General features: G+C 41.4%; 2 protein-coding genes and 1 pseudogene across 4 annotated transcripts; 2 read left to right on the forward strand and 1 right to left on the reverse strand.

Annotated features, from left to right (window-relative positions):
* Positions 1–8976: 8976 nt before the first annotated feature.
* VOPP1 (VOPP1, WBP1/VOPP1 family member) lies at positions 8977–78181 on the forward strand. The gene is made up of 5 exons (XM_026075290.1): positions 8977–9288; positions 54150–54208; positions 70974–71051; positions 73206–73342; positions 77714–78181. The coding sequence occupies exons 1-5, from the start codon at positions 9238–9240 to the stop codon at positions 77893–77895; spliced, it is 507 nt and encodes a 168-aa protein (XP_025931075.1). The 5' UTR covers positions 8977–9237; the 3' UTR covers positions 77896–78181.
* On the forward strand, positions 36923–37088 carry LOC112970684 (annotated as a pseudogene).
* Positions 78182–89593: 11412 nt separating the features above from the next.
* LANCL2 (LanC like 2) lies at positions 89594–120114 on the reverse strand. 3 transcript variants are annotated; one of them, XM_026075294.1, is made up of 10 exons: positions 119562–119648; positions 110439–110554; positions 107905–108022; positions 104801–105008; positions 102088–102235; positions 101296–101442; positions 97326–97508; positions 95040–95216; positions 91821–91893; positions 89594–90028 (listed from the first exon to the last, which is right to left on the reverse strand). In XM_026075294.1, the coding sequence occupies exons 3-10, from the start codon at positions 107963–107965 to the stop codon at positions 89913–89915; spliced, it is 1113 nt and encodes a 370-aa protein (XP_025931079.1). In that variant the 5' UTR covers positions 107966–108022; positions 110439–110554; positions 119562–119648; the 3' UTR covers positions 89594–89912. The 3 variants fall into 3 exon arrangements, with proteins under 3 accessions (XP_025931079.1, XP_025931077.1, XP_025931078.1); XM_026075292.1 differs by lacking the exon at positions 110439–110554 and having other exon boundaries at positions 119562–120114; XM_026075293.1 differs by lacking the exons at positions 89594–90028; positions 91821–91893; positions 110439–110554 and adding an exon at positions 91932–93715 and having other exon boundaries at positions 119562–120114.
* Positions 120115–144179: the final 24065 nt, after the last annotated feature.

Consider the following 144179-nt stretch of genomic DNA (forward strand, 5'->3'; position numbering starts at 1 on the left):
TTGTCCACACTGAATAGCATCAGCAGCTTGTTAAGGCCAAGCAAATAATAAATCACTGACTTCGACAGACTTTACTGTTTACCAAGCCCTTACATTCAGATTTACACAATGAACTGGAGCAACAGCGTACATCTTAAGTTAGTAAACTGATATGCCTCAGCTGAAGGACCTATCTTGATTTACGTGATGAGCAGCATGCACTCTTAAAGCAAATCAAGGTAATTTCCTTATGCAGGGCCTTACATGCTTCACTGCCTGCCTGCATTTCCAACCCAGGGAGAAATTCTTGGTTTTGATCGTCAAGCTTTCTGAAGAAGGAAATCATCCTTCCTGAAGAAGGAAACCCTGATGGTTGGAGATATGCCTTTTGAGGGAAAAAGACCTATCTAGTGTCTTCATTGAAGAGATCTTATACCTATCGAAGCCTGCTACAATCTGTTGAGCTTCTTTATTCACTCTCAACATAGAGATCACCCCACTGTTCATATTCCAGCAAATCTAGAGCTTTCTTGTCCACAACCTCTCCCCATCCACTTAGACTGCAGAAGTTGTCCAGATGCCAGCGCTCATATCAATGCTGTGTTTTGTGCTTTGTGGTTTAGCACTATGAAACTTAACTCCAAGGCAAGTGTTTGGAGACCCTGCCCAAAGGATAAAAACCACATCCTAACTCCTTTATTCTCTATTTGCTTTCCCTGTCTCATCATGTCTCTTGAAAATCTCCTTCCCTGAGAGCTCACCCATTGACAGACCTGTCCAGAGTTCACACACCATGACTCGTGACTCTGCTCTACCTCATGCCCTCTATGCCAGCTTTGCAGGAGATCTACCTGCCTGGTATTTTTATCTAAGCTGTGTATTCATACCATCAAGACTGCTTCACAGCCTTGGCTGGTAGGCAGATTTTGTCTGTATTATTGAGGGGCTTTGAGTCACCTACCAGGTGCACTTACRGATAGTCACTCAAACAAGAAGGAAAAGTTACTTATTTATCTCCATTGCCTTTCTACTGTTCTCTGAGCCACTTTTGAATTTTCAGGAAGCTGAGAGCTGAGATGGCCTGAGAGGGAGATATACTTGCTCCCTCCTTTTGGCTGTGCATGCAATGCCAGAGGGAAGTGGGAGGAGGAAGAAAGTGGGAGAATAGGTGAATGGAGATGCCACTGTAGGTGATACTGAGGCAAATATTGCCTAAGTGTTGCATGTGTGTGAATGTACACACAGACAGGAGATCACAAAGAAGGTTGATTAAAGGTTAAATAATCTTCCTTTTCATAACGGACCCCATCAGGCTTGAAAGATTGCTACAATAGACCAAGCAAATAAGATCATTGCACAGTTCTTGTAACAGCCCTACATATTTTCCATTATCAAAAATATTTTGTTTTACAGATCAGATCTCCCATTAGTACTGTTATGATTTCTTGTCATTCTGATGGCAGTTGCATTTCATCCCCTGTGATTTCTAGAATATGTCTAGTGTTGATTTTGCAGTCAAGCAACAGCTTAATTCTCTTCCCTTCTCGCTACAATAAGAGAAAATGGAGATTGCTGGGGGTGCATTAGTTAATAAACACTTTGCCTGTAGTTCCCTGAGAACTGGTGCATTTTTCCATCTTTATTTAATGAGATGTTATTTCTCACATCGAAATACCAAGCTATGGTGGAGAGGAATTCTCAGAGTGCTACAGAGAGATTCACATTAGAGGGGAAAAAACAGGAAATGTTTACTACTTTAAATGGAGAAGGAAAACCCGTATTAGGCAACTTACTTGATCTTTCTGTTTGATTTAGAGCTGAAATCTAAAACCTGATTCTCTTCTTCCACCGGTTTTATATTTGTGCCACTGACTTCAGTGAAATTAATCCCAACTTACATTGGTATGAGAAGAATGAGGTCGCCGAGGTCGCCAAGGTCTCATTATTCCAGACTCTAATTGATGAGCTTTCTATTCTTTGGCTACCAGGATGCTGTAAGGGTTTAGAGACTCCATTCACAGCACAGACAGGAAGACAAGATAAGATAATGCAAAAATAAACTGCTCCAGACTATTTCATTTCAGAGAGTTTGTCTTCACAGGCCACGGGGGAATGGCTTTGCATTTCCATTATGCCACCATGTGCTTGGAATTGCATTCTCTAGGCATTTTCCCCCGAGTGTTAAGAGGCCTCACTTAGACTGTCAGGATACACAACATATTCCAGGCATAAGCAGTCCTAGTTCTTTGTCTCTGCCAACATCCCTTTCCTCTCCTCATCCCTTTTCTTTTAACACTTAGGTTGAATTGAACAATATTGTTAAATCAAGGGGCTGTTCTGCAGAAGAAATTGGTGGTGAGCAAAAAAGAGAGCAGGTAAGTGCTGATAGGGGTGCATAGACATTCAGCCAGAGCATCCTTTTTCCATTTGCAGTTTGCTATACTACCTAACAAAAAAACCGGACCAAAAAGTGCTTTGGTACATTATCTATTTATGTGTAAGTTACAACTGGCTTACTAAACCTTGATGATGGCAGGCAGCAGCTTTTGGTTCTATGCTTGGCCATACAGCAGGGGCATAGTGGGAGAGGGACCACCATCCCCTACCCCATCTCTGAATCACAAGTTCTCACTTTCCCAAAGGAGTACACAAACTGCATTTGTGTTATCTGCCCCATGTTAGTACCACCCTGTGGCGTGTATACCATCTGCGGTACAAGTATCACCTGCTAGGGACTGCTGTTTTGTATCATTTCCATCCATGCTCACCATATTGCTTACGTTCACAGTGCTTTGTTGCACTGTACCTTTCTCCTCAGAGTCCTTTCCTGTTCCCGCTTCCCTTTTCCTTTCATGTTTTCCAAATCTTTCCGACAAAATCTGACTCATTTTTTGACTCCAATTCTATCTGGCCAAAGTTAGGCTCTTTCATCTGATCTTCATATCTCCCATGGATGAAATGCAGTCCTGTCCTCTACTGACAGACAGCTCTCTGCATTCTCAGTCTCTATGACCTGCTCCTTCTGTCTTCCTTACAAGCAATTCAAAGGCAGCATAAAAAGTTACTGCTCTGATTTGGCAGTGTTTTATACTTACTGTGTACAGGTCTGAGGCAGTGCAGAATGAGGTGTAGCTCTAACAGCATGTGTTTAGCCTTCTGACTATCTATTGAAATCAATGACAGAAGCCCAAATAGGAATTTGGAGCCTAAATGTTTTGTTGGCTGAGCTTGGTCCTATAACAATACCCTGAATGAAGTTATCCTTCCTTAATCCTTCCACCAAGCAAACATTTGACCTTTCAGCATGGACTGCAAACAAAGAGTCTGCATTTACAAATGGTCCATCTTTCATGAAAAAAATAATTCCTTTGAGATCGTGAGTTCTGTAACACAAAGTATTAGTATCTTTGCTATTTGAGAGGATAAACTTCATTCTCGATTGAAAAAAACTGAACAAAAAGCATTTGATTTGATTGATATGGCTATTCTGGTTGCACTGTGTAGTACGTTTAATCAATAAGCTTCATCCTTCTGAATACTAATGCTCATCTTTTACTCCTTAAAATACTGTTTGTTGTAGAATTGTTTATTTGATATGATGGACAAATAGCTGACTGTGCCAAGAGACTGAAAGTCACAAAATGTGACCAGTGCTATGCAAGCAGTCACCAGTACATCTTTACTGTTCCTCAGTATGTAATATGTAGTATGTAATATGGTACTTTATAAATAATCACTGTGTCCTTCATTTCTTAGCAAATCTGTTAGATATGTTATGTTTTATTGGAAATGTTGTCTTAAGTTGTCACAGTTATTCAGTGTGGTAGTATATAGTAACTACGACCACTAAGGACATTTATTTGGAAATTTCAAAATACAATCCAGTAAGAATTCATTTTGTTTCTGTTTAGTGATTTTTGTTTAATTTCAGCAGTTAAGGAAAACTGCCGTAATTCTGACCTTTTAATGTGCTTTGCAGATACAAATGGTGATGCTGGCATTACATGAAAAAAATAGTATTTGAATGTATTGGACTACTAAAATATGAACAAGGTAATTTTTTTTTTTTTTTGGACTGGTGCTGTTCAGCTCAGTAATAGCTTTCCACACTAAAGTTAGTTTGTAGAGGATATAAATATTTACATCTCAGTTTCAAAACAGGCTAACACCTCTGGATCATCTCTCTAAACCTCCAAAGAGTCTTACTGAAGATAGTACTATTGAAGATGCAGGCACTGGGAGCAATATGCCACTGAACTTGGAGTAGGATGTTAAAACTTAGAAAGGTCCCTGACTCAGATGCAAAAGTTTTCTTGAAAGTCAGTCATGATGGGTGGAAATGATGAAAAAAATTAGTTTGTGTTACTCTGGGAAGTTGGATAATAATTTAGCTATTGCTCTGCCAAGAGAATACATCTCTGTGTAAACTTACCCCTCTGATAGCCATTAGGAAAACAGGCACACATTTTTTCAGTAAATGTCCCATGTGTCTTGAAAGAAGCATAGGTTATTTATATGAAATAAAAATACAGAGATGAATAGAGTGCCTTGGACAAGATACAGAAGCTGCAGAGTTATGACATTAAATTTGTCTTGGCTGATTATTGCTGTATTCATGAATACGATATTTTTTATGCCTGTTTTCAAATGAATAATGCTTCCTGTTTCCCAACAGGATTCAATGACAACTTTGGAAGGCTGAGACATTTACTGAATATTTCATGTAATTTATGATTCTTTTTTTTCTTGTGACACTGACAAAGGATATTTCCATTTATGTAATTATAAAAAAGCATTTCTCTGTATATTTCAGGTGATTCTACACTTAAAATATAGAGTTCGGAAAACAAACAGGAATTTTACTAACTTTTAATAGGACATGAGTGAAGGCACTAATGGCATACTTTAATAAATACAAAACAGTAGATGTACACAATTACTTGCACTTTATAAACAAATTAGAATTCTGTATTTGTTTGTTTATAACAAAGTTGTTACCTGCTTCACACACAGCCCCTGTAGAATCAAGTATTTCTTAACAGTATTAGAAACAACTATTTCAACATAAATAAGAAAACACTCAATAAAAAGCAGTTGATAAGCCCTATATGTTTTTAAAATATTTACCTGTGGTTTCAGAAGAAATAAAGCCTACATAATACACTCACTCAAATATGTATCCACTCACTCATAAATATATTGTGCGGGAGTCCATCCTAGTAGTTGTTGTACCTGTTGTTCAATTTCAGATGAACCTGGTAGAGGAGTGGTAATCTCAAAGATAGTTTGTTCTTTTAAGTTGTAGGAAATAGCGATGGTTGAGAAAAAGAAATACGTTCGTATTAGTACCTCCATTGAGAGAAAGATGGCAATATTATTACGGAGCACCTAAGAATCCACTGAGGAGAGGGACATTCAGCTGCAGTAAAAKCCTTGATCAGATGAAATTAAGCTACATTAATGCTGCTGCTCATGTAACTAAATTTTTTTTTTTTAATATTTGTTTCCAAGCATAGATACAGGGCACTCTGGAGAATTAAGCTGTTTGAATGCTGTATCTGAAGAAGGACTGGAATCAGAACGTGAAGTACTGGGCTGATTTTTACACAGAGACCTTGCTTATGACAAAAAAAATTTTATTGTTCCGTCAAACTGGTACAACATGTGCACCCTGCCTGCCTTGCTGATGAGCTGCAGAATGGTGGATAGAAAGTGTTCATTTATTGCATAGACAACTTCTGAGGGGCTCTGCTGCAACTCACACTTTTGCAGAGAAAATGCCACATACTGGGCGAAGTTCATCCGAACTCTAACTCCATTAAAGTTAATGGGTTTACCCCAGGGATGAAGATAGTTCCTTGAATCTAGGCGAATATGAAAGAAGACATCACTTAAGGGAGCCTAGAAATGGCTGAAATGAAATTGGAAACCACTTATTCCGGGGCCAGGAGCTTCTTTTCCTTTTTCAGTTTATCTCTTGGCCTGCAAAGAATTTTATAGCTTAGGCTATCCATACCCTTATCTAGGTGGGATACTAAACTATGCACTGGAAAGCATCTGCTTAAGTCTGTGCTGCTTCCGCTTCCTGCAGCCCACTATCTCTATCTCACTCTTGTTAATCTTCCTACTAGAAAAACAACATTAATCTTTTTTCTTTCTTGCCCCAGCTGAAGCCTGCCTTTTACTAGAAAAATATTCTAATGCTTTCTTGATTCTCAGCCTACACTAAGATCAGTAGTGTTATATGTGTTAATAATTGAATGAAATATATTTGATAGCTGGCTCTTGCCTACCTAAGTATATTCGACAGCGGGCCATCAACTGAAAGCTCAGGCAGAGTTGGCTTTTAAGAGTAGGAATGTCTTCAATCACAAGCCTCCTGATCCTTCTCCTATCTTTTCTCTATGCCTTGGCTTGCTCTCGCCACAGCTTCTGTTTTCACGGTCCTTCTAGAATTTTTGCCACCGGAATTTCTGCTGTCTCCAGGCTGCTGCAGAACCCCTGCCGGGAAATACAACAGCAGCGCGGAGCGGCCATGTCCAGCACGGAGGCTCCAACTCATTCGGCACCCCTCAGTGGGTCACACTGTTTGGCTTCTGCATGAAGAGTCATCGTGCCTCAGTGTGCTTCCAGAACATTGTCTCATAGGTCATATAAAATCGCAGAAATTAGGGATGGGAAGTGAGTTTAGTTTAAAACCATTCATGAGGGTAGGGCTCTGAAAACACTGATAATCCATTAGGTCTTAGACAGCAGGATGTGTCCTTTTCAAAATTAAGAACTGGAGCCTTTCTGAAATAGTTACTGACTTTGTATTCGTATGTTGAGACAACATGAGCTGATTTATGTTAGGTGATACCTCATATACGACGTGTCTTTCCCTATACTCCAGGTTCTAGAAAATGTGACTTTTCAGCTCAGACTAGACTCTTGTGTGTATAGCTCAGAAGTTACCTCCTTCAGTCTTTACTGTCAGACAAAATCATGACTGTCACACCTCCTTAGGCATCTTCTAGCAAATTCAGTTAGAGATGTGAATATTCATCTGGAAAATACACCTCACAGTTCCCCACTGTTTGGCATCAAAACAGAGACATCAAAATCGATGGGCATTGCAGAAAAACTTGTGCAGGCTACCTCTGAGTACACAGTATCACACAATGCATGGGCATTTCTTAAAGCTTACAGATACTTCTTATATAAAGAACGTGTGGCCTGAGCCTGAGAGGATGTATGATTAACAGTTCCGGCTGTAAACCTTTCATAACTGCCCAAAAGTTCACTGTACAGAAATATATAATCAGCAGGGCATTTGGCTGAGCCATTTGGTATGAGGAGATGGCAAGTTTCCTCCTTGAAGACAATGGCAATAGGGGAGTGCTGAACCAAGAATCATGTGTTGCAAGGATGGGCTAATAGTTTTTAAATAGCTAGATCACTAATGGATAGTGGGAGGGTACACCTCCATCCTGCCTAGAAAGATCTCTTTTCCACAGGGAAACAAGAGGAGGTTAGAGCGTTTCCCCCCTCTTTCTATATTGTCATCTGTTCTCCTGAGCCCAGCTCTTCTATAAACCCTTGGCAGGACATCTAGCTAAGCTCTGGTCCCTCCTAAATTTAAGGAACAACTGAGTCTCTCTCCCACTGAATGCATTGCCATGTCTGGTTGTGATCCAGGTAGAAAAGGGTCAGGAAAAGGAGGCTTTAAGCACCACAAAAAGGTGGTGGTAAAGAAAACATCCATAACTGAATTGGCAATCTGCCATAGGGCAGGCTGCAGAAGTCTGAGGGCATCTCAGGTCTGATCTATAAGGAAAGTCCTGGGAGTCTTTTTGGAGAATATGACCCAGCACACGAGCATGCGAGCAAATGAAAGACCCTGACCACAACAGGCACGGTCCGTCCTCYGAAGTGCCAAAACTGCATTCTGTGCACATTTGGGAGGAGGCCTGTCCAAACAGCTCCCGCTCCCATCCATGGAGCTCACCACAGCAGTGCTATTTACCTTGGCTTTTGTTGGCCTTGCTCATTCGTTTCCTGGCACCTGCGTAGCAGCAGCGTTATTTTGTGTAACACCTTGCTGTCTCTTCCTGCCTGAGGCCCTGCTCTGCCGGCAGCCCCAGCTCCTCCAAGGCCCTGCTCCCCACACAGACGGTGCCGTCCCCTCCCTCCTCTTCCTTGGGGCCTCCCCAAGGCCACCCTCCATCATTCTGGCCTCCTCCAGCCCAGGTCCCGGGAGCCACCTTGCCACTGGCCCGGGGGAACCTGAGATACCACGAACTACCCATCAGGTCCTCTAAGGGACCACAAATAACCCGCTGGCCACCATGCAGGGAGCTGAGGGGTTGTGCGTGGCTGCGGTTTTGCCGGGCGTGAGGATTAGCTGGCACGGGGGGCTCGTGGCAGGGGCTTTGCGCTAACACGGAGCATCGTTTGTCACCGCAGGCTCACTGGGGTGCAGGCGGCCGCCTGCTGGGCTGGACTCCTGCCGGGGCTCCCGCGGATGCCAGGCCTGGTCGGCGCAGCAGGTACGCCACGGAGCACCGGGGCGCAGCCGCGCGGTGGGTTTGGGGGGACGGGACGGGGGGTGCCGGGTGCTCCCAGCGGAGGCTGGCGCCCACTCGCCCACCGACACGGGCCTGGCCTGAGCCCCACGGCCGCAGCTCACCCACCCGAGCAGGGGCCGGGGGCAGTAAACCCGCCTGGGGGGCAGTTAACCCACATGGTGGCAGTTAGCCGCCCCCCGGCGGCCGTTAGCCCGCCCGCGCGGCCGAGCTCCCGCCCTGCCCGGGGCGTCACCGCCCCCTCGCGGGCCGGGGCCTCTCCCCGCCCTCAGCCGCGGCGGCCCGGCCCCTCGGCGGCCCCCTGAGGGCGCACTGCGGCCGCCTCCCTCGCTCCCTCCCTGGCTGCCTCGGGGGCTGCCCGCCTCCTTCCCCGCCCCGCGCCGGCCCTCCTGCCCCCGCCTCGTCCCTCTGCCCCCAGCGCGGGCGCCGGCCCGGCGGGGGCTGCTCCTCGGCCCGTGCCCGGGTGTTCGTGCCGACCGGCCGCGCGCGGGTGGCTGCCCCCCGCGTGGGCGTGTGTGGCCGTGCGGCCGTCCCCTCCCCTCGCCCCGCCGTGGGCGGGGGCGCTTGCGTGCCGCCCCGCCGTGGGTGTCCCCCTGACCCCCCGCGGGAACTGCCCGGCGCTGGCGATGGCGCTGCTGACAGCTTCCGTGTGCATCTGAGCCGGCAGGGGCGAGCCCGCGGCCGAGGAGGAGAAATGAGCCATTTCCAGCCCTGGGCCCTATTCCTGCTCTCCCTGCTGCTGGAGGTAAGGCTGAACGTGGGAATGCGGGGTGGGGTGATTTTATTTATTTTTATTTATTTATTTTTGTTTGTTTCAGCGCCGCGGGTGTTTCGGGGAGGCGCGGGGCGCCGTGAGGGAAAAAACAGCATTTTCTCGCCTTGGGGCTGGTGCCGGAGCCGGTGCCGCGGCCGCCCGGGAGGTGGGAAGCGCGGCGCCCTGGGCGGGCTCGGCCGCGGGGCCCCCGCGACCCTCCTCGGTTTCGTGCGAGCCGCTTTCGGTCCCTGCTTTGCACTCCTCTTCTTTCCCCCCTCTCCTTTATTTATATTTTTATTTTCCCTTGTGCAGTCATGTGGGTTTTTTTCCTCCCTGGAGAGCGGGACGCCGATCTCTAGGGAGCGAGGAGTGCGCAGGCTGGGCGCCAAGCGGGGCTGCGCAGCGCGCACCGCGGTGGCAGCGCTTGCCGGGCGCCGGGAGGAAAAAAATCTCCTTTGGGGGGCCCAAAAGGAGAAAAAGGAGGGTGTGGGGGTGTGGAAATAAAGGTTAAATGCAGCACTGTAGTGCCTGCTGTGGGGTTACTCTCTTTGCCAGGGTGGGCTTGATAGCACTGGGACCGAGCTGGCCGGTTCTCAGTGAGGTGAAGCGAGGTGCTGGTGCGTGCGCTGAGGAAGCCGTGCGCTTAGGAGTTCGTGGGAATACTGATAAGATACTGGACGTGATCCTGCTGGCTTGCAAGGCTGCCAAGTTATGCTCGTCGTACCTGTTAGCAGTGACCTGCCTTTTTTTTTTTTTTTTTTTAATTGTGGGAGCAGAAAACGGTGATTTATGGCGTGCGGGAGCTGGCTCGGTGTCAGACCTGTGCGCAGGGGTACACGCTGTTGAACGCTATCTGGTCTAAACGGTGGCAGGCTCGCGCTCTCTCCCAGAGAAGCAAACCAGCCCCTGGGAATGCGCCTGTTTCCGTAGGGGTTAGGATGGAAGATGTATCTATTTTTGGAGCGGTATCCTTTCGTGGACAAAATGAATATTGCGAGGCAGGCATTGCCAGCGCTACCTCCGAATGAACTGTGATGATGAAGAGCAATGTGTTTAAACTTCCTAGAAAGCCTTGGTAGTGCAGCTCCCATAGTGCTCGCAAACAAACAAACAAAAGAAGCTTTTACTTGGGGAGGTGCAGGATTTGTGCTGTGAAATGATGTCACAGAGCTGGAAAACTAGCTCCCTTTTTAGTAGGAAAATCCATGTATGTTTTCTGGAAGAGAGTGGAGGCAGAGAGCTCCCTGTCGTGCTTTGTTTGAACCTCGGGGTTGAATTCAGGACATACTAAGGAGTGTCAGTAACTAACAGCAGGCAGGTTCAATGTGGGTGCGTTGCCCTGTTAAGTGTCCCTTCTGCAGATTTGCCAGGGCACTTCAGTCTCCCTTATCCCTAGCACACGTTTCAGGCAGCGTGTTTGCCTGGCTTTGAAGACGCCCATGGGCTTGTCTTAAACGCATGTTTAAACCCCTGCTTCTTTGGAGGCTGTCTAGCTGAAGGTTTTGGAAGGCCGGAGAGCAGAGTTGTTTTATGATGGAACAGTTTAAATAGAAAATGAATTCTTATTAAAAACAAACAAACAAACAACATGGTGTAATTGGAAACCTTAGTTTTGGCTGTATTGTTTTCAGTAAGGGATATAATTCATAACAATGATGTTTTCTTTAGGCCACCTATGTAGTGGGCAGCATACTAGAAATATTTCCTCCTGGTCATCCATTATCATCACCAAAACAATAGGTTTTAAAAATCATCATTTAATGTAAATAAATGTAACTCTTTTTAAAGTTAATTGGGCTGTGTTGTGTTACCCCATTCATAAACCTGGCCCGCTGCCTGGCCTGCGGTTGCTCCTCGATGCTATAGAAGCTCTTTGGAAAGTACAAATGGCAAAACATTGATTCAAGGAAAAAGACAATGGAATTCCCCAGAGGAAATTGTTCATCTGAAAATGTGAAAGATTTTGCACTTTTGGGATCTGTTTGATTAGATGTCTTTGCTCTGTAACGCACATTCTGTTGAGAACGATCCTGTGTGCCTGGAAGAGTAATTTGCATAAATCCTCTTTGGCTGTAACCCATGTTGGTGTTAGTTAAGCTTTTATACTGATTTTAATTGTATTTTTCCTTTTAATCTAGAATGTTTGTTTTGCCATCTGGGTTTGTGGATTTTTTTTTTTTTTTTAGAAGTGCTTAGGATACTTTTATGAATGTGATACTATGTAAATTAAAAAGTATTGTTGTAGGTTGCACTCTACATGATAAAAAGCACAGAAACAGAACACTGGGAGTTTAAATAACTGAATCAGAGATACCTGATTGTTAGAAAGGCTTTGGGGGTATTTTAAACTTTTGCTGTTTTCTGCACTAACTTCTATATTGATTGTTATCTGAAATTGCATTGTTACAATTTTTTTTAAATTTATTTGCAGCTTGCACATGATCTTAGTCAATATTTAACATGGTGTGAGCTGTGGAATAATTTTTTTGTTCAGCATTTTGCAAAAGGCTTTGACTATTATCCAAATGGGGGAAAAATACCCCCCAAACCAAAAAAGCCACTTAGAATTGATCCTCTTTGGAACAATTTACAGTACTTCACTGATGTTTAAGTTCTCTTTGCTTAAATCACTCAAAATAGTTGTTGTAAGGCATTCATATATCTTATGTCCACGCATATTCTCAGACAATATTTGTGTTTATACAGATGAAAAGAATACAGCCCCTTTATGGAGAAGCATAAATCATCATCAAGCCCATGTATAAGTACAGATGTTTGGCATGTTTCTTTGTGACTTTCAAGTTAAACTTTAGTCAGTAATTAACTTCGCAGTGCTCCAGTGTGAAAGTTATCATTTGTTATTTCTAATTTGAAGGAAGAAGATGAGAAAGAGGGTTTTGGGGGGGCAGAGAAGCTGTAGAAGAGCTTGAAATGTATTAATTATGGAAACTCCCCGAGTGCTCTAGTGGTAAGAAGGAAGAATTAATTCCGAGTTTCCCTTTGACAAAGGTTTTCCACCATAAACGCAAAGACTTCTATAACACTAGTTGTTCTCATCTCCCCACAGTGCAAAAAAAATCCCCAACCCCAGACAACTCTGCTGTGAGAAGAGAGAAAAGCCAAAGACTCCATATGTTTTGCTTGCAACTTCATCATCACTGAAGTATTTAATGTACAGGACTGTCAAATGCTACATTAATGGACAGAAATGATACACTTTAAGATGGATAACTTGATGGGTAATTTTGCTTCCTGCAGGAAGAGTTGAACCCTGATCTTTCTCTTTCAGATTAATTCAGCTAATTGGAGATAGCTGTGTGTGTATTAACCAGAATTCTCTGAAACTCCCTTTTTCCCCAAGAGCCCGGGTGTCTGGTAGACCCATCATACTGGGCTGTGCACATTTTACTTTCCCAAATTGCAGGGGCATTTGTTCAGCCAGCAGTCCTGCTTGCTAGTGCGGCTCATGGTCCCTGGGACAGCACTGCAGTTAGTCTTAATTTGTGTGGGTAGATGGTTGTCAATTTTATGGAGAGATTGAAAGTGGGTCTTAAAGTGATGTCTGGCAATTTGGGGTATAAGTGAAGATTTTCTGCCTTTATTTCTTCAGATGTCCCATGGCCTTCGGCCATTAGAGCTTGACAGCTGCTCAAATGTGAAGTTAATAAAGAGCATTGTTTTTAGGACAGGGAAAAATCAATCAAGCTCCGTGTGCTGAAGCGAGCTTGCTTTCAGTCTGAGGAAGGGCGCCCTGTATTTGTTTGTGGGTTACTTCTCAGAGTGGGCGCTGGTTTGCACTCCTGCGGCCACAGAAGTGCAGGGATCAGAGCTGGGTGGTCGCTGGCGAGGCTGGACCCAACTGCCTGAGTGTCTGTGTCTAGCACAGGGCACTGCCTGTGTTGCAGGGCTAATAAAGCTGTTTTATAGGTAGTGCTTGCTCAGCTTAGTTCTACCAGTAGTTTGTTGGGTAGCCTCAGCTTTCAAAACTGTCCAGTAATTTTAAATACCTAAACTTCTGGTTTGCCAATATGGCCTGTCAAAAGGAACCTAGGAACTAATGTAAGTGCCTGTGTATTTTTTTAAGGCATGCTTTTTGGTGTCATATGTTAAGATATGCGGAGGCCTGTGGAAGTCACTGTTGCCAGTGTGAGATGTGGATGAGCATTCTGCCATAAGGGTTTCAGTCTGTCTACAGGAAATTTAGATGGCCGCTTTTGGAAGTGTTAGCATTGATATTTCTGTGCACTCAGTTTCCCATTATTAAAATTACAGTGTGTATGCTGATACAAGTATTGATAGCTGGGTGGTTGGAAAAAGCTAATCAGTATAGTCCTGTTCTTGTTAATTTGTCAAATGAAAGGTGCTGTGAAAGAGTGAAATGCCTTTTTTTTAAAGACCAAAGGAATGGACATGTAATATGAACTGCAAAATGTTTTAACTTTAAATAAAATCCAAACGCATCTGACAGTCTGTCTTGCAAGATTTAGTTAAATAAAAACAAAGTTGGTTACCTGCTTCCCAGTTTGGTAGCTGCTGGGTGGGTTTATTATTATTATTTCTGTAAAAGGGCTTCAACAAGACAGATTCTAGCATATAAGATAAACCTAAAATCTCACTCCATTCTTAAGATTTCTTTTCCTCCCTCATGGGAACAAGTACATTAAGACAGGCAAGAAAGCCAGTCTTAAAAGAAAATCTTTTGATCTTTTCAAGTTCAAGAAGTTGTGGGCTTTTTCCCATAACTCCCCCCCCCCCCATTTCTGGTAAATTTTATTTGTCCATTAACAGTTGGGGTTTCCTTTAAATACATATTACAGGAATGTGTGAGTGTGCACACACAGCCAGGTTTTCTCTGTAACACGCGTCTTTGGCGGGCGTTGTGTCAAAGTGGTGAGAGCTATAATCCTGTCCTTAACCTGTGGGAAAAAGGCTATTAGGAGGCTTTTCTGCCTCCTGCAGGAGGACATGGCAATACCTGTATTTCTACAAGGGAGTTGTTGCTGTAGACRTGTCCCCTTACCCTCTCCCACCTGTTAAGTTTTCATTACTTAGGGACTTAGCAGCCTGAAAACAACTTTTGTCTCTTCTTACCTCTTGCTGTCTGTTGGAAAGTAGCTATTGCATTGCTGAGTGAAGCCAGGGAAGAGCTTAGTATGATTTACTGTTTTATGATCTGATGGGTGTTGGCAAATCTCCCCTGTCTCTTGACAACAGTGAGCCGGACTGTGATTTCCAGGCAGGAGGATGGAGGTTGCACAGTTTTCTCCCTTGTTCCTGGTGATGATGATGAGGAGGATTCAYGTCCACTGCAGCAGGGAGACCTGCAGGAAGGGAAAGGCGGCCGAGTGCCTTTTGCATTCTGTAAGAGGAGATGGGAATACTGGCACAGTGGGTTTTTTTGTCTTTTGACATCAAAAGAAGTATATATAAAACCTGTTTATATTTTTTTACAGCAGTCAAATGTTAGCACCTTCCATCATGCTATTTCTATAAAAGGGAAGTTCTCTGACTCTTGATCTCAGTGCTTCCCCCTCAGCTAATGCAGGTGTCTTTAAGGATGTGTTAAGCTTGACCAAAGTTTGCCCKTATGCTTAAGTGCTATTTTTAAATGCTTTCAGCTGAAAGTGGAAGAAGGCTCCAACTAAACTCTTGCCTTAGTTTAATAAAAATTTATTTTGGTTTACTCCAATAAGAAGATGCTTAGGAAAACTGGAATAGGTGTACCCACATACAGGTTTGCCCTGCTTATCTTTGTAGGTTAAGTTTACAGACAAGAACAGATTACTGTTTGAGCTTATGCTACAGAAGCAAAAAAAAAAAAGTTCTCATTTCTTGCTGAGACAAGGTAGCTGCCTCTATGCTCCTAATCTCTTGTGATATAAAGTGAAATGGGTTTGTATAAAAACATTGCAGAAGGCTTGCATGCACTTGCAGGTCTAATTTTTGAAGGTGCCACATAGCTTTGTATTCTCAGCGATGTAGCTGTTTCCACCATTTTTGTGTTTTGATGAAGTCTTTGCTGTTGAAATCTTATTAGGGTTTATTATGGCAAATAAAAATGCTTTTCTGACTAGTAAGAAGTGAAACTTCTCTAAAATGATCTTTTGGGGGCAACAGATCATTAAGGATTGGGGACCCAAGCCAGCATTAAGTGTTTTAAAGAGCACTTGCAAGACAGAAGAAAGATAAGGTCTTAAATAGTGGATATTATTGCTTTCCTGACATTCGTAAGGTAATACACAAGTGGAAATGCTGTTAGGGCATGGGATGGTAGTCAGCTTTTATTGAATGCATTTTTTTTTTTTTTTGAGAACAAGGTGTCTTGACAGTTTGCTCATATATTAAGTGGAAAAGTTTTCACTCCTCAATAAAAATGTCTTTCTTTTCAATTGTGTCTCCAGATTTGAGTTAAATAGGTGTTAACTGAACCCATGTTTTAAATAACTTGACTAAAAATCTCTTCCTCTTTCTCAATGACTCAGCTTTCAATCTGGTAGATTTTTAGAAGAGCAGGAATTAGCAAGAAATGGTTTCTAGTCTATATCTAATCTAATGTAATGGTGGGCTGTTTCTGAAAAGGGTAGTTCCTAACCCCTTGTCCTGCTAGCTGTGTGCTCCTAATAGATCTAGTTATCATGTGGCTGCAGAGGGATTGGATCAACCTACTAATGTGATGGAAAACTAAGCCACCAAAGAGGGGATGGGGAAAAATGAGCGAGAGGATAGTTCTCCGTTGGTCCATCAGAGGCTTGTGCAGTGGGAGCGTCACTAAATTTTCCTGCAGAAAAGGAGAGGGAACATATGGCTTGGAGCAGGAGTGGGGCAGCCTGTTTCGGGAGAATACTTGTTTGAACACGTTAGGTGTCACCTCTGGTCAGAGTTACAGGACAGTCAATACCTGCATTTGTAGTGGTGTGCAAGGAGCAGAAGGCAATCGTACAGACCTTCTCCACACACCATAAAAAGTGCAAACTGGCAAAGTCTGTTTGTTGTTTTCCACTGAAAGGCACCTTTAAATAAGACTGACAGAACATTTTCTGGAAAAGTTATTTTCCCACATTGCTTGCCAAGTGTCCATCAGAGCAGTTCTCAGCCCCGAGCTAATGACCTTTCATGGCCTTTTTCTTCTGTGGAGTGGGAGAGGGGTTCTGGCTAGGCAGTATATCCACAGGAGATGGTCCAACAGCAGTCACGGCACAGAAAGGGCTGTAGTTTTTGAGTTCCTCTAGTTGGCAGTTGTGCTCCCAGCATGCCCCAGGCATACTCTTTTCTCTGTCCCATGGGCCTCTCTCTCTCTCTCTTCTGGAGCCTCAGTAAGGACATTAAGTTTCAAAGCGAAAACCTTGGCTAGATTCCTTGYATTTGAAGTGACTGTGGAAAGCAGCAGGCGAAACAAGCTGTAGTACCCATCCTGTAGCACTGCGCAGTGGCCCGGGTTGATGCTCACGTGGCTGCTGGGAAGCTATGGGCACTGGTGCTGCCCCGCTGTGCACAGCGCCAGCCCTACGCCTGAGCACACCTGCGCTTGTTGTTTGTCAGTCAGGTGGTTTTGCAGCCCTCTGTTCCCGCTTTTTAGTGGCAGACCCCAAAGCCTGCTTAAGTATGCTTCCCCATTACGAAAAGGAAAACCAAGGGAGGCTCGATAGTTTTCTTTACTCATACAACAAGTTAGTGACAGCCTTCATGGGAACTGAGGTCTCCTGGTCACTGATGTGTCTGCCCACTGGGTAAAACTGCTGTTGTTTCGGAGGAGAGAATTAATGATGAAGGTGAAGTGATCTGGGCCTTAGGTTGAAGGTTTGATGACAGTGGAAAACAGCCATTTTTTAAGCATGTTGAAGCACAGCACCAGAAGCATGCCCTTACCGATACATATTCTAACTCCGGCCTCAACTGTACTGTAGCTTTCTGTAAGCAGCTTTTTCTTTTCCTGACAAAGTAGAAAAATAAATCTGTTTATGGATTTCTGCAGGAGACTGCTTGCTTGATTTGACAGCTGAGGTGTCCTTGGGAACAATCCCATTTATTACCTTTTTGTGGTTTTTTGTTTGTTTGTTTGTTTTTGTTTTTAAATCCTGTGCTGCGGGTAAAAAGCACCTCCGACACTGAGTTTTTCCAAATGATGGTGTGCTGGTTGAGTTGCTCTCTGGCCTCTGATGTTGATGGCCATCATGCAACTAAATAGCTCACCTTAGCTTTGGGGGTAAATCCTTTCTTCTCAGATCTTGCATTGGTAGAGTTAAGAGGTTAGCTTGGACCCAAGGTATTGCAGTCCATACCTGCACAAGCCTGTCTTTCAAATACACTGATTTAAGGTAAGTACATTTATCATATGTTACATCTCTGTAGTTATATATATTCAGTCTATTTGAATATTTCCTCAGGAGGAGGAAGAACCAGAGAACCCTGAAATGAAATTAATATGGGAGAGAAAGATGACTGTGGGAGAGGGTGGAAGGGGTCTCTGTGGCCAGAGCCCAAAGACCACTGGCAGCATGTTTCAGCTGTCTGCCCTGCCAGCGGGCTCCCATCCTGACCTGAGAGTATTTCATTATGCTTGTTCATTTTCTTCTCAGAGCTCAACTGTGCTGCAGCCCAAAGGAGGCTGATGCTTTTGTAGAAATATCCCACTTAGCTTGGATATTGTCAATAGTGTAGTTTCAGTAACAGGCTTCTGCTACCAGGTGGTTAAGAGCCCTTATTGTGCCCCGATCTCTAAGGTTTAATCTTTAAGAACTTAAGAGCTTTCTCAAGGTATGTACACTAGCAAAAAAGTGCCAATAGCTGTAGTAGCAAATGGATGCTTGTTTAAGTTGCTTCCAACTTGTTTTTTGCTGGCATAATTATATTGATTAGAGGCATGAATCTTTTTTACACACCTGATTGACCAAGGTAGGCCAGTAAAATTCTCTGGTGTATCCTGGCCTGTGTCTGTATTTCTCCCTCTCTTGATAGGAAAGRCACCTTTTCTAACCAAAAAGGTTTGATTGTTTGTACGCTGGTTTTAGTATAATCCTTTAAGTGTGGACACAGTAGAGTGACATTAAAGTGCTCATACTGCACAGTGCTTCCCATTTGGGAATGACAGTATGATAAAGGAGACAATATAATGGTCTCTACCTGATGAGTTGTCCAGGTATAACCTTTGTTTTGTTTTTACTTTTATTAAATCTCTTAACTGAAGTGGATAGACCTATAGGGAGGAGGAAAAAAAAAAAAGTAAGCTTGGCCTGAAAATTCCTTTCTGCCTTTCCTGTAGTATTTCTGTAAAAGTGGAAAAATCAGTGCAGACATTTCTCCTTGTAGCTGGTGACTTTAAATATGCTTTATCTGTTGATGCAAGAACCTGGTAGGATGAGTCAAGCAAGTGTTTTCTTTCATTTGTGCTCCTCAGGGAAAAATGTATTGCTCATCGCTAAAGATAATTATCTCAATACTGGTGTAAGTGAGATCCAGAAAGTCACTGTTGGCTCTCCTACAGTTTGAATTCCCAGCTCTGATCTGTACTTCTCACTGCATTTGGAGCCGTAGGTTCAAACCATTGCAGGAAAGGTTTAAAATTCYGCCTTCATCTGTTCAGTGCCGTTGAGTTTATCATCCAAAACAGAGGAGAAAGCTTTTCTCTTAAAATGATGCTTTCAAACTGTCAGCCAGTTGTCTAGGCTAAAAAAATGGGGGGTGCAGAAGCTTCAAATCCACTCTTACAGGGTTTTCATTTTCTGTTATTTTTAAGGCTAACATGAACTGTTCCTATCTTGAGGACTGTCTTGTCTATCTCAAACAAATATGCCTGGTAAGAATCACAAGTTTCAATGGACTGAGAAGTGATAGTGCTGAGGACACCTGCAAGTCCCAGACTATCAGTAATTCTGGTACGAAGGACACTAGCAGGTGTCCATGTGATTTTGTGCAAGGGGCCTGGATTCTGCTCTTGCTTCCACTTTTTGACCAAGGCAACTCATCTCTCCCATTGGTAATGTGGAAATAATAACAGTGTATGGGATTGGGTTAAACCTCTTCAGAACTGGGTCGTCCTGTATTTTGAGAAAGCTGTAAATTGATGTTAAGCTGCTCTATTTGTGTAGCTAAAACAATAGTAGTCTCTATTCCCCAAATCATACAATGTCCCTGCATAAACCAGAAGCACATCTTGCCATGCTCAGGACCAGTGGTTTGCCTGCCTGGTGTTGGGGACGGCAGTGAGTAAGTGCCAAATACTACTAGTTGCATAACCGTGAGCAAATGCTAAGGCAGTGACCGCTGCGTTTTATTGCCATTTGAAAGAGGTCTGGAGTCAAAGTCATTATTTTGTTCCATCTTCTGTTGTTCTGTCCCTCTGGTGTTTAGAGAAACAGGACTTTGTTGTTTTGTTGATATTTTATTGTTGAGGGGTTTCATGTTTTTGTGTTATGTTTTGTTTTGTTTTCCCTTAATGGCACCAGTGCACAGCTAACTGAATTTTGACTAAATTCTGAACTCTAAATGTGCTCATGGTAAAACACCCTAGGATCTGCAGGTGAAAAGGTCTCAGGACTTGTGTTTTCTGTAATCCCACACACTTTTACATCCATTACTTTAATTGTGCTTCTCATCTACTGCAGATAACACTGTTGATGCTGGCTTCTTAAAGTACTGGGCAAACATTAGTAAACTGGGTCTTAATACACCCTGTACACGACTACCCTTTTTGTAGATGTCCACAGTATTACTAGAAGGCATTGGATTAAATTCTGAAAATGCTATAGGAAATGCATTAGAGTATGCTCAAAATCTTGTGACAAGTGAAATTTTCCTGACTGAGTGTATTGACTCACATTATGAGCTTTTAGCATATGAGCAACAGTTGCAAGAGGCCCTGCAGGAATTGGTCTCCTTGGCCTCTTTGCCTGGTGATTCCCATGTGCAGGAGCTGCAGCCCTGACTGTGGTACAAATCCAAGGGCATTTGGATTAAGTTTATTGTAATTCTGTCATAATCTTGACCTCCTATTTGTATTAAAGCCCTAATCCTGGACCCCATCCAAAGTCCATTAAAAGTCAATGGAGAYGTTCTGCTTGAGCCTAACAAGCTTTGGGCTGGGGCTCCCAGGAGGCGCTGAGCACCTTTCCAAAACCTGTCGAATTCGGCACAAATAGTGGATATTGTGCATCCCAGCCTGTCTGAGGTGCAGGCAGGCTCTGCTCCGGGCGCTTCCTGGAGTGATGTGTGCATGCCAGGGTGCTGGCGTCTTCCCTGGACTGAATGAAGACCTTCACTTAAGGCAGTTTCTGAGCACTCGGTTGTCGCGAGTCAGTGCTGGTTGCTGTTCTTCCGTACACCTCAGGTAGCCGCGAGCCTGGAGTGCCCTTAATGCAGCCCTCCTTTAGGAAAGGAGTTATTTTAAACAGTTGTGTGCTCCCTGGTTGTGGTTAATGTTGTGTAAGGAGGAGTGTATAGTAGTGATTATATAAAAGAGATTATGTAACCGAGTAATTCTGTAATCGCTTCTCGGGTGAATGCTAAGAATAGTTTGTGAATATGCATGTATTTCTTTGATATCCATCTGCAGTGATTAAGTGCTCTAAACTGTGGGTGTCAGGTCATAGCACGGGGTGAAATACTTAGTGTCTGATTAAACTATATTTACACATAGATTCCAGTGCTTAACGGCATGCATGGTGCTCTAGCAGGACATATCGGTTACGTTTTTCTTTTCCTCTCGTGTAGCACGGCTATGTCACCTCCAGCTGAGGTAAAGTCTTTAGACTTTATAAGTTACTCCTAGTTTGTTTGATTAACTTGTGTGGTGCTGCTAATTCTGCATGTCATTCGCATGACGTCTGATGTGCAGACGTAGTGGCCGATGGAAGAGGGAACACGTTTTGTTTCTCAGTGAATTGGGACCCTTTTTACTTTCTTATGCTTCCCAGGATTTTTTTCTTTTTTTTTTCTCTCTTTTCTCCCCCCCCTCCGCTCTCATGCTGAAATTGCCAGTATGCGCCGGGAGGTATCTGGCATATTAAGGACTGGACAGTTTCCAGGTTTCTGGTGAGGAGCAAGAAGTCTCCCTGGCTGCTGGAGCTCCTTTGAGTTGCCTGAGCAAACGGCATATGTTCCCACCCAGTCGAGCTCCCACCCTCTCCTCTTGGCTCTCAGGTTTATCCCTCCCTGCCTTGCACGTCGAGGGGGAAGTGACTCACGAAAAAAATCAGATGCAGCCAAAGCTGGGCTCGACTTACACGGTGTTAACTGAAGTTTTCGGGGAGAAAACTTGGGGAAGGAAATGGATGCTGTTCCCTAAAATCTCTTAGCCTTGAGAAGGTGTGCAGGGGTAACTTAAGGATAGTTCAGAAGGAGGGAAGAGAGACTCCATCTGGCAAAGGAAACAAGAAAGGAGTTTTCTTAGCTCTGGTGATTCATCTCGGAGCATGAATCCTAACTTAAAATATTACTGCAGCTTTTAGCTTGATTGCTATAATCTGGGTGGCTGCATCCCCCCCACCCCGCCCCGGCTTCCCTTATTCTTGATCATGTGTATTTTTTTCTTTTTTTATTTTTCCCTACGCAACGCCCTGACTGTATAGCTGTCATCTTTTCTTACCGCTCCAGCCACATCGTCCTCGCTACCTTCAGCTGCTTTATTGGCTCCTCATCTCCTACTGCCTCAAGCTCAAGCTGTTTATCCTTATCTTCAAGTTACCACATAATCCTATCTCCACCTACAGCTCTGACCTCATTTCCTCCTTCTCCCGGGCTTGCTCTTGACATTCGTTCCACTCCTCTTGGCTTAGCGTGGCTTTCTTCTCTCTGCACATTATTGATTTCGTGATTACCACAGATGCGGTTTGCAATCGTTTCCAGTTGCTTGGCTCTTGAGCCCTGTTCTCCTTTTAAAATTCTTTCCTTTAGCGTTTTCTCTACTTTCCTCCTCTTTTTGTTTTCCAGTCTTTCTTCAGTCCCATCTGTGATTCAGCCCTGGCACATCCACTTCCCCCCTGGACTTTGCCCATCCCACCATTTCTTTACTTTGATCTGTTTGCAGAGATCTATTCTCCAGGCCATACCATCCGCACTTAAAAGCGCTCTGTAAATCCATTTCTAAAGTGTTGCAATTAGATGTTTGAAAACTATTCCTGTTTACGTGAAAGAAATACATTTCCATCCTGTCCACTTTACCTGAATATGTTTCTCTACACTTTTTTCCTTTTTGTGTGTTAGGATAGAGATTTGAGGATTCAGCTTTCTTTTTATCCCTACAATTTTTTTCACAGCACAGCTGACCTCTCATTACAGAAGGTTGCCCTGTGTACAGACCCTTTTTCCCTTCATATTTATGCCTCTCCTCTGTAATAGGATATCAGCCCTGGAATATATCGCAGCTGCTGCCAGGACAAAACAGTATGAGGGGAATGTATTTAATAAACATATGGTTGTTGCATAATGTAGATGGAAACCAGGAACAGGAGACTGTACATGCAGCTAGCCAGCATTCTGTGAACCACTGTCAGGAACATGACAAACCTGCAATTTTTTGTCTTGCAGCAGGCACAGACCGTGGGTACTAGACTGTATATTCATTATCATACCATGCAAATTCACTGATGTTTAAGGGACTTGTCTTCGCGATATCGAACTACATGTTTCTGGGGAAAAAAAGTGAGCTAAGCTGACAGTTTTTCTGCAAAACTGTGTAAGGTTGTGTGAGAGGTGTTGTAGGAGCTTCTGTAACATGAAAACTTGTATCCGCACAGTTGCACATTAGTAAGAATAATCCTAATTGGACCGACATGCAAATGTGAAGAAATGAAAAGAGTGGAAGACCAAATTCATCCACTATATTATTTTGTTAAAACTACTGAAACTGAAATGGTATGTGATTTATTGTAACATTAATGAAAGGTATATCTGTAAACTCCTGCCTAGGATCAAAGGAAAACAGGGAGATTATTTCTTGGTTTCAGAGTAATACAAGGGCTTCAGCTATATAAATGTAGTGCAGACAGGTGTGAAGTGAAATTTTCAATTTCCAGAAGTGCAGCAAAGACTGGGTATGAGCTTTTGCTTACTGAATTTTCTACATTGGCAATGCGAGATAAAGCATGTGTAATCCGATTAATTGTAATACAGGTGTATATTCTTTGACATTCTGGGATCTCCAGATGCAGCTTAGATAATGCAGGTTGCTAGATCATTACAGAAAACCTTGGATTCAGCTGGAAGGTTCGAGTCCTACTTGATCCAGTGGCAGCACTCAAGTTGGTGCTGGGGGGTGTAATTTGATGGATATTCTGGAGTCCTAACTCAGATCCTAATCTGTGATTTGCTCCTTTCCAAGCAAATAGACTGTAAAGATATTAAACTTCTTAAGAAGGTTCAAGTACAGTTGAATAGATTTCCAAAAGTTAACAGTCTGAGCAAGTCCTGCAAAGACAAAAAACTATTAATGTGTGTGGATATACCACTGTCTGGAAGTGCCTGATGGAGCCAAACTAATAACTTCTAAAAAGTTTCCTTTTGAAATATTCCTGCAGCAAGCTTTAAAAAAAAAAAAAAAAAAAGGCTTGGAAACAGGGACCCTTTGTAAAAAGGCTTTCCTTTAAGCAAGTATGTTTAAACACAATGTGAAGCAAGGTTATGAGGGGGGAATTAATACTGGGTTTTCTGATACTGCTAAGAGAAAGCTCCGCTGCCTGAAAGACAGCAGTAAGAGTGGCAGTTGTAATTTCATTGTCAGCATTTGCAAGTGTTATTCTAGCAACGGTAATGACTCTAGACATCTGCTAGAAGGCGACTGCCTCGCTTGTGAGGACTGTAAACATGTGGGCCTTGAGAAAGGATTGAGACCTAACTGTGGGGCCATCCATTTGAATGAATGACTCTTCTAAGGTTTTTGATCTCCTTGTATAGGCAGCCTGGCCGGATTTGTCTGTATTTGGACCTTCCTCAGCCTGGTGGGTATTACAAAGGTGTTACCCGGACCCCGATGACTGTTCCCAGAACACAAATTGTAGGTAGTAAACCCAAACGCCTAAACCTGTAGTTATGTACGTGATTTTAATAACCATTTCTTCAACTGCAGAAAAATCTTCAGTCCTTTTCCTTCCAGTGCTGTAATACTGTTCCATAGGACCACCTCTTTCGTAATGATGTTCTAGACTTTGTTATCTACTGTATTCACGGTAACTGCTTCTCCAAATATCCATCTTCCAAATTAGATTAAACCTATTTGTACATTTAGGGTATTTCTTCATGCTTTATTCAAACAGAAGTAATTAAGTAAAGAACAAGTCAGGCTGTTRTGCTTCAGAAGTCTCTGACAGTTAGTACTTGGATTTTTATGGGAAACGAGAATTTTGCTATTATTTATAATGACAGTAAGTGTGCTCCTCTGGCAACTCTCATCGAAGGATTTCATGGCACTTTAGAAACATTAAATATACTGTATCATGTTTAAATCACATCCAGGCTAGCTGCATAGTCATTGTATAGAAGAGTAAGTGGGCAGACAGTAGGAAAGTGTCATGAACTAGTGGCAGGATTAGACTCTTAGTTTTTCTGAGACCTAGTTTCCCAATCCCGCACATTATGAAGAGACTACTTTGCCTTCAGGGTGATGCATGTTTTGGATTAGGTAAGGGCATGTTTTGCCATGCAAAAGGACAATTGAGGCCTTCCTTTTCATGGGCTTCTAAACACGGATATTTTTGGAAGTCCCAAACTAGACATCTTGGAGATGGGATGAGTCCATCCAGGCACTTGAATGGTTTGAGGAGAGTTTCTTGGAATGGGGCTCCTCCCCTGTGTAACTACCAAATTGTCACCCACAGGTTTGTTCAGTGCATCTTGTAAGTGCTGGACCTGAGATCAATAGACATACCAGATTCTTATCCCATACATTTTTATCCCAGTCTTTTGATTTATACATTTGGACATTTACCCTTGAACTTCACTTGTGCTGTGATTATACTTGTACTTGACTTAATGACTTTCTGTTGATCTAATCTAGCCTCAGACTATTAGGGATGGCAATATGCATTTGGGTAGAATGAGAATTGACAAAAGTCTTTACCTACATCCCATCTCTTTGTATCACTGACTAAATCTAGTTAACTTCTTGTCTTTTTAGTGCTGAATTCACACATACTGAAATATTGCAAGAACTAATGCTCAGTTTTTTGTTTGTTTCTTTTTAATTAATCATTCACTGAAAAGTGCAGTCCCAGGACAGTCTGAAGTTTTGCAAAACTGGGTCAATGCCACTGAGTAGTTTTGGTCAAAATGGAAATAACATGTTGAAACAGTTTCAACACCTAAAAAAGCTTAGGTTTTGTTTAAAAGCTTCCAAAAGCTAAGTAATTGAAAGTATAGATTTACAGAATTTGGCCATAGGAGAGTGGAACTTCTTTTCCTGAAAAGCTTGGCGCTCACCCAAAGTGTGGGAGGCCAATTTTATTTCCTTTGTGTCCTAAAGGTGTTTTGAATGTATATCACTCATCTCCTAGAAGAGTTCCTAGCCTGCAGAAGATAGGGTATACTGGAATTAATCTGTTTCAACTGTTGCTGTTATCCTTCTTCTCCATTGTATGTAATACAATGGAAATATGCATTGAGCCAGCTGGAAAATGACACCCTAGCTTGGTGGATTAAATGGTCTCTTCCAGAGGGAGACCTCAGTTCCCAATGCTTGCTTCAATTATAACATTTCAGAGCCAGAGGAATATATGAGCTTTTTCTTTTTTTTCTTCTTTTTTTTTAATAAAAAAATAAAAAAGATGAGACACATTCATGGTGCATAGGTCTTTTAGTTGCTCTTAAACAGCATGGCCTTGACTCAGGGAATACCTATGTGGTCGATTTGTAGAATCTGGTTGGGTCTGTTGGGGAAGGAGGTAATTCTGTCCTTGCTCCTCTTTCTGCATGATGTCCCAAAACATCTGCTACTGTCAGCTGGTGGAGATGGGATACTGGGGTAGATGGGCACTTGGTCCTATATTTATGCATTTTATCCAAGCAGGAACAGTGCCAGCACAAAAAACTGAGATGATGTCTCCTGAGAAAATCTGTAGCTTGGTGGTTAGGTCACTCCAAAAAGAGAGAGGTTTGAGTCCTTCTGAGTGGAAGAGAGACTTGAACACAAATTAACCACATCTTGGCAGAGCGCAGCGACCAGTTTTGGATGTATCTTGACTGAATGGTGACAACCACTGCCACCACCTCCTTTCTCTTACCTCTGTGTTCTGCAAATGTGTCCTTTGGGACACTTTCAATAGATGTCAAAAAACTAAGATTTTTGATTTAGGAATGCCAGAAACAGTTTGTTTCAGAACCAAAAAATACAGTTATGTGCCCAACCCCCTAGCATAAATGGATTTTCTCAGATTTCTTTTAAAGTTTCAGATCAAGTTGATACCATCTGGAGTTTACCTGTCACTACACAATTAATTCATATGCTGATGTCAAATATTTATATTTAATTGCTCATCAAAACATCTGTCTCCCCTCCTCCTTTTAAGTTGAGAGGGTCTTGCAGTAGAGTTATGAATGTTGTGGCATGTCCAGCCAAGGAGTGTGGCAATACTGGCGTGACTTATTTCAAATAATCACTATTCCTCTGCACTTACTGAGAGGATGGGGAAAGTAGTACAGTGAAGACTGCTGAGTAGACAACACCTACTATGCCTTTCCCAACCTGAAAGACCACTGTAAAATAGATCTGTGTAACATTTGAGCTTACTGCATTGGTTAGGGAGTGTCTTTTCCAAGAAACAGATTTTTGCTGGGCTGTTGTGTTGCAGTCCTCGCTGTGTCTGTTCTCAGCACCTTCCTAGACCCCTGCCTGTCTGATAAGAGCTGGGATAGGAAAATTCAGGCTGACAATGATTCTGGGCTATCTTTCTCCTTTGACCAAAATCTGAGGTCAATCCTAGACTTATTTTTGTTATGAACTGATGAAACATAGCCCCTGGACCTGGGTATTTAATAAAGTGGTGAGTTTATACATTCCTGTATAAGTATTTTCTATGCCTGCTGCTGTAAGAGTTTTTTTCCCCACTCAAATGTTTTGAAAGAATCCAATGACAATAGTTTACATTTTTATGGGCTAGTCCAGTTTTCCAATGTTATGTTTCTGTGGCCAGTGACAGGGCTGGAAAATCAAGATTGATTTAGTACTGACAGTTCTTTGTAAACAAAGAAGATTAAAGGACTCTATGCAGTGAAATTAAAAGGAAAAAAAAAAAGATAAACAGTTTGCAAGTAAAAGTATGCATGTTAGCAACATCAAACAAATCCCTGAAGTTCCTTGTACCAATGTACTAACATACCAGTGTTCCTTGTACCAAAGAACTGGCATATAAGATTTTTTTTTATTACATACTGTGTGTATTTAGGCTTGGAGGAAACCCTGCATTTTTGTTATCTTCTGCCTATAATCACAAATTAATGTGCATAAATAGTGCTAGATTGTACAACATCCCTGAAGACTTCTCTGTTTTACCACCAAGTGAATTTCCTGTAGGTATGCCCTACAAACCTGCCTCAAACCTGACCTGGAGGAAATACATCTGTGAGTGCAAATGCAGCCCAAGCACTGTCTCTTAGTTGAGGCTGTCAGCAAAGCTGATAATGAATCCTGGTGATGGTGATGGCTTTTTTGTGGTGCACAGAAGAGCTCAGTATGGTAATATCACACTTTTTAAACAAGATGATATTTCTTTAGAGCTCAGCTTGTGGGATACATAAAAGGTTAGAAATAATCAGTTACTTCATTCATTTCTTCACAGTTTTCAAGATATTTTTTCCAATCAATGTTTTACATGTCACCTACTGTGCTTTACTGGGGTCCAGATAAAAGTATGATCCCGTGGGCCATGGACAATGGCTTGGGACTTGGGAAAATATAGTTTTGCTCTCAGCTCTGCTGCTAGACCTGACAGGTTTCTTCGCAATCTCTGCCTTACTCTTCTTTTTAGCTTAAGAAATTATTAACTTACGTAGTCTTGGAAGCTATGGATTAAAAACAGTGTGCAAGATAGAGATAAAATACATGTTTATGACAATTGAACTGGTTTAATTAAAAACTTTCCTATAGATAAAATTGTATATTAGTATTGGGATAGCTATTGTTAATTTGGACAGATTCCTTCATTAACAGAAGTGAGGAAAACAGATTTCTGATAGCCTTTTAGAAAATAGTAGTTCTGTGAAGAAGGATCAAGGACAACAGGATTTTCCCTTGCCATGCTGCAGCAAGGGTGGTTCTCACCTCAAGCAACACTCACTCTGCTACATCTTGTAGGTTGTCTTTCCTTTGTGGTTTGTGGGTTTTTGCTAATTAATTTAAAGGCCTTTTATAAAACCTATTTTAAAACTCTGTATCTCAATTTTATTTCCTCTGTTGAGAGTTCATTTTCATCTTTTCTGGAATCCTGTTTTCCCTTTGCTTCATGGCCTTGGTCACATCAACTTTCCTCTTGGCCAAAAAGCTGTTAGACAGTGATTGGCTTCTGATATAGTCAGTGTTGTGCCTTAAGGAGCCAGAGGCATTGCCATTAAGCTGTCGTAAGCTCTCCTCCATCATTAGTCTGAGCTGAGCCATCCTGTTTCTGTTACATCTTGATTCCAGAAGCTGGGTACTTCATTTTGCAGGAAACCTGTAAGCTTTTCCTATTGAAATCCGTGCAGCTTTGATTTGAGATTTGTCTTCAAGTGAATTCTGAACTCAAAGCAAAGTTCAGTCATATTGTTATCTCAGAGTTGTGAATTGCCCCAGGTTTGCCAGAAAACGTGTTATGCGAAAATAACCTTCCAGATATTCTGATTTTTCATAAAACCTAAAATCCCTTTTGCAGCTTTTTCATGAAGCTTTCTTGAAAAGCACTGTCATTAAGCTACCACATAGACCAATGCGGTACTTGTGATTTGTTGCTGTTTGGGAGATATTGGTCAAAATAGGACACCTTTCTAAATCATCATCTAGCCAGTGCTCAGGTCACAAGTTGCATAGGAGAGAAGAGCTCTTACTTGAGGAGTTGTTGCACGAAGCTGTATGCTGTGTGTCTTGCAGGGTGTTGGACAAGACAATCTTTGTGGCTATTTATAGCTTTTAAGTCTGCAAATCCATGGGTTTTATGTTCTTTCACTGCAGCCAGGCAGGGAAACAGAACATTTAAAGGAGCAGTGAACACTGTTCCTTATATAAACCTGCATAAGGTGTTTTGATGGCTTAGTTTGTTTGTTTCTTAAACTCTCTGTAGGGTCAGAGATCATGTGTCTGAAATATTTTATACATGTTGTGTGGGTTTTATGTAATTAATACTTTATGCTTGCCCCTGAGATATGTGGTAGTGGTTAAAACTCAATTAAGTGGTGATTATGCAGTGATTATACTGAATGATGAATATTTCATTTATTCAAAATAGGAAATATAATATGTTACTGCCTCTCTAGTTTTATTTTAGTTACTTAAAAAGACTTTGTCAAGACTAGCATGTTCATAATCTGTTCAGTTTGTCTGTCTGTCTGTCTTTCTTTCTTTCTTTCTTTTTTCTGTTAGAAGAATCCAGGTGTGGTTTTTTTTGTTTTTGTTTTTTTTTTCTGAGGACTGTTGAAAGGAGGGTTTGTGGCCTTGCTTTATAAGGTTGCTTCTGGCACCTTTATAAAGACTTTTTCCCTTGTCACCTTCAAATTTAGACCAAGCTCTTCACACTGTTTGTTAATTTAGCTCTTGCTGTTGCACAGCAAGAAATATATGTGGTTGCGTGACTGTAAGAGATGCCGTATGGGGTGAGACCAGTGTCCATCTAGACTGGTTCCCTGTCTCTGACAGTGGATGTAGCAGATGCAATGTCAGGAAAGCCCCTGAACCTGTCCACTATCTGAGGTCAATTCCTTTTATACTTCTCCAACACACACAGCATTTGGATGAAGGATGTTAGGGTGTACCTCCCCATTTATTTCCTTTAGCTGCTCTTTTGGATCTGTTTTCCATGCATTTCTCTAGTCCCTTTTTGAATCTGCTGATAACTGTCTGCCTCCGCAGTCTCCTGTGGCAACAAATTTCAGGATTTGCCTACCTGCTGTGTAAAGAGATGCTTATTATTGTTATTATTATATTTAAACCAGTTTCCTATTGGTTTCAATAAATGCCACGTGCCCTAATGGTGTGGGATATGTCGAATAACAGTTCTGTATTCAGCCTTGTTCAACTCTGCGTTCTACCTTACCCTTGCCACCATCCAGAAGTCTCTCTGCTCTCTAAATTGAAGGCTCCCACCCTTATAGACTCTTCTTGTAAAGTAGTTGCCCATATTCTTATTCATTATAGTTGCACTTCTCTGAACTTCTAACTCCTACCTATGAGTGTTTCTTTGAAAGCGGAAATAGGGACTAGAGGGTGCACTTTAAATTCCTAAGGAATTAGAGCTTCAGGAAGAATGGTTCAGGAGAAACTTGCCACTATTATTTGCTGAAAAGTTGGGATTGCCCTCCTATATGGAAAGAGAGCTCAAACTGACCTTTAGAGCTAATTTTAACTTCTAGGCTTTTAAGGAGGTGTAATAAAATAATTGGTTTGAGTTAGATTCCAGTAGTGTTACTGACTCTTAGTTGTAACTTACTCTGCATGTGGTTATTAGTGGAGAAAAGTACTTTCAACACAAAGAGCTAAAGACCATGAAACCTACCTTGAAAAGTGTGTATTGACTCATGCTGCATGAAACTTCATTGCTTTTGATAGGGCTGGACAGGAGGTAAATCAGTATATGTTCACCTCCTGTGCAGACATGGACAGAGAAAGCAGTCTAGCGTAATTTCCAAAATTCAGTGCTCAGACTTGCTTGAGTGTGCCTGTGGAAGGAGATGAACAAATTTGTAGCCTGAAGGACTGCGGGTAGGTCCAGCTGTCAAAAGGCAGCTGGAATACACATACTGCTTTTGCAGCAAATGCTCAGGTCTCTGTGAGGTATGAGTATCCAAAAGAAGGCTGTGTAGGATCGTGACAAACTTGTAAGGGCTGTGTCGCATAAATGAATGTTCTGTCATGTGATCTCCAGCTCACACTACTGTTTATGAGTAAGTTTTATTTCATATAACTGTCCCACATTTATTGCTGTCCTGTCCTAGTGCCTTGCAGTTGCGTACAAAGCAATGTGACTAACATTTGTCATAGCATGTTTGTGCTGCTAGAAGGGAGAAAGCTGTGCAGCAGAGCTCTTGGTTTGGCTGGGTGTTTTTTTACTTTTATTTTAAAGTGCATGTTGCTACACACTTTTGTAAGAAAAGGCAAGGTCAGCGAGATGCACTGTACAGTTGGAGGGAAAAGCAGTGGTGTTTGTGAAGGTATTTATTTATTTACTTTTAACTCAGAGAGTTTAGATGTCAGAGAGTTTAGATTTGGGACACTCTCAGAGAGGAAATTTCATGTCTCCCTGCTTTCCCTAAGATGAGTTAAGAGGATCTGCTAGAGAGCATTCTGCCAAATAAGTATTGATCCCTTGTCAGCAGCCAGGTGAGTAACATGATCTTTTAGAGAAGAGGCCTAGACCATGGAAAGTGTCTTGAGCTCAGTTCTGTATTTTATGGAACTGTTGCAGAGACTGGTGGGAGAAGTGGCTTGTTTGGTTTTGTTTTAAGCAGCCTGTGCTATTGAGGGGGTGCACTCTGATATTCTGTGCCAGTTGAGTTGGATTTTCCAAGTCACTTTATAACATATCACATACGTCACCAGTAGTGCTATAGTCGGACCGAGAGATGGCAAAGGCTTCAGTGCCAGGACATTGTCTGTAGGGTGGAGGGGAGCTGCTAGGCTACTGGCGTCTCTGAACTGGGTTCTACCTGAGGGAGAACATCTTCAGAGGCCCTTGAAACTGCAGGCAATTTTGACTACATGTGGATGTGCGTGTGGAGTCAGAGATGACTGAAAAATCTTCAAGATGCATTCTTCTGCCCGTTTTACCTCTCTTATCTAACCCTGTCGTCATAGTAGCACTGCTGTGGTCATTGCGGTCAGATACAGGTAGAACTGAAAATCAGCTGCAGATTATTCGTATTCAAATCTGTGTCACTTTTACCCATTTCAGTATTACTATAAATAAAATCTATCCTTATGAGCCTCAATTTGGTTTGTTGGACAGAAATTGTTGGAGCAAGAAATGGATTAAATAATTAGATTCCATGCTTTGACCTGTGTTGTATCAAAAGGTCAGATTACATAGCCATGCTGTCCTTAAAAAAAACAATGCTTCTGTGAGTATTTCTTACATTAACTATTGTAAATCAAAGTCAACTGCTGGGGATCCCACTTTGTCATCATCGTTGTCGTCATCGTCATTCCCAGAGAAGCGCCTGTAGTAGCTATGAACTTATTCATCAATGTATAGAGAGATTTTACCATAAACATTTGCCTGTGATTTAATGTTCATCGTGGAAAAACACATGAAGCTGGGTGCAGCTTGCTCAGATATTTTTTCATGTAAATGAAAAGTGGTTTATGACCATGGTTTAGACCTGAGATAATTGAATGAAAGAGATGTGAAATTTGAGCATAGAAATCTTGATTCCTATGGATTTAGGAAGGAAGAACTAGGACCAGGGCAATAGGACAGGGCCTATCCATAAAGTCTTATTCCTGACTACCCTATTTCAGGAAACTTACCTAATTGAGAAAACTTTTTCCTTTGCAATGAATTGTGAGTACTACTATACTGGCAACCCTATACTTGATTCCAAGTTCTATTAAGAATTGTTCAGTATATATTTATTCTTTGCAGTTCCTCAGTTCTCTTAAATACTCAGAGTATCACTATAGAGTTCTTCCCTTGGAAAAATGACCAAGGATTTCACTAAATGGGGGGAGAAAGGATTAATTGACAGCTTACTGCCGAGATAAACTCTTGTCTGATTACACAGGGCCTGAAAATCAGGTAGCAAACTTATCAGTGTAGATGGGATTGAAAACAACTGTTTCTACAGGAGTGCAATTGGTGGTGACATGTCAAGATGAAAGTATTTGTAGGCTTGCTGGGCTGACACAATCATTGCAGGATCTCAGTGTTTGTTGATGCTGCATTTCAAGGAAGGCTTGCAGAAGCACAGGGGCACGAACAGTAGTATTTAATTTGGAGGTAATATCAGAAAAGAAAATGGCGTGAGATTCCTTGTGATGTACATGATGTTCCTGCAATGCTGCTACTTGGATGAAAAGGTAAATAGGATAGTCGGGAGTAAGACTTTATGGATAGGCCCTGTCCGATTGCCCTGGTCTTCGTTCTTCCCTCCTAAATCCATCCWAATCTTTGAATAAATATTTAAGGTCCTCAATAAGCAGGTTTGCTTTACTCGGGGGTTAGGCTTTCCTCATGCTGCCTCTTCCTCTTACCATTGGGAAGGGCTTTCAGTAAACACCTGCAGCTTCCTCCCTTGCTTTTCTGTAGGTCCTACAATGAACTCTGATATGCTGTAATGACTGTGAAACTTGACAGCTGTTAAGCTGATGTATTGAGACCATATTTTGTCATGATAGGGAATATTACTTCATTGTTTGCTTTTACCCTCTGTGTGCATCTCGCTTTCTGTTGTTTCTTCTGGTTTATACTTTAATAGTCCCTGCTCCCTTTTGTTTAGTGAATGTGCAGCAACGTCCTTGTTCCTGATCACGGCTTTTAGGTGTAAGAGATGACAAAAATGAAATAATAATCATCCTGATTTATACTTTCTATTAAAGTGTATGTCTGGTGAATTTATTTCCACTTCATTTCTTTCTATAGTGCTACGCATGGCAAACAGCTGCTTCTACCAACAGAAACTCAGGACAACTGACTTCACACTATCTGAGCTTCCCACTGTTCATTTTCCCTGAAATATTCATCAGTCTGTATGAATTTCATCTCGGACCTGGAGACAGATGCGCTATGCCTGCACAGTTGTATAACATGCCATTGCTTGCTTTTCTGCCCTGAACACATAATGAAATATCCTAAACGATTATAAAAGCTTTAGCACCACCTTCATTTCATTTTAACAGACCAATAAAAGCAACCAGTGTGCAAGCTGCTGGCTCCAGTAGTCCTGCATAAGCCATTAGCAAAACAACATTACTGGCTCTAGACAAAGAGAAACAGCAGTGACAAAAACAGGGATTGGCTCTGAAAAGAAGTCGACCAAGTGCCAATGAATCCAGAGTCCTGCTCTTATGCATGCTGGCTGCCTTGAGCTCTTTGTTTGAGGTTGAGAAAAGTCAGTGCTTTCTCATAATTTGTTTTACATTCTGGCTTTTTTTTCTGTTCTGTAAATATCCTTTGCAATGTTTCCAGCAATGCTGGCAACTTGCCAGGTGCCTGAGGAGCTTTTCCAGTTAACTTGCATGCACGGAGACCTGTCAAGTTTTGCATTTTATGCTTGAGACTGGCTCATCTGGCTTCTTCTTGTGCTCTCCCCCTGCAATGCTAGCAGCTAATGTATTTGCAGCATTACACCCCACACACCAGATACAGTGGACCGGCTTTGCAGGGCATGAGTCTCCCCACACGGCATTGTGCTCAGAGGAGTCCCAAGATTTCCCTGCTACATGGCCTTTGGTCACCTCACTGTCTGTGGTGAAGCGGAAGAAGAAATGTGCCCTTCTCATGGGACGGGGTGCATGAAGCCTTCTGTACTGGGCAACAAAAAAAGCATGGGGGGTGCTCTGTTTACATCAGGGTTGTTAAGTGTGCCTTGAAGGTACAAGTGGCATATTGCATGTTTCAAAGCATATACAAAATACAAAAATACCTACCTACCCTCATCAAATATGAGCTGGTGTCGTCTGTTTATGTATGATCCTCTGGTGTTTTGCTGTGCTTAAGACACAAAAGCACTGTTCAGTTTTTGGTACCTGTATAGACAGCCAGTGGTCTGGGTTCAGATGTGTGCTCCCTGCCAGAGCAGATGCACCCTGGGTGCTTTCTCATGAATGGTAAAACTCCCACCTGGGCAGGTCACAAGATCTTGGCTCTGCTGAACCCCTTGTCAGATGGGTTATGGTTAGACTTTGCCTAAGCCCTCTGCAAAGGCAATGTATGATGGAGAGATTTGATTCCGTGTTCCCTCTCTTCATTTTCCTGCTTTCACAATTGAAAATGCCATCTTTTAAATTTTGCATGTGAAGACATCATGATCACTCTTTTCCAGGAAAAGCTTTCATCATTTCAAACTGTCCTAAGATGTTCTCAGAGTATGAGCATTCCCAAAAATGGCTAGCCAGCTAGAGCAATTTAAAAATGCAGCATCTGCTGAAACAAGACAGATGCTGGAAGAGAAATGTAGATCACCTCAGGGAATGTGAGGGGATAGGAGAGAGGTGGAAATTAGCCCAAAACAGAGCTTGAAAAAGAATAAATTTACTTCTATCATGTGCTATGTTTTAATTTATTTAATTGTTCATTAAGCACAAATAAAAGAAGAGAATTAAAACTTCCTTCCCCCCACCATGTCCTGGAAAAGCATTTAATAAATTAGTATGAAGTTTTCCCTTTCTTCTTTCTTCACTTTTGCAGGACTGAGTGAGCAGCACAGCATCATTGCCTTTCCCTGTTTTAAGGACTTTCTTTCTCTGTCCCTAGAGGACATCTGCCAGACATCTAGTTGGTTGTGGTTGTATGTATGTATCTTTAAATTATATTATTTTATGATTTGTTTCTCTTCAGCAGTGACTCTGTCACTGGCAACAATCTAAGAGTTTGCAGTCTCACATCGTGATTCCATGTGCTTCTCTCCTTGCTTCTTTTAACTTCACATCTTTGTACTTGTGATCCTTTGAAGAATGCTTGTCCTATTGTTTCCAATCTTCTAATGTCTGTTCTGGTTTAAAGGAGATGTTTCTAACTTATTAAGAATACCATTTCTGTGGTAGCTTGATTTTTAAAATGGCAGTTTTTTGCAGAACTGTTCTGAAATGGGAAAAAAATTTCTAAATGATGATCTCTGGACTCTCAGTGCATTGTGGAATTGTTATTGTTAGTAATCTTTGCCATTTTGCTGTCAGTCTCATGTTGGTGTCATCCCCCTCCCTCCCGCCAGGATCAGCTGCTGCAGTCAAGGGGTTATGATTTGCTTTCATGAATGAACAGGGAGCTTTCTAGCCTGTTGGCTGCACACAGAAATTTGACATTTCATTCTCTTTGAACAGAATTTTAAAAAGCCACAACAAAAACATACCATCCAAAGAATTCCAACAGCATCCAGTTGTAAAGCCCTGCTAATTTCATTTTTGAAGTGTTGTTCCCAGTTATGTTCCCAATTATGTTTCCTTTTACTTAAATCAACATTGTACAGCCCCAAGAGCAGTCCATGCAGAAGCACCTGGAAGAATTCATCTCACAGGTGTAGTCCAAAACTATCCTGCATGTACAGGTGTTTTTTGCAAAATACTTTGTGACCACTGGGCCATGGTACCRCAGCTATTGGGTTTTTTTTCTGCTCTAGGAGATAAAATATAGTTAGCCCTTTCGCTGCATGAGCTGATAGTATAGCTGCAAGCTGTAAAGTCTGACTGAAAGCTACTGGCTGGACTGGGCTTTAAGTGTGAAGAACATCCTTTAGTGCAAAGTTTTCCAAACTGTTGTATGAGTACCACTGATTGCACAGGAGCTGGTTCAGAACATATGTGGTGCTGCCTGCCTGTGCAAATGTAGTATCTGTTCATATCAGTGTAATAGCTGATAAGTTCGTGGTCCAAAAACTCAATATTAAATGGCTTTTTGGAGCTCAGAGGTGACCGGGGTCTTGTTTCACCTGCTGCATCACTTTCATGTTGCAGTGCATCTGGAAGAATTGCTGTAGTACCAGGTGTGAGATTTCCTGTTTGTGGAGAATTTTTTTCTGTTTCCCTTGTTTGTCTTGTTTTACTTAGTGATGCATTTTGTGATTCACTCTTCTGCAAATGCTTTGTGCCATGAACTTACATCATTAGTATCTCTAATAAAAACATAAAAGCTGAAAATAGACCATAGAACTAAGTGATTTCTTTCTTTTTTGATTTATTAGGAGGCTATTATGTCTTTATAGAAAGCAAGAAACTAAAGGACTGAATGAATCTGTTGAAAATAAGTAGAAAGACTGCAATGGAAATTTGGATTGGTGAGCCATTTCTGTGCTCTCAGGTCATGTCCATAGTAGCTGCTTCAAAACTATTTTTACTTCTGTCTTGCTTGCCTCCTTTTCATACTCAGCCCTGGAGTTCCCCAGCATGTTAGAAGTCTTCCTGAGTGTGAGAAAGGTTTGGGTCTGAAGTGAGAGACTCTCCTTGGAAGTCCTGCCAGCGTGCATGGTTTCAGCCATGTGGGGCTGCTTCTCCAATCTAACTTCACCTCAGACAACACTACAAGTTGCCTAACCGAGAAAATGAAGTGTTTCAGCTAGCTATTATCTTCTCAGACAAGCATGCACTGAATGAATCTTGTCTGCGAGTGCTAAAGTAACAGCCATAGACAGGTCAAACGATTAGTGCCCAGTCTGTTAGCACTGAGGGCTGTAGCCCATTTTACCCAGCTGTATATGTGCCCGTGCGGATTGATACATGTATTGCCCCATGATGTAACCTAATATGCATAAGCATGTTCTGTCACATGAGCAGACACGTGCAAGCAGCAACTGTGGACAGCCAGAGCAATTCATGTAGCATGAATAGAAAGTTCAGCTGTATTATTGCTCCTCCGTAGATGACATCAGATGAACATGGCTTTGCTCTATTAAACAGCAGCAGATACCAGGAGAAAAGAACAGAAGGGACCTAAGACACCCTCTACAAGCAGGAGGAAGTCAGGGAGAGCCCAGGCTGTGCCAAAGGCCTGAGGAACAGGGAGCACAAAAAAGGAAGATACCTGAGAGGGTAGGGAATGGCTAAAGATCAAGGGATCTCCAACAGGTTCTCCACAGCTCTTGCCATCTCTTTGCACGTCGCTTTCTGAGAAATCTCCCTTAGATCCACCTGGCTGCTCTTCTCCAGCCCAGACCTCCAGGTGGAGGGAAGGAGCACAGTGCTCTTGGCCCTACCTCTCCCCTTGGCCAGCTTGGGTTCTGCCCACCCTACGTACTCAGTGGTGATGTGCTTTGCACTGAGAGCTGACACACAAATGAACCCACAGTTCCTGGCCAGCCAAGGGCAGGAGTGATCTTTAGTCGTTGCTGGCTGTAGCTTCATTACCTCCAAGCTCTCTGGCCCTGGAGAAGTCTGTGAGGGTATGTCGAATGGAACGGAGCAAGGCAAGGAATGGGCTGCGTGCCATAGAGTGCATTCTGGCAAGCTGAGTCTTGGCCACCRGTCACTTCTGGGTTAAACTAAGCCCACACTTTACCTGCAAAAGGCATGGGGGCGTGTTTGAAACTGTTCTTTACATCTGGTTTTCAACCTGAACCCCATTTTCTTCCCCACCTGTTAACGGCGCTGACACTTGACCTAACTTGACCTTGGCTAACTTGACCTTGAAATCCCCAAACCACAAGGGGAACCCCAGGAACCTTGCGGGGAAGTGACCGGGCTGTCCCAGGCACCGCAGAGCATTGGCCCATGGCGAGGTTCCTGGGGTTCCCCTTGTGGTTTGGGGATTTCAAGCTAATAAACATCTGATAACCTTACTCCAGAGTGGTGTCTTCTACCTCTCCCTATTCCAAGTGTCAATTAGCGCCATTAACACTACCTCACTTATGCTTGTAGAGTGATTTATTTGATGCTATAGGTAGGTCCAAACCAGTGATTAGCGCTTAATTGAGCCTTTGCTTTTGCAAAGAGTGATAGCACTGCTTGCAGCAGCTAATGCTGGGGGAGTCTCACAGAATGATTGCTTGCTGTTCCTTTGTGGGGGCTTTTTTTGGTGGGGAGGAGAAGGGAAGGGTGTTGGGGTTTTTTTTAATTGTTTTACCTGGCATAGATTAGAACAGTGTCTGAGAGTAATTTAAGGGGTTTGCCAATGTCATAAACTTTGCCTTTTTAAAAAATTTATTTTTCCTCCTCTTTAAAACTGTGTTACTTAACTATCACACGTCAAATATTGCTGTGCCAATGGACCCTTAGCAAGAGGAGAAAAGAATTTATTTATTTTTGTTATTAAATATTACACGCTCAGTGCTTTGACTCTGCAACCTCTAGCTGTGCCTTTATGCATGTCAGCAGTGCAAATGGAGCCCAGAAGAAATCTGGACAAGGAGCTCTGCGTTTCCAATTATAATCAACAGTTTCCTGATTTCAGTGTCATTTCTGAGCCTTTGAATTTTACTCCTGTAACTAAATCTTAAGTCTCCTTTTTTCGCTTCATCGCTACTTTCAGATGTTGTGTGTGTATTTATAAGCATTGTCTCTTTACTGATTTTGCTCTGCCTAGTTTGTGAGCAGGTAAGCATGAGAAAATACTTAGCAACTGACAACAGTGCTGCAAGGGAAGTGACTAAATAAGCATTTCTGCATCTGCCTTCATTGCTTCAAAAGTGCTTTTAGTATTTAGATGTGTTTTTAAATGATATTTATGAAGCTTAACAGAGATTTGTTTTATTTTTGTTCCCTAGGAATAGCTAGTACTTTGTTACTTTGTTCTGTATTAAACTAGGGAAATCYATTTGTCCCAAATGTAGACAAGTTGGTGAAAGACTTTATTCAGGGAGAAAGGCAAGCAAAACTTCCCTGTGTAATACATTTCACACCAGAAACACTCAATACTTAAAATAGAAAAATTAGCTCTTCAGCTGTAAAAATGTGTTCCACTTCGTGAATTTTTATTAAGCACATTCTTTCCTGCTATACTTGTTAGTAAGTCTGTGAGCCTGATTTAAATCAACTGGGTGCATTGACTAATAATTTTAAATGAGAAAGAAAGGGGCAGGAAGAAACGTTTTGTGTGGATGTTCTGTGGCCCACATCATGCTGTCCTCCTGCCCTTTCTCTGGTTGCTGTAATAGTTTACTTGCCTTTGGCATTCCCACTAACTGCAATATCTGCCTCCTGCTCATACAGTACTGTGCCAGAACTGAAACTGGAGCATATTGTTCCATCATTAAATGGGCAATGTTGAATACTTTGGAAATTAACAGCTGCAAGTTCTTCAGCTATTTTTATTTGTACTATGGCTATAATTTTTCTGGTGTGTTTGTGTTGAAGTTAGATGAGGAAAGGAAAATAGATCCCCCAAGAGACTTGCTTTTTGGTTTTAATTAAAAAAAGTCCTGTCTAACAAAAGCATCAATAAAACTAATGGTATAGAGGGCAACATAGCAATTTATTCAGCATTACGTGGGCCCCTTAGTCTCGTTGCTGGTATGACTTTCCAGAGCGTTTAGTGCAGCCTGGTACCTCAGCTCCATAGGCAACTTCCACAGTCAGCCCACCCCTTCCGCTTACTGCTAGTAGCATCTCTCTTAGACTTTCATAAAGATTAGTGGCAGCAAAGCAACTTTCACATTGCTGTTTTATTTATGCTTTACACTCTTAGCCATAGACATGAGCCAAAATCCATGGCAGCCACTCATCTCAGCACTCCTTCGATGAGGTCCTAAAATCAAGCTAGGAAAATTCAAGAGAATGGTTGTAAAGTGGGATTTCTCAAATATCCTTTGATAGTCCAGCTACAGGGATTTTTTTTTCCCCAGAAGTCTCATGGGCATGTATCGGGAACAACAAGGCAGAGCTAAACTTTAAAACTGCAGATCACCCTGAGGACATGGATTGGCTTGTTCTGGTACCATGGTGGTCAGGTTCTTCTCTGCTTGTTCCCCTCCCAGTGTGAGACAGGTCTGTGGGTGCAGAGCACCTTGCCCACAGCTCTCAAGAGATGTTGTTTCTCCAGGGTGATGGGGAGATAATGCATGGGGAAAATCAATGTCACAGAGTTCATTGTAGGCACTTATTGGAGCACCTGAAATCAATATTCTTTATAAGCAGTTGTTTTGAAGTTTAGAAAACAGCGAAAAACAGCGGTTGGAAGGTTTGGAGAGGAAAAAGAAGATTTTCCCKTAATGTTGGGCCTTTGTAATGTTCTGTCTAAACTGCAATGAATGCAGGAGCAGAAGGGAGGAAGCCCATCCTGAAGCATTACCCTTTTGGAAAGTATCAAAAGATACTCTAGAGAAGCCTTGCTGTTGACCAAGAATAGGAACAAGACATAGGTGTACTGTTTGTTCAGTTGCTAAGCAATTTAGTAAGAAGTGGTTTCCTTTAACTGAGAAGAAGGTCCAATTCTTCTGTCTTTTCATGTGTTATGCCAAAACATTCATTCCTTAGGCTGGAGGTCATTTAAAAAAAAAAAAAAAAAAGCTTACCATTATGAGAACTGACAGCCATTATTTTAAAAACGTTGGAAATGTATGAGTGTGTATCTGGTTTGGAGTGGAACTGAGCAAAGGAGGCAGTTTGCTGCTGTTCTTATGCAGTAGCCTAAAACTTAAAGGGCACTGTGGGCACTGTTCCCACTAACATTTGTGCACATGCTTATCTTTGCTATTATGAATAATAACTTGGAGTCCTCTTTGTGCATATTTGAAGGGTTGAGGCTTTATCTAGTATCTTATGACTAACTTTGGGAGTCTGTGGGTAAAGATCTCTGCTACTAGAGAGACATAGCTTAGTAGACATGAGTTGGTGTAGCTGTGTTTAAACCATCAGAAATTTTGGTCACTCTTGAAAAAGAACAGCGTCTTGGTAAGCATGAGCCAAGGGCAAGGAACTTTTCAACTTTTCTTTCCCAAATTAGAGGTTAAGCATAATCCAAAGTGAAGTTCTTGCCTTGCACTGTGAAAAGATGAGATCAAGCTTTCCAGTTTTCTACCCTGGGCTGGAGTGAGGAGCCATTCCTAACTGGTGATATCATGCCTCTCTATCAGGGAGGGCTCCCAGTCTGAACCTCAGTAGAAGCTGAAAAATGGGAACTGCTGCCTTGCACAGAGGAGAGATGCTGCTGATCAACTGATTAGCAGCAGCAGGCATCCATTTGCAGTATAAAAATGTCAAAGTCGGTGCAGTCTGCTTCCCCTCACTAATACCCTTCTCAAGGTGCTGTGGTTCCTATATTTTGGCCCTGCTACATGTCATTCAGAGTCTGTGTTTGTGATATCTTTGGCTGCCATCCTGTTGGTTTCTGACCCCTGATGTGAGTAGCCCATTTGGAAAAGCGAAGGGAGGAAGCCTTGATTGCAGCTCAGAATTTGTACATCTTGTTCCAATGCATGGAATTAGCCTCTTTTCTACTGCCTGGTGGGTTTGATTCTGGGGAGCTGAAGGGAGGAGGGGAGTGAGCTGACTGGGGTCTGAAATTGTTTCGTATAATCCATGTTCTGAAGACTTTAATGGTGGGATCACTGGAGACTGCTAAGTACGATTCTGGTTGTATTCTTTGGTTGTTACTTGTTAATTCCAGCTGGCGTATGCCCTGGTGCAAGAAGAATTAACCCCAAATTTTATAAGCTCTCTTCTTTTCTTACTATTTAATCCTGTTCACTCACTTAAATGGGGAAAGGAATGAAAATCTATCTATCGTACTGGAAGTCCGCTGTGATAGATGATAGGTAATAGTAATAAGACCTTGCTCCTTGTTTAAGCAGCATTCCAGTCTTGTCTTTGATCTTCCTTTCCCTTTCCTTCCCCCTTCCCCCTATTTCTTCCATCTATTCTCAGACCTTTTCTCCACTTTTCTTGCCTATTGCTTTTGACACCTCATTCTCTCGTTCACTTCTTCTCTGCCTTGCTACTCCTATTCCACTTCTTTCTCCCATCTGTGAGTGTACTACTAAGTTTACATTTGTGGTTACGGTATAAAGGGTTATCTGTCTGCACAAAACTGTCCTGAAAAGATTTAAGAACCGTGATGCTGGTTTGGTGCCTTCATTCTGTGATACTGCTTCCAGTCTGAAATGAAGGCTGTAGCGCTTGGAAGAGCGAAGCGCTCTGTGTCAGCTCACGGCTCTGTGAACAGAGAGGCAGCAAGTCGAGCTGCATCCTGCGGAAACAGAAGCAATGCCCTTGATACCTCTGGAGGTGCCCACTGCTTTGACAGGGATTGAATTTTCTCCAAAAGTTTGACTTGCACAACATTGTCAGCACTGACCAAATGTGTCAGTGTGTCTGTGCTTGTTTCTGAGCTATTGTCGCTATTTCCATCTGTTAATGTGGGCAGGCTACTGTTAAAATCCTCAGCATTTTTAGTCCAGTTGAGTAATTTTCTAGCTGCTAGGTTTATAAATTAAACATTTATGGGCATATCTCATGCTATTATCCATCCATAGCAGTTCCTCCAGGCAGGAGTCTTTAAATTTTTTTGGAATGTGGACCACATGTTAATGGAGAGCAAATATTTCATTTGTGCATCATCTTGCTCTTGCAGTTCTCAGTTGCAGAACATCCCTAAGGTAACTTCAGATATTCTTTGTGAGGAAAACAATCTTAGTGAAGAGATTGTGATATCTCTGTGAAAGGGAGAGGGGAGTTCATTGCAGCATCCTGACTTTTTTGTGTGTTTTGTCAAGTCATTTTCCCATTCCCTTGTGTTCTATTATCTGCAAGCAGAAATAAAGGAGAGCATAACATCAAGTGAACCACAGACCATAAGTATAGTAACTAGAGGTCCAACAGTGATGGTTAAGAAACTTGCATCATAACTATTATTGGAAAAAGCTGAAAGATTGATGGTCCCAAGAAAATCCACAAGGTATATGGTGGAAGGATGTTTGGGCAAGGAGCATGCACCAATTGAACAACAGTGGAAGCATGTAAAAACCTATCACCATCCAGAATGTCCTTTGTCAGGTTGTGAATTGCGTGGATTGAGAGGTGAAAAGCAGTATGAGTTGAGCTAAGATGTGGTTGCTGTACCAAGAATTTATTTGAATTTGTCTGATTATGTATATCCAGTATCTATATATATAGATATTCATCTTTGGAACCTGCCGTATATACTTTTTTTTCTGCCCCCCACCTCTCCAGGAAGCTGTGTTAAAAGCTGTGATTATATGGAAAAACACAGGTGATCACTAAAACTGAGGAACTGGTGTTTTTAGGAAAATGCCAAATACTGGTATGCTTTTGTTTTAAATGAAGAGATTTGTCAAAACTCTAAGTGGATTGTGTTGATATTGGCACATTAGACAAATGAGGACACAGGAGATTATTGTTTAGGTACATTTACACTCCTAATAGAAGGAAAATAAATGTTATGGTTTTGTGTAAGAAGTTACTTTATTTTGAAAAATGTCTTGCCATTAGTAGGCATCGTTACTTGCCAGAAATGCTTAATTATTTATTTATTTGCTGCTCTGTTTTTTTCCATGGGAAATACTCCAAAGACAAATACTTAATATTTCTTCCTGTTCAGATAAGAAGCTGTGAGATATAACTCTTGGGTTGTGTTTAGAATGGAATTTAATAATCATATGCTTTCACTGTGGCACTGCATTGGACTATCTAAGTGAGAGTCAGTTTAGGTTCTTAGTTTAATTTAAATGTCATAGATGTTTCAGTCTACCTGGTGAATATCTGCCCCAAAGTCACAATAGAGTACCTACCTGAAAGCTTGAATTGACTTGTTTGACCCAGTGTAATTTATATTTAACTATTCTGCTGATTCTGCTGTTTCCTTTTTTGAGGAGAGTTTTGGCCTGAGAAAGAGACGTGTTTGCTGCCAATCGGTAGGAACTTTCATAGACTGTGCTTTGGGTGTGTGCAAGACTAGAAAAACTTGATTATTAACCTTGATGAATCCAAGCCCATAAACTCTTTCCTGTGTTCTAGGGACTAAATCCCAAAGCAAACAGTTCTCTGGACTGCAATGTGGTGATGATTGTATTTCAGCATTTTAATGTTCACATTAACACAGCTCTGCCCACTGAGCTAGCCTTGCAGATCAGGCCAAGGTGACCTTTGATGGATTACTGTGTGAGTGTCTGTGTTTAGTGCAGGGTGTAGATAGTCTAATGTCGCTGGCCCAAGTGAACTAAAGGTTCCTTTAGAACTGTTTCTCCAGGGCCACTTTGGTCATTAAGATACACTGGACCTGCATCATAAATCATAGATCTGTGCTTTTCTCTGTGAGACAGAGACACCTTGTGAGGATATGAACAACACAGTAGTGATGGCTGTTAATGGAAATACCTGTAGGTAAGCATCTGCTGACTGGGCTTACTATTAAGCAAGTGGGAGTTGACCAAGAACAAAGCGCTCTCAATAGAGTGTTTAAGTAGATACTTCTTCTTAAAGAAGCATTTGGATTCTGACATGTCGGTGTTCCTCAGAAGCTGGTTTTCAAATATCAAAATGTTTCCAAGATAACCTCTTTAATCTCTGCTGTATTCAGCTATTTGCCCATTTAATACGTGCCATATGTAATCTGATTTAAAATGAGCAGATGCTCCTAACCACGATATAACATTAAGCATAGTGGGGTTCTAGAATAAGCTGTCATAAAAGTCAGAAGTTGCCTTGGCCTTGCATGCCTCACAGTGGAACAGCAATTAGATGATCAGTATATGTCATCATTACTGTTTTCTTTTGTCCCCTGCACTGGGTGTGTGATTTGTCCCAGACTCTGTGTCTTGTTTCTTGAGACTGAGGAGTCACTGCCTTCAGTGATACAGCTGTTTTCAGGACTTTCAAGGCACAGGGATTTTGATGCAATATCTGCATCAATTTTGGAATAAATATCTCAGAAACTGAAAATGGAAAAGTTTTACTTGAATAAACAAATATTTTGTCTTCCAATGGCTATTCATAAAGAAGGATCTGAGAAAGGTGTACATCACTAGATTAAATGTCAAGAATGAAAAAACAGGTTAGTTGGAAGAGGAGCAAGAATTGCTATGGTTATGCAGCTGCACTCTGCCCTGTCAGCTCTCCGGAGCAAATGAGAGTGCGAGGGATGCATAACATGAACAGAACAAAGCTCAGGAACTCCCAAAGCAACTGCCCTGAGTCGTTGTGACCATCTAAGAAATCTGCTCTCCTTCAGCCTTTGATGGGCTGCTGTAGTTTAACTGACTGGCATCTGTAGCACAGTGCTGTTGTTTGCTCTGAAAATCTTGTCTGTTCTGCAAATGACCAAGAAAATTGAGTTCTGAATACATCTTCCTTTATTCAGTCTTGCTTTTCTTTGCTTTTATTATTAGGGGAGATGAAAGACAGCCCCTGAGGATTTAACTACTAGGTAATATAAAGGCTGTTTTCATTYTTGGGATGGTAAAGGGTAAGAATGAAATGTACATAGAAAACAGCTGAACATGCCAGTTCAGCATGAACTGAAGGGATTATATGTTGGTATGGTTTAGATAAAAATGTGTGAAACCCAAATCTAAACTTTGTTCTGAATAATACTTCAAATAATGTCACTTTCTGAGAGGAGTCAGTGCCTAGGGTTAGTGCTGCAGGTGAAGCAAGCCTCCAGTTCTTAGTTAAAGGAAAGCGATTTTGATATCATGTATCTTGATGGTGATACGGAAAGTGTTACCTATGCTCATTGCAAGCTTACAAGTAAAATCCTATTGTTGGTCTTCCGTTATCTGTGAAAGCTAGTATCTGTTTTATTTTGTTTTTAGAGAGACTGAGGGAGGAGATCATAAATATCCTCACTTCTGGCATGTTCCTGCTTTCAATTCCTGATAAATGATCCCTCTCTACTCACCCCTTTTATGCATTGTTTAATAAGCTGACTTACGACTTACTCTGCTGCTAAAGAATGCAAATAATAACCTTGTTTTTTTATTTCCCATGCACATATAAAAGGAAACAGAGTAATTGCAGAAACTAAATTCAATTTTGGAACTGTGGAACCTATTCAGTACCATTTGGAATAGATCAACTACTTCTGGTGGAGCAGGGAAAATGTTACATCTGTTTCCTTCCAGTTGGAAAAAAAGATTCTRCCCAAACACCCGCTGTGAAGTTGCGGATTCTCCAGTGGGATGTTGAATCTCTTTTTTTGCTTTTCTTGGAGGGGAAAATGCTTTCAATATGTGGCATGCCTCATGCTTTCTTACAGAACTGCCATATAGAATTTTCTATGTAAGATCAGCTCCACCAAGGAGGTTTAACACGCCCCCAGCTTTTATATCTGTACAAATGTTGCTGAGTTAATGGATGTGGAAATAAGAATTTAAAACAGGTCTTAACCTTCTCTGGTGTTAAGGATCTCTGGGCACTTTCATAAGTATTTGGCTTGACATCCTAACCTAGATCCAGGTTGGAAATTTCCCATAACTCTGTTTTCCACAACAGTTTGAAGAAGATTCAGTACAACTGTTCCATTCAAGCCAGTCAAATGTTATTATTCGTTTATCTTATCAGTGCTCAAATATACCGCAAGCTATTTAACAGACTTACCATTCTACCAGTTGGTGACTGCTGCACATGAGAAGGCAGTGAAGCCCTGTACGTGTATGAGGTTGTATATTTGCTACTTACTGACATTTCAAAATGTTTTATAAACATGTGTATATACAGAAACAAAGTATGTATTTATACATTTTTAAAACACTCTTAAAGTGACATACACATGTGGATTTCCAACACGGGCGCAGTATTACACCGCTCTGTGCATTATAATAGAGAGACCCTGTTCTTTGTTAAATTCTAGCAAACACATATTTTCCCTGTTTCTGTGCTGCCCTGTGGGGGCAGCGCTGTCCGCGGTGCTGAGCACCGGCCCAGAGGCCAATGAGCGGGTTATGTTCAATTGACGTGGTATCACGCTAGGACTGAAGTGCATTTACAATTTGCGGCATAATGGCCAAAAAAAAAAAAAAGGCCATAAATGGCTTCTCAAATGAAATCGCATGCAAGGGATATTTGTGTTTCTTTTATGGGAAAGGTTAATAGAGCTAAATATGAAGTAATGTTTTTTAATGAGAGGCTATCTAATGCTAACCTCACATTAATTCCAAATAAAAAATGTGATGATTAATGCTTCTACTCTGAGCACCAGAAGAACTATTAAGTATTAGCTGCTTGTGCTGAAATTTTACTTTTGCTAAACACGGAAGAATAAATTCAAGGTGGACAAGTTACTTCTGCTAGGAATCATATATGGGTAGTAATCCCTTTTTTCTTGGGGAACAGCCAGAAAGACTGGCAAGAAACAGCTCCTTCTGAAATACGTAATAGGAGTTGTATGACTTTGTAATCTTGGGGCCTTGATGGAGTGACTGTATATTTATTGTTTAGCAGGAGGGAAGGCTTGAAACTAGTAACAGGTAGAGGAATCGGTATCCTATTATACAGGAGTCTTCTGATGTATCTTTGTTGGCTTGGTGAATAAAAACTACTAAAGACCAGATTACGTTAAAGGTAGAGTTGCTCCTGTCTTTTGCGACAGGAGTGTTTGTTGAAGTCATTGGTAACAGAGCTTGTGAGCTCAGTTTCTTAGAATAGTTTGGAGAGGGGTCACTTTGGCCTCATCTGTTAGCATCACCAGGGAAGAATCAGGGATGAATCAGGGATGAATTTTGATGGATTCAGGCAAGGCTAAAACAAAACGTATTTTCACTTGTAAATTGTTTTCACCCTTAGGCTGTACTTTTCGGTCTCTGTATATGTTGTCTGTTATTTAAATGGATGAGTTTCTGCCCTCTCCTTGGCAATGGAAGACCAGTAAGCTCACCTTCCTGTCTCTATAAAACCAATCTTTCAAACTTTCGACATGCAGAAGTCCCTCTGATACCAGTGCACCATATTTAATGAGCAGSTTGTATCTCATGATGCTTTCAGCTCTTTGTCTAGGGGCTGAAATGGATAGTGTTCTGCTAACTGATACAGTTTTAAAGGTCAAATCCTGTACAATATTGTGAATAACAATGGCCAGTAACATGCCTCCTGGAACTGATTATTTAGTCTGGAGTGAATCACTTTGTAGACTGCCCCAGCATTTCATCTGCACTCCGTAGAGCAGCTGCCAGGTGCAGTGACCAGTAACACTGGAACAGATCTGTGCAGGTGACTTTTGCAAGAGGCTTTCTGTAAGAAAGGCAGCAGGCATAGCCAGTTGTTTCTCAGATGCTGTGGGACCATGTGGTCAGAAGAGTGTTATCCTTCCCGTATCCTCAGTTAGTAGTTCTGATCTGGCTGGAATACAGAGTTCTGGGTTTAAGTTGGAACAGGAAATCTTTTTCTAATCACACTGTGTGTTGCTGAGAAACAATGCAGTCTTGCTCAAAGTCTTAGATACACTTTTAGTTCTTTCTTCCTATTCATCTATGGATGAATAAATCCTAGCAGAGTGTCAGAGCCTGTAGCCACAAGAATGAGATTTGGATCAACCTGCACTCTACTAATATGTAGGATATACCCAATGAAATGAGAGGATTTAACAGCCACTGACTATTTGAGTCATCCCAGAACACTAGGAGCCATTTCTTTCTTGTCAGTATGGCAGGTCACTTGGTTAAATTCCTGCTTTTTTTTTGTTCTGAATTTACCTATTTGGGTTCTTTTAACTGTAATCCATAATGGAAATTGTGCTGTAACATCTAGCTTTTTATCTTGTTAAAAAGAGAAAGCTAGCCGCTCAGTTGCTGATAACCGATAGTTTCACTGACTTAGTGATCAATAGCAGACCTGTGCCTCCTGCCGAATCTGGCTTTGAGCAGATGTCACAAACTCAGTCTGAACATTCCTTCAGAATACAGATACCCATCTTCCTCCCCCTCCTCCCACCCCAAACCCTTCCATCCACCAAAGGCTTCTTTTTTGTTGCTTCCCATAACAAAAATTAATTGTGCTTGTATTGGAAAGTATTTACTATGTGTAGATGGGGTTGTAATAGTTTGCTTTCTAAAACTCCAGTAAAAGCACTGGGCATGAATCCACTGCTTCCTTGATTACAAAGAGTGATTGATTAATCAGACAGCTCTGTGTGTGTGTGTGTGTTTTGGTTTTTTTTTTTTTTTTAGTTTATTTTCCTGTGAACTGAAACATAATGATGTGCAGTGTGGAGGATATTCTTTCTAGACAGTATTTCTGCAAATCCTGCAAGGCATAACTAATGATTTGTAGAATATCTTCAGACATTCAGTGAGCAGGCTGCCTACTTTCTCTTCYCCCACACAGTATGCGCACACATATACTTGTATTCTGTATTTTATGGTGTGATCAAAACCAATCTTTGGTTAATGTTTTAGTAACTTCTTCTCTTTTTCATTGTTCTTACTAGCAGCAGCAGCATTTGCAGTTTCAATCTGTGGCAGGAAGCATGTCTCCTTTCTTAGAGAAACCTGAATGAGTTTAGAGGCCACAGAAGAGCACAGCTTGCAGTTCATGTTGCTGCACTCTGTCAAAGAAAACAGGCTACAGGAGAGATGTTGATTTAAAAAAAAATAGTCTCATGTGGTTTTTCTTTTTTTACGAATACCACAGTCTTAAGAAATGTTTTCAAGCATCTGGCTAAATCACATACCATGAATTCTCTAGAGATTACACATGCACACCCAATTAGACCTGCATCATTTATTTAAAAAATGAACATACTCCTGTATTTATTTATATTTTTAGCTGTGTCAGATTGATAAAGGATGTAGAAGAAGAAATTCTGTATCAAAAATGCGGAGAGATGTTCTTTTAGAAAAGTTAAAAGCATCAGCAGGGCCATAACTAAGCTTAGTTTAAGAACCATAAACCACTTTTTGCTATTAGTGAATGGGTAAATAGCTTTTTAAGACATGGACAAACACTTATTAAAAATTCTTTGGGGGTATAGTCTGCCTTCATACAGGAGCTAGCAGAGTGGACACCAGCCCTGATATCAGAGGTCCTTTTGTATCACAATAATATGAATAGTCTTCCCTTTCCTTGTTTCTTTAGGTCCTTTTGTATCACAGTAATATGAATAATCTTCCCTTTCTTTGTTTCTGCTTTGTGGACTGAAGTGAGTTGCTGCCAATTGAGGTTTCTTAGCTAACTTGAGAGCTTAAATCTGAATTATCTCAAACAACTGCAAGGACACAATCCTTGAGGTGAGGATCAAAACGGAATGCTGCTAGAATACTTTCCCTTGCGCACTTGTATGACTCTGCACCAGCTTTACTAAGAGGCCAGCGTACTCACTCAGAAGAAGAATTTGGGTCTTGGCGAGAGACAGATGATCGTAGTCTGCTTCAAAGGATGTGTGTGGGATGGGAAAAACTAATCCATGTCCTAGCTACCCTGTTCATCTCTCTGGTATCTGAGTACTAAAGAGATTTAAATCCTCGGAGGCTAGGGTATTCTCTCCTCCTGCTTATCAGTGAATTCCTGTGAGGTCTGTTAACCAGCAATACAGACTATGGTTTGTAACCTTCTGTTTTATGTCAAGGTTTACTCAAATAATGTTGCTATGGAGATCAGTAGGAGTTTTAACTAAGCAAGGACTGTAACACTTTGTCCTGTGTATGTAAATCTTTCTGATATGTAGTGTGTATCATACTCTGCTGTGCTGCTTACATTTGAGGTCTACTTGTTTGTTTGCCTGATTCCTACATAGGAGAGCTGAACAACTTCCATGCATTATTCATAATAGTGTGATATTAAAAAACATCAGAATCGCAATTGGCACCTACTGTGCTAGGTCCCATGTAAAGACAAAGCCCTGTCCTGAAGAATTTTTAGAGTACGTATCTAAGCCCTGTAAGCTAGAAGGAAGCTTGTTATTAGCAAAACTTTCCTAGGCTGGAGTCTTTGTCATGGTAGCAGTAAGTGTATGTGGCTGTCTGAAACAGAGAGGTCAAAATAATTTAAGAGGCAGAAACAGAAATTTTACAACTTGGAAAGGAGGAAGAACCTTCTCCGTTCATTTTAGAACTTCTAAAGTGGATTAAGATATGGGGACGAGGGCAAGCAGAACAAATACTAAATATAAATGTCTCCTTTACATGGGTAAGTAATGGATATGCAGGCTCCATGTACTCCAAAACATTGCTGGGAAAGTATCAATTAAAACACTTGAGACGGACAAAGGCTGAAAGGGTGTTAAGATAAACAGTGGATCGTATTGGTCCAGAAGCAGGAAGAAAAACATATACCAGCATACACCCCAAGCTGAATTCTGCAATGAGACTTTCCAAGGGGTTGACCTGCAAACAGTGGCATTTTAGCCAGGGCCTGCTGATTCACAGTCCTCAAAGGCAAAGAGCTCAAGTGTTTTTTCACTAAATCAGCAGTGTAAACACTGGATTTACAAGAGTGCTGTGTTTGCAAAGTAGCACTGAGAGAAACTCCTCCCATTTCTAATTTCAGATTAGAAGGAAATGGCATGCTCATGAACAGATTCAGATGGAAAGTTTAAGAACTTGGAAGCTTTGAAGGAAGAAAAAAAAAAAAAGAGGGGAATAGGGCAAATGTGGAGATTAATATTTGGAGAACAATCACTTGCTCCAGCAGAAGTTATGGAGCCCTCCTGCGTGTGCTGCTTTAATAGTGGCATCAGTTTTAGAAGGAAATGAGGCTTCCACTATTTTTATCCTAAGGAAAAAGCTGCAATCCTTTCAACAGCACCTAAAGCTTGTGCAGCTTGAAGGCTGCTGTGAGCCCTTGTCATATGATTAGTGGAAAGGTCTGATCACATGCATCAAAAGTCTCTCTTCTTCTCTTCCTCCTCCCCCACCTCCTGCTCTAGTCTTAACAATTTAATCCATAGCAGTTTGTCTTCATGGGCTGTAATTGATCTGTCTGTGATTTAGCTCATCAGATGCTCATTAAAGAACTTGCAGCCTTTGCTATTCATGAGGACTGAGAGTTGGAGATCTAAAAACGCTTTGTCTTTGTCTTAACTGGATTCATTTAGTATTCTGGGATTCAGGGAGGTTAATAAACTTATATGAGCTATTATTTAAAGGTGAGCTGCCAAGAGAACATGAAGGATGATCCAAGCGCTGCGGATGTGCTGAGCGCTCTCTGACATTGGATGTCAGGTGTGAGCAGCAGAGACAATTGTTGTTAAAACTACAGCAAGAGATTCCTTGCCGCTCTGTGGAAGAGGTCCCAGAATGCCCTGTCTCTGCATGATCAGATAATACAGCTTGCAGTGGAGCTGCTGAAGCTATGTCTGTAATGAAGACAGTATTTTATGCTAGGGATGTCAGCAGAATATGCAGAAATATTGTGTGTATTATATATACAGTTTGCGCTTGACATCTGGTTTTCCTTTTTAAGCATCAGTATTGTTCTTGGTCGATGTCTGTACTCTGGCAGTGCCTGTAATAATGTGCATTTCCCACATTGCCTGCACACACGCAGAGAAAATGCCTGTCACCATCCTTTAAAAAGGATATACTGACAGTCTGCAAAAGAGAACAATACTACTGGGCTGCAGAAAGCAGTTTCCTTTCCCAAGTGCTTTAATGAACACTTGAAGCAGTTCCAGGCTGTAGGAGAATGAGATGCTGTCTTAACGTGGGTTCTCTGTTTTGTTCCTTTCCAAGCCTGACTCTGTGCATCAGAGAATTCCGTAAAGATGAATAATTCCTTGCAAATAACGAATTAATTGCACAGGCATGTGTCTAGTGTTGTCTAACTGGGGATGCCTTGGAGTTTAAGTGACTATAACCACAATGGACTCTTAAGTTCCCCATATTCTTGAGATTCTTTTAAGACTCCAGGTCTGCCAGGAAATATATGCAATTGGATCCTGTGTCTTTGCAGAGCCTAGTGAACTATGGTTGTGTATTGTGTGAATCTATGGGGCCCCACAGACAGAGCCCTGAGTGAAGCATCTGAACCCTAACAGGGCACGTTACAGTTCAAGTTAACTAATTTCTCAGTTGTTTGTGTTTTAAATTTGTGAAGTCTTTGGGAATAGAGATCTTTTCTAATTGCTCAAAGTTACAGTACTTATAAATACTCAAAAGCTTGTGTTTATAATCACACGTTGTCCTATAAATATTAATACCATTTTTTTCTTTCTTTGTAGTGTACAGAGGCCAAAAAGCATTGCTGGTACTTTGAAGGATTATATCCTACATATTATATGTAAGTAGTCATCACTTTCCTTTGTGTTTTCAAGTGATGATTAGATTCTCTTGACTTTTAGTGTTATTCTTTCACTAATTATACTTTTTCCCATCTTTTGGGAAGTGTCCATTTTTTTCCCCTTTTCCCTATTGTGAAAAAGAAAAAGGTATACAGACTCATTTCCCCACCATTTCAGGCTGCTGCTTTTCCTGTTGAAAACAAAATGTAAAATCTTAAAAATGGTTCTTATTTCAGAACGCTGGAAGGAAACACAGGCAGAACTGTGTGAGGAGACAGTTCTCCCTTTGTTTTGAACAAGGGCAGGTAGGCAGGCAGAATACCAAGAATGCTTTGAAAATAAGTTTGTCCCTGTGGTAATACTGTTGTTTAATTTAGGGAGTTGAGATGATTTGTTATCCATGGCATGGCTGTCCTTTTGATGAGTGGCATTTACATTCACATCAGGATTGGATGTGAACCTAATGTCAACGAGTTGTAGGTGCATGATTGAGGCTCTTTCTGAATTGCAGTTTTCTCTGACTTAAATTGCCCAGAGCAACAACAAAGAGGTGGGGGAAATGTGTGGGTGGGAGGAATTGTTCCCATGGATTTGGAGTTAGATGTGGTAAACTTCATTCCTGGACTGTACAACTTAATACAGTGACAGATATACATGTATTAATTTAAGGAGAGAAAAAAAAAGGGGGGATGGAGGAATAGGTAGCAGCAACAGGTCATCTGTTTCCTGAGCAAAATCTTCATTGCTTAAGGATTGGAAATTACTGTAATCCTTATGTTGCCCAAGAACCTCCCTCCCATTTCTTCTCCGCCTCCACTTCATCTGCCCGAAACAGGAGAGAAATGGTAGAGACAAAAAGCAGCCAGGAAGCTAGGCAAGAAACAAAGCTTACTGAAAGAATGAACCACTTACTGTGTGGTTTAATCATCCGTGCTCCAGAATATGAACTGGTTAGGAAGTGTTTATGCCTAGAACTTACTATCTTTTTACCAGGTGACTAAAATGTTGAGAATTACTCATAAACGGTTGGCCAGAACAGATGGGTGAATTTAAATAAGTTAATTTTTTTGCATACTAATGACAACAGGACTTTGATTCCACCTACATTTTATTTTATTTTGCTGCAGTGTGGGAAAGGAGCTGGGATGTTATGAAAATCCTGCTGTACCTTGACATTCAGGAGCGTATTATTCATCATCACCTTGGTGTTCTGCTTATGTTTCTGCCCACACACTTTTGCAGCCAACGTTTGTCTCCCTTGTTAACACAAAAAGGTAGCTATTTGGATTTTGGGTGTTAGCTCAGACTCTTCATACCACAGGTAAATAAATACACAGCAAGTCCTGCAAAAGCAACAGGTACAAAGAGGAGGCTCACTGTCTGCAGTAGATCTGACACAAAGTTGCTTTCTGATTGGTTTCCTTTTGGTTACTAGTTTATTGCTTTTCTTTGTGTGCTGAAATGGATTATTCTGTAGAAAAGCAGTGTGTTTATTTTCCAGTCCATCAGAGAGGTTAACTGGAAGTGCACACAGCTCTGGACATTGAAAGTTGTGCATTACACTGAGAATTGGGAGAGTAGCAATAGTGCTGATGGGCCGTTGTTAAGAAAAAATTGCTTGGTTTGGGAGAGTTTGTTTTAACGTGGAGGGAAAACTGGTATACATTGACTATATCAGGTCAACCAGAAGACCATTGCTAGTGATTGTGTTGGTATGATAGTTACTACAGTACCGTTATCCAAGACATTGCATAAATGCATAGCAATTGCCAGTCTGCTGGACAGTCTAGGTCAATGGAAGAAGGAAGGCGCATGGGATGTGGTGTATGTGCTCAATGATTATTGTAGTGCTCATGTCATGTTAATGCTGTTATTATTATTACAATTGTGAGTTTTAAGTGGGAAAGAAGAAACACTAAAGAAAGGCAATAAGGATTTGGCGAGGATAAAGCTTAGAGGGTAGGCGATGTATGAGAGTAGGAGGGGTTACAAGTGAAGAAAAGTGGAAGGGAGGGGAGGGAGGGTATTTGAGCCTGTAAGAGCTCAGTACATCTAAAGGGGGACTGAGCCAAAACTGTAGGAAGATCATTGATATCTGCAGTGTCTGGAGTTTCCCGCTGTGCTACTTCTGCAATTTCAGTTCCCTTTGGTTAGGACCCCTAGCTGGTTCCTACCTGCACTGTCTCTTCACACCTGTATGGCAGAGGAGAGGCACAAAACAGGTCTGAATGTCTTCTAGGGTGAAGGTCTAGGTCATTGACAAGCCAGTCCAGGAGTTTGCAGTTGTCCTGCTTCTCTCTTCCTCTATCCTAGTCCCATCACTTTGGCACTTGTCTGACCATTCACTGAATTAATTCAACTTGCTATCCCACAGAAAGTTGTTCATTTTAGCACATTCAAGTCAGAGTGTTGAATCGGCACGATACAGTTTTTGGTGAGCGCAAGCACTGGTGAAATGGGAGGGAGGGAGTAACATGCATATTGTGGGGGAGGAGAGAGGCATGAATAGGATCTCCTCCATTAGCATATGGTTAGATGTTAAATCATCTGAAGGCATAATATGCAACTTCAGCCTAAGAGCGCCTCCTCTTTGCAAATCTAGATCTGGAATGTGCTGTAGTGAACGGGCTATATTTTGTCCTGTCACTTCCTGGAGCAGCAAGTCCACAAGAAGCAAATACATTTAGTCACTCAAGTACATAATAGATTCCATTCCATTTTTACTGGTTTTCTAACAGGATTTTTTTCCACCCCATTAATATATGTAGTCTGGCCTTTGGTCTTGAAACCCTCCTGGCAGACTATTATAAAACTTTGCAATCCTTCTTAATGATCCTCCCTGTGATTTCAGTCCCAGGCTGACAGTATGCACACTCTTGGAAACGCTTTGTTTTATAATGAATAGATTGGCATGTCAGTCCGGGAACATGAAGTGCTGTGTCTATTCACAGATACAGTGTGGCACACACAGAGCGAGGCCTCCCTGGACTGGCATGTCCATATGCTTTATCTTTTCTGATTAGGCACCTCCTCCTAGAAGGTGTTGTGTAATAGCTGATTCTCTTTAAATTGCCCAAAGTAACATAAACTTAACCTGGACTGTCACATAAAATCTGTATTACCTTTTATCAAAAGTTTAAAGGCAGAATAGCTGAGCTAATCTTTCCTGTAAAGGATCTACTGCAGCTACCCGGAGACAGAGATAAGACTGTGTCTGCTAATCAAGAGGAGCATGGGATAAGAAATCAGTGTGCTAAAATAAGTGTTCTGGAAATTCAGCTAGATTGGGGGACAGCATTTTCAGGGAAAGGACTGTTCCTTTTTATGTAACTTGATTGTCTTAGTTTTTGATTCAATGTGTCTTTTACTGTAACTATTTTAAAAAGAAAAAGTTGTTAGACATGTTGCTCAATACTTTCTTAAAATGTGTTGGTTATGCTTCCTATACTAACAGCTAAGGCAAAGACTGGAGATCTCTGTCATTATGGAAGTGATCATATCTTTCCCTGTCCAAGTGATTATACAGCTTTTTCTATTTTTCTAGTGGACATAACTGTTCTAGCCTTCATAAATCAGCAGTAAGCTTTGGTTTAATTCGTGCATGTTTCCTCTAAGTATAATTCTATTTCTTAAGGCTAGACTAAGGAACTGATCATTTTCCTAACTTTCTACCTCTGCCTTGTTAATCCTTTAACTTAAGATGCAGTATATTTCATCATGACATCATGAAAGCTTGCTGTGAGTTTGAGACACATTACTGTTCCACTGTTCATACAGAAAATTGCTAAGAGTGTTCTTAAATTATTTCACCAACCAGACCAATCACTTCTCCATGTGCTGGTTTTCTGAGTCACGTGATATTGTCAGTCTGCTACTTTACTCCTGCTTCAGCAAAGCACTTATTTTTCTGTGGCCTGGGAAAACAAGCAAACAAAATTAAATTGAGGAAGGAATTAGTCACTGGGTTCTAATTCTCCTCCTTTGGAAAAGCAGAGAGTCAGGTTATCCCTGACTTTTCTTAAAGAGTTAGATCATACTTTTCCTTGTATAGATACAAAGAAAGCAGTTCAGAATTAAAGCTGTCTGTACAGACTTGGTTCTGATCCTCTACAAGGATCATTGTTCTACCCTTATTTAAATAAACCAGCCCAGTCTTATTCTAGATTGATCTGAAGTGCTGACAGTTGGTAGCGGGACAGTCAGGGTAATTCTCTTACCTGCTACAGAGAATAATGACACAGAACACAGTGAATATGTTAGACTGCAAAACCTTCTCCTAAGTATACAGATGACAGGGGCATTTAAGAAAGACTTTTATTGTTTTTTCAATTCTGAATTGGGAATGAATAGTAGATGGAAGGCTGCTTTACATTTTATTGATGGAGAGCATTTTGATTAGAATGATTGTGAATGTATCTTTTATTGCAGGGAGAAGTATGTTCCAGGGATGACTGACCAATCCCATAGGCCTTTTCTGTTTATTTTTCCCCTTGTTGTTAGCTACCATCACATCTGAGCATTTAATGAAGTGATAAATTCCAGATGCTAGAACCTGCATGTTTGTAATCCTCTCCTTTCCTCTCCAGACTCTGTGGCATGTTCTGTAAAGCAGCACAAATGTTTTGAGCATGAATGCTAAGTACTAAGGCAACACATATACTGCCGCTGATGTCCCTGGGTCACAGTGAAGGGATTGGCCTGGAGGGAGAAGGGAATTTTGATGTCATCCAGTATTTTATTAACATTATTTCAGATAATCCTATTGGGTTATGGTATATTGACATTTTTAATGATGTGATGCTCTAAAGAGAAGTAGTGAGAAAAAGAAAGTAACTGATGATAGAATCGGAGAGTAATTCAGATGGAAAGGGACTTCAGGAGGTCTGCAGTCTAACCTCCTGCTCAAAGCAGGGTCAGCTCTGGGGTCAGCCCAGATTGTTCAGGGCTTTATCCAGTTGGGTCTTGAAAACCTCCAAGGAAGGAGATGATGCTTSCCTGGGCAACCTGCTCCACTGTCTGACTATTCTCATGGTAGAAAAGTTTTTCCATTTATCGATTCAGAACTTCTTTTATGTCAGTTTATATGCATTCTCTGTCATCCTCCTATCCGGCACCACTGTGAACAGCTTGGCTCCATTTTCTCAATAACCTCCTCCTAGATACTGGCAGGCTGCTGTCAGGTCCCCTGAAGCTGTCTCTTCTCCAGACTGAGCAAGCCTTGTTCCTTCAGCTTCTCCTCACAGGGCAAGTCCTCCAGCCCCCAACCAACTTGGTGGCCCTCTGCTGTACTCACTCCAGCTTATCAATGTCTTTCCTTCTACTGAGGGCTCCAAAACCGGGGACACTRTTTTAGATGTGGTCCAACAAGAGCTCACTAAAGAGGGATAGTCACTTCCCTTGATCTACTGGCTATGCTTCTGTTGATACAACCCAGGATGCTGTTGGCCTTTATTGCTGCCATGGCATACTGCTGGTCCATGCTCAGCTTGCTGTTTACCAAGACCTGCAGGGCCTTTTCAGCAGAGCTGCTCCCCAGCCTWCAAGGGATTTTTCCTTCCCACATGCAAGACACTGCATTTGTCTGTGCTCAGTTTAATGAGGTTCCTGTCAGGCCATTCCTCCAACCCATATAGGCCCCTCTGAGTGGCAGCCCTGCCTGTGAGCTTATCGACTGGTCCTCCCCATTTGGTGCTATCTGCAAACTTGATGAGTGCTCTGTCATTACTTCCAGGTCATTGATAAAGATGTTAAACAGGACAGGTCCAGACTCCTGTGTTACTCTACTGGGTCTGCTGGCTTCCAGGTAGCATATGACCCATTAATTCCTGCCCTCTGAGCCCCACCATCCGACCATTTTTTTTCTGCCTGTCTACCTATCCAGACTGTAACGTCCTAACTTGGGCGTTAACTGTGGGAATACTATGGGAGAGAGTGTTGAAAGCCAGGCTAAAGCTGAATTAAATGACATCCAATGTTCTCCTGCTTGTCCGCAGACTTTATCATAGCAGGCTATCAGGTTCGTCAGGCATGATTTATGCTTGGTAAACCCATGCCAGATGTTCCCAGTAACTTTTGCTCCTTCATTTGCCCAAAAATGTATTTTAGGAGGGCTCGCTCCTTGATTTTTCTAGTGACCAATGTGAGTCTGACTGGCTTACAGTTCTCCAGATCATCCTTCTGACCTTTTTGGAAGATGGGTGCAACATTTGCCTTTCTCTGGTGACTGGGGGCCTCCTTCATCTCTGTGACTTTTCAGAGATGCTGAAAAGTGGCCTTGCTATGACACCAACCAGCTCTCATCACCGTTGGATGGAGCCCATCTGGTTCTTTGGACTTGTATTGGTTAAATTCTTGCAAGTAATCCATGACTGAGTCATCATCCTCTGCTGGTAATTTCCTCTCCTCCTTGAACCCCGCCTCTAAGCACAGAGGCTTGGGAGACTGCTGGTGAAAACYGAGGGAAAGAGGCATCGAGTATCTCGGCCTTATTTGTGTGCACTGTTACTAAATCACTCAGCCCACTCAGCAGCAGGTCAGCATTTTCCTTGTTTCTTTGCTACTGTTAGTGAAGCAGTAGAAACTCTTCTTATTCCCTTGATGTCTCTTGCAAGTGCCAGTTCTAGGTGAGCTTTCCTCACATCATCCCTTCCTGGGGGTGCCAGGTTTCTAAATTCTTCTTTTGCAGCCTGTTCCTGCTTTCACCTCCTGTGTACTGCCTTTTGCACTGGAGCTCAGTCATGGGTTCCGTGTTTAGGTATGCTGTTTCATGTTACTGATGTACTGTTATGTGAAAGACCTCCAGAAAGAAACATGGAAGCTTCTCTGGAAGAAAAAGTTATCATTGTGGCTGACAAATATATGAAGAACAGCAGAAAAATAGAGGAAAACAATCTTGTAATCTCTTATAAACCTTGTTTTCTGAAACAGGACTTGAATTAATGCTAAAAACATGTTCTGACAGAAGTGCTGTATTTTTAGGCTAATACGTTTCTACCATAGATAATAGTTTACTGAATGTAGCAGGCAGTTGCACATGTACTCGTCTGTTTTATGTTGCTTAAATCTGTGTGTTTTTCAGTTAGAATAATAACTGTAGAGTTAATCTAAAATAAAAGTTTTGAACTTGAAAATATTAGCAAAAATACATTCTTGCAGTACATTTGAACAGTCCATTGTTTTCCCTGTGTTGAAGAAGAATGCTAGTTGTATTCTATTTCTGGGCTTTTTAATGGTTTTTGAAATAGTTTTCATGAGTGAAAGGTTTTGTTTTTTGTGAGTTTTTTTTTTTTCCTCCTTCTCCCTCACCCTTCATTTTGACTCTGTGTATGGTCACTGATTAAATTTTGTTGTATTTATTGGGCGGTCATACTCATTTGAGTTTTGCATGTGAGCCCTTAATGAGATATTTGCTTGGTAGTCTGTCCATAACAATATTTTTGCATGTTACCAAGAACATGAAAAATGTTCCAGCTGAAAACAATAGAAAAGCATTTCTCTCTCATTGTTACTCAAGTAGCTTAGAAAACAGTTCTTTTGTCAAAGCATATGCAAGAGACTTGGAAAAACCCACAATCTAGGTATTGGGCTTGTTGCATTATGGGAGTTACTTTATGTGCTCCGCATCCTGTTATGTTTACTGCTTTTAATTAAGTTGGCTTTCCTGATGATACACTTAGCTTTCCAATTACAATTACAACTGCATGAAATGTCAGCAGGTGTGTGCTTAGGGCAGTAATCTAGCTGTTGATTTATCCTTCCATTTGATTTGAAACCAGCATGGGAGGGAGAGAGGACCCGGTGTAATAGTTTTGCATGATTCCAGATCTTTTGAGTGCCTGGCACAGTGCAAAAACAGAGACCTGGATTCAGGCCAGGGCCACCAATTTAGCTGCAAGCAGCTACAGGAAGGGCTTGTTTGCATTTGTAGTTCAACTCAAGAACATAAGTGTAGAGTTTGTATCTTGAAAGAAGACAACAGTAATTATCAAGACCATCTGTATAAAAAGGCAACAAAAAACCTTCGCTTAATCTTGTATGGTCTTAAACCATAATGGTACAAAATATCATGAATAGCTTCGATGTTCTATGCTATTAAGGTGGTATATTCATTATTTTAAGTAAGAGACTGGATTCCCTTGATGTTGATGGATCTGTTGATGTTGTAGTCCTTACTCTTGTGAACACCAAACTGTTAAACATCTGTCCACCCAGCTGAATTTTCTCCCATGGATCAGGTTCCTCGGTGCCATATGCACAGTCCAGGGAGAGCTAGGCTACCAAATTAACAGGCATCTGAACTTGCTAAGAGTGAATCCTGAGAGGGGAGAAGGGTTTAAGATCGCAACCTTTGCAGTGGATCAAGCAGACGATTGACCTAATTTTAGCTTTGAAGCTCTGAGCTATTTCTCAGAGTTGGGGGCTGGCCAGGCATAGGCAGCTTATTCTGAAAATTGAGAGGCAGGAGGAAAAGGGGGCAGCCTCTCTCATTTGGTGAAGTACTCCTCTGGGAGATGAGCACCTGGTGTCAGTTCCTTCTCTGCCTGCTGAATGATGAGCAGAAAACGCAGGCCAGACATCTCATTTCCGGAAGGTGCAGTAACCACAGTGGTGGCTTGTCATGAGTGAGCCTCACTTTTTCCTGTTGGAGCTGTTGGACTTGAAATATTCATCAGAGCGTTGACTCTTCCACATCCTGGGCAAGAATCCTAATGCAAGGCTGAGGAGCAGTTTCTTCTGTCTTCCTGTTAGTGGGACAGGAAGGTTTGTACCTGGTCTGAGCTCCAGTGAACTGCAACAGGGAGCACTTGCTCCCTTCTTGGATAGGGAGACCTTGAAAGAATGGTCTGCAAGACTTGGTGGCACCTAAATTTTGGCCTTTAGTACCTGCATCCTCCTCTGTGTTTGGTCCTGTGGTGGCTTGGCGAAGAAAAAATTTGCTGCGCATTAGCGTGTTAAATGCAGGCAGATGGCAATTTCATGGACACCCATCGCCCCCTGCCAGCAGACTGCTCATAATCTCCCAAGGCAGATAAACTATTAGATGCAGTAGGACTGCTCACCCACTGGGAGCAGTTTGAGATACGAAGAACTAATGGTGTGTTTAATAAGGAGCCTGATGGTTAACTAGAAGTCCCCATCTCTGCTGAGAAATTTACACTCCCACCTCCAGAAAATCAAAAACTGTCACGGTACAGATTATGTATGTCTTTCTTATGCCAGAGCCTTAAATTAGGCTGTTTCTTTGCTCTATTCTGTTAAACACAGGTCCACAGCCCATGTTAAGAAATGGCTTTTTAAGGTGCCAAATGCTGCCACCAATGGACATGGCCCCAACTGGAACAATGCTTGCTAGGTTTTGCTGCAGGAGGGTCAGAGAAGATTTCTAGATGGATGTGTGCAGGCCAAAAAGGCATGTGGTGAGACTTGCTGCATTTGCAGACAACAAGGAGAGTCCCTCAGTAGAGTGGCCCTCCTCTTGGGGTCTGGGAAGAGAGGGCTGGGGAYGTGGCAAGCTGTTGTGTAGCAGAARGTTTGTAGAATGGTTGGTTTGATAGGAGCAGCTGAGCAAATACTTCTCATCTCGTCAGAAGTAGGGGAGGATTTAGTGTATTCTGAGTTCTTGCACAGGGCTAAGAGGCTCTTCACCCAAAGGATAATTGAGAAATAATCCCTCTTTCAGCTGTTGCCTGCTCTTATTTTTCATGTTTGCCTGAAGGACATGAGCCAAATATCTTGTCTCATTGTGGGGGATTTTAGTTGTGTCAAAGCAGAGAGGAATCTAATTTGAGCAAATATCATTTTTATCTGTCTCTGTTGTTTCTACTCTGTAGAAAAATTGACCTGAAAACCTCTTTCCTCCTCTTTGCCTCATGCTTTCTTAGATGGTTATGAGCTGGCTGATTTATCAAGTACCTGGGTAACTTATCTCTAGTGGTCTCCTGGGTATCAGAGATACTGTTTTACTTTCGGGTGCAGATGTTCCACTGAGGTCACAGCTRCATTCAGCTATGAAGCAGTTATATTCATTGCATATATTTAATTAAGTCTGTTACGGGAGCCAAAATCAGGGCTCCATTTTGTAAGGCATTGTTCTTGCATGTGTTGAAAGAGGACCTTTGCTATGTATAAGAAGAGAAGAGAAACACAGAGGTGACTTGTCCAAGCAAAGCTGATTACTGACAGAGGAGTATCCAGACTGTTGCTCTTATCTACTGAACCCATGATTTTCATTCTTTTTCAATTTCTGCGCCCCTAAAATTCACCGGAAGAGGTGCACGCCTTTGCATGAATGTAGCTGTAATTGTAATAAGCTTCTGTGAGCCCTTAGAGATCTTGATTCTCCTTTCTTCAGAATTAGCCTACATATGGAAAGATGAAAACCATTAATAGATCATTCTTAGTCAAAGGTATCTTATCTGTGATACGTTTGTGTGGAGTGCGTGTGTAAGCATGCTCGAACTGGACAGTTTTGGGCTCTGGGAACCTCTGCCTGCAGATAACCGCAACGGAGTCATGTACCTCCTGAAAATCGGGCCATGTAGGCAGTCATGCCTGGGAGCTGCTTTGCTCCACCAGCCAAAGACCCTGCCTGTGATACTGCCCCTCGGGCATTTCAGTCAATGCCAGGGGAGGGATACAGCCTTTGTTTTGTGGTATCTTTCTAGAAAGAGATTAAACCACTGGGGTACTTGCTGCTGACAGAGTTACTTAGGTAGGACTCCTGACATCAGAACCGGACTCTGCATTGCTGAGTGTACTCAGCAATTCCCATGTTCATGTCCATGTGGGCTGCTGTAGCAAAATGGATTCCTTGGGATAACTCCTCCACAGTGCTGGTACTGTTAAGCTCCTCCACTTGTCTGGTTGTCTTCCCCACGTCCCCAGTGAACTGGATCATTCCTTGCACAGGGCTAAGGGCAATGTATAGGCAATGGCTTCCCTTCAAAAACTACTTTTTATTGAGAGACAGAAATGCACTGAGTAACATCCAGAATGGCCTGAAATGAACTAACCAGTGGTGAAAAAACTTTGTAGAAGAATAATTCTGTCTCTTTCAGTTATTCGGTATACCTTCTATTGATCCTCTTTCCCCATCCTTATTGTTAAAGTCTAACTTGGGTTTTTATAGCAGAGTACTCCTGTTGAGTTCAGTGGCCTTACTCCTCATTCACAGCACATCCAATCCTCTAACCTTGATCAGAACAGTTTTTGCTAGTCACTCTGTGGTGTTTGCCTGCCTTGTTTTTCTTTTTGTTCCGTGGCTCATCTCTATTTAGCATAACTGCATACTGGCAGCTGAGTTGCAAGCAGATTAAATCTCATTTGTTTTTTCTTTTTTAATGTAACTTTTTTTTTTTGTCCTTTAAGCAAATCAATACACACGTGTCCGCGCACACACATACGCTTAACTGCCTGCCTTCATCTGTTTAGTAGTAGCAGACCTGAGCCTTTTGGCTTCAAGGGCTTAGTGGCAGTGGTGTGACTGTGGAGGCTGCCTAGATGTGACCCAGGCTCAGGAGCTTGGCCCTTCCAGTTCTTTGCCAGCACTTGTGGTCCGTTTCCTAGTGTTTCGTCCATGCCAGTTTTAGGACGGCAGCTGGGACTTTCTTTGCTCCATCTGGGAGCCTGTTTCATAGATGCTCCTAGCCATTCCCCCAAAATCTTTCTCTTCCGTTCTTAGTTTCAGTCTATTGCTAACTTCCCCTTTCTTTAAACTTAATAACTTCCTGCCCTCTGCACACACACACGCTTTGAAAACTGCCAGTGCTTCTTGTGTTCCAATGAATCCCAATTTGCAACATGCAGCAATCATTTCATCTATCACTGGCATGCAGTCTTTTGGGGAATTAAGATTAGGCTTGTCCACAGGACACTGGTTAGAAATTGTGCGATTTACTGTTCCAAAAAGAGTTTTGGTTGTTGTAGGGTTTTTTTTTCCTCCCTCCTCCCTCTGTCCCTGTGTCTACAGCAGCATTTCTATCACTTTGTATGGATTAATAATTTATTTTTTGTTTTACTCTTCCAAAAGACATTGTTGATCAAACATCTTAAATGTTAAATCAGGATTTGGTACATATGATGTAAACAGTCCAGAGGGGAAAACTAAGAATACTGCAGTCTGCATTTCAAATGGACGGTATTGATGGGAAATACCCACGTTGGGTGAGGACAGGGAACATTGTCAGACTGCTATTGCCATACAGTCTACTGAAGACTGTAATCCTTGCTTTATCTCTTTAAMTTCTCCAGTTTCCAGCAAGTACCAATCAGGGAATTTATTTTTAGATGCAGTTCTTTCCTGCATCAAATCTGCTAAGAAGGGACTTGTTCAGCTGTGTAGGTGCAAATATAAATGGAAAAGCACTTCTGGCCTGTTTCATTGAGCAGTTGTTACCCACAGAACACATGTAAATATGTTTTTTTTTAATGGGGTCATACCTCATACCCTTCATCTGATACTTTGGGCTTTGCTTGTTCGTTAAGGAAAGTTCAACTTCAGTATTTAAGTGAGGACCTGTACAAAAAGCTTTGTTGGGTTTGACTTGTAGCCGTGATGTGGCACACAGTGCACCTCTGGTCTCTGACACAGCAGTACTTTGCTGTGCTAGCAGTACATGTAGTTGGACATGTAGATGCATTCATTTAACTCCTATGAATTACGAATGAAAAGCTGTACCTGCTAAATCATAAATCACCTTGTGGAAAGTTTTTTAAAATTGATAATGATGAAGTTGTAGATTAGCAAAGCAACTAATGGATCATGCTTTATTCTACATCATGGGTGAAATTTTGTTCTGTGAAGCAAGCAGCCACAGCCATTGCCCTAGGGAAATGCAGATCTCAGGATCAGCATTAATGTGTGAAAGAGGGGAATTGGCTTCAGAATAGTCTTTTGTAGGAGGTGAGCTCAATCCAGTATAGATCAATTTTAATAACTGCCATGTCCAACTGAAGAAAGACAAAAACAAAACCTGACAAAGTGGTGTTTTTTGTTTTGTTTTGTTTTTTTTTTTAATTTCAAACAACTCTTCCTCAGATAAACCTGCCTCAAAGCAAGGTTTTCACCCTGAATGTGAAGTAGCCAGACATTTCAGGGGGGCTGCGTAGGGTAACTGCTGGGATTGACACAGGGAAGGTTCTCTGGTATTGGGCACAACAACAGGTAGAACAGGGCTTCCCTTTTAAGCAGAGCCAATGCGAAAGTGTAACTTTAAGAACATGTATATCAATTCGGTAAATATATGTGTGTATGCTTAACTGTTTTTTTTCTGAACCAGGGTCTTAATTCTGCAGGGTTTTATTGTCAGGAAGTAAGAGAGAGTACATCAAAGATAGATTATGCTTAAACTTGTGTAATGCTCCATTAATAAGCTGATTTTATTGTCTTCTTTTGCCCACTAATAAATATGGCTTGTGTAAGTAAGTTAATTTTGTTGTAATTAGGATCGATGTTGGCAGAAGTTCAGTGTTATTTTTTTGTTCAAACAAGAACAAAAGACTAGCAAAGCTTCCACAATATCCTAACAGAAGTATCAGCAAACTGGCCATTTGTTCTTCCAGGCTTTTTTGGCATTACTGGTGGGAAATACAGTTAGCACATGGTTATCATGGTATCATTCTTGGCTCAGGGCTCCTATATACACATACATATGTACAACGCACACGTGCACACACAAAGCCAAGCACCCATTTAATACTGTGGGTAGAAAGTGAAAGTGTTTCTGATATGAGATCTTGCAGGGATTTCCTTCTAGGTCATGATACTGGATGAGCTTCTGAGGTTCACCCAGGAGATGCAGTCATTAGCCTTGGATGAGTTGCCCCTCGATGCTCTGTGGCTACTGTAAAATGGAGCTTCTCTAAACAGACCCCTAGAGAGAGACTGCTCAATCTTTTGCATCTTTGTTTACAGCCATGTTAAAGTGCAATCATCTGTGTAGGAGACAAAACTTCTGTTTGTTGACCTTTTTTGTTTCCCATGAAGTGGTCTCAAGAGCTTCAAAAGCATTCATCAGTTGAGCCTTTCTGTCTTGCAGTTCATACTTTAGTCCTCCTTTGTAGACAGAAAATCTAACCCATGGAGGCTTTAAAAATGCTGCTGACTTAAAGCCTAGGCAACTTAAAGATTAAAAATAAAAAGTAAATTCAGGTACTACAGTCATCATAGAGATACTGTTTTAATTTGGATGGTTTCAGTGACCAGAATTATATATTTTAAAATAGCCTTCCCCCATCCCTTCTTACTCTAGAGAAAACATGCAAAATAAGCAAGGCAAGAGAAGGGGAGGGGGGGAATATGCATATTCTCCATAGGCTCTGTATTTTAGTTGGAGTCTAATAAAAGTTAAGCTCTTGGGGCTTGATCTGGGAGAGAACTTTGGGGCTTTCAAGTTGGACAGTAGAGCAGGGTCCAGATGCCTGCCTGGTGCATCAGCTCCCTGTCCCAGGACAGGGTGAGGTGTAGGTGGAGCTGGGTGGTGCTGAAAGGGCCAGCATGGGGAAGGAGAGAGAGAAAAATGCTGATGTGCCTGAAATCCTTCTATTTTCTGTCCTTAGTTGCCTCGAGAAGGGCTATCAGGGGGCAGTCCCCTAGTGAAGTCAGGAACTCCTTCCCTGCCTTTCCCAGATYGGAGCTCCCACATGAGCAGTTGTTAGGATCCTGGCAAGCTTTAAAGAAGAAAGGTTGGAGATGGGGAGGCTCCTGGGTTACGGGTCAGCCCAGTGGGCATTTTCACTTTTGGCCTTTCACTCATGCCTGAATGTATCAGCGGACCTTGCCATGCTGATCAGATGCTCTGGCTTAATTAAAGAAATCCTGCCTTCTTGTCAACAGAAGGGTGCACACTGTTTTCACTTGCAAAATGGCTGATTATGTTATCCGTTGAGCATCTTCCTCTGACCCCAATTAGAGGCTGAAGCCTGGGTGACTTGACATATTTTGTGAGTGCAGGCTTGTTAACCGAGCATGTAAATGTGTAACTGCCCGTACAATTAACCAATTGATTTTTTTTAACTTTGTACACAAATATGGGAGTACAGTTAAGCAGTTGGGCAAGTTTTCCAAAACCAGATGCTTAATTAAAGGTGGGTCTTGAGCATACTGAAGTAAACCTCCTTAAAAAAGATTGATCCAGTTGTGATAACCCTCTCTTTTCTTCTGCTCTGTGAATCTGAATCTGACTGTTTCCATCTAAGAGGAAAGTCTGTCACATACTGTAGTTTCTGTGTTACCTCTGTCCTTTTCCGACTAAACACGTAGCATGTTTCATTGGTGTGGGAAATGGCCGTTACCATAGAAATTGTTCAGACGTTGCTGTTAGCCTATGTGCTGGCTTTAGTTTTAGTGAAACTGTACCTTGTACTTTCAAAGGCTGGTGCTATAATATTCTTAAAGCTGTTTTTTTCTGTGTAAAATATTAATTTGAAATGCATTTGTGGAGGAAAGTTTAAATAATGGGAATTTTTGGCAGTTGCAGTCCACTACCAGAAAAATCATGATGGAGAATCCAAAGGTATATCTTATTATTATTTTATGTGTATTCATATAAAATAATGTTAATATATCCATAGACATATGAATAGGGGAAGAAGTAAATACAAAGTATATCGATGTTCATTATAATGGTATGAACTCTAGCAGATATAAATGCTAGAAAATTATTTTTTTCCTATTTGTTTTATTTATTTTTCTTCTTAGTTTTATTAAAGAGTGGAAAGGAGCTCTATTGATTTTCCTTCCCTTTTGAAGTTAGTCTGAGAAGCATAAATGCTATTAAATTTGCAAATAATAGTGCACATTAAGTTTTCTCTGTTTCCCCTGGAAGCTGCCAGTTTGCAAAGAATGAGCTATCTGGTAATTTTGACCTTGTAATTGTCTTACAATTACAAACCCCAAATGGTTCATGTTTGATGTCTGCACTGTTCATTTACTGTGAAATAAAACACAGTAATATTGTTTTCCTTTATAACATGTTCTGTTATATGGAATTAAACACTATATTCAATCTTTTTGAGGTAATTTTAAAGGAATTATATAGAGAAGCAGTTTCAATAACATATAAAAAAAAGTTTCTGAGTAGTGATAGAGCTGTACCATGGATACGTACATGAGCTGACAGTTTTATCTGGCCAAGTGGTCTGTTCTTACTCGGTTTAGTTTGACTTTTATTCCTGGTGATGACTATAGGATCTGGTACTGGGTAATAGTCCCAGAAAGTGGGTATATAAGGAAATTGAGGGATAGGGCTGTCGTGCAAGTTTAAGTGCACAGTGGTGGTTGAGTAGTTGTATTGGTGGTTGATGTGTTGATTGTTTCCTCTTCCTACAACTTCCTACAACTTCCTAAGTCAGAAGCAACTCCAGGAAAATCAACAGGGTACAACTAGTGCATGTCAAAGCAGATTAGGCTGGGGGTTACCGTCTTGGATGTTCGCTTCTTCAGAGTCCTAAATTAGCAGCGGTGCCAATCCTTAGGAATCCCAGCTGTGCGTTATGCCACCTGGGCAACAATTTCAGGTCTTGCCATCCAGTTTTACAAGGATGTTGTACATTTAGCCTCTGGCAGCGGGGCTGGCGGCAACAGGCTTGGGGATTCCTCTGCACCCGTGTTTAGTTTCTGTGGTGTCAGTTTGAAACAACTGGATTTGTCCAAAATGTTACTGTTGAGTTGATATCCCCATGTGGACCCAGATTCTGATGTGATGCAATTTTACTTTGAGTGGCAAACACTCCCCTAGTGTCCTTTTTTCCTTTATTTCTGTGCAGATGTCGCTCCTATGAAGATTGCTGTGGTTCAAGATGCTGCGTAAGAGCTCTCTCTATCCAGCGACTATGGTATTTTTGGTACGTCACAACATTTTGGAATTTTATGTTCATGGTGTCCTACTCTTGTCCTGTTTATAGGATTTGAAGCAAGGTATTTTCTGCCCAAGTATTCTAAAGTAGAGTAGGTGCAAGTAAGTGGTAATGCATGTGCACAGGTAAAATGCAGGACTTCGGGTTTTAGCAACCTCCTGTTGCCCAACCCCCATCCCAATAGCAAAAAAGTGTTTATTCAATAAGCAGTGAGAAAACACTGGAAAAGGAGATTACTCAGCTCAGGTTGACCTTCCCTGTTTCCCCATTCTGTTGGTTTGTACAGGCAGTGGTTCTAACTTTTATCTAAATTTACTCAGTTCCTCATACCTGTCACAACTACTACCGAGTGGCAGCATTGCTCATTTTTGCAGGCCCTCCATTTTAAAAGAGGTTTGTGTAAGGAGGATTGTACATTTATGCAGAGTTTAAGACAGTCTTGCCAGATGAATTGAAGCTTCAATTAAAAAGGAAGGGTACATCTATGACTATGAGGATTTCACTGGAGATGACAGCAAAGGAAAAGAAGGCAGAAAGATTTGAGCTCGTGAAACCAGCAGCTCAGTAATCTGGATAAAGCTTAAACTAATCACTTTTTTATGTATAATGAAAAAATAAGGTAAATTCTTTTTAGAGAGGAATTTAAGAAAGCACCTGAATAAAACCTCATTATTAGAGAAAGCAAAAGCTCTCTAGAAAACCTGATTTTAAGTATTTTTATGTAGRATTTAAAGATTGTTTAAAAAAAAAAGCATTCAAAATTGGAATGAATAAACATTGAAAAACAGAAGCCTTATACATACTATAATACAGAGATTTCTCAAAGCTGCCTGTGGGATTTTGGTGTACAATCCTTACTGATATAACTAGGAGTTCTGCGTCTGAACCCCTAGGGTGACGTTGTAAATCTCTGTTTTGCTGTTCAGAACAAATCCTTTCCAGGAACGCTGCCAAAAAGGAATGTATTAATTTTGGCTTAGAGAAAGAGAACCTCATTCTGCTCTCATTTCCATTGTTGAAGCAAGAACGGAATTTTGACCCTTTACATAATATACCTATCACTGCCATGCAGTGTCACTTTATCAGTCTCAGTCATCTGGGAATGCTCCGGAGGAAAAAAGCACTGTGTGCAGGCTTGCCTCTGGCCAGCTTAGGTGGAGGAGGAAAAAAAAAAATGCTTCCAAAGGATCCCAGTTGTTCCTTGTCCTCCAGGAAAGGGCCCTGAAAGAAAGAAAAAGAGGTGACAGTTATAGGCAGAAGAGCCATTGGCACTAGGCAAGAAAATGCTAGCATCCCAGTTGGGTTTAGAAGAGCTTGCATCAGTCACTACCATGTCTGATAACTAATCAAGAAAACTCAGTGGAAAATACTTCTAAGAACAAAATCTCCTGATGCACTCTTGCTGCAAGTGCATGTCTCCACTGAACAAGTGCAAGGGCATGGTGAATGAAGTTTAGTCAGGTTGGAAAAGGAGCTGAAAGGAAAAGAGCTGAAACAAAATAATGTTCTTTTCCTTGAGAATGTGTATCCTGTCTAGAAAGCACAAAGCAAAACCTGTGATCTTCAGTGCTGAATGTTTCAGTCTCCTGGCTTGAGCTTAAATGTCAGCTATAATATTTCCCATGGGAGACAGAATTAGTGTTACTCATTTAAGAACATCCAGAAATCTTTCTTTAAGAGCAACTGCAGAATAGCATTCCTCTTTGCACAGCCAGTCCCAGGCAAACCTGCTGACCCATCAAGATGCTATAGGAGCTGGACTTGTGTCCAAGACACACAATATTAAACAGTAAACTGGACCTGGAATTTCAGTTCACCAGTCCAGTGGCAAAGGTCAAATATGAACCTGAATTTTCCAAAAGTTCAAGGGCATTTCAGTTTCAGGATTGTATTTTCCATGTCAAAAAACATTGGACTATGATACTAATTGATAGAGAAATGTCCATAAGTGCCCCAAGATGTGGCTATCTCAAATGACATAGGCCTGCTGTCCAGCAGCAACCTATTTAAGAAACCCTGCTAAAAATCATAGTGAGGCTGATGGTTGATGGATAGTATTCTGAGTTTCTCATGATGAACAATCTCGGGTTGAGAGCTGCCTGAATGCAGGTGGGGTTTGACTTCCCTCTTCTCTTTGCCTAGGTTCCTTTTGATGATGGGAGTTTTGTTCTGTTGTGGAGCTGGCTTCTTCATCCGAAGGCGGATGTACCCTCCTCCACTAGTAGAAGAACCTACTTTTAACGTGTCTTACACCAGACAACCAGTCAACACTGCTTCAGGTCAGAGACTGCTCATTATACAAGTTTTTCTAATATCTTATATATGCCAAGGCATTAAAAAAGGGATTTTTTTTTTTTTTTAAACTGTGGGACTGAGGAAAGGAAAGGTACCGCACTAAACCATGCAGCCGCCTCCTCTGATGAACAAAATTCTGCTGTCGAGACAATATAATTCAGCAGCAGCATAAAACAGTATTTTTGAGACCCAGGATAACAGGATAGTTCCCTTCCCTTGCGTTCCTAATATCTTTAGAGATATATATCAGTGAATGGAAGAAAAATAGAAGACACTCACTTTGCAGTGTTGACAAAATGATAGGTATCCGAAATGAACAATGATGTTTTCTTCTTGTGAATAATTTGAAGAAAGAATTTTAAGTATAGTTGATACCATTTGGCAGAGGTGAAGGAAAGCCTAACATTTTCCTTCCACAGCATAGTTTATTGCAAGTCTTTTCTTTTTGATTTGCCTTTCATATTCTGTGCTGTATTTTTTGCTGCAGTGAAGTGGCCCTTCTCCCTGAGTTATCAGTCTGATTGCTCTCTGGTCAGTGGTGACAGTGAGCATCAGTGAGGACCTACAGAGTGAGGAGTCCTCTGGCAACGCTGTTTTCTAAGTTTCTTATTTCTTAGCCACTGGCTGTTAGATAGTCCCAACCTGGAGAATCTTGTGGACTTGGACTCACCTGTAAGCAGAAGATATTTGTGCTTTATGAGAGCATTTTGAATCCAGCTGTGTCTAGTTGGAAGGCTTGCGGCGCTGAGAATATGTCTGAGTGTACACTCAGGTGCTTGTCTTTTCCTTGTCTCAGCAAGTCCAGACTGAGACACTCTTATCCACTCTCCTGATTGCATGAACCAGGGCTAACATGTGCCTGTGGAAACACATGCATGCATGCACGCTTGATACATGGACACTTTTCCTGTGCTGTCATTTAGTCACACGTTGTATTATAGAGAGCTCGAGCCAGAGTATAATTACATTTTCTGGCAACTTTTCAGGAATTGGCAATTTGTTTTTGTTTTGTACTGCTTTGGCAGTGGAAATAAAACTGAATATTTCAGATTGAAAAGGGGGATCGCTTAAAGTTTGCTGCCTCAAACTTCTCTGTCAGAAATCATTTTCCGAATCATTACAGCTCTGTGCAATATTTTGGCTGCCTCGAGACAACCTCCTTAGAAAAGGTGTCATAAAAAATATTGCCGTTAGCTCTGACTGGAAGTGTGTTGCACAGGGATGCAGCATTCAGGCTGTCCACCCTGTCAAGCCTGCTACTGCTCACCTGCCTGCTTTGTACACACTTTGAAAACACTGGGTTTTGCATCCTTAAGCATGTGCTTATAGGCCTGTGTTCTTCTCTCACTCTCCCAGGTCTAAATGGATAGATAAATAGCTGTTACAGGCACAAACTAACATTTTACTCACCCTGTTTTTTTTCTTAAACTTAGTTTTTGTTGTTGTTGTTTTTTTTAAGGCCTAGAGTTTCCATTCTGCATCCTTTTTTTTCTGCTTTATTGAACACACATTTTTGCAGAGTGGAGGGTTGACGGTGTGTGTGTGTGTGTGGGGGGCAACCAAACTAACTAAACCATATTTTTAGGCCTGAAAAATAACCCCAAGGTTATGTAAACAAGGAGTGCTTTGCAGCTAGATGAGCAAATACTAGACTTAATTTTAGAACACGGCTTTAGTTTTTCATGACACCTCATGGAACACAAGTTGTGGGCAAGTATAAACAAGCTTAGGCCCTTTGACAGCCTACTTATGCCACCTGCTTTTGGATTGTTATTACTACTTTTCAAACCTTGAGGTCTGAGCTAATCTCACTGCAATCCTTTTTTCTATGTGTTTTGTTGAACTTTCAGCCAGTCTTTCAGCAGTTCCAAGTGCTTTCCCAGTTTCTCTCTGTCTTTCTCTCCTGCCTTTTCTGAGTTCCTGTACCTTCTCGTTGCCTCTGTCATGAGCAGCCACCACTAGGGCTGTGAGGTGCTGGGTGCCCTTACTTCGTGGCCTCCTTTTTTGTGTTTCTATGGGGCAGATGCAGAACTTCTCCCCAGAGGAGTGGAAAGATGGCGTGCTTGCCTGCCTGGCCTGCTGGGAGGGCAGCAGAGCATGCTGCAGTAGGAAAGAGAGAAAGTTCAACTGCAAAAGCAATGGGAATTAGTAGTTGACCAAGTTTTGATTTTTCTCTAGCTCCTCTTCCAGATTTTGCAGCAGTAGCCAGTGCCCTGTAGAGCTGGAGCCCTTGAAGCGCAGCTCCTTGGCCATCCCTTCCTGTAGATGCAACTGCAACATCTTCTGCCATCCCAGCGTCAGCCCCGGGGCTGGCAGTGCTTTCTTTGTGGGCCTGACTGGGCAAGTGGATCGAACACCTCACCTACAAACTGCAGTTTGCAGACCTAGTGGTGTCTTTCACTTCAGCCCTGGCCTACGTTGCACAAAACCAGCGTTTTAGGCCCTAGGAAGGGTTGGATCCCTTTTGTAGACCCATAACAAGTACTTATGAGCTGATCCTGCAAATAAATTGGTACCTAGATGTTGTTTTCTGTTGGATTTAATGAACTGGAAAAATATTTTAAAGGAATGATTTCCACACTCACCCTCAAAATTCTATAATACAAGGAAGCTTTAACAAAACCAGCCATTTTCCTAAACAGCAAACTGCAATGAGCTGCCTTACATCTCTTGTTTCCCTGTGTTGATGGAAACTACAGAAATGCAGAGCCGAGCAAGATTTAACTTTATGTTAAAAATGCTTAAGAAAAGAGACCCTGGCTAGATAAGTGAATATTGGCGCAAACTTTGGAGAAGGAAGACTTGGAGCCCGCTCCCAGCCTGGCACTCTTTCTGCAGCCAGCCGGGTGTTAATACTCAGCTGAAGCAGAACAAATAATTCTCATCACCACAGCAGAGGAAGCGAGGCCATGGAGCAACCCTGTTTCCTCAGATATGCAAAAGGAAAAATTTCTTGTGTTATTAAGAAGGAAACAGCCATGTTCCTGATCTGCTTTCTTTCCTCTGTGCTCGTGAGTGTCCAAGTAAAACTTCAGGGCCAGACACCCCAGACTGTGAATATTTGAATTGTGACTTGACCCATCTCTTCTTAATGTTCTAAGAACATATTTTTGAGTTGCTCTATGGATCCTTCCTGACTGTTAAAGTACTAAAGGATGCCTAAAGCTCTGGACGCCTATATTCCTTCTACGGTGATACTGAATCCTGGAGTCACTAATTCATGGAAATGAATGACTAAATGGAAAATCCCTTAGAGGCTGTTTCATTACAGGAAAAACAGAGCAGCACCAAAAGGAGAAAACCTGTTGCTCAGTCGTGATTTTTTTTTTTGTTTGAGTCCAGCCTTATTTAAAGAGAGAGGCAGAGAGAGAGAAAAGGACACTAGTTTACCTATTCAGAGAGAGGCACTAGTAACTTTAATAGCTGAAATTGTGTGAGTAGTGTTCCACTGCCCCTTGTGATACCCAAGGGAGGTTACACGCTGCTTGTGTTATTCTTCATGGTGACCGCCTCTGTAACTCTTCAAGTGTCATGATTAGGAATTTTTCATTTGATTGTAAGTTTCCTTGTCCCTGCAGGCTCCAATTTCATTTCCTAAATTTAATCTGTACTAAACAATCTTGTCCCATCGTGTTAGCAAGCCTTAATTGGCTTCAGCTGGACTTGTTTTTTTTTGTGTCACACATGTTTACTCCTTAGCCATATCCTACCCCAAAGGGAAGTTTTCTATTTGAGATATACTCTGAAATGCAGACTAATCCAGTATGTTACAAAACAATCTGTGCAGTTCTGTGTGTCTTGTAAAATTTTACACCTGAGTCAGGGGCTGCAAGGGAAACTCCTGTATTCATTGGGGTCTCTGAACCTCTCCTTTATGTGGGCACGACAGCTTTTCTGCCCAGAGAACTGAGCAGGACTCGCTGTCTCCCTTTCAAATGATGGTTGGTTGGGGCAGCAATGTCCTTGGTCTCACTAAGTTTCTTTCTATTATGTGCAAAATTGAGACTTCCTTTTGGGGAAAACTCCACAAGTGAATGTAGCGTGCTGTCCTGCAAGTCTGGGTTTCCTCTGGAGTGGGACAAACATGGCTCCTTGTCCTTGCTCTGATGAACACTTTGAGGTATTTTATGTTTTCTGTAAGCAGCCAGCCTTGAAACAGAGGCAACCTTTGAGTGTTGCCTTGGCCACATGTCCTAGGCTCCAGGTAAAACCTGCTGTGTATGGCTTCCATGCAGGGCAGAGTGCAGGCAGACCTTCTCTCTTGTCCTTGGAAGGGCACGACTGCTGTCTGCTGCTGCTGCTGTTGTTGATACCTTTTCTCTCCTTTTTTTTTTTTTTTTTTTTTTTTCTTTCAGGGTCACAACAACCTGGGGTGCCGTATTACACAGATCCAGGTGGACCTGGGATGAATCCCATGGCTATGGCTTTCCACGTCCAGCCCAATTCCCCCCAAGGGAACCCAGTTTATCCACCCCCACCTTCCTACTGCAACACGCCACCTCCCCCCTACGAGCAGGTGGTGAAATCCTCCACGTGAGGACTCTGTGGCTCTTGGACCTGACTGTATGAGAAGAAGGTGCCATTGCAAAATGACAAAGATGGAGGGTGTCTGCCCTTTTGAACACTTGCTAATTCTCTAAATCCTCTCTCCCTCCCTTCCCTGCACCTTTCCTCATTAAAGTTACTTGCAAAGGGGTGATTTTTAAATTTTTTGTTTTTGCAGTAGAAGTGGATTTTTTCTTTTGTCTTCAAAATGAGAAAAGTTGTCTTTGTAATGCTTTTAATGGAAACCTATATTTAAAACCTGTATGTCTTTCTCTTTATTTATTGTTTTGACTATGTATATTATTGCATTGTGGCAGGCTACCAGTAACAGTTCTTTATGCAATCCCAGAGTGACATACATTCTCCTAAGCCCCCATTAGAAGAAATGCTCTAATTTAAGAGAAATGAGAGACAAAGAGAGTAAATGTAGAAGAGGCTGGGCAATGCTTTTACCAGGGATGGTGACAACCATCTTCTTCATTTAGAGTTTTCTTGTAAAACTCTGTTCTGATGCACAACAGAGATGCGCTGTGACAGAAATCACAGAGGGAGTGGGGCACCGGTGTTGGTTGAGTCATGGCAAAGGCTTTGCCGAGTGCCTTAGAAGAGAGGGCTTTGTTGCTATTAATGGTGCATCTAAAAAGAGAATGACCAGGGCTTGAGTGCTTCTTGGCCAGCACCTGGACTCTGCCTGTGGCCTCTTCAGCCTGGCTTCTCTTCCCCTTTTGATGCCCTACAGATTTTGTTTTGTGCTATAGCCAAAGGTGAGATTGTATGAAACAGCTGATGACCTAAATGTCAGTAGTGAGAGGGAAGTGTTATAGCATCAGAGCTACTTGTGCCTCTAGATGTGTTCAGAAATATTGAAATATATAGAAGACTTTTCTTCCCTAAACTGAAAAATAATTATAACAAAAAGGAACAGGAGCCCACTCCCAAGTTTGTTCCCTTTGAAATTGATGGGAATTTTGTCACTGGGAAATAATAGTTTGGTTATGGTCTTACTGCTGCCACAAAGTATATAGTTGAGCTGTCATCTCTAGGTGACAGGTTTGCAACATGCTCTCCTTCCTGTGTCATAGTCAAATAACCTTTTTTTAAAACAGTTCCTTAACCCAATGCACAGATGGTTTGGCTTTGCAGCTGCTGCTGGCACTTRGATCTCTGTACACTTTGCTGTGAGTATTCCCAGGGTCCCTGATTCATGCTCATGGCTGGCTCTCTGAGTGACCATGAGTCAATACCTTCAAAAAAACACAAAGCCCTTTTCCTGGGAGGGTGGTTAGGAGCATCTATCTCTAGCAAAGACATGAAGCTACTCTGAGGAGTGACTGCATATCAGTGGCACCTTCTCACTTGGTGTGTTTTCAGTCACATTGCTAATGAGTGGCAAAAAGAAGATCCCATTGCTTTTTACTGCTGAAAGACCTGCAGAAACAGCACAGCTGAAAGTTAGGAGTCTGGTATGGTCCTTTGGGTACCAGGTCCATTACTGCTTCCTCACTGCCGATACACTGACTGCTCCTGTGTCACTCCAGCTAGGGCATGGAGGGCACAGAGGTAATTTGAAGTAATCCAAAAGACCTGTGTTGCTCAGGGAGCAAAAGTTTTGTTGTGCTACTAGTGCATCTTACTGCTGCCAGCAGCTTGTGAGAATTTGTTCCTAGAGAGCAAACTAAATTTGCAAAACTGACAGAAAAGAGCATCCCTTTGATTATGCACATGGGTTGACTTAACAGGAAAACCGCTAAGGGACACTGCATTTCTAAAAGCTGCTGGTGCTGTTAATAGTCATCTACTGGAGCAGAACTAACTTTTGAAGAGCTCATTACAGCAGTCTTGACTTGGGTGAAATTGTAACTGAAGTAATTGTATGGCAGCCAGGGAAGGGAAGAAAGTAATTTACAGTTTCTTCTACTGATGGGTGTCAGGGGAGACCTGCCTGGTTTAGTGGCACTGAAGCTCTGGCTCAGGTTGTGTTACATTGCCCAAAGTCCTTTCGCTGTTTCGCTGTGACCTGCCTTCTGGAAGTGCAGTTGGATTCACCAAGTTAGAGAAAGCTGTTTCTGTGATACCGTAACGTGCAGGACACAGTAAGAGCCCTGGTCACAACCACATTAAAGCCAAAGGAGGCTGTGTCTTGATACCAGTTGGATCAAGATTTGGCCTGAAGAAAGGACTTTGTTTCATCAAATCAACAGGCAGTTGCTATTAGAAGTGGTGTTAGCATTTGATAGCAGTGATTGGTCTGGTTTTTATTTTGATATGTGTCTCAGCCACAAGGGATAAGGGGGTAGAAAAATAGCATCATGCTAAAAGTTCTGGCACATAAGGATGGGTAACTCTTAAGGTGGTGTAAAAGGATCTTTCCAGGACTGCAGAGCTCATTCTGCCACCAAGAGGGGCTTGTGAAATCAGAGCTGATGTGAGGTTAGCCCCAAGTTCTGAGTTTGCACTTGCACTTATGTTATAATCCATGCGAGACTGAATCAGATCATATCCTCCTATATTTGCTTATGTTCAACATATGTTTCAAAAATGTTGAATGGTATCTACTTATAAGAAGTTTGCCCAATCTTTTGCTTACTCCTCCATACTGTATTATGGATTAAAAATAACCCACCCAAATTCTAATACTTTTTGTAATTCTTTTTCATTATACTTAAAAATGAAGAAATACGAGCAGACCCAGGTAAGCCTTTTTTTTGACTTAGTAACACTGAATTTAGGAAGGACAAAATTCTTTTCTTAGCTTCCCAGAGCTGATCTTGCCTAAGTTGCTTAGCTAGATTTAAATCTTACGTAATCTATCATTTAAAGTGTTTTGATAGGCAGGGCTGTTTTTCAGTCAGTTGGCTGTTTAATTTTAAAAGTAGTGAAACATAAGAGGGGCTGCTCATGTGCCAAATACAAGGTATTCATGTAAACGCTTGGAGAGAACTGCCTGACAAGGGACTGCTTTGGTTTTCTTAAATATCAGAGTTTTCTGCAGACTTCCTTGCATACCAGAGGAACAGAATGACTGAGGAGAGTTGTGCACTCCTCTCCTATTGCAGTGTCACTTTTTTAGGTCACCTTGTCTTTTCCCCTGTATATCACAGGCTGGAGAACCTCACCCATTTACCCTCACAGTGAACCTGATGCTGAGACAGGGTAGAAATACTTTTCAAAAGTGTTTCAGTAATAAAATGCTTTCTCTTACTGTGTATCATCATAAGGGACAAAGCATGTACTTTTGTGTGTGCAGTGCAGGCTCAGTGGACATTTAAGATAAGGAAAGGTACATTTTATATATGATCAATCAATAGGTCCATCTGCCTGCACATCACAACTGTATATATTTTCTAAATTAGTGTGCAAAGTTTAAAGCTGCCTGTGTCACATTGTATGGTTGTGTATGCACTATGTAATTTTTTAAAAAACAAATCCAGCATTTCTTTTTCTGTCAACAGAAATGATGACAGACCTCTGACGTTAGAAGACAGATGTCATTAAGTTCTTTTATATTATAAAAAGTATCTATGAGAGCTGGCATTTTCCTGATAAGATTGGATAGAAGCCTTTACAGTGAATTCTTATGCTGTATACTGAAATTCAACTTCTGGTGAAATTTTTCTGCAGTCTGGTTGTTTTCTTTGTTAATGCTGGTGGATGACACTACCTCTTACAACATACATGCACTCCTCTCTTAGAAGTTGCTTAGTCTCCTATTGAACACCCAGCACCTGTGTTGGTATTCCTGTGAATTACTTGCAAATTGTTTACATGCCTTTCCTCTGGTTGCCTTGCTTTCAGAATTTTTTAGGTTTCCTTTTTTCTTCCTGTTTTTCTTCTTAGTTAAAAAAAGAAAAAAAAAAGCTGGATGGCAGGGAGAAAGAAGGAGGAAGCCCTGTAACTTTTGGTAGGGTCATGTTAACAAAATAAAGCTGATCTGGGTGTGTATATTGCATTTTTTGTAAAATTGGGTTGGTGGGTTGGAGAATGGAGCAGAACTTGGTCTTTCGACAGTCTCAGGCTTCTGTTACTCTTCAAACTTATACAGAGTTTCTTTTGGAATGTGTTTTATTAAAGTAACATTAGATATTGCTCTACCTTTAGGCACCTAATCATCTTTATTGCTCTTTCCTGAGTGGTATTTTAAAAAAAAGCTTTATGTAAGCAAGTAGAGCTAAAAGTGTACAACAGCTGTGTACAACAGAGGACAGTAGGACTACTTCCACGGAGAGCCTTGCATCTGACTGCCACTTCAGAGAGCCAGAGCTAAACCTCAGGCTACAGGCACTTAAGTGGACATGGTAGGGTCACTTCTCACCACCGGAGGAGTGCTGACAGGTCAGGTGGGCAGCCTTGATCACACTGGTGGAGGAAAACATGATCTTCAAACACAGTGTTACTCCACAGTGCTGATGAGCAAAGTGCGCAGTTGGTTACTGCAGCTAAGGTGAACTTCCACATTGCAGGTAAGTGCTTTGGCTGTAGGGATTTGTGTGTGAGATTTTTCTAGTTGCTGCTGCTGTTTCTCACTCTGTAACACAACAGAGATCCTAGTGCCTCACTCCCACGGTGGGGTGGTGTTTTTGACTGCAAAATAAGTTTGGTGCCCTTCTCAGTGTGCTGGCTTCTGGGAGTCCCAGTCCTGGGCATCAGATGTTCCCTGGACCCCTTCCAAGAGCTCCAGGGCCAAGGTTGAGCTGTGGCTCGCAGCCCGGGCTGTGGGGCTGCCTCCCTGTCTGCTTTGGAGATCTCACCAGCTACATCAAAAAGTTGGTGTGTTGTAGGTCTCAATCTTGTGTTTCTTGCAGTAGCATTCAAAACAGAGAACAGAGATGCTTTAAAATAGGACTGGAGCATAATAAAAGCCCAGTTGCTAAGCCTCATTTGGAGCCAGAGACATAAATGTTACTCCTTGAGGTCACCTGTTCTGTTGGGTATTCTGAAAATGTGTCTAATATTATCTGTGAAGAGGCATTGACTGTAAGGAATATGCCGAGGTGATCACTGCAGGCAAGAAAACCTTAAAAGTCTCTGCTACTCCAACCCTGGAGGACATGGGAAGGGTGAGTCTCTTTGTTACAGTGTAAAATTTCCAACTAAGCAGCTTTAAAAGAAAACGTGTTACCATTGAGTCTCAGTATACCTTGCCTGTAGCTATGGTGTGGCTAATCCCTCCTATGTCCAAGGCATGTGAGGAAAGCCTAGGATACATTGTGAGGTGGGGGAGAAACTTGCCCTTCCCGTGGCTGGGGGATTGGTTTAAGATCTGAGGTTTTGCTATCAGTCCTGTCTCAATGAAGAACAGCAAGGCTTAGGGATTATGGAGGGCAGGAATGAGCAGAGATATTTATAGACTCATAAAGGACCCCTTGATCACTGTGTGTAGCTTGTGCCTCCAGGTATGCAGTCATCAAATTTTTCTCTGGAGCAGCATTAAATGCAGCATTTCTTAGAGCTCTGCAGTTCTGAACAAAGGCCAGCTCCTCACTCAGCAAACCCTGCCTCACAACTGGCCTCATTTTTGAGTTTATCTATCTCATTTCAGGTTCAGGCTACTGAGTCTTGTTCTGCCAACACTGGTGAGACCAAAAATCCCCATTTGCTTCCCTTCCTGTCAATTTTCAGATTTTTCACATGTAAGTAGCTGCATGTGACCAAAATACCATCTATCCTTTCTGATAAAATGATTAGCTACCACTGCTTAAGTTTCTATCACAAAACTTGCTTCTCCCAACTTATGGGCTTCTCCATGGAAAGCTGTGAACTATTTCCATGTCTCCTGGAAGCATGGATGTAGCACCAATGCTAGTGCAAGGTATGGTACAAGGTAGTGTATGTAGGCAGAAAGTTTCCACCTGTATAGATGAGCCAAAGCATTAAGCTGTGCACTGGTGTGTGCCCCAGTGGCATCCCATGAAGAGCTGCTTTCCAGCACAGTTGCTCAGCTCCCAGAGACTGCTTGATTTCTTTATTCCTTGTGTCTGATTGAGCAAAGCGCAGCGCACTGGAGAGAAGTGGGGAATACACTTTGGAGCCCTCTAACCCAGACTCTGCCCTGCTTGCTCAGCAAGGCTTGAGTTACTCAGCAATTTCTAGCAGCAATGCTTTGAATATGGCAGTTCAGATTAATGGTAAAACATTGAAAAGTGTTGGCTCAAGATCTGCTCTTGGCAATCATGATTAGGCCGAGCAGGGCTCTGTATCATCTCTACAAACATCAAGGTTTTTTTTGACTTCTGCAATCTTGACTGGTGAGAGCCCCCTTCACCGTGGAACAGAACCATTTCTTGAAGAGCTACAGCACAGCAGGGTTGAGTCCTGGGGCAGACTTTCTTGGGGTAGAGACAGAACAGTGCCAAAAAGCCATTTATCCCAATTAGTGCTGTTTTGTTGGAAAAATGTGCTGTGTAATGGGCACATCTAATGCTGTGTGTGAACTCTGCTCTCCTGGTGGAAGGAATAGTTTATTTCTTGAGTGCCTTTCAGGTTGTTATTTGGACCAGTGTGAGGTGATTGATTGCTAGCTACAGATGTCCGAACAACTTGAGTTTTGTTTGGGATTAGATGCCTGATTGTCACTAAGGGTAAAGATTTGAGGCAGTCCTATCGAGACTCCTCCGGTGACAGATGCAGGCACCAGCAGGGAGCTGGTAATGAGCAGCCTGTCAGATGCATTGCAGACCAGGAGGTGCATAAATGCTCACTCAATTGATTTGGGCAGAAAATCAATCATCTCAACCACAAAGCGCCTGTCCTGGCCTCCTACAGCTCAGTTTTGCATGATGGCAGTGGATGGCTCTTCAGGCTGCTGGTGCTGAAACAGCTGATGTACTGTGTTAGTTTAAGCTTGGTGGTGGTGGAAGGGGGGTTTACTGGTGGCTGACAGATTGGCGGCCATGACCTCCCACCAACTGCTGGGGGCTGCTGCAGTTTGACCTGTAGTACCATCTTCTAACTAACTCACTCGGGCCAGGAACGTTCAAGGGTGCAGAGTAACTCCATGACCATGAACCTGACCTCCTGGATGTTCAGTGTCCTGCTTTTAGGAGGCTTTGGGAATACCTTCCCCTTGGCTTTTTGCTTTATGCTCCACCCATCTCCCTGTCCTGTGGCAGAAGGATGATGTCTGACTCAAGAGCACCACCTTACTCCCCCTTTGCCCCCAGTCAGCAGTGAGGATTGCTTTTTGTCCTTCAACAGGCCTGTAAAGAGGCTCGCATTGAAGGCAAGACCTGGCTATAGCCAGGTCATCGTACCAGGTTTATAAGGTGCAGGCATGCCCCTTCAAAATTGTGTACTGAGATGCATAAGCATCTGTTTTTTGCAACAAGTGCCCTCTCACAAGCACTCCATAGGGCTACAATTGTTCCTCCTTTGCACCATGCCCCAAAAGCTCAATGCTCCTTTCCTGCTCTGGCCAGAAGAAACTAAAAAGTGCTGCTCCAGTGAGGCACCTTGCCTCCAAGGCTCTTGCTGTCTTCCATGTCCATTACAGAAGGTTCCATATTGGTTGGTCAATTAAGTTCATGGCACTCCAAGGGGGCAGAAGGTTTTGCTTCAGCCTTCCAGCAGGCATGCAGCCCTTGTGCTTGCTGTGCAAGGCTGGGTGGCTAAGGGCAGTGTGAGAGCCAGCTGTGACAGCAACTGGGACCTGCTCAATCTGTGTTCACCTACTCCCTCCTCATATTCTGGGCAGCCTCTGCATTATACTTACCTTATTTTTCTGATTTACACCTGTGCAAGCAGGAAGTAAAAAGGGGGAAAAATTAGCCTTTAAAAATAAGCCCCTGGTGTGACTGATTGCCCCATCCCTTGTAGAAGAAGGGCTAAATTCACCTGCAATATAATGCAGTGGCTTCCATCCCACTAATTAGCAGGATGACTAATCAGCTGTGCTGCAAATAGGACCAGGTTTGACAAAGGTGGTACCAACCCTGACATTTCTGTTTGGGGCTCCCACCAGCCACTGCCTTGCAGCTGCTCCAGTGTTTCATTATCACTTCAGGAGAAGATAATGTAGTGACAGGCTTTTTTGTTTTGTGGGTGTTTTTTTTTTCTTTCTTTCAAGAGCTGTGACAGCTTACACTGCTGTGAAAACAAACAGCTAGGACTATATTTTTCTAAGAAGCTGCTCAAAATACGCAGAACACAAAGGAAATATTACTCTGTGTTCCCTACTTAACCAAAAAGCTAAACATCTTAGTTCTATATGCATATACCCAAGAAGCTGTGCCCCCCCCCCCTTTTTTTTCCTGCTATCTGACACATCACCTGTGGTACCTGGCTTATACCACAGCTCTGCTATCTCAGTGGGCGAGAGAAATGATTAAATCAGTCTCTAGGCCACCTTGCTTTTGCAAGCGCTGTGGCTCTGGGATGCCTCTCCTCTGATGGCCCTTTCTATCCTATTTTGACCTAACACAGAGAGAAGAGTACTTTGGTGCCTGAGATCTGCCTACAGGTCAGAAGTACACCATGAATTCAAAGAAGAAACTCTTCTGTTTAGAGTCTTTACTCTCAAGTAGCACAGAGGGCCACAAATGGCACACAGGGCTTTGTGAATCAGAAATACTGCCCAGTGGTTACAGCACACTCACAAGGTTTTATTCAGTTAAACCCTAGCTAGAGAAAAACCTCAAACTTTCTTGAAGCTGGAAAACAGATGAAATCACTGCACAAGTAAACAGACAGAGACATTTCATATGTGTATTCTTAAAAACCAGCTAGCTGAAAGTAAGGCTTGAGCTGAAAACGTTGTTCAACACAACCTGTTTGACCACAGAGGCAAGCAAAGCTTTGCACTGAGGCATTAAGCAATGCACACTGCAAATCACTCAGGAGAAACAACAGTAAGAGCCCTTCAACGCTAGTAAAAGGTGAAGGTTAAAAAAAAAAAAGTGATGTGCTCATGTGCTTTCATACTTTGATTGTTTCATTCTGCAAGCCTATGAAAGTGGGAGACAATGCAGCAGTTTTACAGCAGTGGAACAGCTACCACCATGGTGCAGCAGGGAAGGAAGGAACACAACATGAAAAATTTTTTTCAGACAAATTGCCACCACATAGCTTGATCTTTACTAACAAAGCCAAAGAACAAAAACATCAGCATTTTTTCCCTCTTTTTCTGCCCAATAAGCATCTCCATTTTTAACACTACTGCTTTTTGCAATAAATGGACTATTACACATGGACAAGGCAAACCAGGGAATATTAAGACTTTTTTTCACATTTTAGTTTGATGTGATTTCTGAAAACAAAGAATTTTCAAATGTGTTGGTGAAATGCATTTTTTCACCCTTCACACAACATCCTTTTTTATTGGGCCACCTGGACATCACAAAGCTGCCACAAACACAAAAGGAGGAGTCATGAGGAAAGTCATGTCAAGAAAATGAGGCAAACACACTGTCCTGAGCTTCTTGACTTTATGCATTACATTTCCAGTCTTGCTCAATTCCAACATGATTTTCTGGAGGAAGACAGTGCCAGGCCTAACCACAGCAGAAGGGTGGCCACAATACAGAAAGAGCTAATAGCTGACTTGCTCGTTATTTTGACTGCTGCACTCAAGTGCCTCAGAGATCTGCTCAGTATTAAGCTGTTCTAAGTGTGTACATACACCTATACAATTTTTTTTAAACAGTCAAAGAAAGTTTTACTTCTCACTGGGCCCCTGCCAGTCAAAATTACCTCCCACAGCTGCCTTTCAAGCTCAGCAGCCAAGAAAGCTTATAATCACTGAATGGAAAAAAAAAAAAATCCTTGTTGATCCCTCCCCCCAGTTATGCAGCCAGTACAGCACATGCTCAGGATCTGCTGAAAAGGTTCTTCTCTGGCACAAGGGAAACACACTTCCCTGCTAAGCCATCTCAGTTGCTGTGCAGTTGTAGAGGAGAGGGAAGAAAAAAAGAAAAGAAAAAAAGAACACAAAACAGTGAAACAGCTGAGCAGGCTGCATTCTACCTCCCCTGTGCTGCCTTTGTAGTTAGGATTTCTGTGGGACTTCACCCTGGGCCAGTTTCCTCACTGGAACATTTATGGGCAGGATCAATGACACACAGGTTGAAGAAAAATAGAGAGTTAGGACTTAGTATGCTTGCTAAGGAGACATATCTGAGATAGATAGCCTCTACTGGTACCCTCTGCATACTACATCCCGGAATCAGCTCTCCCAGTTCCTCACTGATCCCTCCACAGCCTCCCTCTCTCTGCTTAGGTTCATTTCCCTGCAGCCACTTTGCATGCAGGTTCCTGCCTTCCTGTCACCTTTCAGACTCTTCTCTCTTGCTTGGCTGTATAGGTGCGGCTGGGTTCAGAGCCTCATCTTCTACCCTTTGCCAGAGGGGTGGACAATTCCCTCCTGCTGCTCCCACCCTTTAGTCCTACTGACACATCAACACAGGCGCTACACTGTGACATGAAGCTGTCCCTGCACTGGCACTGCCTCTATTGCCTAGCAGAAMTCAATCAGGAGATTATTAACATCCAGCTGGATTTGGCAACACATACTGTAAAGTTCAAGGAAGCCACTTGCTGCCATTCAGAGATTTATGCAAGAGCTACAATGCATTTCCAAGCCTGACTGCAAACACTGGAGCTCAGCAGATGGCTCACAGGTCATATATATCCCAATGCACGCCTGAAAGGTCATACAAAGTCTCTGCCATCTGTCATGCTCACACCTGATATATCAGTTAAAATAAGCACCTGGAATGACAGAGGACAAGGAGAGGTGGGAGGGGGGTGAGTGGGAAGAGGACAACAGAGCTTGAGCAARCAAGAAAATGCTACACTTACTTACTTACCTTTTTCAAATAGTAAGTGTACTTATTACAAGGAAAATGTAAACTGCTGTAAGTGTTCTTGCCTTAAGTTCCACTTCTCCTCCCAAATCAAGAGCGTGGAGGCAGAATTGAGTAACACCTTGCCAGTAGAGGGAAGAGCTAGTATTTTACAGCACCACCACACTATAGCGAGAAGCAAAGCACTAACAGCACAGTTCAAAATAAGGGCAAAGGAATTTTTCTCTTTTGTTTCGAATTTAAGATGACATAAACTTTACTCACAATTTCTAGCAACAGCTTACATATTGTTCCTTAGTATTCAGCAACCTCCACGAGCAGCTGTTATTTATTGCTCCTGTCACATTACCTGCGCTAAATGCAGTGGGGCTGGAGGGGAAACGGAACAAATCACCTCCTTGGTTCAGGAGCAACAGTCATCCTGAGTTACCAGCCATGAGAAACTGCCCTGCCTCCCTCCATTACTTCTTTGCGTACTATATGATGCAGGATAGATTTATTACAAATCCAGGTAAACAAGAGAGGGAAAGCATAACTTGCTGTTCCTGCTCTGCACAACCCCCCCCCCCAAACAACAACACTACAACAGGTTCCTTCAAACCTAATAAATTCCTGAAAACTGAGATGACCTCATACCATTTCTTCAAACACGGCTGATCTCCATTGCCTCAGCTTCTAGGGGCTGAGGAGAAAAATGCAGAAACATGAATGTAAAGAAGTTCTTCTTCTCATTTTCAAGTAACCAGCTCACCAATGAAACCAGGCACTGTCTTATACTGGACTGTCTGGCATAAAGTGGAACTCTGTGGATAACCACACTGCAGAATGCAACACTGCTGTTGTGAGTCACGCGCAAAGGGACAGGACTGAGATTCACACGGAGAACAGCTTTTTGCTTACAACAAAAGACTCATATCAACAGACAACAGTAATAAACATGCAGAGCATGTGAAAGACCTGAAGACAACAAATGCAACAAAAGAGAGAAAGTTCACACTTGACTTCTCTTGTCCTACATGTGAAGGTGTCACCTTAACAGAACTTAAATGTGGCTTCTTCTCATCCATGCTCTAGTGATTTCATGGTCCTTTGGGGCAGAGGGGAGTGGGAAAAGGGGTTTATCCATCTGTCAGTTTAGGATCGAGTTGGTTTAGTATTGGAAGCACTAAACAGTCTCGTTGCTTTTGGCATAGTTTCCTTTCAAAACGACCCCTTAGCTATCCTGTTCCACTTTGTTTTCCCTCCTTTGAGGTCCAAGTTCAAATGCTGGAAACTGGGAAGTCTCCGGTACTGAAATATCTGAGAGGAAGTGAATAGCTCCGGCCATCCCTAAAACATAACGAGAAAGAGATTTTTGTGCATCTTGGACATAAAAATAGCAGAGTTGACAGCAAAGGCAATGGCACCTGTTGGAACACCTCCTTGCTAGAGCTTTCTGAATTGGTGAACCTTGTGTCACTGGAAAGCCAAATTCATCTGTATTTTACCCAGGAAACCAAGTTTCACTTGAAAAGATCAAAGGCAAGAACAAAGTTCTCTCCGCTATTGTCTTTTCAGCTGCACAGTCTCAAAGCTACTTCAGTTAGGAAAAAAAAAATCCCGTTTGGACTGTCTATCACAATTTGAGCAGCTCTCACTTAAAACCCTGCTTATTCAGGGTCTATCAAAGACATTCCACTGTTTGTTTAAGAAACAAAGACAAAACTTTTATTATTTTTGTGATGTACTGATTCATTTATTCTCTACTCATAAAGGGAGCATGGGGAGTCAGAAGAATTAATAGCAGCATCAACTCAYAAAACTCTTAGGGTGACAGAAGCCACCCTACAGCAGGACAGCATACAGCTGTATACAACTGCTGTATACAACAACTGCAAACTCAGTTTTATAATCAAGCTAAAATTCTATTGTCTGAACCACTGACTTTCCTGAAATGCAGGTATCTGATACAAATGAAATGAGTAAGATAAGACATACAACTTCCATTTTAATCCCATAAGGTGCACATGCAGCTCCCAGTGAAAGTGTGCATGTGTGCACAGATGTGCAGAACTGGACAACTTCAAGTAGATTTTGGCTATATAACCAATCAAAATTTTTTCCAAATTTAAGACTTTAAAATCTTTCAAAAAAAAAAAATCACTGACATTTTAAAAATTTAAAAAGCTGTGCAGTCATGATTAAGGCACAAACCATCCTGACTACTGTTGACATTACTCTGCATTCTCAACAAATTTCAAAGCTTCTGTCCTACAAATTTCATGTCCACTTTTTGCTTCCACAAATGCATGCAAAGGTTCCCTCTGGAATATGAATAATTATACTTCTCTCCCATAAATATTAACACAATGACTCTGTATTTAGAAGGGATGCATAGAACTACTGCTATTTGGTGTTAACTCATGGGCTAAGCTTACTTGTAAAATAATCCTGTTTGGTCTGCTGTAATTTTATRTATTTGTGATAGGTGGCACACTAGGTTCACTGTTCACAGAGTAGCAGAGCTACTTTAAATCCTGCTTGGGCTATAATTCCTTGCTATTGTGTTTCTAAAACATAAGGATTTACGAGATAGGGATTAAAAAATAAACTGCATCTAAAAAACAAAAAGCTCTAGAAAAGTATTTAGGAACACCTTTAAATTTATAGAAAAGCCCTTAATAACTTAGCATTTCTTTTCTGTTTGAGTAGTTTTGGTTCATGTTAAAACTAGCTTTTACTTGCTTTGGTATTGCAGCAGAGAAGGTTCAGTTCTGACAAGTCATCAGTTCCCTGCTCACAGCTGCTCCTCTGGCCAGTCCCTCTGCAACAGTGCCTGTGACGCAGAACTGCTGCCCAGACTTTTTGCCTGCTTTAAGCCGAGAGGCATAAGCACAGGGGAGAATGACAGTGGCACTGACTTTACATCGGAAACTGCTCAAATGCAATTCAGAAAGAAAGTGTGGGTTGCTTTTCTGTTGTTTTGGGGAGGGGGAAGGGCAGGGAGAGTGGTGGTGGTGGTGTTTTCTCCCTTTTCTCTTTTAATAGTACTGGCACCCACCAAAGACTTCCTGACTCCCAAACGTGTGCCATAACTGCAAAGTTGCCTTTCATTCCATATAATACAATACCCTCACTTTACCTTCAAAGAGAGAATAAGGTCGGTCAGGAATACGACATCCATGTGCGCCATACTCCAAACACCATTCAGCAAACTGGGAAGTAGGTAAAAGAAAAAGTATTTTGGCTGGTTGTTTTGTTTTGTTTTAATTAAGCCTGCTAAATGCAAGCTTGAACATCTGCACAGGAAAACATTTTAACAGGTATTAAGTGTAAAAATAATGTAAGCAGAGAAACAACACAGCAATCACTGTCCAAGATTAATTTGTCACYCTTCAATCATGACAAGACTGCAATTAGATTTTAGGATAACCGAAAATGTATTTCCACAGCAGGGCTTTCAGTTCCACAACAATGAAAATAGATAGGCTGTACTTAAGTTCTTTTTTAAAAATTGACCCTGCCACACATCAGTGGAAAATGCTGTGAGAACATATAGATACTTCAGTTTCAAGCGCAAAAATTTGCTAATACTATAATATCAGCTCCTTCTCTATCTCGGTGCTTAATTTATCCTTGTGCTCAGCACTTACGCTTGTTAATTGCATTTCTGTTTTCTTCCACTTCCATGCACCAGTCTAGAGTATTAGATCTTCAGCTGCCATTACTTAGCTTTATTTATTTTCTCTCCCCAAGCCTTATGAAAAATCATTATAAATACAGTTAGACAATTATGGTTTTCAATATTTTGTTGCAGAAGATGAAATATCATTTAAAACAAGTCAACAGGGTCTTTCTTCTGTTTGATCAACATTGCTGCAGTAGCTACACCACCCATACATCAGCTGCAAACCGCATCTGGATCAATTTAATGGCAACAATCTCATTCGTCATTATGGCTCCCCAGAGCATAGAGGGGACCCACGTTTCCCTGGCATTTCTATGCTTGGAAGCAAACCACTGCTTATTCAAAATGCAGTGCTAAAGGTGCAAGATTCATGCAAAGCAAAGAACTGAGAGGACTCTCCCCCTTTCCCTGCAATTAAGGCAGACTGCTAGCAGACAGCTCATCCTGCTCACTAGAGGGGGCTCCAGCTCTACCGTTTGAGCTATCTATCTGACATGTGAATGTGCTCCCAGAACCAGCTATCAATCTGTCGAACAGCAGGATAAAGGCTAGTATCCCTCCCCTTTCCCCCCCGCTCCATTCAGTTTAAGTGTTTATTGCGGGGTGGATTTCTTCCTTTGGTTGGGGTGTGTGTGCAAGAATGTCTTGAGGAAACACAGCAAAAAACCCACAAACACAAACATCACAATCCACACTGTTATTGGGAAATGATAAAGTATTTTTGGGCCCCTCATGTGTATACGTCTTACAACCACGGTTTAATTTTCAATGTAATCTTCTCTTGTATGTGAGGACAGAACATGTTTATGGCATGTTTCTAAACTATAATTAATTCTTGCAACATCCCCATCTTACTGTATACTAACCTTTATTATTATTGCCAGCATGGGAACTGTAACAGAAATTAAGAAAACTTGCCCAAGGCTACTGAGGGAAAGCACAATCATCACTTAAAGGTTCTTAGCTTCAGTCCAACTCACAGATCCAGTAAGCCATACAAACTTCTTTATTAAATGAAAAAAAAAGAAAAAAAAAAAGAAGTCTCTTCTAGCAAGAAAGCATTTGCCACCATTTGTCACCCTGGCTGAACATGCCTGCAATCAAGAAACAGCCTCCTAAGTTCTATTTCAAGGAGAAAAAAAAAAGAAAGAAAGAAAGAAAGAAAAAACAGCTCCTCCCCCCAAAACCCCACATATCAGTGGTTTGACCACAACACTCAGCAGCGAAGGGCTCGGACCCGGGCTGCTACCTGGAGCCCAGGCTGCCAGCAGAAACTCTCTTTCTCACAGGCAGGTTGGCTAGAAGTGGCACAGCTTCTCGTGAGCCCATCTGATAACACTGAACAAAAGCTGCAAAGCCAAAAGAGAGAAGTACAAGCCAGTGATCTCTGTGAGCAACTGTCTTTCAAGCCCTCCTGATTCACTGTACCAGTGTATCGGCTCCTGAGAGGTAAGCAGGGATTCTTGGCCAGACTCCTTCCCCTTGGCCTCATGTTTGTGGCGTGAGCAAACACCCCTGGGAGGGGGGCCATCTAGTTCCCTCAGTCACATGCTTGTAGGTACCAACATAACTGCATGCTTTCCTGCATGCTCTTGCTCAAAGGGAAAAGATTTTTAAGAATGCCAGAGACTAATTCATTTGCCCATTTCAAAATTTCCCCTGCAAGAGTGTAAAGGGCCTGTTCAAATGCTGGAGATGCTAAAATGCAGAATCACTGCAAATACACTTCCAATCATGACTACGGTGGGCAACTCCTGCAAACAGTCTTTGGCCAGGTTGCCACACCTTATCAATGTGATTTCAGTTATGTAACTGAGTCTCCGCTTTCTTTGGCTTTAAGATAGGAATGCTCTCTTCTCTCTAGCTTTGTATGGCAGAACTGCAGGTCTAGATCTCTCTGTACCACCCTCCTTGCTAAGGCTGATTCTTAAACACTAGCTGGGAAATTGCAAGAATTCAAGGACCGAAAATATTCAGTTTTCCTAGTAATGGAAACAAGAACTGCACTTCAGCTTATGCAATACCACAAGGAAGTACTTGAGCAGATGAATCTGCCACATCATATTAGCAATAGGTAGAAACTGGAGGCAGAGAAAACCTCCTCCTTTGGTGGTGACTGTTAGCACAGTCAGAGCTGAGAGTAGAACCTGGAAGTTTCTAGTGGAAGAATTCAAAGCATGTCTTTCTTTGCAATTTGTATTAATGAAAAAAATCTAAGTGAGCAATCTAATAACTGCAATTCAGAGCTCTGCAAGCCCAATACAGCCACCAGTCTGCAAACAAATAATTACAAAAGACTACAATAGTATTGCTTGAGGAGCTGAGGACAGGATCTCTCAATGGAGTAATGAGGACCACATAACATTTATCTGTTATTGTTCAAGCAGACTGCTTTTCAGATTCCACTCTCTTCTTCTGAATATGTGTTCGGTTCCTCCCCCTTCTAACATAGCAAACCACATTTTTTTCCAAATGTTCTACATATTAAAAACCATGCTTGCCCACATACATGGTTTAAGTACGACAGTCCAAGTGTGCGCAACAGGGAGCACATGATGGCACATTGTTGTTCCACCCTGTCTCACAATGGGTCAGTTCCAGAACTAGCACACAATATCTATTTTGATCACATGAAAGGGAGCACTAATCTTGTTGGGATGCAGCATAGCTCACCTTGCAAGCTCGGTAGAGGTACTTTTTGTCCTGAGTTAGGTTATAGAGAGATAAGAAGGAGTAGCCATTGCCAGCAGTACCATGGCAGATCCCGTATCCTTTTCTCAGTAAACCCCTCTGCCAGATGACATCGCTACACTCCACAGCATCTTTCAAATATTTATCCTCTTTAAAGGTCTGTGGAATAAAAACAAACAAACAAAGAAACAAACGAGCTCATATAAATTAAGTACTAATGAAAAAGAAAGGAAGGTGGACCCATGTGATGTTTTGCTGTTTTTGATGGGGTTTATCATATACAATTTATTTTGGATTTTTATAATCCATCCATTATAGAAATGCCTTTCCTCTCCTACTCAGCTGTTTCCCCTTTCTCTGCAAGGAAAAAGAAAGAACTTCCTAATTTTTTGTTTCTGAAATCAGGACCCAAAAGGAAAAAAACCTCAACTTCAGGACCTTCAGTTCTACACCCTATAATCTATTTGAAGGGTGCATGCTCCTTCTTTGTGTTTTTGCCATCCTCATTCCCAAACCATGACATCATTTGRTTTAAGCTACAGAAATGTAGTTCTTGTCTCCAAGAAAATGTAACACAGAATAGTRGCCATCAAATCTGGTCCTGAAGGGCTCGGTCCTAATGTTTCTGGCCAGTACTTGCAAGTTACTCACTGGCAGCCTTCAATTCCCTGTAGAAAATGACTCTTTGCATAGCACAGTGCTCTTTCCTCTGCCAAAAGTACAAGCAAGAACACTCCATTACCTTGATTAGTATTTGTATTGGAGATACTCAGAGGCAATAGTCAGTTTGGGCTAAGGCCCAATCTTGTAAAATTTACTGCAACTGAAGCACATCCTAAAGCATGAAGAGCCCATCAAGAGAGTAGAAAACAAAAAGAGCAGTTAGCTGAACAGCACCAGACACTTCCATCTTTATAAGACTACTTTTCGCTCTCCTTTGCCTGGGTCACTCTACAGACCAACAAGACAAAAAAAGAATAACTGATGCACTATTGTAGATGTAGTCCTTCAGATGGAGCATTCTCTACAATGATGTTCTTTAATAAAATAATAAAAGCAATTAACATGCAAGATTCTTAAATCCACAAGCCTTTTGTAAAGAAAGACCCTCTCTGAATAAGGTTTGCCTTTTATTCCCAGCTCCTCAGTCATAACATTTCAGATGAACGCCTAGCAACAGCATTTGATTTCCAGGACAAACACTGCTCTCTGTTGTCCCAAGTCTCTTTATTGGGAATGAAAGTACAGCCAACAAAACAGACTCCAATTTTTCTTATCACTTGCAGATTAAAAGCAAGATTAAAAGAGTGTAAGAAAAGCAGCATATGCCTCATCATCTTAAATATAGAAAGAGGCCAGAAAGGAGACTGCTAAACAGAACTTGGTCCTTTCCCTCTTATCTCCTGAAAAACATTTTGTGCTGGGGAGAGCATCACGCTGGCAAGGAAGGTTTAAAAAAAAAAAAAAAAAAGTCTGCAGTGTTAAGTCACCTTCCAAAGAGAAGGCAACTGTTACTGCCGCTGCATTCAGCAGTGCTGTAAGATGTTTACAATTCACATTTCAGGTAGCAGCTAGAGTAATTATTCCACAAACTAAGTCTGCTTTTCATCAGCCCACCCAGAGGCTGACCAGGGAATCTGCCAAGGAGGGCTGTCAAAAGCAGGAATCAATTTACATAAATTTAATTAAATGGCATATTTTCAAATGTCATGCAAATCAGAAGTGCACAACACAAGAGAGACAGCAAACCTAGTTAAGGATGGAGAGGAGCAAACAGTAGGCCAGTGGTAGCTCAGGGATTGTATTTATCCCCTAGCAGGGGCCTGGGATCTTTGTTCTGACATTGGTACTAAGTTCAAGTGCTGGATCTTAATAATGGAGTAATTTATGGAAGAGATTCTTTAGCAAGACACACGAACCTGCACTTTTGAAAAAAACCCATCATTCTTAAAACACTTGGGATGAAGATTCAAAGAATTCAGGTCCATGTTCTCAGAATCAGGATTCTCATATCAGAGTGTTTAAATACATGCCCCTTTTCCAAGAAAGCCTAAAGTCTAGCAACCACTAGCACCCTGAGAAACAGTTTTACCCACTTCTTTACAAACATACCTATATAAGTATTTTGAGATTTCTAGTTGCCTGCTCTAGAGTTCTGGTTTGAAAGTCTAGACTGAGAAAAATTTAAAATGCAAGMCTTAAAATCTACCAGGCTTATAAATAGGTCTCTATATAAGAATGCAGGTCTATATACACAGAATGATTCACCTTATAAGCTTGCATGAGCATGTGGATGACTCCAGGGGCACCATGGCACCAGTGAACCAGTCTGTCAGTTTCATTGCTCAGTGATGATGGGTAATTTCCAGATCTGAATTTTTTATGACGCACGTAGTCAATGCTCGGCTTCACCAGCTCCAACAGGGTCTCCTGATCCACATTTGCGATTGGCTAAAGATAACATAAAAAAATGAAGTAGAAACAAATCGTGTATCAACACTTAATTCTGTAGTCTATTTTAAAGTACCCTACATATGTGCCCTTGATCCAAATTCTTTGAATCACTTCATACAGATTGAATTAATGTCTGCTCACAATACCCATGTGAAGAGTGTTGTTACAGCTCCTGGAGAGAGAAAGAAATTGGGGCACCAAGTTGTTACTTGGCTTCCTTGACGTGACACAGAAAGACTGTGGAAGAACTGAGAACAGAACAGAGATTCCAAGACTCCCAGACCTCTATTTACACCTTAAAATAGAGAGAACACTTACAGGAGGAAGATGGTTTTATAGATTAGTTGCTTATAGTAGATACTTAAAACACACTGGGTTACACATTTTGTTTTAAAAATAACTAGCATAGACAAACCTGTCATATTTCCCAATAAATGAGGCAGAGTACAGTGGCATACCTGGTAAAAGGTTTATGGAGGTTAAAGTTTTCCATCATAAACAAAACTCCCTGAAGCTATGGACTATAAAACCAGTAATTTCAATAAATGAATCTAAATGTTTAACTGTGAACACAGCAGACAGATCATAGACAATCAGGGCTAGATTTTGCAAAAACATGTTCTTATGTACTAAAAGTGCCATTTGGTATTTTCAGAAGCAGCAGCTACCTCTTAAGGTACTAATATCTTTGTGAATCTCACCCTTAGGGTGCTCTTCTGAATTTTCTTTCTCATTACTTTTATCTAGTTTACATTCTTGCCAAAACAATATATCCATTGATCTGCATACTCCTTGTAGGTAAAGGTTCAAAGCTGAATATCTACTGGGGTCTGCTACTGGTCTATTGGGGTAGTCTTCTGAAGTTGTTCTTAGTTGGTATTCATTCCTCTATYGGCCCATTTTACAGTATTTTCATAACAGAACTATTTATTTTTACCCCAGTCTATATGATTTCTGAAATTCCTGCAAGCTGTGGGAACAACTGCAGGAATTGGAGCCTACAGTAGCTAATAAATGAGCTTAGTTTTTTAATGAATTATCTTTGTGGTAGACTCAATGTCATAGAATTTTATTGTTTTCCACCAACTCCAGTATATTTGCATTCAATAGGTAAGCACTCTGCTACAATTCACACTCCTACAGCCAAATGAAGAACAACTTTAAATAGCTGTATTTTTAGTAACCGAAAATAACCATAAGCCTTTTCCTCACCTCAGCCAGGGAAGCTTTGCTGGGCTCCTACTTATCAGTATCCTAGAACAAAACACACCTCTACACTTTCATGTGTGGAACAAAAACCTTCACACTGTTGATCAGAAGCACATCACAAAACAGACTACTTTTTCACGAAGAACATCCCAGAGCTGATCACACCTCGCTCAGACACCGACCTGCAGGGTACAGCAGTCTCTCAGAGAAATCCCTGCTTTGGGATTTTGACGTTACGCTGGACCCGAGCAGCAGAAGGCAAGGCAGACAGGCACCAGCAATAAATGCCACTCAGTCTTGAGCTGTGCAAGGCAAGCACAGCCTAGCACACAGCTGAATTTGTGTCCATCCTCATGAGGTAGACCCAAGAAGAGCAGAGCTCTTTACTCACCTTCTTTCTCACCTTGTGCTTCYGCAAAGCTCTGAGCACAAGTTCTTTGTCCCTAAGTTGCTGAGGTTCCCAGCAACTGCTACTAACACCAAAAAAAGTAACCTACTGATCTGTGCCCTAGTTATCTGGTCAAGAGCAGTGATATGCAAACAGACTATTTTGCCTCAGGGTTCATGAAGGGGACTGGGACTGGAGATTCCTTAGCTAGCATTTCAGATTTCCCACTCTGCCTACCAGATGAGTTACTTAACACTGCTGAGCTCTTATTCTTCTACCTGTAAGCTGATCCAGCAATATGTGTATCCTCTTAAAGGTGTTATACAGAAACAATGGTCAGTGAGTGGCCTTCACATCTCAGGTGCAACGGGGGATGCCCATTTTTATTTATCAAAAAAACAACCAACCAACAAGTCTCCTGAATTTTTTGCTGAAAAACAGAAAAATTCTCCTCATACAGGGGAGGATGGACTCTGATATGCCATCTTCCTCTGCAGTAGATGACTCAACTCAGCATGACTCACAATATTTAATGTACAGTGAAAAGACAGTAATCTAATGCTGCATAAACAATGACTTTGTGGTAATTCTTAAAAGCAGCACTTATTTTTAAAGAAAAAGATAGTTATGATTTTAACGTATGTAGACAGAGTAGCTTCTGCTTAAGCCAAAAACACTGCACAATTATTTCTGTTATCAATCTTGAATAGAAAATAAAGGATGGAGCCTTTAAAGAGGCTTCTTTAGAGGACTGGCTATTTCTCAGAAAATCAAACAGAACCAGTGAAGGAAAAATGGAAGCAGGAAAGATGAAGTAGCTGGAAGGGAGAGGACCGCTTTGTTGAGGAAAGTGGGATGTGAAGATAAGAACATGTAAGTCAAAACAGTCTCAGACCCAGTTAGACGATCACAGCAGAAAACAGCTATAGTCAGATTCATACACGATCCCAGGTAGCAAAGCAGTAGCCACCTCCATAGCAAAGTCAGCCCAGTTAGCCTGAGCTACTGGTGGAAGTGGTTTGAGCTAAGCTGAAGCAGATGGGGAGCAGTCACAAAGTCTTTTGCAAGAGAGAAATGGCTGAGCAGTGGCAACACCTAATACCACCTCAGTCGCTTCTGCAGTGAGTATTTGTACACAGCTTTAGGCTACAAAGACACACATTCCTTCCACTTGCCTGAAGGAAAGTCATTCTGCGTGAGCTGGTATGAAAATTAAGATTTACAGAGATGCACCAACTGTCAGCACCTTTCAAAACCACAGGAAGGTACAATATAAATTTTGCAGCTCTATGGCCACCTTTTTTAATGAATCTGAAGGCTCTATTTCCAGGTCTTACAGAAAAAGAACGAAACTCAGGTCTGTTTTTCAAACATCAGAATCCTATTTGAGAATCTCTTGGGGGGGGGGGGCAAAAAAAATGGATTTAGGTGTGGGAAAGAGGAGGTGTACAGAAGAGGGAAATCTCATTAAAGACAACAAAAAGAGCAGAGTAGGAGTCATAAACACATTAAAAAAAAATCAGATGTTTGGGGAAGGGGGCAGAAAGACAAGGAAGACTATCAAAAGAATAAAAGCATATGGGAGATCAATATGTGATTAAGGAGAAAGTTTCCCAAGAGCTTTAAGACAGCGGAAAAAAACCCAAAAACAAACCACAAGATAAGAGCGGAAGGGCATGGTGGGCAGACGTAGAAGAGGCATCAGCAATGGAGTTGGTTAAAAATAACAAAAAAATGAAGAGTGATGGATGGTAAGTAAGGGGATATTTAGGTGGTCTAACTGCAGGCATCAGAAGAGTAAGTATGGGAATGATGGAAGGCACCTGCCTTTTTCTACTGAGGACAGAAAACCTCAGCTCCTAGAACTGTGGTGCCCTGCTGACACACCTGAATAAGCTGCAGAGAATCAAGTCCCTTAGCCAGAGGCAGGACAGCTATGTTGGAGAAGCCTTGCCGCTGAGAGGTGAGGCTTAATTCACCCCAGTGCCATGCTACGTTAGCCACAGTTTTATTCTGCTACCAAAGCCAGAGCTAGCATCTCTGCACAGTTCTGTGTCTAACTCTGAACTGTGAGACCCTGAGCTAGCACAAAATTACACTGCACATGCACAAAAATGAAAAGGAGATCTTGTGATGCAAAACAAGACAACACTGGTGCTTCACCCCAATCCACAGAATGTGTCTTACCTGCATTAGCATGTAATAGATCCCAGCCACGCCATGGGCTGCTCCAACGTATTGCTTCCTATGCCACTGGTACAACAGAGGGCAGCGGTCTGTTTTACGTTCCTCCTTTGAGAGGTTTTTCCCCGACTCAATAATGGCGTTTATTACCTAAGAAAGAGAACATACCCCTTCCTTCTGTCTCACTTGCTTTTATTCAGAGGATTTTGATTTGTCATGACCAAAACCACACTAAAAAATAAGCCATAATAAACCATGATATGACTACGATATTGAAGTCATTTGAACATCATTTGACTCAAATGAAGTCACTCGAGTGTTGAGGTAGAAATGAACTTTTTCTAAAAGACTTACTTAGATCTCCAAAAATAAAAATTGAATAGTAAATATTTCCAACCACTTTTTTTCCAGGCCTGCCTTCTCTGGTTTTAGTACCTACAGAATGGTCATGCATCTTCCCCAGACTGTATTCCCCTTCTTTTCATTTAAACACTTTTGCACTTCTTCCATAAGGTTTCGCATGACACTTTCTCACCCTCAAATGCTTCAAACCTGCTTTTGTGTTATATCCATTTCTGCAGCTAATTATGGACCCTCCCAGCCTGGACTCTGTCTCAGTCCCAGCAGGGCAGCAGGAAAGGAGAGACAGAAGCAAAGGAGGGATGGGACTGAGTTCCCAGTTCCAGGTCCCTCTCTTCTCCAGACTTCCTCTCCTAATCCCTTATTTCATGAGAAGGAGTGACTCCAGTTCAACTTCACTGATGCTGTGGCACTGAAAAGATAAAAGCATCCTACCTCTTTGATAACAGACTGAGGGACAGTGTCTGGACCAATTTCAGTATTCAGGTACAGCAAGGCATAGAGGTAACCCGCTCTGCCATAAAGCAGTTCATCTGGCAGTTCAGCATCTGCACTTACGACTGTCCTTTGGAGCTGCAACAACCTGCATGAGACAAGGGGAGGTGTAAAGAAAGAGTACCTTCCCTTGAGACCATACTGGACTATGTATTGCACATGCCATCAATCTGACCAGAAGCAGTAAGAGTTCTGAACTAAAAAACAACCCTTGCATGATTCTTGTCTCAGAGAGCTTATGTTGGAATAGATTTTTTTAATTCCTAATTTATCTCCAAGATGCCAGTCAATCATTGATTACATCAAACTCTGTTCTGTATTTCCCAGAAATCCCCAGCACCTCAGTGGAGGCAGATCAGTATGGCAACTCCCATCTCCCATCCCTAAACCAGCTTTCCAGATCTGCAGCCTCACAAGTTCCTTGCAGTCATCCTCAGTTCAGCTGGCTGCCAGGTCACACACACAAGCTCTGCACGCCTGCCTCCCCAGACAGAGAGGCGACTCTGACCCGGAGCTAACATTACACTGCTTGTGCAGGCAGAAACAGAGGCACTGAGGCAGGGGGAGTTTGGATGAGGCTGGAGAGCTGCTCCAATAAATAGGGAGCACCGCCTGGAAGAAAAGCCCAGGAACACCAACCTGAAGGTGCTGCCAGACACCCTCTCTGTTTTGAAGTAGAGAGATTCACAGATACCAATTAGATCAATTCCTACTGCTGAATTAATCAAAGAAGTGTTGCTTAAACTGTAGAAGTAGCTACAAGTTAATAAGCAGTCTGATAAAAACCTCCTGCAGTCTCTGTGAATTTTGCCTGAGCAAGGACTCTCAATTTTAGATGTGTAAGAGGGGAAAAACACTGGTAACTCCCCCTCCCTAGACAACTAAATGCTTAGCAGCCCAGTTTAGGAAGAGCACTGCTATTATGCAGTAGTGTTTTGCTTGCATCTAATGGTGGAAAAAAACCTTGGGCTGGCCAGTGCAACTCTCACTTGCTCCAGAGACTCCCTGTTATTACTCCGCCAGTCTGCACTAAAACTGAGGCGGAGCAGAGAATCTGTTTTCCTGCCAACTCTCTCCCTGTTTCTTCCTATCTTTTCTGATGCAACTGCTAATTAGATGAAACCATGGAGATGATCATGTTTTAAACTGGGGGGAGGGGGAAGATGATCTGGATTAAGACCAAATTCAATTTCCAAATCTCCCCAAACAGCCATTACTTGGCAGAAATGTTACCATTAACCTGTGCTGGAGCAAAAACACTGACCCAAATGGCTTGTTTGCTCTGTCACTGCTTAGTATCAGAGAAAAGTCACTCACGAAAGAACAAGCTGTATGTTATTAATCCTTCCTTGGAATTACTCCTTGGACTTGGAATTAAATTATTTTCTTTCAAAATGGCCACTATTACCTTTTAATGCTCAGATTTTTATTCAGATCATACTAAACTGGACAGCTACAAGGCAAAACATTAAAAGTGCAATCACAGATTACATTTTGACGTCTAGAATATATCACTCAGTTGGTGTCTTGAATATATTTGTAAACAAAAAAGGAACAATAACAACAACAACAACAACAACAAATGAACTAACCTCATTTTCAGTCCTCCTCCTAGAAACAACTTTCCAACAGAGGCTAGACTGTAAGATTTATTGTTCCTAATCTCATTTTGCTACACTCATGCTTCATGCCTTACAGCAACACTGCTTTCCCAGCTGCATTCAAAATGACATGTTCAAGTTTAATGCCAGTTCTAAAAGGCAAAAAACCAACCTACCACCCTTTTCAAGACTGAAATATTCATTCAGAGACAGCAACAGAGATTAATCTCACTAGGATTCTGGATTAGAAAGAGACCGATTAAATTTCCAAATATAAACCAGAATGGAGATGCTGATACAAGGCTAATCTGCAAATTCCAGCAACGTAATGTATGCTGTTAGACTGCTAAAAGTGCACTACTGGTGCTGAATGCAAACTGCATGGGGCTCCAGTGCTTCCAGCCTCGACTGGACAGCAATCAGCTCCATACCAGCAAAGGGACAGTCACTTCTCCAAGGAGGCTCTACATCCAAATGGGATTTTTTAAGATATCTGTTACATTTAGACAACTTTGTAAAGGAGTAAGAATTTTTTCAGGTTAGCCTTCATATCCTCTCACCTAATTAGAGCCCTCGCCTTTGACAGCCAGCAAATATCTCCTCTTTGTTTTATTAAACCTTTGTTACAAATCAAGACAATGTACCATGTTTCTGAGTCTTCCCAGATCCCTGCAGCACACATTATGTGACTGTAGTGCACCCACAGTTAAGACCCGCTCTTTACAGGAAGTGTCACATATTGCACAAGCACTACACACTGCTGATGACAAGTGTGCTGCTTTTGTTAAATGTCACTTTACTGCGACAAAATCGAAATGTGCATGCACTACAGATAAGTCCAGGAGTTCCTGTCCTTACAGTGTCAGAGGACTAAGGGTATAAGCCAGCTTCAGTAAGGACAAAGCCTATTTTGTACTCTTTTACTGCAAATTCATCAGAGGAGAAAGGGTCTCCATCTTTTAATCCTCTCCTCCACAACTACTTTTGCTAACTTACTGAACAATGCTCTCTATACAAGAAGGGCAGAGCTTTTTCCACCATCAACCACTTACTTGGCAACACATTCTTTAGATTCACTGTCATTTTTCAGCTTGTGATAAACCACTGCACCCACTGCCAGGGGACCAGCATCGCCACAGAGAAAAGTAACTCTTCTGCCGTTCAGATTACGAAGGATTCTCTTCACATAATCAAGAGATCGCTGCAAATGGCTCTGGTTTTTCGTGACACGGTACAGTTGCAGATATAAAAGGGCAATGCCTGGAACAATCATATGAAAAAGAGAAAGATTCATTTACTTTTCTTTCAGAATACATCATGTTTTCATCTTTATTGCCTCTGAAGCAGCAATTCAAAAGCAAATGAGTATCTGATAAATTAAAAGATGCCAACCAAAGGTCCTAGCTTATGCAATATGAAGGCATCAGGTCTTCTATCTTGATCACATTTCAATTTGGATTATGACAAAAATCTGAATTTATCAGACAGAAACCCAGCTTAGACTCACAGCTTGCAGGGAATGATGAAAATTCATAACACAGGCACTGAAGTCCGATGGAGAAATCACTAAAGACTCAAAAACTTAGACTAACCATCATGTGTATGACCATGTACATCAACTGTACAATACTCATCTATTGTATGCAAGAAATGTTTTCTTTTCCACTTTAATTTTAAAAGGGTCTTTTGATGAGTTCTTGGATTCAGCTTGCCAAATTCTTTATAATCCTAAAATATATTTCTTAATAAGATTATGAGTTTCTACAAGTTAAGCTAGTTTGTAAAAGCCAGAAAGCAAACAAGAGTCCTTGGAGAATGCTGGAAGATTAATCAAGCTTCATTCCATTAAACTCATTATGTAGCTTTCAATTAAAACAAAAAACAAACCCTAGGAATTGCAATAACTCAATTTCAGAAGTGAAACAAACCCTTTAAAATGGATATTTCTCGACCAATTCTAAGTGTACATGAGCATAAGCAAAAATTTACCTCCTGACAATGTTGAGACTCAAACTCCTCTTTCTGAACATGGAGAACTTTTTTTTTTTTGAAAACAGGACTGAAGAAGATGGAAGGCCCATTTAGATCCACAGAGATGCTGCCCTCGGGGAGTACAAGAGCAATAGTGACATGAAAGTAGTAGTACATCCTCAGATGTTCTCTGGACCAGCCATTATCAGGCTTTTCCAAATGGCCCCAAAAGGAGAGCTGCAGAGCTTGGTTGGGCTGATTCAGCAGCACAGGAACTTGTGAGCTACTACCCTTGTCCATAGGCCATCAAAGCAGCAACAGGACAACATTGCCCCTATGGCTGTTAGCCTGGCTGGGATTTCCGTAACTCTTTTGTAAGTTGCAATAAAGTTGTAAATATTCAGGTTTGATCAAGGGGTGATCGGAAAGCAGCCATGAGACCCAGTTCTCCCAACATTTCCTTTTGCAATACCTTTCAAGTGGCTCCTCCAAGGTATCTGGCATGTATAAACACCACTTGTATAAGCAGGAAGGATTCTAACATGAGTTTTATCATTGTTATGCACCAACAGTATATGTTCCAAGTTTTTAAAGAGGTTCCACAGAGTATGAGCCAATGCTTATGCCTGTACACTGCCGATAAGATTTGTCTAGACTTGGTACATGAAAAGTGGGACAGCCATTTTCATCACTGTTTTTACCTTTTGATTTGCATATTCTAGCAAAATGCTGCAATGAATGAGTTTGTGGAGAAAATATTTTCACCACATATTTAAAAAGCCAGATCACGTAGGTATTTCTATTCAGAGCCAATTCCATAGAAGCCTTAAAAAAAAGTATACGATTTGAAACAGATGTAGTTGGCAATCCTTCTATAGGATGGAAAAAACATGTTCTCATTAGACAATGTTACTTGTTCATCTATCTTCTTGTTCCAGCTAGTGATGGTTGCGTTACTTTTAGCTTATGACTCATTTTTAGCATGCTCTGATTTATCAGCCATAACGTCAGTTGTCAATCACTGAGAACACTGTTCCCAGGGAGCCGTTTTATAACGTCAGTGTGAAAATGCCCATTGCTTGAGATCCTCTGAATTCACTTAGCAGTCACTCATTTGAGAGTGACTTGAAATACATCTATCATTTAAATTTGAGTTGTCTAAAACTTCCCCACCCGTCCACCCACAGCACCATTTGTATCAAAACATCATGAAGAAAGGAAAGAAATTTTACACTTCCATAGCCAGAATTAAGCCCAAGCATGGGCAAGGTCTGGAGATTTTTTCCAAGCTGCTCCCCCACACAACACAAAGATAACAGAACAAATCTCCTAAGGGCGTATTTCAAACATGCTGTGCTAAAAGCTTAAGTACGTCTGAAGCATAAGCTAGACAGAGCAGCAATAAAATATGCCATTGTAATAGCAAAGTGGCACTTCAGAGGACAAGATGGAAAAGCATTTTGGCAGCTTGAAGAAAAGGGGCCACGTCAAGCTTGACGACTGCAAGCTCTGCCTAAGGGATGAGAATGGCTCGTTCACATTTTGACAGCGTCAGCAATATAATGCAGAAAGACCGATGGCAGCTAGCAATACTTAGCACTTGCATATGACTTTTTATCTTCACACACTTTACAACCCTGCACCCCCCCAACCTCCATACTCTYCTTCCTCACGTGCTCATTTTATCATTTCTGTACAGAGAGAACAAGCAGAGCCAAACTACACATATTCCAGATTTTAAGGCTCCATAGTCCTGGACCCAGAGCACCCTCCCTCGCAGTGATTAAAAGATGCTGCTACCATTAGACAAGTTAACTACCAGTCAGTTGAATGGAGAGAGGTGAAAATAATCCTTTTTAAAAAAATCTTAAAGGAAGAAGAGGTAAGCCGAAGAAGAAGTAGCCATAGAGAATACACTCCTTTTGAAAGATAAAGATGTCCAAACATAGAAACCAATTATCTCCCTATAACTAGATCCTGTGCGCACTGAAGTCAACGGAAATCATTACAGACATTAGTGATCAGGCATCCAGAGCAAAAAGAAACCAACTCATACAAATGACTGTATCAGAGTACTTATACAGATCCTGGGAGAATATCAGAACCTCCTCCTGTGAATAAGCCTCAGAGGGTCCCAATAACACTGTTTAACAAACAGACATCTTTCAAATTCCAGTTTTCTCACCAGTCCAGCCAGTATAGGCAGAGCAGTCATGTGGATCTGCTGTCTTTAGTCCTTCCTCCATTTGCTGCAAAAGGTCCTTGATTTTTGTCTGGATCCGTTTTGTGAACTGAGCACTGACCTGAAAACATGAGAGAGGAGAGAGTCAGAGAAGGAATGAATCCAAGAATGCAAGCCAGTTGTTCCACTGTTTTGTTTGAAAACAAACAAACAAAATCCAAAATTCATTAGGGAATGGAAACTATATCCAGCAAACTGGCAGTGCCAAGGGGGTACATCTTAAGTACGTCTGGTTTAATGCATTCTGGTTACAAATTAGAGTAAGTTATTAGTATCTACATTAGACAGAAGAATTATCTGGGCATGGTCTGAAGTCACATGATCTGAAGTCATACAAAGTGCGGACACAGTGACAGTATGTAATTACTATGTGCTGCTTCTCATTTCAAGCTCTTAATGCAGTAAGCAGAGCTTCTCTGAGCTAGGTGAAAAGTCAATAAAAGCAAACAGACTCACATGCTCCTGCTGCCACTCCATGGGCCAATATTCTATTCAGGGTCCTGCTACCAGGACCATGCTATGTGCGAATGCAGCTCAGTGAACCTAAAAACTCTGTGCAATAGCTGCTTGCTCTCATCACAAGGCTCTTGTGCATCCACCGTGGCATTATGGAGCTAACAATGGCTACAAGAAAATAAATGCTTGTAGCTGAAGCAATCAAAGTTACACCATCTTCTTTAATGATGCGATTAACACATCATCCATGAAATATTCATATTTTCAAATCCCAAACTCTTTTTGATTTCCCCGTTTGTGATCACTACACAGAAGGCAATTCTCCAAACACCTGTAAAATGCCCTTCCTCTCTTTCACTTCCTGCTCCTTCTTCTCCCCCAAAACCTATCAGGATAGGCACGCTTTAGCATGAGAGGAGGTTGTTAAATGCAGTATCAGTAAACTATTGAATGACAATTAGCTAAAAGAATGAGCTAGATGCAAAGATGATGAGTAAAAGGAGTATGGCAGCTTCAGCTAATGCATTTACCCTTTGCCACAAAGTCGAACAAACTTTTGATTTTATTCATTTCTTGCTTTTATTTTTGACCAAGAAAAGTTTACATAGATGCAGTATACGAAATACAATTCAGGATACTTTATTCTGGCCATCATTTCTCTCTTGTTAAGGGTAGTACATGCCAAAATACATTATTGATTATTCCCTCAAGACTATGGAACTAAGCACTGTGGAAATAGTCAAATAATTAGAATTTATAGTTCTATTAACTTCCACAGGAAAGATTGTTCATGAAGTCATTCACAGAACCAGTTTTACATTTGCTATGGGAACCTCAGATACAACACTCAAAAATGTTTTATAAAGAGTACCAGCTGCTGATCAGCTTTTCATATTAACATACATATATATAATAGTTTTTAATAGATAAGTAAAGCCTAAGGTCTAGGTTTATTCATACAAGAAGTTATCCACTATGGAGCTAGAGAAGAAGAAACAAACAATTCTTCCCTTCTGGGCTACTGGAAAAGCTTTATCATTATCAGATAACTGCATCATTGTGATAAAATAGAGATGTTCCCAAACTTTATGCCACTCAAAAATATTTCCTGAATGTGCTTTTTCCATCATCTATAGAAATCCTCACGTATATGGCATGTCATCCATGTCTTAGTTATCTAGGAACAGTTAAAAGAGAAATGCTCTAGGAACATGAAAGCCAGCAGAGTTTCCTCATTTTCCAAAACCAAGAGTCACAACGTGATGGCCATCAGCATCCAGAAAAATGGCATTATGCAATTTGGCTACTTGTCAGCTTACGCTCAGAATAAGCTACACTTTTCTGAGCAGTGCTTGATCTCTTTATTCTACTACTTGCTTCCCCAGCCTGCTCCCAAATAACAGCTGGAACAAAGCAGATTGGTGAAGGCATAGTTTAATATTAAACACATCTACATTTATGATTCTCCACTAGGGAAGGAGAAATTAGCTCATTAGGAAGGCAAGTTCTTGTTTGATTAAAACACATTCCAAAAGGAAGAGGGGTTCAATTAAAAGACAGGTCCTGAATGCCATCATGCAATTCGTTACTCAAAATACACTGCATTTTGTGTCCCCGTTCAGAGTGGAAATTCAAATAAAAATCAGTGAATTCAAACATCCACTCCACAGGTTCACAAATCAGAAAGGTACCAGGAACTATACAAGTTCTCTGAGACACTCAGAAGTTTCCAGGACCAACAGTTCAAATCCATTTTATGATGGAGGCACGGGGGAGGAGAGGGAAGTTGTATCACTCTATCTCATGTCATATACATACCACTCTAATCTGTCCTAGGAACGAGCTAACGCCACCTTAACCTTCTCCAATAACTAGAAGTAGCAACCACATACAGTAAGCATCTGACGTCCACTTCTTGGCCTTAGAATAGTATTAAGCATCTTTTCAATAGGAAACCATAGCACACACAAAAAAACCTGTCCTTTCAACTAGTTTAGTCAAGTCTTAACACAAAGCCAAACCTTTCTCAAGGGCAGGGCTTCCTTCCTTCAAACGACAGTTAAGCCAAGGTTGAGGCATATGGTGAAACAGCATGAGGAAATCAGCCCTGATGCATCCAGGCTCACCACTCAATTATCTGACAAAAGGAGCGAACAAAGGTTTCAGACTGTCAGATTATCTACTTATTGCACATCACAAGCTCACTGGTTATCTTTTTGTTCTGACAACACACCTGCTGTTACCAAATCAGGATACTTTTTAATCAAATACAAATCAAGTTATTTAGAGGATGGAGAGAAGGACTAGGACATCGGGACACCCAGGTTCTGCTCTGGAACCTCAGTCCCATAGAAATAATCTAGCCCAGGTTGGCATTTCCCTCTCTCTAAAATGGGAATCATAACTTACCTATCTTAAGGGCTTAGAAAAGTAAAGATAAAAGGATTTTTTTTTAWTATAATCATAATTATTTATCAGCCCAAAGGAAGCTACTCCCAAGTTTATGCTAGTGTGAATGGGTTATGAGAAGCAGCAAATTTTTTTCCCAGATACCTACTTCCCCTCCACTGCCTCCTTTTCTTCGGTTGTTCTGAAGCTTTAACAACAGAGTGGTGTCATAGTTCATTTGGTAAGATTCCACTACAAGCTTATAGCAGATGCTTACATGCACCAGAATAAATTAATTAAATAAAGAAATGAATGTTGAAAGGTGGGTTTATAAAATTTATAAGCCTCCTTCAAGGAATCTTACGGCAGCATTACAACTGAGCATAAAGCACACTAATTTGTGTCAAGTGCAGATTGATTTTCATGAGAAGCATATTCATTTCATGAGGATAATTCCAGCTGGCATTCAGCCTTCTATGCAGGTGATTCTTGTTATTGCCATTCCTGTCAGGAAAAAGCAAAAACCAAGAAGCCTGAACCTCTGATCTCCAGTATCATATTTACTCCTGGTTCACAACAGACTGGGTCATAAAAGGGGCTGAAGAATAGTTTTAACAAGTAAGAATGGCTCTCTCCAGGAATTCAAATGCTGCATTATTCCTGTGCTGCTGGAGGAAAAACAACACTACCATCTGAATCACTACTTGGTTTTAGGTCAGCAAAACAAAAAATAAGAGCTAATACCAGTAACACCTAACACCCCAAGAAACCCCAATGAGCAAAACCTCCCACCATATCATTTATCGTAACAAGAAAGGCTCACTATCAGCATGAAACAGAAGCAGTGCAGAAAAATATGAATATGTGGTGTTTACAAATTATATGTTTTGTGATTTAAATTGCATCATTTTTTCCACTGCAGTGAGTTGGTATGCACATTGGACAAACCTATGTCACACTCCAAAGCCTTTTAAAGGCAATGACAGTGTAAGGAATATGAGTATATATAACACCATTTATCTTTGGCACCAATGACAGATGTCCAGATTACGTTGACCTTGTTAGCAATACCTATTTCCCCTATCTGCTTTCTTTCATTTGCAGGCTTCCTAAAAGAACAAAAATGCTTTTTTTAAACTCAGCACTAAACTTAAACACACACACACAAAAACCACTCAGCACTACAAATAATAATCTCCTAAAAGAAATGCACATTTCATTTTCAGTTGATATTACTATAAAATATCAGTATTAACTGAACTACTTCTCCATTACAACCATATCCAGCTTTACAGTTCTGATTTTACAACAAACCAGCACCAGGAACAGGCTAGGCAATAAGCAGCTGTTATTCATGTATTTTATATTATGATTTTAGTTAGATAAATATATAAGAGAAATTTTTAACTTAAAATCTGTAAGTTTAAGTAAGGTGTGCACATTCAGTCCAGATATCACACTGTTTATGTAAGTCTGACAATGCAACTGAAACACCTCATGGCATTCCTGTTGTGGTTGGAAGTAATAGTTTGTTTGACAGACAAATAATGAGTTATTTCATTTGCTTGTTCCAAAGACACTTAGATACCAATGTGTTTTTCAAAAATACTCCTCAACATTTATTTGCATCCTGACACGTCTCTTATAAGTAACTTGCACTGACTCATGGCAAGAGAATGGAGACCCGAGCTCAGTTTCATTAAGAGCTGCCAAGCTATCAGTCTTTCTTCCCATCATTGGCTCCCAAAACAACAGCTATTTTGCAATTAATACTATTTTACCGTTATGCTTTTCTATTTTCTCTCATTAGCTTTACTGGGGACTGATGCTATGTGCAAAACTAACCTGAAGGAGGAAGTGATTGATTATGCGGAAGCAGCAAGGAGATGGCCTATACAGTGCTGCCTATTGAACAAGGAAAATACATTTTTATTTCATTTTAGTTCCAATCAGGTTAAGAAGAAGAGATATTTTCAGAGAGAAGCGACTTTAATGTTGGTGATGTGCAGAATAAAAGAAAAGATGAATATAATGCTGGGTTTTCTTTCTGGGTTTTCTGAAATGTTCTTTACATTTCAGAAAGAAGAAAATAAAGCTCAAGTTAGCACTGCAGTAAGGACTCTTTGAAAAATCAAATTTATGTAGAAGATTAGAAAAAGGACACAACAGATACTAGTAAGGAAGAACAGAAGGGAACCCCCCCCCCCCCACACACACACAGCTCTACTGAAACGTGAAATCCTATCCTTACTGAAATCAATGGGAACTTTGCCACTGACTCTAGGGGAGCCAGGGTTTCACACACTATGCTCTGGAGCTTAGGTTTATTGAAGTAGGATGAAATCTCATGTTCATCTCCACAGAGTTCCTGCAAGAGCAGATGGGAAGGAACAGCAGTAGGATTCCAAGTGCAGAATCCAACAAGATCAGTTAGGCAGTGACCTACCTTTTCATACAGCAAAACAAGCATTACTTTGCTCCTTCCTAAATCAAAAGACTATTACAGCCCTGAAAGCAGTTCTTGGGGTTTTTTTAAATAGCAGATATTATGAATTCTTATCACTAAGCCGCTGAAACAGCTGATAACAACTCTCTGCTTCTACTCGATTAGGCCCTTCCAGAAATGAATGCCAGTATTACCCTATCTTAGATGAGATGAAAGTGTGCAAAAACATAGCTCAAAAATACAGCTAAGAATGGACAAGTGTAAGGACTTGAACCTGGCAATCCATTCAAGTTGCAGAAAGAATTGTTTAAAGCATGTAGGCAACAACAGGACTGTGCTTCCAATACCTCTGGGTGTACAAGGAGCTATTTGTCTCATTGCTGATAGGTTGCAAAAAGAAAGCCAAAGATTTAGATCATCATAAATAGTCATCAGAAAGCTTCAGTTTATTGATAAAAAAAGAAACGTGATTTACAGATGCAAAGGAACATTATCCCATGTTTTTGAAAACAGAGACTGACAAAGCAACAGTGCAATAGGAAAAGCACTAATTCTTCAGGTAGCCTAACACTTATGTGCTACTTCTTGGAATCTAAGAAAAATCAAAGTCCATTGTGAGTAGCATTTAAATTCATTCACTACACAAAGGTGTACACCTTAGGGGGGACATTTTTAGGGAGTCTTTAAGTTTTGAAAAAGAAAAAAAGAAAAAGCTAAAACCTCTCCCAATACTATCTGAATTATTTTGAAGCACAGAAGATGGGTATATTCTACATATTGACCTTGATGGTACATCCCCGTTGCACAGTCAGACCCAAAACTATATGTTTTAGAAATTCATTTGTTTTCATCAAAAATTAGTACCTATTATTGCACTTGCTCAGGCAACTAGCCAAAATGACAATTCATTAACAACCGAGTCCACAAGGTCAAATTAGAAACTGGTGAAGCATGGATGGACATAAGACAATTTAATCAGAACTTGGGTTTTGATTTAAAAAAAGCATTTTCCATCAGAACTGGTACACTGAACAGACTTAAACAAGTGCTTGAAGTATTGCTCTGAATAACCAGAGAGGCTTTCAATACAAAAGTGTCAGAACAGTGCTAAGTGGCTTTGATGCTGATGAACAGTTTAGGAAAGTAGCTGCTTTTCTTCTCTAACTATGTAGACTGACTTTCAGTACCATGAGTTAGTAATACACAATGAAGTACAACAAAATGATTTGCAGAATGAATTTTGACCAAGACTCCCAAAAAGAAAACTTTCCCTCAACAGAAACATGATTTTCAGTGCTCAAGAATCACATCCATATTAAAACAGCACCCAACTGAAATGTGATGCAAGGAAACAGCCAGGAAAGTGGCAACACCAAGAAATGCAGCTACCCCACCCCACTACTCACCAGCAGGCAAAGAAGTGGGAAAAAACATTTACTGGCCTTGGTGCCTCCAGTGCAATGAGCAATATGATTCCCATTAACATAGGTGGTTGCAGAATCAGCCCCAGAAGAGAGCGAGCTTGCTGCTCTCAATGAGACAACCGAAACGCCCAGTTAGACAACCCAATAATACAGAAAATACAGACCTCAAGGAGGGGAATGAAGAATGAAAAGCCACTCAAAGAAGTAATTCAAACTAATGAAATACTGAGAGAACACCAAGAAACTGAACACCATTAAACCACCCAAAAGCTATTCTAATCGAATATTCCTTATCCCCCAAAAGCAGCGACTTTTGCCCTTTAAGCATCATTAGCTTTTAAATAGGTTCCCTGCAAGCAATTCTCTGCAAAACCTAAGTAAGTACACTATGTACATTTTTAAGAACATGCAACCTTTTACTAACATCCTTAAACAAGTCAGAAAGGACAATTCTTTCTTAATATGCTTTATAAGAAGTTACTATTTGGGCTTACTAGTGATTCATCATAAAGTCTGAATCCAATTCAGTGCTGTCAAAGACCAATGTGATTCCACAACTAATCCAGGCAATCTTAAATTGAAGATTGGGATGTGCTAACGTCTTGACATCAGGTCTGGGCAGTTGTGTAGTTCTTGCATATAAACAACATCTGTATCAGGGAACCTGGGCCCAGAGTGGCTTCCATGTACCCCTGGATGATCAGGTAAGACTCCCTGTCTGCAGTTCCCAAGTCACACCGGGCTTGCAGACAGTTTGAACATTGCTTCCAACTCACACATGACTACACTACATGTTAAATCACAGAGCTATGGTGACTCAGAGGACATCGGGTAATCCAAGGTTGACATCAGTAGGTCACAAACCCTTGTCTCCTCTCTCCTGTGAGCCCTCCCCACCCTTTCTATTCCTGAGGAATCCATTACCCATTCTATAGCTCTCTGCCACACAAAGGTTTCAATAAACGGCTTTTGAATTGGGAAGACTGGCTACCACTGCTTTACGTGAGTCTGCACAGACATTACCAACCTCAGCTAATGGACAACATAATGCCAACAAGTCGGACATTAATTGCAGATAAAGGTTGCCTCTGTTCCAGTTCAGGTTGAAAGGGAGAGCAAAACACAACACTGCTCAGAAGAGTTACTCTTTTGGTTCCCAACCTGCATTACCCAATACTCTTAAGATTGCAATGCTTAAGAATAGGTGAGTTTATAACTAGAGTCTCCTATAAGGCAAGGGAAAATATCTGAAGAACATCTGCTATTCAAATATTAATACTTTCCCGAATAAACAATGAATTAAATGAAACAAACTGATTTTTTCAGAACTAGGGAATATGCTTTGTTTTGAGTTTAGGGCCATCTATTCATTCCCCTGTCCGTCCTCCCCCCCCCCCAAATTTCCATTTTTAAAACTTTTGGACCACTCTGAGATAACATGTGTAGGTTCTTCTTTAACCTAAGGTTCACATCAAAAGGAAAAGGGCTGCAGGGTATATACTTATTTAATGGAAAGATTCAAACATTTTTAAACAAAGACATATTTAAAATTATACTTATGCCTCTTATTAATCTAGAATTTGTACTGACTGATGAATTATTACCTTCAGCTTTCTCAAACAAGTTGTAGAAGCAATTCAAGTCCACAATATTTTCAGGGTAAAGAAATCCAAGGCAGGAAAAGCATATTTCAGCTAAATGAGCACAGCTCACCTGAATAACTGCAGTATCTACTGTGCCTGCTTATAAAAAGGCAAATTAGCAGGACAAGATCTTGTTTGTTCTTCTCCCGTTCCCATACATTATAGCTTCCTGTACTGTATCTCACGCATACAAACATGCACTTGCATATACAGTGCTTTGCCCCAATTGTCTCACATTTCAGACAATGACTTGAAGAGCTTTTTGTCCTTTTACCAACTGGATGAATTTTAGATGGCAATTGTGGCAGCTTATGAAATCAAATGGAGGAATTAATAATGCATTGCCTTCCATGACAACAGCAGAACCCCATACAGTTTTACTTGTCATTATGTGAGTCACACAATTCTCACCATTCCACGTAGCAGCAGATGGGAGGAAAAAAAATTATGGAATGCACTGAGGACTTTTGAAAGCTGTTTTCATTTTTAGGAGACTTATGCTACTATATAGAGCACTTTACAGAATCATCAGACTCCCAAACCTGTGTAACGTCCTTTTATCTTCAGAGGGGTTTCAGGCAGGCAAGAACTTTCTCTGACAGGACTGGAGCCTCTCAGATGCAAAAAACAGCCCAAAATGCACATCAGGAAGTCTCAAAGAAGTGAAGGTAGTATTATGATTGACAATATGCAAATGATACCAACAACACAAATACGCACGGATATACTCATATTCATGTTCTAGCCCAGAACTATATGGGACAATTCCTGAGTTTTCACTGATGCAGAGATAAAAGAAAATAAAAGCAAAGATCTGCTTTCTTCAATGATATACATGGAGTTGGAAAAATTCAGAGAAAGACTACTGAAATTGCTGTGGTTACTCTGCTTTAATGGAGTAGAGAATATGACTTGTTTTTCCAGAAGAGCTTTGCTTCATACTTTTGGACTTAACAAAGCCCAGAAACCACCTTTTATCAAATACACAGCTAAACAGGTGCTCAGAGATATTTTTACGAATAAAGCTGCACACCCAGTTGCCAGCTGTCATATGTTAACAATAAGAAATGCCACCCACTGTTGATGCTGGGAAAAAAAATTAGCATACWCTATAAAATAGCATGCATCTCTACATCAGAGCAGAACACACATTCCTAACACAAACCTAGGGCTAGAAATCCTTGATTAATCTAAGCTCTAGAACTCTTTTCAGTTCTATCACTAAGGAATGTCACTTAGCTCTGAATTTGGATTCCTTCAAGAATTAAATTCGAAATAAGTTAGACTCAAACTATTCTGCAGTATAGTTAGTAGTCTCTAAAAATTTTTGTATGAAGAAAGTTCAACTTCTAAGACCTGTTCTCACTTTTGAGAGGCCAATAGCTCTTGTCAAGCTAAATCAGCAGTAAGTGAAGGCATATTTTCTCTTAAAAAATAGATATAAAGTATGGGATCAAAATCAGGTACATGAGAAGACATATTTGTCTACATAAGACTTTAAAATAAAGCTTCTTGGTATGTTTTTCCTAATTTGACAACATACAGCTAAATCTACTCTGTCACCTCCCCTCTGCCTCATCATACTTGGTATCTCTTTATATGTATGCCGCTAGATATAAACGAATAAAGAAACTACAATTCTCTTTCACAGAAATTTAGYTTTATGAAGACTGACTATACTACTGGGGATTTTTGTAAAAACAAATCAGATTTTACTTTCAAATCTACCCCTATTTTTTACCCTTTCCAAGTGCCACGTTCATCTTTTGATGGCAGCAATTAGCTGTAACAGTAAGATATCAATTCCGCAAAGCATACCTTTTTTTGCAGACTCTGCCTAGCTACGCACAGCTTTATAAACTTCAGTCCCAACTGAAGTCAAACCTTCACCTGCCTCACCATAAATGTCAACTAATATTAATTGTTTTACACGTTGTTACGATACTGAAGAATTTATGCTGTTAGAAGAATGGTACTCTTACAGTTGGGCGTTACTGTCACTGTTTCACATTATAAATAAGTCAAGATAATTACGTATCACCACAAGCAGGAAAATACAGAGCTGAAATTAAAGGCTTTCCTTTATTCACCCAAGGATACAGGCAAGCAAATTAGAAAAGTTAGTTTTGCATCTAGTGCATTTGTGCTTCTTGCAATGTCACCATGCAGTATTTTTCATCTAAAAGATGGTGATGCAGCACAGAGCAGCCCAGCAGTATTGAAAGACTGTTCAAGGACTAAAACCACAGAAGATCCACAACTAAAGTCAACCTGTGTGATAATGGGCCAGACTAGTTTCTGTGTTTAAAGCATAAAACGCATTTTGAGGAGCAGAACAGCCCTCCAAAACTGTATGGTGACAAGAAGATAAGTAGAACAGGAGGACTGTGAGCCTCTTGTGATTAGAGCCATTAGACAGAGCTGCTCATTCAAACCGTCTGTCAGGTGCATACCACAACTCAAGCAATGTACACTGAATCTAGAAGGGTTTCCAGAAGTACTTTGTGTATTTAAGTAAACACATGCCTTAAAATTACTATTGAACAAGATAGTCTAGCATCATCCAAAGAGTGGGTGTTGCTGCCACACCTATAAGGAGAAATTCATCTTTTCTAAAAATAGCATTAGCTGAAGCACTGCAGGGAAGGTGAGGGACTGGGAGAGAATGGGGGGCTCCACAGTGCATCTCTTCTCTGCACACCTTCATTAGTAACACTCAGACAACTTGTAAGTGGTGCTACAAAAACGCAGCAATAATTTCAAAGCAGGCGGTGCTACCTTGTGGCCTTGCATCCACTGACACTGCATTCACTTATACTCAGGAAAAAATAAATAAAAAAAGCTTGACAGTTATTTCATCAGATTCAAAGTCACAAAGGTGTTTAAAAGCTAGACTGAATCAGCGCCGAACTCCCACTCCTTCCTGCAAATAACCTCACTCAGTCTTTCCTCTCAGGAGCACTGAAGTGCCCTCTCTCTGTCGTACCGCCCGTGCTAACAACGCGACCATTTTGACAGCGAAGACACAGCCGGGGGCCGGGGTGGCGGCTTCCGTGAAGCTCGCCTCTGTGAGCGCAGACGAAGCAAGCACACCCGAGCGAGGCCTGCCGACGGCCGCAAGGGGTGTACGCGGCTCTCGGCGGCGGGGCCCAGGGGAGCGCCCTGGCCCAGCGGCCTCCCCGCCTCCCGGCTGAGCCCGCCCAGGGTGGCGGGGGCCCATCCCCCTCCCCGCCCGGGACTCACCTTCCCGTCGGTGCCGAAAGGGAGGGACTCCTCCTCCAGGGGAAGGGGCACCCTGTCCCGCTGGGTGTCTGCGACGCTGGCGGCGGCTCCGTGCGGCGAGTAGTCCGCGTAGGGGTTGGCGAACGCCCGCTCCTCCATCTCCGCCTCGCCGCCCAGCTGCAGCCTCAGTCTCTTGGACATGCTCTCTCCCATCGCAGCCGGCCCCCGGCCCGCCTCCCCGCACGGCAAGCCGGCGGGGACACACTCCGCCCCGGAGAGCGGCGAATTACGGCAACGCGAACGCCGCGGCGGGTAGCTGCCCGCTGGCTACAGCCGCCGCCCGGCGGCCGCGCGCAGCGGTTGGGGTGGCAGGGCGCGCAGCCGCTGGCACATCTGGGCAGCCTCAGCGCCCAGGTGCCGCCGCCTCCAGCCCCCCGGCCGCCAAACCCCAACTTCGGGAAATAAAACGGGCAGGATCCCGCGCCGCGCCGCGGCTCTGCCTCGTGTCCCCCTCAGCGAGCGGGAGGCGACATCACGCCCGCAGGGGCAGAGCGCGGCCAGCCGCCGCGGCCAGCCCCGGCGCTCTCCTCGGGGAGAGGCGGACCGCCTGCCCGCCCCGGCTGGATGGCACCCTGCGAGCCGCCCCCGACCTCCTCATCGTCCCCCGAGCCGCCGCCACTCCCGTCCGTCCCCCCGGCCGCGCGTCAGTCCGTCAGGCGGCTGCCGGCAGCCGCACGCCGGGCGGCGAAACGGGGCCCCCGCCGGCTCCTCCCGCCTGTGCCCCCGCGGCGGGCAGAAACCGTCGCCCGGCTCATTTCAGAGCAGCAGCACGAGGGGGAAGGACAGCCCCAGAAAAAGGCAGTAGACGACCAGCTCCTTCACCCGTGTCATCCGCAGCCTCCGGCGAGCCGCACTCATCCGGACCGCCGCGGCGGGAGGCAGCCGGCAGCCCCCGGGCCCTGCGGGGCGCCCCTCGGCGAGCGGCGGCCACGGCCACGGCCCCGCCGCGCCCAACCTGAGGGGAGCGAGGCGCTGATGACCCCCAGCGCCTGCCCTGAGGCGAGGCAGACGGCGACAGCCCCTAACGCCCGCCCTGAGGGGAGGGAACGGCCCGCCCCCGCCCAACGGTCGCTCTGAGGGGAGGGCGCGGCCGCCAACGGCCGCGTCCCTCAGCGGCCAAGAGGGGCAGCTCCCCGGGGAGGAGGAGGGGGTAGCAGTCTCCTTCCCTCGTCCCACCTTCTGTCTATAATTTTTTCCTTGCGGTTATTGTGGCTCTGGTGGCTGTACACGCTGCTCTCCCTACCAGGCTCTCCCCAGCCTCCCCTCAAAAAAGCCTTTCTTCCCTCAGTTTTTTTTCCACACATCCTTCCAGGACATACTATTTACTCTCCATTATGGTTTTCCACGTAGCTGTTGGGGAACGTGCTCATGCCCAAGCCGCTTCCAGGAGGGGTGTTCGGGTTTATTCGGCCTGTCGGGGATGTGGGGTGGCCTGCAGAAAAACCGCTGCTCGCTGGGCCTGGGGCAGGCAAAGCGGGTCCCTGGCCTTGGCCCCTGCACCAGGGTACACGTGTGCGACCGCATGGTGTGGCCAGGCTGGGGGGGCGGCAATGCATTTACGCAGAGGGAATAAAACCCCAGAAGTCTGAGGGAAGGGCCACGCATGTTTTGTGAATTAATGATTGAATTTCTCTTTAGGAGAAATAGCAGCTTGATCCTGTGTGGTGAGCAATGCCTTTGTTTCTTGTTGAAATCTACTTCTGAGGTGGTGTGAATGCCAAGGCTCCAATTTTTGTAAATTAAGTTGGTGTCATTTCATGAATATGTGTATCCAAAGCTGACAGAAGAGCTCCGCGTGAGCAAGCACAGTAAGATAATTAAGGAAAAATTCCTTTCTATTGTTTTAACAACATTATTATTATTATTATTAACAACACGTTGGCATTGTCATAGTTTTGAGGAATTCCTGTTGTGATATGTGCTAATTTGTTACATCAACTCGGGAAGTGATTTTACTAGGCGCTAAGTACGGGCTAAACTACAACATCCTGTAACGAGAACATGTCCCCCACCCGAGATGATTCCACTGAGCTAGCGAAACTGCAATGTTAGTTTAGATTACCTAATATGGCGGTATTGCACAACTGTATTGTGAAATGTGTGCACACGACCTGAAGGTCATCACTCACAACGCCGAGGAAGACTCCAGCCTTCATCCCCACGACCACCAGAGGGCTGAAGAAGACCCCCTAGCAACAGYYGGCGCAACYGCAGAAGTTACAGGAAGTGCCACGTATACCCGGAACTAGAGCCGCATATAAGGGGACTGTGAGCGGGGGAATTTCGCGTGCCGTTGGTGGAGCAGAGACTCCTCGGCCGCCCAGTGCTGTTTTGCTTACTTGTGACTTGCTCAATTATTTTATTAAATTGGAATTTATGCAACCCAGTTAGAGTGGTCGCTATGATTTGTCACGTTTACCTATAACACCTGTCACATACCAGAACCCCTTTGCCCTCCATACTGTATAAACACATTGCAAAAAGCCTACAATGTAGCTAACATAACATACAATATTTTGTAAATTTACAGACACGGAGAGGACAAAAGCCTCATTCTAACACTATCCTATTAAATATTTACTTTGAGCTATGCCATCACTTTTGATAGCAATTTTAAGCCAGCCAGACAGTAAAGTTCTAATTCAAATTCTGGATACCGTGCAGACTTATTGATCTTTAGTTTTATTCACTGAGTTATTCTATTGCTATCAAAATGCATATTTAGTGTGTAAGATTAAATATATGTGAAGCCTCTCACAGCACTGGCTTTAGTTTACAGTTACTTGTAGATATACATATGTGCTTACAGCTGTGAATAAACATAACATGTCCATTATCTTGTGGCATAATATGAATTTTAGGAAGTGCTTCCTTTATTTATTTTTAAAAGTTGAACTGATGACAAAGCAAAAATTGCAAGCATCTTGTCATACAAAAGATACCACACATACTTGCTCTGGAAGAGAAAATAACCATCAATCCAAAAATTACACAACTTATAGAATATCCTTTTCTGTAATCATTTAAAAAAAATCAAAACACACTATCTTACTTATCAAAAGGCCTATTTAGATACTGCTGCAGTGTAACAAAGTTCCAGCTATTGACCTACTCAACCTAAGAAAATCAGACAGATCTTTGTATCTACAGCATTACATGAAATTTATCTTCCATCTGAGGGGGTGTGGAAACTGCTGTTGTTTTCTTGAAACCCTTATTCTCATGAAAAGTGACTTTTCTCACACTGAATTCACAAATAAATACAATGGAAACATAAGGTAAGATTAAGAGATGAAATAACTTGTGKTTTTTTTGCTGGGATTTATTAAAGAAATACTAATACTATCAAAAGTCTTAAAATATACCACAGTGTTGGTTCTCATCAATTGTCAGTATTGGTTCTCATTAATGGACTTGATACATACATGTCTTTTCTCTTTGATTGAAAAGTCTTTTGTGCTGTGTTCCTGAGCCTGAAAGTGTAAATGCAAAACCTTTTAAAAAATCTTTTGCCTCCATGTAGATATTTTGCTAGGCAAAGAACATGTTTTCATCTGAAAGGGTCTCCTGCCTCTTGAATGTGCTTCTATTTTCTTATGCATCTATGCTCCATGAATCAAAATGGTGGAATATAAAGGCCAAATCATCCCAAGTGGTATCTGCTAAGCTCCTACAGATGAGAATAGGAGTGAAGGGTGCTCCATGGCAGAGTACGTCCTTCACTTCCTTTGGAGCAGTTGGTTTGAGAATGCAGTGGTGTGCATCTCCTGCCTTTGCATTTTTTTTTATCGTACTATTTGGTGTTTCTGTTTAATACCCTCTTGCTCCTGTGGACCTCAGATTTCTGAGGCACTTGGTCTATCTGTGTTCATCATTCTTCAGGTGCATTGTAATGTTGTTTGTTTAGTGTTAAGCATACAAGACCTTCTTTTCTTCTCAGCAAATGACATATAGTTCAAAAGATTTTTAGGGCTTGTTTAGCTGGTGATTTTTCTTTCTACTCTTTTTCCCCTGATGCATGCGCAGCTCCCACAGCCTGAATGGGAATCATGGAAGAGGAGGAGGGAAAAGGGTTAGGCTGAATGAGGTGACAACCTTTAACATATGCTTTAAACAAGGTATTGATTCAGATCTTTCCATCCCTATGGGAAAGAGCAAGAGGCCTTACCTTCTGAGATCATGATTTTATGGTCACTTTCACCCAGAATGCATCTAAATGCTACTGAAAGCAGTGGCCCCTCATCCTTTCTTCCCACTCCAGCTGTGCACTGCTGCAGCCTACCTCCTGCAGCATTGGCAAACATGCAGACCTGCAGCAAGCCTATCTGTTGAAAGCTGTCCTTTTCCTTTTGGTTATGTAGRTGCAATTGCAATGAACATTTAACCAAGGCCTGATTCCTACTTAGGTATCAGTTTCTTCATGTAAATCATGAAGAGTTTTGCTTAAAAGATTAAGGGGCTAATCCTTCTTTACACAGGAGGAATTCATAAAACCCTTTCTTTTCCTTCTTCTGGCCTCTCCCTTCCTCTAATTCCCCTTACGTCCTGCAATGTCTGATAATTATGCTCTGCATGGGGCCAGTGCCAATTTTTAAAACAATAAAATAAAGTATCTGGTACCTTTTGGGCCAGGACTAAATAATCATAATCCAAGCATAAACCATTAATGATGCTGTGGTTTCCCATGCATTTTGCTGTTTGATTCCCCGTGCGCTTAATAAATAATCGTAACTAACAAGGAGGAAAAGAGCTTTGTATATCACAGAGTTGACCCTCCCAGGGCTAGTACACAGCAGTCCTTTATGCTAAACCCCATGAGAGCCACATGATATTGGAACTTGATGCGGCTTACAGAATGAATGTGAGAAGCCATCAGGAATCTCCAAAGCTCTAGCAGTGACATGTCTAATGATTCCTTCAGCACCTGTGCTCATTCTTATTACACCGTAATAACTCTCCTTTATTTCTGTGTGCAGTGGCTTCAGTTATGTGCAAGCAACAGCCCTGCCCATGTTTTGTTCAGTGGAGACAGGAGGATGAGTATGTGACTTCAGTACCCACAGTAAACAGCCTTGTAAATTCTGGGAAACCAGTGTAGGAGCTGGCACTAATCTCATTTTATCTCTGAATAGAGGTCTGTGAGATTCAGCTGAAATTAACTGAGAGAAGTGAGGACTTCAAGAATGGGCCCTGCCAAAATGCTATGCGAATAATGGAGGACCAGTCTTTTTTCTTGTGGAAAAATAAGGTAGGGCAATTTCTAAGGTGACGTTAATTAGAATAGCGCTTCAATGGAGACAGAGCAAGTTTACATCTACTGGGATTCAAGGATCATACCTTTTTTCATCATAAAAAGTACAGTCTGTCATACAGACCTTTTCTTTCTCTAGTCCTCTCTTCTTCAGACTACACTTGTCTATGCTGCATCCTTTGTGCTTGGTAGAAAGCCTTCTCCTCTGGCACTAAGTAGGCCTATAATAGCCTGTAAAAACTTCCTAATTGACTCTTCACCATTACTATCCCCTCCCCTTCTCTGTACTTCCTAATTTCTTTCTTTTCTCCACCATTGTTTAATATTATATTGTTCAAATAAACTGTTTAGAACTGTCTAGGCCTAATAAACTATTGGGGGACTGCTTCTTGTAATGAACATGATATTCTGAAATAAAATCTACAGGATCAGGCTTTGCATTTTAATTGCATTGTACTTGGCAGACTTTGAACCAAATTCAGCCCTGTATATAATAAATTCAGCTTCATGCAGAGTGTAACCCAATGCATGAAAGAATGAGCTTGAGTAATATATTATATCACACTGCTTTTAGTAGCAACAAGTTCCTCTGGCTGCTGTAAATAACTGGTCTCTATTATAGCATAATCTTGCTATTTGAGATCTCAAAGATTTCTATGAGTCTGATAAAACACTATGCTATTCAATTGACAAATAAATGATTTAATAATAGCTCCATCTAACACAGTTATGTGTGGAAGTCTTTTTTTATTTTCTGTTCTCATCTTTGATCTTGTAGCAGAAAAAAACGTCATCAAGTCTGTTACACTTCCATTGTGGTGAATGCGATCTAATAAATGCTAAGCACAAGCAGCAGTTGTTGCACTTCAGTCTATTTTTAAATAATGGATTATGTCATAATCAAACATTTCAATTCCTTCTTCCCTTACTCCTAATGGTTCTTGATTTCACATCCTAGGGAATACAGCTAATAATGAAATCATCCAAAGATGCCTGTAAATATTCCCATAGGGCTTTACTAGTTATGTCAATGATGAAATTGGAACCAGCTCAGTGTTATTAAAACTTTCCCTTAATAATCATTGGCTTAGCCCTGGATTTTCAGAAGAGCTGTTTCCAGCCATGACAATGTTTGTAAGCACAGAGAAAGAACATCTCAGTTTTAGGATACCTGTGGCTGACCAGTATCTATAAAAAAGAACAACTGAACAAGTGCTGGATGAGAGGATTGCCTTTGTCTAAGGAAGCTGTTGTAAGCTGGATTTTCAAATTTCTGACTTTATCTCTGTTATATGTATTTTCTTATTTCTTCTAGCATCCTTTGAATGACACAGTGTCAACGTGGCTTAAAAAGCAGTCTTAGTCACTACCTTGAGATAAGGATAGGTGAAAGACCTAGGCCCAAGACTTACCAGAAGTAATGGGCTTGGTGCTGTGATGCTCTGAATGATCTCAGTCCAGTTCATTCAGGGGGAGATTAGAGAGGTTCGCATTTTGCAAAACTGGTACTCACAAGCTCGCAGGTTTGGATCTATCTTCAGTGTTTTTCCCCATGTCAGGACAGAGTGGGATAATGTACTGGAGGTTTTTAGGGGACTAAACATGCAAAACACAAGCACTTTCAAGCAAAGCAGCTTTATAAGTTTTACAGGAGGAGAAAGAACTATGACAGTACAAGAAAGGAGAAGAGAAACAAGAGGGAACATGGGAATGAGAGGAAGACAAGACAGGGAGAAAAACAAGGACTAGTGAAAGGCTGGGCTACTCCTACTAACAGAAGTGGAAAAACATCTCATTGACTTTAAATGATGCAGCTATTTGATCTCTACCCTAACACTGAAAGTGCCATTGTAGCTCAGCTAAGTCTTGCCCAAGATAGTACAATCTGGATAATAATGGCAGCGAAATGGCAAGAAAGTCTTCAACACAGGCTGTACCAGTCACTATCTGTGGCTATAGGTAGTCACCAGCCTTCAGAATCATCAAAATAGGGCTGAGAGGGAGGACAGACAAACTTCTCATCCACCTTTCGACTGTGAGAAGGCAGGGCTGTTCCTGACACGTTTGTCCGACCGGATTTAAAAAAACGCCAACAAGAAGAGTCCACTATTTCCCCAGGAAGTCAGCTCTGCTGTTTTTCCCATTAACAAATTATTCTCTGTGCCTAATCTGAAACTCCCTCATTGCAGTTTCAGGCCACTGCTGCTCATCTTGCTCCCAGGAGATGTGGAGAAGAGTTTACACTGCGTTCCATGCCTTTGCAGCCTTGCTAATACATCAGAACTAGCACAGGCACAGCAGCCTTAATACAGCGTGGGTGTGTGGGTCCAGCCAGCTCTTTCTGCACTGTCCCCCACCTTTTTTGCAAGATATTTTGGATCCCTTGGCCAGGCACTTGCTAGCTATTGGCTTGTCCAGCTAACTATGCTACAGCTCCATTTGATTTGTGTATCTGTTTCCCAGGAGGGCTCTGAAGATATCTGCCTTGCCACTGGGAGTAAAAACACTGGCAGGTCATGCATTTAACTAGAAACCTGTATCAGGAGAGCAGCTAAGGTGAAAGAAAAGCCAAACCTACTTTTGTATCTCAGCTGATTACCACTAATTGCTCTGAGAGCCCTTGGGGCTACAGCAATTGTAGAAGCATAAGAAGTCTCATTTTCTGCCATATGTTATGGACTTGTTCCTGCAAGGTGTAGAGAGCTTTTCTCATGAGTATACAATTTTCATAAACCTGGATGAGAAACCAATTTACTAAGACATTGTTGGAACACTCAGCAGGATTCTGTCTTTCTCATATATACTGCTTACGTATTTTACCAGAAATGTATCATTTCCAGATGGACTTCTGCTGGTTTGGTGGAAACCTCTTGCACATTGACTGATGCTGTGAAGAGCACCTGGCTCTTCACACCACTCTTTTCATCCCTCACTGAGAATCATGCCTCAACCTTAGTCATGGAAGCAGAAGCTGCCTGATCTGGTGCTTTAGGTCCAGGCTTGAACTGAAATCACAGCATAAAGAACTGGGCTAAGATGTGCAGAGGTAGATAGGGGGAACAAAAGAATAATCATTTTTTTACTCCTTGACCTGGAAGGCAAAAGGAGAACTGCATTTATGTGGAGAAGTTCCTAATGCAGCCTTGATATGGGAAGAGAATCCATGTGGATACTGATCTCTTTTTTTTTTTTTTTAATGTAAAACATATTCCTCTTTTATCCTCGTAGGGAACACTGTGGGAAGCTGGCATGCTTTCACAGAAGAGCAGTGAGGACCAAGGGGGCTGTTGCTCCTTTATTATCATTACCTGGTGCAATCCTGCTCACACATTATATGATGGAGTCAGAGGTACAGGGTTGTGCAGCCCATCCCTTTCACCTCTTCCCAGTCCTACAAGGCTTCATCTGCCCCTGCTGGATGCACAGTTTGCACCATTAGCTTCTTTCTTCCTAAGGTTTTTGCAGGTTGAGGTTAGGAAGAGAGAGAGACCTTCGACAGACAAACAGGCAGCTCCATTTTTTCCATTAGTGACTGAAATGTATCCAACCCATGCTGACCGCAAACGCATTCTGCCAAATATATCTCTGGATAGTCTTATCTTCTTATTTGGGTTCTTATAACTTGTCTCCAAATTCTAACTTGTATCTCCTTTAAAAAAACCTGTTTTGGAGATCAGAAAGTACGAGGAAAAAAGTTCCCCAAATTAATGCAGCTAAGATCTTGCAAAGGAAATCAACTGCTACAATAACAACGGTAAAAATCCCTTTAACCATATAGATAACAAAGATCAAAGATGAGAAGTGTTTTTTGTTTTTTTTTGTTTTATAAGGTAAGGAGAAGGTGAAGGGTATTAAGGAGATTAAAGATAATCTAGGTCTAGTGAAGAGCAAAATGAATAACTTTGGCTCAGTTTTCAGTAACATGGAGGTTACAGAATGTGGTAGTGAAGGCAGGGTAATGGGAACAAGTGAAGAAAAAACAAATTACCACATTCTGGGTTCAGGCTGAACAAAACTTAAACTGTTTAATATCCAATTTGACTGGCATCAAATAATCTAACTTTCAGCATACCAAAAGAGTTGGTACATGAAAATGCAATTCCCTTAATGATGTTTACTTATGCAGTTATCAAATTAGGCAATGCCAGGTAGCTGAAGAATGGCAAATAATGGACCTGTTCAAGAAATAGAGAAATAGTGAACCAGTCCATAACCAACAATTGCTATGACCTCAATAGGATGCAAAGATTTAGAACAAAGAAACTGAAGAAAGTTGAAGAACAAATTAACTAGGGAGATGGAGATAAATGGAAATGGGAAAAAAATACATCAAAGATTTGTAATACATAACTTGCAGTGGAGAAACACTACTTTTCTTTGATGAGAAAAACAGTTCTGTAGCTTAAGGACATTCAGCAGTTGTCACTCACCTGGACAGTTGCAACAGCATAACTAGTAATTTCCCCTTGTAGCCTAAGAGCAGATTAATACAATTATTATGCAGTAAGTAAGGATCTAGCAGAAGGGGAGGTGAAAATGTGCTATTGTCAAAGGAAGTGTATCGGGCAAGAGAAAAGTTAGTAGAGTTTGTAAAGGAGTAGACTTGGAGCTGATCCTAAGAGACATTTGCATTAACAGTGTTAGCACAGAAAATAAGAAAAAGAACTAGTTAGTTTTGCTGATGGGAGGGATCAGTGATACAGCAAATGGTCAGAATGTTGTACTGGAAGACTTAAGTGATCTTGAAAATGAGAGTTATGGAAATGGGCAGCTGTGAACGTGGAGTCAGTAGCTTCAATAAGGATAAAGGTGTATTAACCACAGTACAAGGTCGTAGTGACTCTCTGTCTGCAGTAGAGCTAGTCAGTCATGCTCAAATATGTTCATTAAAACTGGAGCAGATGCAGAGAATGGGAATGGAGAGTCTGATCTGTGAGAAAGGCCTAGGCCACTCTAGCTTTTTTAGCCCAGCAGACTGAAGGCTGAAATGGTATATAGTTGCTGTCAATAAGTACCAGGCAGATGTAAATATAGATCTGTATCTATACCAGGGAGGAGAAAGAATGATTAAGACCGTATTTGCCACTGCAAAAAAAATGGTTATATGTTGCCCGTCAGGAAATTCAGGTTAGAAAGAAAAGGTTTTTAACTATGAGAGGAGTGGGGTTTTAGAACAGCCTTTCAGTGAGGCATTTTAGAAAAAACTCAATAAACAATTCGAAAAAATGGTGTATTGTGGTTGTTGTGAACCAGTAAACCAAGGTTCTTATAGTGCTGTGTCCAATGAAGTGCAGTGGTCTTTGGGGACATGAAAGTGCTTCTCTTTATCCATTGACAGGTTCTAGCAGCCAGCAATTCAGAGAGCAAAGGCTTTTCTGCCCTTAATAAACTTCCTGGTGAGGGAGATGAATTGGCAAGTGAGATGGTTTTAATATTCACTGAGTTTCTGAGTCAGAGTTCCTACAGCAGTCTTTTAAAGTCTAATTGTCCTGTACATGTGCTGTTTATGTGGGGATGGAGAGCAGATATCTAAACCTGCCTAAAATTCTTCCAGGGCAATGACAAGCCAGATCACTGGGCTAACAGGCAAGAGAGTGTAAAATTAGAAAAGGATGGATGTAGGCAGCTTCCCATTTTATGACTCGAAGGGATTTTTCTGCCTGAAGTGAATTCCCCATTCAGACAGTTTCCTGGCATGTGTTTTTATTTCTGTATCCCTCTCCTTATATTTAACTGCACAAATATTTCTATCGCCCAGCACTGAGCTTCCAGGGCTAACAATGAATGAGTAGACAGACAGGTGAAATGTGAAAGTGGTGCCCTCCTGGAAGACCTTTGAAATCTGTCAGTCCAACATAAAACAGGCTATTAATAGTGCCAAATTAAGAATTTTTCTAAACTGTACAGAGAATGGGGATATATGGGGTGTGCTCCCCTTTCTCCGTCAGGTATTCTGGCTTTGAGCAGTATTCTGCATCTCAGAGTGAGGAAACAACTGAGTTGTTATATAGTCTCTCCATCACTGTTGGATTGGATGCAGTTCACCATAGGGCGTAATATTGACAATATGCAATATACCTTTGCAGTTATGAAGGGATGATATAGATGCTAAGAATAAGTAACACAGTTTAAAAACTTATATGCCTATAAAGCTTAATGTGAGTGGTAATTGCTAACACTTTGGAAAATCTCATTTCTGTTGGGATAACTCTATTGACTGGTTTAGATTTCCTTAACTACAAAATGGATTAAAATTACTTCTCTGTGTTTGTGTTGTACTTCGGTTGCCACGTCACTTCAGAATTAAGCAGATCACCTTTGCATATTTCTGGAGTGATGTTGGCCATTATCAAGTAGTACAAGCATTGCTGCATCCTTGCTTAAGCAGGGCAAGCTCTGTAGGGAGATGCTGTATCTTTTATTTGACCAGAAACTATCACAGGTTTCAGACACTCAAGCTTCTTAACACACTGGTCCAACTTCTGCAAAAATGATAGATTCCAGGGACTAGGGGGAAGGAAATGACTGTAAAGCTATTGATCATGGTTCACTATTTTAAGAAAAGGACAGCATGAGAGAAGCAAAATAAAGATAATGGGCTTCAGTAAAGCAGACTTTGATAAATGCAGGGAATTTGTAAGTCAATTCTCTTGGGAAGATAAACCAAAGGATAAAGGAGGGCAGGAGAGGTGGCAATTACTAAAAGCAGCTGTATTTCTGTTACAACAGCAGGTTATTGTGCTGTGATGGAGAAAGGAATCAGTGTAAGAAATGGGAATAGCTGCAGCAGAAGCTCTTTAAAGTCTCAAATATTAAAAAAAGGAATTATTTAAAACTAGGAACAAGGACATGTGGCTAAAGCTGAGTAGAAAAAAATTAGCTGAAATGTGTAGGCTCAAACCCAGAAAGATTAAAGCACAAAATGAATTACTACTATAGGGGGTGAGAAAAATTAATGTGAAAAGATTCTATGAACATTACAGGAGGAGAGAAAGGCAAAGTAAAATTCAGGCCCATTCCTTAATAGGGGAGGACTGCAAACAATAGACGATGGTGAGAAGACAAAAGTATTCAATGACACCTGTGCTTTTGGCATAACAGAAGGGTAAATTGTGAGCAAATGCCTAAAGCAATTAGTTGTTTGGTGTTTTTTTTTTTTTTTTTTTTTACAAGAGCCCAGATGCATGAGTCATAATAGGGAAAATCAGGTTAGAAAATATTTAATGTATTACATGTATTCAAAGTTAGAGGGCCTGATGCCATTTACCCTAAAATATATAAGAAACTGAAGCAATATCTGAACCATTAACAGTCATTAGTAGTAGAAGAGGAGAAAGTTCTCTAAGAACTAGAAAAAAAATCACCACAGGAGGTGGGTTTTAAAAAGAGGAAAAGAAAGGCTCAGGGAGATAACAAGCAGTCAGTCTCTCTCTGCTATTCTGAAAGATATACAAGACTAAATTTTTAAAGACAATTTCTAAGTACCTAGAGAATAATAAGATAATAAAAAACAACTAGAGTAGATTTGTCAAGAACAAATCATGTCAAACTAACCTCGTTTCCTTCTTTGACAGGATAATTAATATCGCAGATAAAGGAGAAGCAGAAGATATGTCTTGACTCTAATAAGGCTTTTGACATGGTCTCACCTAATATTCTCTTAAGGAAACATGAGAAGTATTTACTTACCCATGATAAAATGAGCACATATTCAAATGTTTTGATGCTAAACTGGGGAGGCACTGAAAGCAGGGTTTTGTAGAAATCATATTTATACTCAATATTTTCATTAATAGCTTGAATCATGAAACACACAAAGTTTTAAAACAACATGAAGCTGGGAAGGATTACAAGTTCTGTGAGATCCAGGATCAAAGTTCACAGCTGTCTTGAGAAATAGCATAGATGGCCCAAAACCAACAAGGGGAAGTTCAATAAAGTCAAATAGAAATACTTACCCTTTGGAAAGAGAAATTAAATAAACAGTTATAAAATGGGAGATAAACAGATGTGGTGGCAGTAATGGAGTTAAATGAAATTGTTGTAATACAATACTATTATAGCAAACCTCATGCTGTGTGGTACTAAACCAGAAGTGTTGTAGATAACATATGCAAGGTAATTATTCTCTACTTGTCCCTGAGATGCCAAAATTGGCACTGAACACAGTTTGGGGCACTACACTTTGTATAAAGTGTTGCCAAACTGGGAGGAGTCCAGAAGAAGGCAAACAAAAAGGTAGGAGGTAAAGAAAACATGACCAGAAAACAAGACCCAAAGCCATGACTTGTGAGAAAAGATTGAAGGAAAAGTTTTTGTTTAGTTTAGGAAAAAGAAGACTAAAGGTAAGATGTAATAATAATCTTCCAATATGCAAAAGCCGGGTAAAGAGAAAGGTGGTAATTTGTTCTCAGAGACCCTTGTGAATAGACTATGATGAACTCAATGAATTTTCATTGGAGATGTTTGGGGTTAGGTATTAGGAAACATCTGCGGTGCAGTGCCTAGGTATGCTAAGTAGAGGAGGACTGTTTATTGTTTATTGAAGGGTTTTAAGAACAAACTAGACAAAGTATTACACATGGTCTAGGTAAAATAACCCTCTCCTTCAGCTGAAGCAAGAAGTATGTGATTCCAGGAAGGCCTCACGAGGCTTACATTTCAAGTATTCTATTAAATAGAGACCAGGAACACAGTGGGCTTGATTGTTACTATCTTTGCAGATAATTTTCAGTTCCAAGCTACAAATATACAAGGCTATTATAAGGTCTCTTTTGTTTTAAACGGATGTTAGACAGACAATCACAAGTAAGAAAGGAATGTGATGAAATATTCTTTTAAATAAAGAACTAACTTAAATTTGGGACCAGTTAAGGAATTAATGATATGTGGAGAATAAGATGGAATTAAGGAACTCTGGGAGGTCAGTAAAGAATTAAATATAGTATGTACAGTGAAATCCCAATGACTTCAGCAGGCAGAGCTGGTCACTTGGCTGGCAGAAATTAGACTAATTGAGCATATCCTGAAAGACCATTCTTATAGCATTTGATATTTTGGAAGAGAAGATGGAAGAAAAGACAGAACAAACTTTTAATGTGAAAGACCAACCACACAAGAAATTGAAAGGCAACAAAGAGATGAGGGCAGGCTGCAGGAATCCTGAAGACTTCTAGAACTGGAAGCAATAACAGAGAAATATCACTGATCTGTTTAATTACAAAATCCACTCTGTGCTTATCAACCAGGACAGAGACTGTAAAGGCTTTCAAAGTTGTCATTTACTCATTTGTATTCTCCAGTCATTTCTCCAGTCATCTAGTAACATAGTGATAGAATGGCCACTGGAAAGATAAGACATTGATCCTCTTGGAAAGCTGAGAATGTAAGACCAGAGTACTGGTACTTTCACTTCAGTCCTGCTCCTTCTGTAAGAGAACACTATAGCTCCCCCAAATGAAGGATCTATATATAAAGACTGCTCCAGTGCTCAGGTCTCTAAAGCAGCAGCAAAGGACATAGCTTGATAACGATAGCAGACGGGTGCGTTGATCAGAAAAGCTCTGGGTTTTTGAATGCCTGTTATATATAAGGCTGAGATATGCTATTTACGAAAGGCACAGAGTAGGAGGGAAGGAAGAAACTGTTTTAAGGGAAGTGTGCCTTCTGAGAACGCTTCAGAAGCAAAGGAAATTAAGTCTGAATGAGTTTTAACTTTATTCCACGTTAATCTCCCAGCTATTCATCTGAAGCCATTATCCTTGAGGACCAGTGACTGCAAATGCCCTTTTTACCCTTTTGTGCAAATGTACACACACTTTCACCTGCACCTCAGAGGAGTTGCAATAGATAGTGGACAGTAAGGATCATGTAAGGAAGGTAGCAATCCTTAGCAGGTGGAATTTTTTAATTCTTTGTTCTTAAACAGATCCCTACTGTTACTGAGAAAGGAACAAAAACATCATGGTTTTCTGTGTCTAACTGAGACCGGCAGAATGCCTGAAATATCGGATCTGTAGTATGTCTACTTTCTAGTTTACACTCATTCAGGAGTACCATATGGTGTGTGGTTGGGGATGAAACAGAGCTGGACCCTGAGGTACAGTGACCTTAAGTCTTAAATGTGTCCACTTGATTTTCGCAGAGACAGAAGCAACCATAAAGTCAGCATCTTTACTTTCTAATGCCTGAGGCTTTAAAGTGTCATTCAAGGCAATCATTTATCTTGTCTCTGCTAGGAGCTTAACAGCAGGCTTTTTTGCTTAGAGGAAATGACAGCAAAACTGTGTTCCTGTAAGAAAAGAAACATGGTGTCTTAATTAGTTGAAGGAAATATAGATAGCTGATAAGCTCTTCTGCTAGTAATGCCTAAGATCTCATTGACCAGCTACAATGAAATAGGTAAGACCTAGAGTATATAGTGCAATTTATTTCTCTATAAAGGATGTATGCATTGTGTCCAGCTAAAACTTTGGATATGCTTTCTATTGTATTACACCAATAATGAATAATTAATAAGAGCAAAATTTAAGAACAAGGCTTTGAAATCTGTGACTTCAAGCATCCCAAAAGATAAAAGTTAATATGCAATGATGTGACCTCTATTTACTGTATCAAGGACTCTTATCATTCCACAATGAGGCAAGCTGTGCTACAGATAGTTAAGTTCACCTTTTCCTGGAGATGGGTAGAGATTTAGTCAATACTCAGCAATGCACTGTCCAGAGAACATGATCTGCATATCTTCCTCATATCATGAACTGTTGAAATGAATGTTAAAGCAGATGTCTACTCTAAGAATGGACTCTGAAACAGTGTGAGTGTCCCTATTTGTCTAACAATAAATTGAGCATCTTTTGCTGAATTTATAACAAATTTAATTGCAAATCCTGAAAAACTCAGTCTGGTATCTAAAACCTGAGTGTTTTGGTTTTTTTCCTGTCTTGCTCTTCATCACCAGTGATAAAAATTTGCCTGTAATGTGTAGAACTTTTTTGACTGGGACTTAATTAAACAATTCTCTTGATGAAAAGCAAAGTAGAGTCTAGCTTGTGCTTTCCTAGCTGCGTTGCCTTTTTGGAGCTCAGAGGACTAAGATTCAAAAAAAAGGTATTTTTATCTTGCAGTCAGCATAGACGATTCTGAATATATGTACATATAAGGCCAACTGAATAATAAAGAAACCTTATATATATGGTTACTTTCCTGACTTTGCTCACACTAAAAATATTGTGAGAAAGAATTGGTAAGACTCAGAAATTTTAATGTATTCTGATGTAGTAGGATTTTTTTCATGACTTCTTTTTGCTTTAGGCATTATCAATTCAGCTCAGAGATTCAGAGTTTTCTAAGGCTAAAATGGACCTTTGTGCAGTCAGTCTTCCTAAGTAATGCAAACCAAAGAGCATCATCCAGCAACTTCTACATCTAGTGCAGAACTTCATTTTGAATTATAGCATATTTGAGAAAGACATCCTGTCTTGCTTTTCTCTCTGTTATAAATACTATTCAATTGCCAGAAGAACAGATTAAGTACCCTTTTGTCTCAGTCTTCATCTGCGAGTGTTCTGGCTTTAATTAGTGCTTCAATATAGCAACAGAAATATCTTTAACTGAAATTCATATATATTATTCCCCTCCTAAATAAACGATATGTCAACTTTACAGTGGTTAAAATGCCCATTTTACTCATGGTATGTTGATGGTATTAATTAACTCACACTTTCACCTGGTAGCAATCTCAACAAAGATAGAAATGGGCACACAGACAGCCTTGCAATGCTACCATCTCATCCAGGGTGAAAGCTGAAGGACACTCATGTAACAAGAGAAGCAGCTTGTTTTCCCGTAGTTTGGGCTCAAATTATGGAAGTGTTGTGCTTGTGACACGCCCAGAATTTGCATCAAGTAAAATGTGGAAAATTGATGTTTGTTCTCCAAAAGATCTGCCTCTTTAGTGGAAAAGATTGAAATTAGTAGCAATCCCTTCCTTCAGAGGAACCATTATTTCTAAATAATACCAAACAGATATCACTAATGACTAATCAGAGTAGACTGATTGCTAAAGCTAGTTATAGTCACTGCCATCCCCAGATTTTTCTTTGCTTGCTCCACAGAAGTGGAGATTCACTTCTGTGCTATTTTGGTTCTGTTAGCAACATCAGTAATGAGGTATTTTCTGCCTACTGCCTCCTGGTTTGTCAATGTTGTTTTTTTTTCACTCTTGGTATCTGTGTTGAGTTTGCATTGCTTAAATGACCTCTCTTTGTTCTTTTTCTCTTCCTGAAAAAAAAGAAATATTTCCCTCTTTTCCAGTTGATCAAACCTTACAAACCTGCTACCTCAGGTATTTTGAGTCTCTTTTGAGTTTAACCTTGTTTGTCAGGATTCTTGCCAAGTGCCTCAGGATGCAAAAGAATCACAGGCACATCATCTGAGAATAGATTTCATGTTCAAGCCCAGACTAAATTGACTTACTGGTTTTATAGCATACTAGGGAATACACATATTCAGTTCTTCCTTCAGGTCAGGCGTTCACAGAAGTACAGGAGCAAAACTTAAGATTTATATTTTAACAGAATTTTCAGATATGTTCTGCTTGCCAAATTTCTTTTTTTTCCTTCTTTTTTTTTTACACCCAGTGTTCAAGTGGATTCTGCCTAATGTGTTCTACCATCACCATGCTGAATGGCAATACAGTCATAGCCAAGCTAATAAAAGATATCTGATCAGAACACATTTCTTTTTGCAGTTCAGCCTTCCTTTGTTCTGAGGATTTTCTGACCAAAAGATGAGTGGATCTGAGTTTGGTTGCAAACCTTGCAAAGCTCAATAGTATCACTGGATATAGCATCGGTCAGAAGCCATGTAATTTCATAGGGATCGCTGGGAAACACTTTGTCACAGGGAAGGAAAATGCCCTCTTTGTTGAGATTACTACCATTTGAATCTGTGGGGTTAATCTTATACYATCGAGATACCATGTGCAGGATAGATATCTTGACATAAATGGACATGCAGGTGCTGTGCTCCTCCCTACCCAGGCCTTCTGCAAGGTGCAAATATACTAGTCTAGTAATTCTCATTTGTCTTCAATTTCACATGCTCATATCCTTGCACCAGCACTTAACTGTAGCATTTGAGCTTTTCAGCCACAGTCATTTTATTATCATGAATACTACCAGATCCTTACCTTAATAAAGGTTGTCATTGAGAAGCCATGGGAGAACTAGGACACTGGGGAAATTATTGGGAGTACATGGGGCCAAGGGCAGCTGGGAGAGCCATTGATTTCATGCTGTGGTGCTTGGCAGAGCTGAGGATGTGAGATCCTGAGATAGGAAGTCTCCCAGATAGATGAGCCAAGGTTTAGGGGAGATATGGGCCTGGCATCAGGAAGTGGTTTGTAGAGACTTACAAGTACATGTGAGAGCAAATTGAAGGCTTTGTGATAAAACCATTGCCTTATCTATAGCATTCATGCAATGCCAAATACAATCTAACAACATAGGAGTGTGGTAGATAAGCAACCTTGAATTCTTCACAGCATTGAAAGTGTTCAATGGTTTTCAGAAGCTGCACATTGACCCATGTTGATACTTTCTCTGTTAGACATTTATGAAAATTTCAGACTGGAAAAGAAGGTCATAAGGTGAAATACTGGACCTGTATTTCAGTCTTCAAGTATTTGACCGTGAACATAATTAAAGCTCTACTTCTGTGGAACAGTCAAATCTGATGAAAAATAATAGGTCAGTTTGACTCACTTATGCCAGAATCAGCCCATCAGAAAGCAATCTAAGGTCTCCAGACTCCAGTCAGCAGTGCTGATTTGTTCTAAGGGAGAAATTTATTTATGTGCAGTGAACCCCTCAACAGCGATGTGTTACTGAAGATGTATTTTAGATTTTGCACAGCAGTGTTCATAGGGGACAGCTCTGTATCCCCACCTACCTTTATGAAATGCTAGCAGATTCTCTTTTTTATGAGGGATGAAGGTTTCTCCAATAGCCCTCAGTGCCCTGACAGTATCTGATAGGACTTCACAGCTCAGAGGATGTTACATCCAATCTAGTGTAGTGAATGGTTCCTGAAGCACACAACTTACTAATGTAGCAAAAGAACGTACTAAATCAAAATCAGTTTATCTCATGATATCTAAAAGCACAGCTGACAAGGAAAGCCTGCTTCAGTGGCTCACTGCTTTATTTTTCAGGACTGTTAGAAGTGTGAGATTATTTTTACCCACAAAATGCCTTCCATCCTTTCCTTCTCCTAAGTAACATTCCTGTTCCAAACAGCTGAGCTATTTTTGCTGCAACTTTCAGCAGAAGTAGTAAACATTTTTGGCAGATACTGAAAGAAGAAAGAAAAAAGGAAAAGGAAAAGGGAAAGGAAAAAAGGAAAAGAAAAAGAAAAAGAAAAAAGGAAAAGGAAAAGAAAAAGGAAAAGAGAAAAAGAAAAGGAAAAAGAGAAAGGAATAATACAGCCAGAAAAGAAAAAGCTTAGAAAACTATGGGCATGAGTGAACACTGTGGGGAATTCTTACATAATTTTATCTAAAGCAGTCACTGTGTCTCCTGTTCCAATTAGTGCTCCTTTTTGACAAATCAAGGATAACCAATGTAGAATTAAACCACTTGGGAAGCAGAATAAATCACAATCATCTGGCTGCAGAATTTTTTATTAAGTAAGTTAAGCTATCAGCTTTCCTTGGATTAAAAAAAAGAATCTTCCAAAAAAAAAAAAAAAAAACCCTGAAGGGAGAACGCAGCATCAGCGTAACAAATTCAGTGGCTGACGGGAGAGAGACAGGTACAGACTTTAGTTGTGAGATCTTCCTCCTCAGCAGGATACAGAGTCCTTGTAGCTGCATTGCTCTATGTCAGATATTGCCTCACTAAGAGCTTGTGGTGCTAATCACTGCTATGTGTTACAGTGAAAGAGCACAGGACTGAGATCAGAAAGCTGGAAGGCACATAAAGCGCAAGAGTGGGCAAATGCTTTGCAGAGATGAAGGAAAGGCAGGGAGAAGGTGCAGGATCCCAGAAGGTGGAAAAGATGATCATGGCCTAAATAGCAAATAGTCGAAGGATGTGAAGGAAAATGAAAACTATTAGCTTTGGCTGGGAAAAGTTCTTTGGTGGTAACACAGATGAGTGGTGAGAGTGGAGTGTGAGAAATGAATTAAAAGTCTGAGTGGCCCTGGGGTGCTTTCATGAAAAGGCACTGCTTGCTCCAAGAGTATGATAAAGAAGACAGACAGTGGCTTTTAGGATTATATCAGGCTACGTCTGAAATATTATAAAGGCAGATGAGGCACTGATGTCAAGTGGAAAAGGTTAGAGCTGACATGAGTGATACAAATTTAATAGTGCAAATCTGGCAGGGTTAGATGGGGAGGAAAGTTAAGTTTCTCATATCAAAACCATTTCCTTGCACTGCTTCAGATATTTCTGAGACCAAAAGCTGTTGCAGGATGGGAGAAGAGAAAGAGTGGATTGATGCTTCTGTTCCCAACCCAGATGTGGCCATTATGGGTATGCTTTGCTTGATAACCTGTTGACCTTGATCATCACAGAAAGTTTTATTCTGTTAGCTACAGAGGCTGAAATCTTTCATGTTCAGGTACAATCAGGTATTGCAAGTTTCTGTGGTACTAAGGTCCCCCAGGACTATCTTGTAAGATAAAAGGATAGATATGTCTCCATGATGATTAAATCCAACATTTTGGTGGTGTCACCTTTTTCCTGTGAAAATTAAACAACCCATCTACCTACTCCACATAGGTCAAACAGTCATCAGAAGTCAGCTTTCAGCTGACACTAATTCAAAGCAGCCATGTACCATGAATTTAGAAATGCTTCCTACCCCCCTACCAGTTCCATGGGTTTTCCAGATCTCTTTATTATTTGTATTTCTTTCTATCTCTGATTTTGTATATAAACAAATGGAGGGTTTAAAATAATAAAAAGGGAGTGTTGTGTGGCTTCTAGCTATTGGTAAATACCCGGATAAAATGACCTCAATAGCTTAAAGAACTAAGCTCTTAAGAAGCTTATCTATTCTCATCTGTTACTATTGAACCTTTATTTTTCAGAATTAGCACTGGTTTCATTTCTTTACTGAGACTGTTTGCTTCCTATGATGTGGGCTGTTTTTGCAATGTTACTGTGGGCATAGCAGTGCATAGTGTGTGTGTGTGTGTCAGTGCATACTACTGAAAAATTGCTAAGGATTCTGAAGACTGTAAGCATTCACCTACCACTTCAGGGACTAAAAGAGGGAGAAAAAGGGGAAAAAAAGGAAGGTGAGCCTTTAAAAAAAAAAAAGTGAAATTATACAGATAATGTGAGATTCTGAAAGTTCATGAGACACCTATACAAAAGGAAACACACAATGCTTGGGCTAGCATTTGTCTGATAACAAAATGCTTAGAAGAAAAAGCCAAGATATCACTCTGAATTTTGCTATATTTAGAAGAAAAAGTGAAGATGGCACTATGTATTTTGCTGTATTTTGCTCCCTGTCACACATTGGGAAATGGACATAATCTTTGGTGCAATACCAAAAGCAACAACAGAAACAGTTTTGAAACAGTCAGCAGATCAAAACCTACATGGGTTCATTCCCTCAAGTTCATTCAAAGCTCAAAAGTTTTAAATGGAATACATCAAGGATGGGAGTTTCCTCTTAGCTATCCCCAGATAACCAACTGGTATAAATTAGCAATGTTGACTTCTACGCTAAGCCTGTGAAGTCATGCAGAATGGTCCCACTGTGGAAAACAGTTATAACAGGAAAATGTGATGGTAGTCTAGGAGCTTCAATAGTCAAGCAGAGTTTTCTAGAAGGAAGGAATTGTGTGAATTTGTATGAGGTAAGGAGCTGCCCTTCAACAGTGCAAAGTGAATTCAAGCTCTCTTTGAAGTTTCTTGTATTGAAAGTTTCCCATAAAGATGAGGAAACCCTTTGTATGAGTCAAGCAATCGATAGTTATGTACCTCAAAGAAAAGAAAGATGTGAACGTTGCCTTGTGTGAAGCTGAGACAAAAGCATCAGTGAATACTTTTCAGAAAGTGAAGGTAATGAACCTAGAGGTCACTATGTGCAAGCTTTCATCTGTATCAACAGATGTACCCTTCTTCCTGCCAAGAAAGTTAAAGATAAAAATCCCATTGATAATAACTCTTTTGCTGTTTTGGTATATCTTGTAACCATTTCCACACTTCCACACCACAAAATGTAAAATGTATCCCATTCTAACAATCCTACTTTGCTTCCAACACTATTAGCAAACCATGAGTGAAGTTTCTGATATTTCCAATTACTTACCTACAACTTTATAGGTCTAGTTTTCTTCTTGCACAATTTTACTTTACTGATTGAAACTGCTGAAACTGCCAAAAATTGCAACTGAACTAGTAAATAGGAAAACCTGCTGCTCATATTTAATTGGTAATGATGCCTGCTTACACTAATTTTGTCACTGTCATAGTGGTCACCACAGGAGCCCAGATATGTTTGGACTTCATCATCATAGACCCTTTAAAAAAGCTGCATTCAAAATTAACTGAATAATACAGGCTATATGCAAATGTGATACTAAATCATTCACAACTGCATCAGACCACAAAAAATCTATGAAAAAATCATAAATCAACTAGAGTTTAGACAGGAGCAGGAAGAAACTCCTCCCATGAACAGATTATTCAATAATTGTTTTTAGGTGGATTCTCAGATTTCAGTAGTCTGGAATCAGAAACTAAACTATACAACCATTTTTTCTAAAATAGCAAGAGGTTAGGAGCCTTAAACAGCTTATGAGTGGTTAAGCAAAAATTTCCATAAATGAATTAGGACCACATTTTGAAAAGAGTGAGAGTCCAATGGTAATCCTTTCTAGGAGACTGTCTTAAATTCTAAGCATATGCACACTTTGAAGAATCAGGTCCTAAGTGATCTGGTTATTTAAATCCCATTTTAAAAGAGACTTAGCCATTTAGAAGTCTATTTTTCTGAACTTTCATAAAGGGGTACACACTATGTCGTAAAGTATTTTTGATGCCCATAAATCTGAGAGGAAATATTTACAAAACTTTATAATTTAAAAATATAAATGCACTACAATTTTACTCTGGGGATTACAATCATCAAATACTGAGTTGAACTTAGCTTTTATAATATGCACAAGTGCTTGTTGCTCTTATCAAAGGTATGATAGTGAACCCCACTGCAGTCAGGCTTCTTGGGGCAAACTCTAGCTTGGGCCTGCAAGCGAGCCTCCAACGTGCCTCCCCATCCTTATACCCTTTCAGTATACTCAGAAAAATTGACTGAGAGTAGTAACCACAGCAAGACTGAAGGACCTATCTGCGCATAAAAGTCTGCCTATACAAACAAGAGTAATGGTCCAAACTGCCCATCATTACAACTTTGGTCTTGCCCACTTATTTTACATGAGGAACAGCTTCACTGAGCTTCTGTGGGACTACTTTAAAAAGTGAAGCATGTACACAACTCTTCACAGACCCAAGCAGAGAAATTCACGCATAAGTTTTTACACAGGCTATATACACAGATATAAATTTCAATAGCATTGTTAATGCTATTTGAAGTATTTATAGAAGTGCTTAGCATTCAGCTGCGAGTAAAAAAAAGGATCTGTGCTTCAACCTACATCTGAAAGGGATATTTAGAACCTTTACTGCCGTTTTCCCTCGGGCCCTTCCCACGATAGCTTCCACACTGAGACATGGAAGGTTAATTAGTGAATGTTTGTAAAGGACTTTGAAGACGAAAAGCTTTCTCTCTCTCTCTCTCTCTCTCTCTCTCTCTCTCTTTTTTTTAATGCTAAATATGCTGATGATTATGAAGGTGGGATTTCTGGCAGTTTCTTTGTTTTGCATGGTGCACTGAAGTGGTTTACTGTGAGTCCAGTTTGCTGCCAAATTTCTAGCAGCGAGCTTACTGACTCCACTTTGTGAGTGTACGTGGTGCCTTTTGTTATGCTAACGTCTCTCCCACGGACTTACACTGCCAAAGTTGCCTGGTGAGGCAGGAGGAGACTGGGGTCAGACACCAAGCCAGGCAACACCACGAAACACCACTGTGGGTCAGGTGGAAAAGCCTCCTTGCTTGTAACATTAAAGTCCATTGGAGTCTCCTTCACGACACAAGTTGAATTATGAGTATATTTTCATATTCAACAAAATCAGCTAATGCTATTTTGCCAGCAATCTTGATGGGCCTAATTTATTAACCACTGTAGTACTCGAAAATTTTATACCTAACAGAAGGAGGTTTATGAAACAGGTTATGTTAGTAGA

This window comes from Apteryx rowi, unplaced genomic scaffold (assembly GCF_003343035.1).
Source record: "Apteryx rowi isolate R43461 unplaced genomic scaffold, aptRow1 scaffold_400, whole genome shotgun sequence".
Taxonomy (NCBI): domain Eukaryota; kingdom Metazoa; phylum Chordata; class Aves; order Apterygiformes; family Apterygidae; genus Apteryx; species Apteryx rowi.

Coding starts and splice junctions, on each gene's coding strand:
- VOPP1 (XM_026075290.1), top strand. CDS start 9,238: ATGAGCCATTTCCAGCCCTGGGCCCTATTCCTGCTCTCCCTGCTGCTG. Junction 9,289..54,149: donor TGCTCTCCCTGCTGCTGGAG/GTAAGGCTGAAC, acceptor CTTTCTTTGTAG/TGTACAGAGGCCAAAAAGCA. Junction 71,052..73,205: donor CAGCGACTATGGTATTTTTG/GTACGTCACAAC, acceptor CTCTTTGCCTAG/GTTCCTTTTGATGATGGGAG.
- LANCL2 (XM_026075292.1), bottom strand. CDS start 119,753: ATGGGAGAGAGCATGTCCAAGAGACTGAGGCTGCAGCTGGGCGGCGAG. Junction 108,023..119,561: donor CTTTCGGCACCGACGGGAAG/GTGAGTCCCGGG, acceptor TCATGTTTTCAG/GTCAGTGCTCAGTTCACAAA. Junction 91,894..95,039: donor ACCTCTACCGAGCTTGCAAG/GTGAGCTATGCT, acceptor CCTACTTCCCAG/TTTGCTGAATGGTGTTTGGA.